This window comes from Anser anser, assembly GCF_964211835.1.
Source record: "Anser anser genome assembly, chromosome: 1".
NCBI classification, from domain to species: domain Eukaryota; kingdom Metazoa; phylum Chordata; class Aves; order Anseriformes; family Anatidae; genus Anser; species Anser anser.
In genome coordinates, this window is record NC_139720.1 from 162,150,079 (window position 1) to 162,294,257 (window position 144,179).

A 144,179-nucleotide genomic window follows, 5' to 3' on the forward strand; every position below is an offset into this window, starting at 1 on the left:
TCTATGAGAAGAGTCCAGAAGCCGCCCCATGTTTGATGAGAGCCAGGTTCAACTGGCTCCAAACGGACCTGCCGCTGCCCAGAGCCGAGCCAATACACAAAGTTGTTTACACCCGTGTGAGAGCAGATTTAAGAAAGGGGAGAAAACAAACACACAAAAAATAACTGCTGCACAACAACAGCTGGGAGAGAAGAATGAGAAACAGCCCTGCAGACCCCAAGGTCAGTGCAGCAGGAGGGCAGGAGGTGCTCCAGGCACTGAGCAGAAGTTCCCCTGCGGCCTGTGGAGAGGCCCCTGGTGGAGCAGGCTGTCCCCCTGCAGCCCATGGGTCCCACACGGAGCAGATCTCCACACTGCAGCCCGTGGAGGAGCCCCCGGTGGAGCAGGTGAATGTGGCCTGGAGGAGGCTGCGGCCCATGGAGAGCCTCCGCAGGAGCAGGCCCCGGGCTGGAGCTGCAGCCTGTGGAGAGGTGCTTTTTTCCCCCTAACAATCTTACATTTTAGTTTTTTTTGTTTGTTTGTTTGTTTGTTTTTCCTAGATAAAAAGAGAAGGTTGTTCTCTTCATCTTTCCAACAGTCTTCTATATTTTGAAGACTGGGGTCAGTCTTCTCTTCCTGAGGCTATATATATATAAGTCTTTGTTAATTCTGAATGCTCTGTGGTCTTTCTGGAATTGATGCACAATAATATTAAATATAAAACTGAAAAGAGAATGCTATATTCCACCCACAAACTTACCAGTGTATGGGGGACTGGGGTGGAGTGATTTTGAAAGGAATGAATAAAATGGCATGAACAGAGCTTGAATATAAAGAATTGACTTAGAAATATTTTCAGTGATGTTCAGCTTCTGCAAAGACTATGTCATTCTAGCTTGACCTGTGGAAATAAAAAAGCTGTTCTCAGCACAAAGGAGCAATAGCCAGGTGTTTTCATTTTCACATTCTATGTGCTGCAATATCTGCAAGAATAAGACCGTGAAATATTATTTTAGGAAACAAATGAGAACCATCCCATTGCAACCCCCACTAAAATCAGTTCTCTTTTTCCAGCAGACAGAGAGTTCAATCAACCATTGAAGTTTAAACATAATCCACATTATGTCATGCGTCTACCTATGTAATAAAAATGTGTTGAAAGTGCTAAGGGCAATAGGCATCTGTTAGAAAAATGAGCAATATAAGTACACACGTGTCATGCCATCAGCCGGAGAGAGAAAATATTTGAAGAAACAGTAGATCCTTTAGGAATAATAGCTCTGATTATCTACTACCTTAAAACTTAGAAAAATGCTACTGACAATGAAAAACGCTACTGTTCAGATAGGGTAACATTTTATGGCTGCTCAGTGGATAGCGATAAGGCAAATAAAAATGTATAAGCTCTTATTAATGATTAGATACTGCACAGAAAAAAAAATATGTAATCTTAGAACACATATATTCAATCCTTAGTCATCTGTCTTTCTTATTATTATTTTATCTACATTTTTTTTCCTTAAAGGCTGTCATTTTCTGACTTCAGTAAAAAAAGTTGTAAGCAACAGCAATCCATCCTACTAAGCAGTTTTCACTCTTAACTTAGACATGGAATTTCTCAAGCTTTAGACATTCCACAGCTGGAATGTACCTAAAGTTCCACCTACAATCAGTTGGAAGAGAGAGGTACCACCAATGTGGTTCAACGAGTCATTAAATAGACCTGCTGCAGTGGGAAATATTACTTTCTGGTTTTAGTCATCTTTCTGTTAACTGAAGAGAGAACCTAGAGACCCAACATTGATAAAACAACTGACTTTTACCTAAATAGAGTTAAATCTGTCTTATTGTAAGTGTCCAACTCTTCTTTTGCATCCACCTAAATGTAAGTATAGAAGGACATTGGCTATGGGTGGCTCTTAACATCCCAGGATGTGCAAAGCACAACCCTGAGATACTGGTTTTCCATTTGTTCATATGGAGTCTTTAAAATTTACTTAACCTTCTATCCTTTGTCAGTTTCTAATCTAAGTGTTGTGTTTCTAATATCTAATGGCAGCAGAAACATATTTCTGTGGTGTAAAGGATAGTTTTACTCAAGTGTTGATATTTTGTCATGGTAAGTGCAGCACAAATTTCTCCAGAGGTGAAAGACATTGTGTACAAAATGACAATCTTCCTCAAACTGTTTGTCTACTTTAATTTATAGTAGGCAAGAGATGATTATGCTTGGATTTGTGTTTCTTTAATAATCATAGTCGTAGAACCAATGTATTGATGCTACCATGTTATTTCACTTTTTAGTAATTAGTTCTCCTAAATACACTGGAGTACACATCATAGGCAGAGACCGAATAATTAAAACAATGAAGCTTCATGCTGCGAGTGGTATACCTCAGAACTAGACCCCTACAGATTGGCTGTAGTAGCCCCAATGTGTTCTGGTTCAAGCCTAAATGAAACAGAGGTTTGCCTTCCATTTAATAGCAAAGTACTATGTCTACCTTTTAAAAACTAAACACATAATGTATGGTGAGAAAGAATTAATATTATGTAACAGTGAAAACTCACATGAAGATAAAGAGCAAACTTCAAACTATTTAAAGACCTAGTGGGAAGAGCGAACTTCGAGCTATTAAAAAAGCTAGCGTATGAGATCCCCTGGAACACCATCCTTCCTTAGAAGCACAAGAACTCTCCATCCCCCCATGTAAGAAAGCGGGCAGGGAGTGCGGAAATCCAGGATGGATATGCAAGGACCTGTTGGTCAAACTGAGGCTCAAGAAGGAAATGCACAGGTAGTGGAAGCAGGGATATTTGGCCTGGAAAGAGTACAGGAATGCCTTGCAGATGTGCAGGGATAGGATCAGGAAAGCTAAGGCACAGATGGAACTGAGCTTGGCAAGGGATGCGAAGAATAGCAAGAAGGGATTCTACAGGTACATTGCTCAGAAAAGAAAGGGCAAGGAGAATGTACCCCCTCTGATGGATGAGAAGGGTGAACTAGTAAAAACAGACATGGAGAAGGCTGAGGTACTCAATGACTTATTTGCCTCAGTCTTCACTGACAGTCAGGCTTCACACAATTCTTGTTTCCCCAAACCTGTAGATGAGGGCTGGGGTAGCAAAGTCCCTCCCACTGTAAGTGAAGATCAGGTTCAAGACCACCTGATGAAACTAAACAGGTACAAGTCTACGGGGCTGATGACATGAATCCTATGGTCTGAAAGGAATTGTCGGATGCAGTCACTAAGCCTTTCTCCATCATATTGGACAAGTCCTGGCAGTCAGATGAAGTCCCTGGTGAAGGAAAACATCACTGCCACTTAAAAAAAAAAGGTAGAAAGGAGGACCTGGGGAACTACAGATCCTCACCTCTGTGCCTGGCAAGATCATGGAACTGGTACTCCTGGAGGCAATGTCAAGGCACATGCAAGACAAAGAGATGATCCGAGACAGCTAGAATAGCTTCATCAAGGGCAAAACATGCCAATCTGGTGGCCTTCTATGATGGAGTGACTGCATCAGTTGACCAGGGAACACCAACCAATGTCATCTACTTTGACTTCTGCAAGTTCTTTGACACAGTCAATACTTGATACTTCCATTATTACCTATACATATGGTGTTCCAATATGAAGGAAAAGGGTTCTTGTGTTGTTGGTTTTTTGTTTTTTGTTTTTTTTTTTTAAACATATACAGCATTTATATAAAAGATTTCAATATCTGAGATAATCATTCCACCTACATATTTTCCATTTCATTTTCTGTCTGCTAATACCTTTACATTCCAGGTCATTTTAGTTCTATTAATGTATTATTTTCTTGTGATGTCAAAAAATAGTGTTGACAAATTCATAGACTCACAGAAAGTAAGTATTCTCATGATCATCTAGGCTGGTCTCCTGCTTAAAACAGGCTGCAAAATTTCACACAGTAGCTTATGCATCAAACCCATATTTTCTGTTTCAGCTGTGGCACATTTTGTAAAATTTCCAGTCTGTATTTGAAGATTCAAGTAGTGAATATAGATTGCTGCTGACAAGTTCTATAAAACCATCAGTCTTTTCCTCTCAAAGCTTTCATAAGTATTGTTTTTATTAGATTTACTACGTAACATTTTTTTAAATAAAACTTGTATTATAAACCTCATTACAAATAAAAAATAGCAGTAGCAATAGTAATAGTAACAGTACTAATACTAACATCTAGAAAATTCTAGGAAAAAAAATCTGGATGATGTTTTGGGCCATTTGTAGGTTTTATGAGATCAAGATGATGATCACTTTGGAAGTACTTATGATTAAAATAAATGATGGAGAGGGAAAATAAAGACCGGTTTGAAAAGCAAAGTATGTATCCTAGTAAAGACCTACTAGAAATTATGCTATAGCTGCCACCCATATATGCAAATACATGTATGCATGTACATACATACATAAGGCATGTGACAGAATTTCTCTCTTAGAGACAAGAAGTTCTGTTATGAAAAATTTTGTTCTTTTCACTTTTTTTGTATACTATTTTGTGACTCAAACAAGATATAACAATATAATATATAGATAGATATGTTCTACATATACATCTACAGATCAGCTCTCTTCTAAATACTTCCTACTGGCTAAGCAAGAAGCTTTATTACTTGCCTGATGTCAACTTAACTAGAAGGTTTTTAGTTATAAAACTAAAACGGAGTACTGGATTGTGATAAATATAGAAACTGAAGTGCTCTCAAATTTCATACATCTCCTTTCTCTTTGTGTTCGGGTAGCACATTAGCAGCTAGCAAAATCTGGCAGAAATTCAAACTCAGTATCTTTACTTGTTTTAAATAATAATTTTCCTTTTCCCAAACTCATCACTATCAGAAAAAAAAAAAAAAAGAAAAAAAAAAGCTATCTCTGTACTTGATTCATTTTACTCCCATACAACCAGTTGCATTTAAATGATAAGGCAAGCATTAAACCAAATCACTCCCAAGGTCAATATATGTGGATTGAAATGCTAATCTATCTTGACTTCTTGCATTTGTTTCAGCCTAGAATGAAGAAAATAATCACCTCTTTATAGAAGCGTTGGAATTTTAGATTGGATTAGTGGAAAAGCATTTTGCTCTACATACATAAATGGAAAAGGTAGCGTACCAATAATTGTATAGCTATGTTGGAAAAAAGAATTAGAATTTCTCTTTATAAATGGTGACAGGATTTAAGAGGGAAATATTACATTACTACTTCAACTGGTCTATTACACTAATAACCCCATCAAAATACTGAAAATTTAGTGTTTTCTGAGAAAATCATAAGTTGATGCAAACTTCTTGATTGTGCTATTTTCCCTTCTCTTGTAAAGTATTATTCTCTGAACCATTTATATGGTTTTTATCAACTTTTCTCCCCTGTAATTCTAGTGCTTATCCTGTTGACCCCACTAACAGTCTTTCTTTTTACTTGTTTTTAATTTTTATTTTTTCTTATTGTATTCATTCTTTAGACATCTCTGTTTCCCATTTCCATTTAGGTATTCAACAACTTCCCTATTCTATTTCTTTTCTTTCTTTCCTTTTTCTTTTTTTTTTATTCCCAATCTTTTCCTTCGGTATTTTCCATGCCTTCTTCAATAAAATTTCATTTCCTTTAGCAGTAATCCTCATGATCTCACCACTTTTTCCCTAGCCACATCTCAAGGTCTTTACTTCACTCATATCTCCCTTAAATCTTACTATTTGTCATTGTTAGTGTTGGGGAGAATCGAATGGATGTTCTATTAATGTTTCTCAGGTGATGGATCATACTGTATAATTAAATATTATTAAATGTACTTACATTATCAAGTAATCTATGTACACTGGAAACTTAGGGAGTACATTGAACAATCAAAAGAATCGTTGGAGGGGAACCCCGGGAGGGAATAGGTACAACCTGACCTTGGATAAGGGCCGGGAGATGATGAAGTGAGTTGAAGCAGAACCGAGGAGCGGAGAGAGCATGCGTCGAATAGAAAGGTGAAAAGTTTAGCGAAGAGGAAGACTCCTTACTTCATCTGGACGACCACCTGGACGACCACCAGAGTGCGCCACGCATGTGCAAAGGGGAGGGGAGCTAATTAGAATGAAAAGCGAGGCTGATGTTGCAACCTGTAATGAATATGTATACCTGACGCAATATTATATGTATAAATAATGGCTGGGAAGTAACGGGACTTGAAGCCAGATTTGGGCACCTGCCCCGGCTTCCAGCGCTGAATAAAGCACCTTCATATAATCACTTGGTGGTTATGTGGTTGCTACGCTAACATCATAACTCTTATCTTGATACCTTGCCACCCTGGACAACATTCTTCCATTTTTGCATTTAAATAAATTCAACTGACAAATTTAAATGTTCAAATATGTAAGTATTTTGTTGGCCTATCACAGCTGTTAGCCCTAGGAATAAGTACACAGCTTCATATGCTCTTTCACATGGTTGAGCCTTGGTGGATGCTTCAAAATTTATAACAGAATTATCAGTATCTACTGATCCATTTAAAAAAAAAGCTACTAAGCTACTTCCTTTTTGCTGTTAAACAGCTGCCAACAATGACTAGAAATCACTTTTCGTTGTTAATAAATTTATAAGGAAAAAAATGCAGATTTAAGAGCTGACTTCATGTTTCAGTTCATACCTTATTTACTCAAAAAAAAAAAAGTTTCTTCTAGGGATACAGTGTTTCTGTTATATTTTATAATGCTGTTTCTTGTTAAATTGTACTGACTATTTACATAAAACTACATGAATTCTCTGTTTCCACATGTTGCTTCGTTATTCACCAATGATTAATTTGATTTTTTCTCCTTTTATTCATTCTCTCTTTTTTCTCCTCTGCTGGCTATGAGCAATCATTTTGTTTATGAACAATAAATGTAGAAGAAAACAGAAATAATGATAAATTGGTATTATAATAATTCTGTTGTTTGGCTGGTTTTTTTTGCTTGTTTGTTTGCTTTGTTTGTTTGTTTCTTAGCCTATTCAATATATTAATCCATTTTGATATGTCAATTATTCTGTGATATACGAATGACAGAATAAAACATTATACTGCTCAATCTACCTTTAACAATATTGAATGTTTGTTCACGAGGTTTGAAAAGCATTGTGTTCTGAAGTATTATTTATTTATTTTGTACTCATTTCATATGATTAGAGTTGTATAAACCCAGTGTAATATAAATCCATTACCACTGAAGGTTCTGTATTTTTTGTACTTTAAACTTGGAACAAACAATACAGTTCTTATGTGCCAAATGCAGAGCTAAGGATTAATATTCAAACGTTATGAATATATTTTATAGTCTTGCACACTCTGACATTTGACGCTGTCTGTGTTTGCTGTCACTAAATAGATTATAGCATGCCTACTTTGAATGTTCTAACAATCATTAATAAATTGACACGGTTACATTTAAGAGACTGCTTTTTTTAGCCTAACAGGTTTTATTTGATAGAATAACAAAAAAAAAAAAAACTTTAAATCAAAATATAAAATGAATTTTAGATATAAAATAAATGTTGTTTTGATTTGTATTGTTTTTAAAAGGGAAGCAATCCATGATGTTCTCATATTTATGTATCTAAGGTAAAAGTAGAATATTAACTGATGAAAAGTACTAGTACATATCACTTACCTTTAAAAAAAATAAATAAGAGAAATATTGCCATGTCATAAAAATAATGCTAAGGTGTCATAAAGGCTGCTCCACAAATACTTAAGGTGAAATGTACCAAGATGTGATGAGTACTACTTTTTCTTTCCATACTCCACAAGAAAATGTGTCATTTTGCTTAAGAAGCTCAAACAGACTAAAAAAACAGCATTCCTGGGCAAAGCACAATCACTTTTAAGTGTGGACACACTGTTCTCGGGCATTCCTGAACAATTTGCAAACACTTAACAGTGCATGGAACCCAATTCACCTATCTTACATTTTTCATTTAAATTTCAGATTCTGGGCCCTCTAGATAATCATTTATATGAACAGATGGATGGACACCTCTAAGGATCTGCAGACAAATAACTAACCTTTTTACATTTTCTTTTTTTTTTTTTTTTTTTTGTTAATTTTCTTTCTTTGGTGATGATAATTTAGGCATCTCCTGTAAAATACAGTTCTGGCAGTGCTGGAAGGTAAACAGACTGGCTCTCCAACTGAGACTGGTATGTTAATCTGCTGTATTATTCACAGCACACATTGGATTTTGGCAGACCGTATCTTACTGGCTGTTATTAGATGCACAAATTTAAATGGTTATATATGTGTGTAATGGCATGTTAATTCTTGATTATTGGCTTAGAAAGGAGATGTGGTGCTGCAGGTAAAGCCTTGATGATTTGAGAGCCTTAGATGGAGCCAATTCTTGTTATTTTGTAGAGTCATTTGAAACAAAGCACAAAATAAATTAGAGTTCCTGCTAATACTTTAAAGACCTGAATAATCACAGATAATTAGAGAGAGAGAGAGAGAAAATCATTTTTCCATAACACATATTTATGTGATAGAGTATGGTATTGCCTTGCTGAGCTATAGTCATCAGCAGCAGTTTTGCTCTTGACAAAAATGCTTACGGTGATGTTCCTAGTTGATTATTTCCTGTGATGACCCATTCTCACTTATTTTATAAATATATGAAGAGAAATGTGGTGATATATAGCAGTGTCACTCTTCATACTGTTTCTTTGGTTATTTTTCCTTGCCCATTTAGAGGTCTCAGGAGTAAAGTTCATATGTATTAAAATTAAGACTTTTTTCTAATAAAGACAATAGCTAGCTATTTGTGCACTTGTTTTATGCATTGTATTAGGGGGAGTTTTAGGAACCAATCAATGGAAAAACATCTTTAGCACTTTGGCTATTCTATTCACATAACATTGGCAAGTAATGGGAGCTTCTTTACAGTTTTTGTTTCCATGTCTTCAGAATACAACTTTTTTTCTTTTTTTTTTTATGGTCTCATTTTGAAATTAAGTCAATTGAAAATGAGAAATAAATTCAGTGCAGTTCTTTTTCAATGTAGTTCTTTATTACATTAAATTTTATGACATTAAAATATCATTAAATTCATTCATAAATTGTTACATGTCATTTTATACCCTGCTTGCATTCCCCTACCCAAATACCATATTTATGTCCTTTACTTTGGATTTCTTTGCAATTTTCCCTGCTTCTGTGAGTGTTTTTATTTTTTTATTTTTTTTTTCCATAGCAGTTTTTCATGTTTTTTCTTTCTTTTTACGTGGCTCAGAAAATGAAAATTTCTAAGAAATTTAACAAAGGACAAGTACCATCTAGGAGTTATAATATAGAATTGCAGAAGCAGAAGTATCTGTTCCTTTTTTCTTGATGGTGATCAGATGTTTTCTCCTACTTGTCGCAAGTCACACTCCGTGTGTTGATAAACCTATTTAAAAAATGAGGATAATAATGTTTATCATATTCGTGGATTGTTATCGAGCTATAATTAGCCCATACAGTTTTGCATTCTGAGAAAGGAAGAAGCTGCTGGAGTGTGAAACTTGGTTTAATTGTGTGTGTTAATTTTTATAAGCTATAGCTCAGCAATGATACAATTTAGTAAACTAAATGATTAAAACAAAACACACAACAAAACCTTGATTAAATACTAAACTTGATATCTCACTTCAGCCTTTATGTTTCTCTTTAAAATACTTGAGTGGCTGGAATTTGCCACTTTCTAGGTACGATCCTTTAACTCACAAAAGTCACAACTAATTCAATAGGTTTTCTATATGTAACAGGCTTACAAAACTAAGTCCTCTAAAACACAAGACACAGAGTTCTAAAAAACTCAGAAATAATGAAATTTGTTAGGTTGCTTTGACTTTCAAAAAGAACGTTCCACAGTTGACCAGCCTTCTCCTCCCTTGAAGGCACAACTAATTTTGGTCTTTGAGTTTATACAGAATTTACAGACTAATTCTTTTCAAGGTTTGAGGAATTTCATTTAGGCATGCTTGAATTAATCTCCATCTTCAAAGATATATGATATCATTCACAGTCTCATTTCTTCTGTCTCAACTTTATCTAGACATACCTAGTCAAGACATTGACTTTGATCTGAGGTAATCCAGGTATTACCACAGTTATTTAGTTACTAAATCACAGTATCACAGTATCACAGATTTCTAGGTTGGAAGAGACCTCAAGATCATCGAGTCCAACCTCCGACCTAACACTAAGTACTCCACTAAACCATATCGCTAAGCTCTACATCTAAACGTCTTTTAAAGACCTCCAGGGATGGTGACTCCACCACCTCCCTGGGCAGCCCGTTCCAATGCTTAATAACCCTTTCGTTAAAGAAGTACTTCCTAACATCCAACCTAAAACTCCCCTGTCGCAACTTTCGCCCATTCCCCCTCGTCCTGTCACCAGGCACGTGGGAGAACAGACCAACAAATGTTTTGATAGTTCACATAAAGTCTAGTCATTTCAATTTATTTGGTGTCCATTGTGTTTCTGTGATCTACTGATGATATGCTATTCAATTCAGATTGTAATTTTCTAAAATAAATAAATAAATAAATATTTGAGGATTGTTTTAAATTCCTCATCAAAAGGAGTGGTAGCCTTATATATATCCATATAGGTTATATGCCATGGAAATATTGGTAGACTGAAAGTTCCAGAATATCTAATTGATGAAAACTCTATTGATGTTATTAACATTAACAATGTAAGCCCTGCAACATGGAACAACTTTGCTTGATATTGCTCCTGCAACCTTTGCTAAGCAAATAAAGTTTCCTCTGTTTTTGATTTATATTTGTATTCCTTTGTCTCAATATACCTGCTTGAGTGTGCATTATTACTACCATGTACTCAATTTATGTCTGAAGCACCCAGAAACAACAGTTCCACAAATCAAGCTTAAGCAGGCTCCATCTCTGGCTGCTGTTCTACTCCAATGCATTCCAAGTGATTAACACCACCTGTGGCACTTCTAATTCACAGCAGCAGACAATTATATCCCTTGGATACCCATTATGGGTAATTATTCCCATGACAGACTATTAGATATGGGTTGTGAACATCTCAGCTGTAAACTTTTTTTTGGAATTTTATTTTAATTCTGATATTACTATTGAGAAGCATATTTGGGGAATAAATCAAAGTGTAAGCATTAATGGTATGCTTACTACAAGAAAAAGGTTCAGTTTTATTGTTGGAGATGTAGTCAGATTCATTATTTAAATATGTGAATAAAGGAGATTTTACATATTTGCCATTACAAGTTTACTTTATTTCATTCTTCTAGTACAGAGGCAATAGAAGGTCCTGCTGATAAAGTGACACTTGAGGCAGTTAGAAACTAATTGTTTTTGTTTTAGAGACTGTCTACTCTACTTACTCTTCCTTTTTTTTTTTTTTTTCTTAATGTCTCTTATATGCATGCAGGAAAATTCTCTGCATGAGTAAAAGGTTTATTTCAAGGATCAAAATTCATAAAACTCTCCTGTTGGTGTTGTTTTCATATCATTTTAAAGATCTATCTTTTCTTATGAAATACCAGGTTTTAACATACTCACATTACTCACATTTCTCTTTAATTTCCTGGCACGTAAGATATGATCTTATATAGAAAATAAGCATTCCTTGAATCTGAATTGGGATAACTTCAGGTTCAGTCAGGACCAAGTTTACTGGAATCAAAGGAAATAAGATAATGAATGTAAATATATATGAATGGGCAATTAATTCTTTTTATATTCATCTTCAAGATCCCCTTCAAGATCAAAAAATAAAAGGACGCGTCTGGTTTTTTTATTACATTAAAATGAAACAAAAAGGTGGTGTGGTTTTTTTAATATTTTAAAGAGAATGTAAAGAAAAACAAACAAACTTAGAATTAAAAGGATAAAATGTTTACAGGGGGATTGGAATTGAATGATCTTTAAGGTCTCTTCCAATCCAAACCATTCTATGATTCTATAATTCTATAAAAATGTGAAAGTAGCATCCATGGTTTCATTAATAATGCTGAGATCGGGTTAGATTTTCTGACTTAGCCTGTTTGATACATATGAAGACACTATTTTCTACTGTACCCAGCAGGCTGCTCCCTCTAACTGAGGCTGGTATTGAATAAGACCATTAACTAACTATAAATTATAGCTGATCCTACGTTGGAACAGAGGCATCGACCAGGTCTTCATGCATGTCTCATGTGATTTGCTGAACTTTAAAAATTCATAGGGCATTTCACAAGTGCCTGATAGGAAAGATAATGTAAATTACAGTTAAATGTTATGTGAAGGATCAAGGTATGGTGAACAGCATCTGACTCTGTTGTGCATACTGTCTGTCTTTACCACAATTTATCACATGCTGGTGGATCTCCCAAAGTGGTTGAAGTCACGGAGGCAAATGGGATTTGTACAGAGTCTGTATGCACTATAGGCTTGCAGTGTGTATCAAATAGCATTGAAATTTGAATCAAAACTATGATATCTTGCAGCCAATACTGTGGACGTGAATAGCTGTCTCACAGAGTTTTTCCTGACTTGATACTTATCAGTCAGCAGAAACATAGCATAGTTTCCCTAAAGATTCACTGGCTCAATGCCATAAATTTAGAGTGGAAAATAGCATTCTTCGAAACTGTAATTCTTCCTATTTTCCTCTAAGCAAAACTTCATTGCTTATCCTCTCGTGACAGGTAAACTAAGCCATGCAAAGTATCGATGAAGTTATCTGTCATACCTGAGGATTGTCCTCAGCTAACTCACACGTCAGATGAATTATTTTAAAAAAGAATACCCAATTTTATGGGGCAGATCACCCAAATAGAAATTTACTGTATGTATACCAGTATTCAAATAATGTGCTCAGTAGACTATGCATCCAAACATGTAGCAGATGTGTTTTAAACATGTCAAAATGATTTTTGCTACAGTTCTTTATGGAAATACATACACCTTCCCCAGAACTCAGTGAGACATTAACAGCATTGTATCTTCCATGAGCTGAGTTTTTGTCTGTATTTACTGAACCAAATAGGACAACTAACAAACTTGTCTTGGTATCTAGGCCAGAGATCAAACTCATACTTAAGAAAAGTGATGATTAAGGATGCTTAGTGTTAACATTTATGATTTGTAATTTTCTTTCCACACAGAAGAAATAAAATAAGTAGCTAATAACACTGTACAGATTTATTTATTTTGGATATGAATAAGCATATGAATACTGAGTCTAAGTGGCAAAGATGAAGGATTTCAAATGAAAATGTGTTTCTTCTGATGATGTTCAGTAGCAACAGACCAATACATGTGAACAGCCAAAACCGCATGAGAGTTCCTGCAGAACTTGTAAAAGCAGGACTATTTTATTATCTGTGACCAGATAAAATAAAAAGAGAGATTCTTCCATAACCCTGATATGAATTCAAGAAGCACACATCACAGTCTAAATTCTAAAATTTAAATTTCCTGAACTATCTTACACTGATAGAAAGAAAAGAAAAAGAGAGAGAGAAGGGTAAAAAAGACTTTGGATACTAGTACTCCACAGACTGCTTTTACTCTTCTCACTTCATCCATCACAGGTCAATTGTTAGATCCTGGCAGCTTATAAGAGCACATCAGGTGTTGAAAGCACTTGCAGAATACTTAATGAACACATGATTTTAAAGTTCAACAGCATAATCAGCAAAGCAGTCTGCTGAAGAGCAGTCTTAGAGTAATCTGCAAATTAACATTAAACTCCAAGGACACTCTCTTCTGCATGCATATCAAAGGCAGTAAAGACAGCTAAATGTTTACTGCTCCAGCACTGATTGAAAGTCCATGGCTTCATCGTCTTTGCTCGGTGTGAATCTGCTTTTTTATTTCTAACTTTAAAAAAAAAAAAAAAAAGACTCTATTATCACCCTTTCCTAAAAAATCTTGTCTTAATTTACTGGACTGAAATCCTTGATCTATTAATAACAGAATGCCTTGCTGGTAGCCTGAACTTACCCTTTTTAGCATTCACAATACATCATTTTCTTCTTTACAGCATAGTTCATTTGTGTAACTTCCTTCCTTCCTTCCTTCCTTCCTTCCTTCCTTCCTTCCTTCCTTCCTTCCTTCCTTCCTTCCTTCCTTCCTTCCTTCCTTCCTTCCTTCCTTCCTTCCTTCCTTCCCTTCCTTCCTCTTCCTCTTCCTCTTCCTCTTCCTCTTCCTCTTCCTCTTCCTCTTCCTCTTCCTCTTCCTCTTCCTCTTCCTCTTCCTCTTCCTCTTCCTCTTCCTCTTCCTCTTCCTCTTCCTTCTTCTTCTTTGTCTCCTTCCCCTCCTCATCCTCCTCGTCCTCCTTGTCCTCCTTGTCCTCCTCCTCTTCCTCCTCTTCCTCCTCCTCCTCCTTCTTCTTTCTCCTCCTCCTCCTCCTCCTCTTCTCCTTCTCCTTCTCCTTCTCCTTCTCCTTCTCCTTCTCCTTCTCCTTCTCCTTCTCCTTCTCCTTCTTCTTCTCCTTCTCCTTCTCCTTCTCCTTCTCCTTCTCCTTCTCCTTCTCCTTCTCCTTCTCCTTCTCCTTCTCCTTCTCCTTCTCCTTCTCCTTCTCCTTCTCCTTCTCCTTCTCCTTCTCCTCCTTCTCCTTCTCCTTCTCCTTCTTTTCTTTCTGAAATATTTGTATTTTTTAGTGATGAGCAGAACTTGTGGAGCATGAGTTAACTGTTTTCAGAGTTGTTAGAAACAGTGCAGGCTCCCTTTCACACTCCGTATTCTATTACTGACAAAAGACCTTTCTGACTTCAACTCTATTCCAACTGTGTTTATAAAAGAAAGAAACAATGCCATCTGTCAGTCATTTTCTCTAAATTGAGAGAAAATCTCTAAAACTCTGTAAAAGAGTTGAAGTCACTCTCTATTATGAGCAGTATATCTGAAAATCGACCTGTAGAGACTATGTCTTTAATGTCAATAACAAAGGAGGAACTACCCAGTAAATTGGAACTAATGTTTTTATCATTTTATTTATGTCCAGACCACTGGATATCCAAAGTAAAACCTAACAATACAACAATTAAAAAAAAATGCATATTTCAAGACTTTTAAAGAACATTTTGCTTTACTACAATAAAATTCCTTTTAGCAGTTACATTTTAGCAATGTAATGGTAAAATGAAATTTAATATGTTGGAACAATTTAAATAACAAAAAAAATATAACCTATTTATATAAGAAATTTCAGATTGTACAGATTTTTTCTTTTTAAGCAAGGTAGTTAAAACAAAAATTCTGCCTTCTATTAATAAACTTCCTCTTATACCAAATGACATTTTAATGCTCTTCAGAATTTGAAATATTTCTAGATATGACACATTCCTCTTCAATTTACCAAACAACTAGGAAATGGTACTTGGATGTGAATTATGATACATATCTCAAAAATGAAACAGTATTTACAGTAATTATATTCTGGGAACAAACTCTATTAGGTGTTATAATCTTTCAAAATATTCCACTGAAAAGTCTACTTCAAACTTCTCAGAAAACAAATACTAACGTTAAAAAAAAAAAAAAAAGAGCTTGTTAAAATTGAAAACATTCATAACAGTACCAAAGAAGTGCCAGGGTTCATCAGGTCTGGACATACTCCTTTTCCTTCTGTCACCTGGCATGTTTAGTACATCCTAGGGAAAATAATTTCACAGTATCACAGTGATTTACAATTCATAATAAATCTTTAATTTAAAGACCTCTTCCAACAAACCTCTGTGATCACCACCATTGTGTTACATCTTGCTGTTCAAGGTGTTGTATAAAACAGAAGAAGTAGATTACCTACATCCAGAAAATTCAGTGTTGCACATGTTAAATTTCAAATATTTTGTAAATCTCAATAGAAGACTGGGTTAAAACACAGTTAACTTTTTTCTGTTAAGTATTTAGTATTTTTTTCCAAAACCTAGTAGAGCTGACAAAATCTCTTTCCCAATATATATATATATTTCTGCTTCATTTCATTCTAAGTGTTTTTATGCTAAACAACATTTATTCCTGCTTAGCATTCAGGTACTCAGATTCTGGTTTGAATGTAATAGAATTTACTGCATATATATATATATATATATATATGAAGAGTGAATTAAATACATTTTTTTCTGCAGACCTTGGGGTTGACACTGAAGGAGGTTAGCAGGCTTGTACAGATTATTCCAAAATAAAAGAGAGTCTAGAATGGAAATGGGTTTTGCTGATGCTGTTTGAGGGAGAGGGATCTGACTCAAAGACATTATTATCTATGTCTGAAACAAGCTGAATACTATCTTTGTTGTTGTTATTAACAGGAGATTTTCCCTTAAAACATAGCTTCAATAATGTATTATTAGACATGAACATCTAAGAATAGTCACCACTGAAGATAGGATCAGCTAGCTTCAGCATCCACATAGAACAGCTATCAGAACAAGAAGTTCTAGGAGTGACTAACTAAAGTAGCTACTGAATCAAGATCAGCAGACAGATAACGTGTGGCTAGGGTATTAAGAGTTAGCAAGACTAAGTAGCTAGCACAGTGTCACAGATGAAAATTATTTGTTCTTCATTCATAAGAGGGAAGCAGCAATGCGTTTTAGTGGTATAATGTTGTGATCTAACAAAGCTTAATCCTAAATAAGACAGCAACTTAACAAGATCTGAGAAGGTGAAGTACATTTGGATATTTACTGCATAGAGGACAGGGTCAGACAAACTGTCAGGAGACCCTCCCATTGAGTCACGAGGTTCAGTGTGGATTCGCTTTCTCTTCGCCTTCTCAGAGAGAAGCCTAGGTGTGGCTGAATCCACCTCTAGTCCCAGACTTGGCCAGTGGTTTATGTCTAAAGGTTTATATGTGCACAACCAATCTAAGATATAATCTTACAAAAGCTTGCCAAGTTTAGCGACCTGTTAGTCACTTACCAAGGATCTGTAGCAGTAAGGAAACTCTTGGTGTCAAGGTGTAAGGGATCTCTGCAGCAGACATATCCTTAAGAGGTGTACCTGGCCAAGGGGAGATCCTATTGTACAGCCTGCTATTATACAGGAGAGCTCAACGGGCTCTTGGGCTGCTCACTATTAATGGGATAAGATGATTGACTAAAAAGGTATTACAGGACATGAGAAGTTATCAGCTGCTCTAATAGTTGTTTTACCATAAAAGGAGGATGTCAGGAAGTTGAACAGTGATGATTCCTTATCAGGGAGTAGTGCAGTGATAGGACAAGAGGCAATGGTTTTAAACTAAAAGAGGTTAGGTTTGATTAAATATAAGGAAGAAATTTTTCACTGTGAGGATGGTGAGACACTGGAACATGTCGACCAGAGAAGATGTTGATGCCCCATCCCTGGAAGTGTTCAAGGTTGGGGGATATCCAAGCTTGGATGGGGCTTTGGATAACCGGCTCTAGTGGAAGATGTCCCAGCCCACAGCAGGGGAGTTGGAACTAGGTGATCGTAAAGGTCTCTTCCAACCTAAACCATTCTATGATTCTATGATTCGAGCCACAAATACTTGTCTTTTTGAAGATTTTCCCATTGTAATCCAAAACCACCAAATGATGCAACAGTTATTTTACTTTTCTCAGGTTTTCCTTTCCTTCACTTACATTGTTCTGATAAGATGGTAGGCAGATACCAAAACCCTAAGTTCTGTATCACTGAGTCAGTTGGAGAGGAACTACCACCTCTCTATCTTACCATAAAAGGAATGAATCTGACTTTACTCACTCATGTATAAATCAACAATGACTTAACTGGCCTCAGCAGAATAATAGTCACATAACCAGTGAAGTTATGATAAAAATCAGCATTTGGATTTGATAGATGCACTCCAAAATTGTTATGGATTCCATACCTGAATTTAAATAAGAATCAAAATGAAGTCTCACAGTTCACCTTATGAAACAATGGTATACTGCTGAGGGTAAGGAAAAAATAATACAGAAATCTACTCCCACAGTAGTTGCTTGTTACAGAATTCCCAGTATCTTTTTCTGATTTTTTTTTTTTTTACAGCAACTGGCTGCAGAGTTTGGATACAAAACAGTGTTGATTAACAGTATTATTCTCCTGCATTCACAAGCTTCATATATGATATAATTATGGTAATTTCAGAATACTAATAAATTCCAGAATTTGTCTGTATTTCAGCAAATGCTGCATTTGGTCTTGCACGTCCTCAGGTTTGAAACTTGTTTACCTGTTCTGTACTGTTATCTTTATTTTAGTTTGTTTTATTTTAACTACTACTATATTTTCCCTTTCCTATCTTTAAACTTACTCAAAACTCCTTTTCTAAGAACATTTAATGACATGCTCTTCACCTCAATCTGTACATAATTAACAAAGATGTTAATGCTTTTTCTAACCTTTTGTCCTATTGACAATGTTGTGCAAATGAAGGAAAATTCATGTAGTTGATGATATGCATGTTGGCAGCAATACTCAGCATGACTTTTATGTCCTAGTCTAATTAGCCTGAAATGGTCCTTGGACTGGAGAAATGTTCAACTAGGGCTCTCCATAAACTTTTACTCTGTATTTGCACAGTTCCCAACACTAAAACATTTTAACCTAAACTGGTTTTAAAGGGTTTTACTTTCAAATAAACCTATCCACAACTTTTCTTTTCTTCTTTGCATTGTAAAGCTATTCATGTAGTAGAGTGAACAATGTAAGTCTAAATAATTCAACTTTCTCTAAGTGTGTCTGCACATATGTGTATGTATGAAATTGTGCTATATTTGTTAAAAGACAATGCTTAAAGTTCACCCCAAATATTATGATAGCAATTACGATAGCAAGTAGAATGTAGTAGCATTCTATTACACCTTTTTACCTTTATTTTCAAACGCCTGTTTTTGCATTCCCAGTTGCATGTCTGTTTACTGAATTGTTTTTATAGCTGTTCATTTATCCGCACTATGTTTAAAAATACTGTATTTCTTGTAGTGAGTGATGCTAGAATCACAATATTATAGTTATTTGACTAAATAGAATTAAAAGGCCTTGTTTTGATTTTTGGGAGGATTTCAAATATAGTATATAGTAACACATATACTATGTGTTATAACACATAAACATAGATAAAGTAACAGACCCCTAAAATTCATGTGGTGTTTCACTGGACAGTGCTTCATGTAAACTTTCACTTATGGAGTGAAAGTTTGTGAATATTATATCTAAATAAAATAAATTTAACATCCCGAAACCATAAGATCTTGAAGATGAAATTCAGGGAGCAGCATAGCACAGAGAACCTTGTTTCATTTGTCCTCAGAGATACAAAAACTACACTGACTGTCCAGCTTACTTTTATAGAATCATCAAACTGAAAATTACTGAGAATTTAGGAATTGATGCTGTTCATCCTAATTCCCAGCAAGAGCAACAGAAAAAAAAAAAATGTGGCATTTTTTCCTGTATTTCTAGAGAACCTCCTTATTAGTGGCAAGATATATTTTGCTTGCTTTATTTCTGATGCATACAACAAAGGAATAGGGTTGGAGGGGGAAACATTATTAAGTGTTGTGTGTTGCAGAACAGAATGCAGATGTTGAATTATGGAGGAAAGTGTATGAAGAAGTTGGTTTTGTCAAAGTTGTGGAAGAAAAGTGAAAGGAATCTCTCGATACATGGTGTGAATAAGGAGAACAGAGACTAATGATACATGCGAGGAGTAGTGAGAGAATGACAGCAGATGACAGTAGCATAGCCACCGTTTGGGATTTTATTCTGAAATTCATAATATTCCTTGCTTGATTTAAAGAAGTCATAGTGATTTCTTACTTCTCTCTTTAATCTTCAGTTAGATAATTTTGTATTTATCCAAATAGCTGTCATCACCCATTATAGTTGTATTACTGAAAGCAGAAGAATCTATAATAAGGCTGTTTGTTTTTTTTGCTTGCTTGCTTTTTTGTTGTTGTTTTGTTTTGTTTTTTCCATTTTGCAATGAAAACTGAGGTTTTCCAGATATTAATCTCATATTCCTTTTAATGGAGTAGGAGCAAGTCTGTCCTAGTATATGACAGAATTCTTTTGCCATTTTGTCAGCTGTTCAAGGAACAGAAATATATGGAAATGTCAAGAATTACATGACAGGGACAGCAGGCTGAGTAACGTGACAAGAAAAAGATAGAAAGACTCTGAAGTATGCAGGCAGTATTAGAGAGGATGAGGTGTAGAGCAGTAGGCAAAGGCTGATGAGAGTAAAGTATATCTAAGAGACATATGTAATACAGATTTATGATTTAATGTAACATTAACAAACTAAATCTCTGGAAATTACCCAAGAAACAACTGCAGAAAGAAAGGATTTGGAAAAATGCGGAAATAAGGAAGAAGATATGTGAATATGTATAGTAGGTAAGTGAGGGAGATGAATGGGAAGGCTATTTTCCCTAACCAAGTACAAAAGGGTATACGGTAGCACAGATGAGGAGAAGGAGGAGGAGGAGGAGGAGGAGGAGGAGGAGGAGAAGGAGGAGGAGGAGAAGGAGAAGGAGTAGTAATAACAATAACAATAACAATAATAATAAAGTCTCAACTGCAAATAGGGAGTCTTTAGCCATTTTTCATTTTACATACAATAGTAGATTTTTAATATAAATTTCATATAAAAATATGAGGCTAGCAGTTTTCTTTAGAAGATTAATAACAAAACAAAAAAAAGTAAAAGGAGAAAAGTTAACACTAACACTGTGTTTGCAGTTAGAACTCATTTTTCTCCTATAAAATAAGAACAAGAATAAAAAACTGATTTAGTCTGTCATTCACAGAATGTGCTTTGTTGACACTAGTAATAAAGTGGTAGATCAGGCCACAGTCCTGTAATTTTCTTTGTTTATATGTTAGCCATAGCGGGAGACTAGTGTAGTGCATAAACTTGACTCATCACAGAAAATGTTATTAAAGATGTGGAACTACAAGTTCCACCAGGATGATAACAAGACACATGGTTTAGGCAAGCAGTGGAAGAAAAACTATCCACGTAGTCAGAGATAAACATACTGTTTTTAATTTAGAAAGTCTTTTTCCACAGTTGGAAACTGGGGGAAATTTGGAGAAATATGTTCACGTTCTTGTCTTGATCTGTCCTGATCTCTTTTCCAAGTATCCATTACTAGCTACTGTTTGAAATGGGATACTGTGACAGATTTGTCTTACACAGTATGCTTATTCTTAAATTATTCAGATTTTTATTTTCATTTTCTATTGCAGAAACAAACCAAAAACAACTTATTTCAAGTGGAAAAAAAAAAACACTATATTCCTACCCTTTTATTATTATTAAAAATATTTTTTATATTTAATAATCTCTATTATGGTCAAGATGTTACTGCACTTGATTTGTAGTAAGGATAAACATATTTTGCAGGAAAAAGTAAGTTTATATTACTTAAGGAATCAAAGGCCTTATGAATGGAAATGCATTTTCTGAAACAACTTGAGTCAATTTACACTACAGATATAACAAAAAATTATAAGGTACCAGTAAATCAAATTATAGGCTGCTTATGTGTTGATAGATCAAATTGTCTATAAATTACCTTGGGAAAGAATCAATCTGTAACTTTTTTTTTTTTTTTCCCAAAAGCAGTGTTCCTAATGATCTCTACATTAGCTATTATGCAATAAAAGAATACTATTTTTATGTGTGTATGAATATATAAGCTTGCACACTGCTTTCATGACAGCTGACTACGTATCTATGATCTTGTGATGCCCTCATGCTGCCATTGCTGTCATTGCTGGCACTGTTTCTTTACAATTCCCTAGAATTACCAAAATAATCATTCATGCTGAGTATTCCTAGAGATATTTGTTCAGTGTGCAACAAATTACTTTATATCCAGGCTCTTTATATCTTTGGTGTTTTGAAAAGGCTTAGGGAGTCTCTTAATGGACTTCATGATCGTGTTATACTGGGCAAATCCTAGACAAATATTATTTTGGATGTATCTTTTATATTTATTAAGAGGAGACTACATGCCATATAAAGGTTGATGCTTATCTCACTCTGTCAGATTTCTTTGTTTCAGAGTTCTCTGGAGAGATGAAGGTGGTACTAGCAATGTCTGAACAAATCTATGAAAAAAATAGTATTGTTTTTTAGATTTTTTTTTCTGAGCCAAATGTATTACAAACCACTTTACCACAATTTTAATAAAAAAGGAATTCTTTTCTCAGGTGTCTCTACGAGAACAGAGATTTAAATGTTGGATTATGAAATTATTCTTTTAGTATTAACAGTTACTTTGTATTTCTTATTTGCTACAATAAGAGGCAATATCCTCAGAAGTAAATATTTCATAAAGAAACAGCTGACAGGCAAGAAAAATTGCTTTTGGTCCTATCTGTGTGGGTCAGAAGAACCCACTGACTCTTTGGTGGCTGAGGTTTTCATAATACTATACTGCTATAGTTATTTCTCTCTGCTGTTGTATAGTTAAGCTGTCGTGGACTGTATGATTCTATCAAATTAAAAAAAAAAAAAAAGCCACACACACTATTTTATTGTTTAGTTAGGGTTCATTCTGCAGCTTATTTCTGTCATGGATAGTCATTTCTCATTAGATTTCAGCAGAATTACCTGCATAAGGAGGGCTGATGAACAGCAGTTTAAATACTGTATGCTGTTTTTAAGTGGTGATGTAGGGGAATCAAATCTTCCTCTCTCACTGACTTTCAGACAGTTGTCTATGCTACTTTGCCCATTAGGATCATTTAGCTTGAACCCAGGAGCTTTCACTTGCACAAGGAAGCTCCTCATATTCCAAGGCGACATACAGAAGTACGCACACACCTGCATATATATAAATGAGTATATTTATGTATGTGTATTCATGTATGTATGTATGTAGGTAAGACTGCTACTTAGCAGGCAGAGTAAAATATTCAAAAATCAAGAAATCGGTTTATAGTATAGCTTGTAACCAGGATCATGCTAATACAAAGTTAGACTTACCTCATCTTTGGGTGTTTGCAACTGTGACACAAGTAACACAAACAACAACAATGACAACAACAAAGATGTTTGCATCTCATCAAATCTGAACATATGCAATGGGCTTTGCCTACTGATCTCAACCCATATCAATCTGAGTCAATCTGACTGGATATTTAACAGATTTGTTCAATGTCTGTTTTGTCCAATATGAGTCTGATTATATTGCCATTGCCCATGGTAGTGATTTCATAATATGATGGAGATTTCTCTAGATGTAATGGAAGATAAGGCCATTAGAGTAAATTAGAAGTATAAAGACCATTACCTAAATTGTGTCATTTATAGCAAAGATACATAACGACATATATGATCTTTGTTATTTTCAGTTTAATTCACTATATTTCATCAATAATTTTTAGCTGATTGTCTTCTAAAAGTTGATTCACTTGTAATTTCTTTGAGAAGCCAAAATGAAAACTACATCCCAAACTAGAAAGACTCCTTTGCTTTTTCAAGCAGAGTAAGTCACCCCCTTGACTTTATCCACCCTCTGTTGCTGATAGGTGTCTTCACTTGAGCTTGTCCTTTTAGTCCTTCATTGTAGTCAATGGAGGAAATAAGCACTTTCATAGTAAACCTGTTCAATCCAAAAGCCTACCAATGTAGATGAAGGTCTTAATTCCAAATTTACCTACTGTTTATTAAGACATCCTAAAACATCCTTACAGGTTGAGAGATAGTACATTGAGTGCTTGAAACAAAATACAGAGTACTGTGTCCAGGCCTGGAATTGCAAGTACAAGAGTTAATAATACTTGTTAATCGTTAATACTTAACAATTAAACAAATAATTACAGTCAAAAGAGAATGGCATCTTTCTGTCTTGTTCTTCCTTTCCCATAATACACTTGTTACAGTATTCACAGTGTAAATTGACACTTAAAATCCGTAAGAAAATCAGCTGAGGTCTCTATTCAGTAAGAACAAGACATCACTCACTTTACTCTGTATTTTATGTGGTAGTTGTCTCTAGACAAGTTTATCAGATAAGGCTCCAGATGTAAATGGAAAGTTATCTTGTTTATGAATGCATGAGGAATTTAAGCATCAAACATTAGTTCCGTAATTTTGACAGGCTTCAGTGGTTTTGTGGATAAATTCAGGCAACTGTATGACTTCATCTGTAGAAACACAGCCAGCTTTTAGAAGTTAAATGAATGTCAGTGGTACCTGAATGTTGAACACACATGCTTGACTTGGTGGGTAGGTTTCCGTGTTCTTTTTCTGATTCTGTTACAGAATTCACAAGTCATATTAGAACGTGGGCACCTGACTTTTGTTTGTAATGCTGCCCTTTTGCTTCATCTTATTTTAAACTGATACAACATTTTAACATCAATCTGTCAACAGCTAAGCCAGACTATACTCTGCCCTCATAGTACTGTCTTTCAGAATTGGACTTTATCTCTGGCTTCCATTTATACCCGAGAGTTTTCTCAGCACTACAGAATGCAAACAAAATTTCATTGTCTCTCCAAATTTAGGATGTCTTGGTTTTAGTGTAATATACTAATAGGCTAGAAGTCAGTTTGCAATTTCTCATGAAGTACAAAGCCCAAATTAGATCTTTTAAAATGCATATTAAAAATATGAAATTAAAATGCAGATTAAAAATATATTTGTTTTATATTTAAATTTATCTAGTTTTGGAATTAGGGACAAAACTGTAAGAGAGTTAACAGATCTGTACCAGAAGATAAGTTTAAGAATCTCCGAGGAACCTTTAAGAACCTCTTAGCAAACCATGATATCTTTAGGGAACATGTTAAATGTATCCTGCCTTACTGCATAAAATACCGGTGCATTTCTCATTTTTCATCCTGTATTGAAATTATCTCCAAACAGCACAGAAAAGCATTATTCTTTCAAAGATTTGGATTGAATCCAATTGAAGACCACTCCAATTCTCTGAACTAATGCTACATCAGACTGATCAGACATTTTTCCTGAAATATTCTACAAAAAGAGCATGGGATTTTGCAGCAGGCATTGAATCTATATCGCCTACGCTTTGAGCAGATACAGTTAATTCTGCTCATACTTCCAGACTAGCAGCTGCTGTATGAATATGGAGATTACAGGTCTGAGCATGTGCTTGTGGCATTGAAGGTGAGCCAATGCATGCTACTAGTGAAGATAATTAAGTGGATTTGTATTCCACTTAATGGGGTTCTTGTTATTTTAAACTATGAACAGTCATACTAAGGAAACATATTTTAAAATTTTAGAGTCTGTCACCAGTTTTTCAGCTTCACAGAAGGAAAATCTGTGGCAAAATTAAGATTAAGAGCTAGTAAAATATAATTAAAAATGTAAGCATGTGTTTATACTGCATATAGTATTCTTCACATCCTACAGATTTTAACAGTCTACACAGCTTTCAATGGACTAAAGGAGAACTAAAGGAGACATACTATTAGGATTTTAAGGTCAAGCTCTACTTGATTATTAACAACATATTGAAAGCTTCAGTTCTGTTCATTCTGTTTATTTGTTAAATTTTGTCATTGTGATACACAGATTACTTATTTCCTACAGAAATATGCTCACTTTATCTTACAATGCATACTTTGTGTGCTATCTTTAGAAAACATGTAGTATGTTACAATATCTTAACACACAGTTCTGTTTTCAGAACTGTATTTTTTTTTTCGTTCCATGAGACCTCCGAATGTAATCCATTCTTAAGAAAATTGGTTAAATAGTTCTAATGTTCTCAGTAGTGAAAGCCCCTGTGAAAGGAGTCCTGTAGTATAAAAGGCAGTATAGAAATTCAGGATATATCAATGATTCTATAATTCACATAATTAAACATGTATTTATCTGTGCATCCTATTGCCATTCAAATATCTTTTTCTTTTCTCCCCACAGGTAGCTTTACCATTTTTTAAAATTACTTTGGTTATGCAAACTCATAAAAATATTATTCATAGATATACAGCTTTGGACTATCATTTTATTTTAAAAGTATAGTCAGCCATGCTATCAGTGGATAAAAGGCCTCTAGACATCTCTTGGAAGTTCTGTGTAACTATAATCCTAGCTGACATTTGACAGATTCTCTGTCAGATTTCAGTGTTTTATATTTCCCCTCTGAGGTTACTTTTAAAGTGTGGCTATGAAAACTCTGCATTGTATAGAAAGCTTATTTATAACTGGCATAGTGCCACAACAACATATGGAGTTGCTGAACATATTGCAGTATTCCACAAAATGTGAAATACTTATTAGAAGAATTGCACATATGATTTAGCAGTGCTCTGCTTTTTGCAAGGTAGTAAATGCAAGACTCTATTTTAGTTCTATATATAAAACTATTAAGTATTAATTATCTGAATTAATTACTGTATATATATTACATTTTGTTGTAAGTTTGAATATGATCTGTATTGAGATTTCTGTATGTATAATGTTTGAATCATTATAGAAGAAATATATTAGAATATATATGTGCACATATATATAAATAACAAGATTGAATCAAATATACTTAAATCCCATGTATCCATTTATGTACCAGATAGAAATTGTCTACCTCCTCCCTATGCTGTATAACCTTGAAGACATTAAAATCAATTAGTTAGCTTTCTATTTAGTTTGAAAGTTTCCCGGGCATGTTTAGAAATTCTTACTCTAAGGCAATGGATATCTTTCCTCTATTTGGCAGTCCATTATGATAAAGATTTTGATGGATAAGACTGCCTAACTTCTCAGAGAGGCTTCAGATCATACTCATCTGAATGTTGAGAGAGTAGATGTTAAACTCGGTGTACAGATCTGCTGCACAGAAGTTCCCCAACAGTCATGCATCACAGCATTCTTCATCTTGATGTTCTTGTAGAAGGCAAGCCATTGCATGGATTGGTATGTTGGACTCACTGACTACAGAAAAATAACTGTATTTTCTTTATATGGCAGCGTTTTTGTGTGGGTAGGCTGCAGGGGTGGGGGTGGCCTCTGTAAGACAAGGCCAGGGTTGTCCTGGTCGGTTCCATCCAGCTCCAACAGACCCACTGCAGGGCACAGCTAAGCCCATGAGTCAAGCTGTTGGTGCATCTGGGAAAGTGTATTTCAGAAAGAAAAAACAAACAAACAAAAACACTGAGTAGCAGTTGAGAAAGAGGAATGAGGAAGAAAGACATGAGGAAAAAAAAATCAAGCAGACATCAAGGTCAGAGAAGAAGGCGGAGGAGGAGGTGCCCCAGGTGCCAGAGCAGAGATTCTCCTACAGCCCATGGTGGAGACCATGGTAGGGCAGGCCATGGTGGGGCAGGCATTTACCTACAGCCTATGTGAGTGACCCCATGCTGGAGAAAGAGAAAAGAGTGAGACAGTGACAGAGAGCAACTGTTACGGACTGACTACAATCCCTAATTCCCCATTCTCCCTGTGCTGCTCTGTAGGGAGGGGTTAAGGCAGCTGGGAATGAGGAAGTGAGTCTAAGCTCAGGAAAAGTTCGGGGAAGGTGTTGGTTTGATCTTTTGTCTCTGTTTCTCACTATCCTAATCTATTTTAATTGGCAGTGAATTAAATTAATTTTCCCCAAGTCAAGTCTGTTTTTCCTGTGACAGTAATTGGAAAGTGATTTCCCTGTCTTTCTCTTGACTTATGACCTTCTCTATCTTATTTACTCCCCTGTTGAGGAGCCAGAGTGACGGAGTAACTGGGTGGGCATTTGGCCATTAAACAAGGTTAACCCTCCATAATCAGTAGAACAGAAATCTACATTTATTTCAGTCTCCCTTCATTTCAAAAGAAGACAATGACACACTTAAAAGGTATTGAGATTTGTTTCACCTTATTTTAATGTTGGTTAGACAGACTGCTTCCTAAAAGCACTTTTTTTTTTTTGACTGTAAAAGAAAGCTGAAGATGAATACTTTTGATTTTAGTTGCAGAGTGTTCTATGTAAAATGTGAAGCATTGTTGCCTGACAAGCAATCAATTTGTAAATAGCTCCCATGTTCTACTTCTGTATCAGCACCACGTCGTGTTATTTGCAACAAGGCTGCATGGCCACAAGAGCTGTTTGGCAAGTGAGCAAAATCAGCCAAAGCTAACACCTCTAGGCTATCACTGGTTTCAGTTGAGTATCTAGTTCTAGCTTCCAGTACCATATGTCCTGTGCCCTGTGCTGGGAGTTCGGTTGTTTGTGCTCAAGCCGGCTCTGATCTGGTGCAGCTGTGTGGCCTCGGATCATAGTGCTGTGAAGAAAAAATTGTGGGAAAAAGCTGTGAGAAAGGGTTTTACTTCTCTTAGCTGAAGACCAGTGTTAAAATCCAGTCACTGTCCTTGTCCTTGCCTGTGCTATGTAACAGATAGGCCCAAGCCTGGATGCTTCCTTGCTGTGTTTGCCCTGATCCTGACCTTAACTCACTGGCTTGATTTCCTGGCTTGATCCTCAAATTTTCCTTGTTGCTATGGACTTACTTGGCCTCTTGGCTGATCCAGGTTATTGTAACCAGACCTGCTCAGCTTCTCCAGCTCACTGAGTGTGGGATGCTACTGCTTGGTGAGGGCACTGTCCTGACTGCCTTGGGCCACCCTGTTCAACTCCACACTCATCTACCCTTAGAGAGCAGCCCATGCTCCTGGGACCTGGGAAGGAGATAAACAGAAACCACTGTTACTCTTCTACAGTGTTTTGATGTATATGCTGTAGTCCGTATGAGTGTTTTGGAATGTACTTCGGAATGTATAAAGTAACATCGTCTATGTTTTATTGTCTATGTTTTATAAACCACAGTCAGAGACAAATCCCTGGCTCAGAGGTCTGATAATACATGAGGCTGGAGTACATAATACTTAGGGGCAGCTTGCTCTATAGCATAGTTTTATTATTATTTTGAAAGCTAGTTAGAGCAGATGAGAAATAATCAAGAATACAAAGCTGTACTCACTAGTCCTCTTTTATTTAGCAGTAGAGACATACTTTTTGCCCTGAGTCAAGGTAGTCCAAACCCCAAATGAATGGAGGTTCCCAACATTTTCTACTTGTTTTCAAAACCCTTAAGGGAGGAGATCTATACCTAATTCTGTCTATCTGGATTACCCTCCGAAGATACAAAAAATAGTAATGTTCTCTTGTGAAGATTATATTTACCATTGTAGGTGTACTGGTTGTATAAAGAATACGGACTATTATGAGAGCCCCACTGTTTTCATTCTCTCTGAAAATTAATTTCCTCTCCTCTCATAAATCAAATATCCTGCCTTAGCAAACTCTTGGTTTAGAAGCCAGAGTTTCACCACCATTAAATCAGTGTTGTATCAACAGCAGTTCTGACAGAAAGAGGAATAGACCTCAGCATGCTATGGATGTTTTTGTTTCAGATATCAAATTATGTAAATGGTCAGACTGAAGTAAATATTATTGTAATATATTTAATTACAATAAGCTAAAATTATGGATTACTGTTAATACGGAATGAGTAATAATGATTTTGGGAATAAAAATAACTAATCAATACTAAAATATTATTATAATCTCGGTGGAAGAATAAAATTAAATAACTATTCAGGCTTACGCTTTTGATATTAGAAAAATATTTCTTGAGATTTTTTTTTTCCCCAAACCAGAAGTACTGGAGTTTAGTTCAATCTTGAAATATACAGTCTAAAATGGCTAGTTATCACTTTTATTACTTTGTTTCCATTTCATAGTCATTTTTAAAATAAGTTTTCTGCCACATACATTTCTGTAAGAAAATACTATTTCCAGATGAATTAGGATACTTTTATTCCATAAAATATAAAAGGAGTGCAAGAATTCCAGAGACCAGGGTTAATTTATTTGACATACAACATGCATTTTACTCACTTATTATGTTAAAATCTTGGAGAATCCTACATCGATATTAAAAAAAAAAAAAAAAAGTTATTTCATTGTAAAGTTATAGGTTACAATCTCCCTTTACTTTTATTTTTTACTTTTTTTATATATTTTTATATATTTTTATATATTTACTATATTTACTTTTTTTTTTTTTTTTTTACTTTTTTTTCTTTTCCAGGCATCTTCTAGAGTATACAGAGATTTTTGTATGTGGGATATGCACAATATATAGGATGAATAGGAATTATTTATTGGTTAATATTTATTTTAGATAGCTAGTACTAATATGCTATTAGGATAAGTCTGAAAATTAGTAGAACTACCAGTGTGGGCAATGCACATCTTTGTTCATTCGTTGATTGGGCCATTGTCAGTCAGGCTGGCATGTATCAGTTCAAGTGCTGATTTTTCAGCCTCTACTTTTTTAATTTGGGTTGTATACCTCTTCACATCTGTATTTTTCTTCTGAGTCTATAAGCTGCTACATAGTACTGTCTCAACAATTCCACTTTTGTTTTCACTACTATTATTTTACATGACGTTATGTTACATATTCGCTCAGTGCTCAGGATCTCTTTTTTCAATAAGCACAAGTTCACACTACACAACAAAGGAATTTCTGCCAATAGTACTGTTTGCCTGAAAATAGCAATTTCTCAAAGTTCAAACTTTTATAACTGTCTGTCAGCTTTAACAAAACTTTTAGCAATTCTTGAGATGGAAATTCTGTTCAAATAAGAGAAAAAAAAAATGTTGTAGTAAATACTGTATTGGTATAGGTACCACAACCACATCTTGAAAGTTACAGAAAGAGATTGATTTTTTACTTTATTTTACTTATTTATTTATTCTAATTCAAAACCAAGACATGTCCTTAGGTCTTCCATATCACATTTGAGCAACAGTCACAACATTTCTAGGGTTTGGGTGTCTTTTTTTTTTTTTTTTTTTTGGTTAATTCTATGTCCCTGTCACATTTGTTTTCTTTCTGCCTCCAAAAATGGAAGAAAATAGGACAGAGAGAGAGAGTACAAGTCCTGAGGTTTGCTCTGTAATTAGCAGAGGATGAGAAGCTATTCTATATACAGAGCACTTAAATTAGATGCCTGGCTCTTTGGAGGAATCTATCATTCTGCATTGCCTGAATGAGCATCAAAGCAGACTAGCCTTCTAATTTAGATACATATATATGGGATTCATCTGCCCTACTTTAGGTATCTAAAAGGCATGAAAGTCTTAATTAGTCACTCTGGTCTCACTTTGTAATAACCTCCAAGGACAATTCACTGTGTAGGAGGACAGATGAGTTGGTCTCTAGAGATGCCAATATCTTTTTGCAAGTTATAGAAGTAGTTTTGGGTTATCAAACCATTACGACCTTGATTCCATTGTTTATGTATAGGCATTTATCCAACTAAGAAGCTCTAGGGCATCTGAGACATCTATGTAGAGCTAGAAAAAAATGATATAGGAGATCCACTCCCTTATGGACCATGAAACAGATGCCAGGCAGAATAATAATCTGATAAGCATAACATTGCACTAAGCAAGCACTAGTGTCTTGTGTTCAGGATCTTGCCACTAGAATTGAATGCTAAACAAGATTAAGATTATTTAATTTAGGTTTTTGTATGTAAGTGTCTGTTTTGCACTGAGGAGGTGTTGGTTCTTTTGGGATCTCAGAAAGAAAGGCAACTACAATCAAGGCTGGTGATAAGATTTAGTGTATAAAGGACAGAAATTACAGAAATGGTGATAGCAATCTTCTGTCCCTCCTGATGTGAGGAACCCCAGCTGTTGCAACAATGTCTGAGCTCCTCCTCATTGATCATGGCATGAGCCATTGATCATGGCTCCTCCTCATGATCATGGACTGCATGAAGTTACTGTACACACTGAGGTTCACCAGCACACAATACAGGTTCATTCACCAGGTTCTTGCTTACAATACAGACCCATCAATCACTAATAGCATGCATGTCTGGAATGTGGACTTAGGTCTGAAGACTCCATTGGGTAACACAGTCTAATATCCTTAATCTCATTAATAAAATTATGTTTCCTGAACAGGTGCATATAATATTTCCAGTGGACAAGACAATGCAATATGCATATACTTATGATTAAACATACATTGAAAAAAAGTACTTTAACAACACATTGATTAATTATACTAACGTTTAGATAAACCTTGACTAAGGAGCAGTCACACAGTATCTGTGATATGATGTCATACACACAAGTGGTCATGGATAGTGTCTACATGTGAATTTTGAGTATAAATTTCCCCTACATGCACTTCTGACATTTTGATTCACTTGCTTAATGAGATATGACAAATTCCATTTGAGTCCCAAATTATATTTCCCAGCCTCCAACTCCTTCTTTACGGAGGCATGGATCTCCCATCTGTGTTCTTAGATAACCTAAACAACTTTAAATAACACTAAAGGCAAATTCTAGGCAGCAGACCACTCTCAGAGTCTGTGTAGCCTAGAAAGCAATTCAGCACACCAGACACTATGGGTTAAGTTCAGTTGCCTAGCCGTAGGGCAGCAGACCTGTTCTTGCTGCACCAGTATATCTGAGAAATATTCATTTTAGTGATGCAGGACCTACAACATACCAGTGATATCCTGAACAGCTGGAAACTTGGAAGGATACCTTGGATATCTAACACAGTGTTAACCCCCAAGTAAACCCCTTATTTAGACAAATGAATCAAGCTTTGTGCCCATTTGAGAATCATCAGAATAACTCTTTAGCCTCTGTTAATACATGCTCATTCATTGTACTGGGAACTTACACCTAAATTACATATAAACACCTGTATTGGCACAATTAAACCTAGGTAAGAGTAAAATTCTTTCCTTAAAACTGAATAAGATGAATCCTGTACAAAAACAGATATATTACAGATATGTTAAACAATGTGACTATCTCCTGTGTAACATATGTGTTACACAGTGAGACTATCTAAAGTTGTTCTATTTTATATAGGAAATTCTATAATCATAACATTAGGAACCTGAACTTTATGAAGTTATATTCCAAACAAATGGTCTCTGAATCAGCTGATTTATTATTTCAGGGGAGAAGGGGTTTAAGGGTGGGGACAGATATCCAAATTTTTATTCTTCTTGATACAGAAAGAAGACAGATCTTGAAAACGACACAATAATGTCTCATCCATTTCTAGTCATAACACTTAGTAGTGCTTTTATAGCCAAAGGATTGCCAGTGACTTGCATCACTTCCTTGTTACAGAGCTGACTGAACTGGCAAACTTCCTTCCACCCCACACTTTCTCCTCTGCTTTTCCTCTCTAGGTTACCATCCTTCTGATAGACTGCAGAAAAGAGCAGCTAAAATTTCCATGTAGAAGTCTGTCATCTTAGCTTAAAACTACCACTAGAATTAGATTCATACAAAGGATGCCAGAGTTTGTGTGACATAAACCATGCAGAGAATGCAGCTCCTCTCAGCTGACTCTGATGTGAGAATGGTATTCTGTGGCAGCATGTAGAGCGGAAAAGTGGGAGTTGTACTTTTTCATGGTTTTGGTGGGGATAGAGTAAACTGTCTTTGTAGAGGCTCATAGGATGCTGTTTGGGATTCACGAAGAAAATGGTGATAACACTCCAACAGTTCTAGTTCTTGCAGAGCAGTGCTTACACAGACTCGAGATATTTTCTGCTTCTCACACTGCCCTGCCAGTAAGGAGTCTGGGGGATGCAGAAGTTGGGAGGGGACACAACCAGGACAGCTGACCAAAGGGATATTCCATGCAATAAGATGTCACGCTCAGCAATAAAAGCTGGAGGGAAAGAAAGGGGGGGGGGGGGGGGGGGAGTCATGGCATTTTTCTTCCCAAGAAACTGTTATGCATGACAGAGTCCAGATTTCCTGGAAGTGGCTGAACATCTGCCTGCTGATGGGAAGTAATGAATGAATTCCCTGTTTGGCTTTGCTTGCACACACAGTTTTACTTTACCTGTTGAACTGTCTTTATCTCAACCCATGAGTTCTTGCAGTTTTATGTTTCCAGTCCTCTCCCCCATCCCACTTGGGGAGAGTGAGAGAATGACTGTGCTTAGTTGCCTGCAGCGGTTAAACCACAAAAACATTCATATTGCTTATCCACAACATGATTTGTCAGAATTTGACTTTATATTTTCATAGTACATTTATGTACTTTGTTGGTTTCAAATCACATCAGATTGCTGGTGTCCTTACTGTTTTTTAAAAGTGTTTGTTTGCTTGTTTCATTTCTTTTTCCCCAGTGCTGTGCTCTGACAAGTTTCATTGACAAAACTATGAAGTATACTTACTGTATTTTTATGGATTTTCCCCAGCAACAAAAGCACAAATTAAAAATAACATGAACATTGGCTTTGTCTATGTAGAACAAAATAGAAACTTTGGGTCTCCCTGTAGGCTGAAGCTCTGTGAAGAGTACAAGTCACAGGCCTACAGAGCGAAAGAAGGTACAAGAAGGCTTTAACTCTGTATGACTAATTGTTTGAACTGTAATGAGAATGTCTATTTTTCCTTCTTTCCTACATTTTAATTCTTTTTTTTTTTTTAAGCAATAGCAATTTAAAGTGAATTTTTTAAACACTCCTAGAAGAAAAGTCTGGTAGCTAGCCTCCTGTTTTCCCACATAGAAAAACACTTCAGTCACTATACTGCAGCACTGTGTTCCTTCTGACTTGTTCCCCTCACAGAAGGGTGTGACAATTTTCTCTCTTTCAGTATACTGGACTTTTGAAATAGTGCAAACAACAATTTTTCACTAAGATTACAGTATGGATTATCAATTGAGATTGATTGCAGTATGGCTGCATATATGAGATGAAAAATCCCTGTTATTCACCCCTGACAACTAAGCTTATTCATAGGCAGTAGATAGAGCTATTTACCTCAATTGTATTTATTTAAATAAAAAAGCTAACTGTGATTTACTTTCATATGAAAATATATTGTAAAGCCAGCATTTAAAGTCTATCTGAATTTTTACTGTGTTATTTAAATCTGTTAATAAATTATTTTTAAAGTGCCTTTCTAATTTGCATCTTTAGTACATGAACTAGAGTTAGGCAGTCTCATACTTGAAGTCAGGTTTTAAGACAGACGTATTATAGAAGAAAATCTGCTTCATATAAACAAAACCAAAAATAAAATAAAATAAAATAAATAAAAACCCACAGAGATTAAGAGAACAAAACCTGCAGTTATTTAGAACTTGCTGTTTATACCCTAAAATAATTCCAAAGATCATACAGGATGCATTTTCATAACTATAGAGATACACATGGATATATTATCTATATATGTATTATGCTCCATCAAATTTCAGCACTGTCCTGCACCTTTGCTAAGACAACGTCCACTCTAGATAATATGGACCCAAATAAAACAAAATAATTGTGTGCTGAAACTGTTAAATATCCAGCTGGCTGTTTTCTTTAGACCTTTTATAATAAATCCAGTACTTAAGCTACATAAGGTACATAAAATAATGCTACAAAAATATTTATCATCACTTTTTTCTTCCTTTATTGTCTAAATCTGTCTTTTCAATATCATTTTACATTAATTTTATATTTATTTGTATTTCTAACTGTTATTCTACCAGTATTTTATTTTGTCAGTTTAAAATTGTTTTTTTTTGTTCATTTCTGAACTGCTGTGCATAATGGATATCATATATGCTATATATCTTTTGATAGCTATGGCACATTTTTTAAAAGAAGGCATTTGATTATTCACCAGAGACCTAAATCTTTTTCATTACTGAACATTCAGAAGAGACATCTGCATGTTTTTAAATTGATTTAGTCTTTCCAACATACTTGACAGTGTACCTGTTTCATCCCACTCATCTGATGTGATGTATCATGGAACTTTACAAATCTAATGCTTTTGATAAAGGACTAAGGTGAATGTATCCATCTTTATGGTAGTTTTTAGCAGAGAAACTCATTGTTGGGCAGTTATATTATATAAAAAAGAATTTCAGGCAAGCTGTACACTAAGTATTCTCACACATTACAAAGGAAAAGGGTCACAACCAGAATACTTTTGAAAGGAGACAATGAGAAATAAGACAACAGTTTCCATCTTTGTGTACAAATTACTTGTGTTTACAATATTACTTATTTTTCCTGCTATGAACACCATACAGCTATTTTATTTCCTTTTGTTTTTATATTCCATTCATCTTAAACTTCAAGATAAGTAGATAATTTTGGAATAGTTTTCTATTTTATCCAAGTAGTCAAAGCAAAGCTTCCATTAGAAAATGTGTATTTTTGGAGACTTGAAATACAGACAAATATATCTATATAACAAAAGTATCAAACCATAAGAGTTAACAAATGAGACTTCAGTAACAAATCTCAGCAAAACACAGAAGTCAGTGACAAAAATTATCTGAGTGCTGGAGCACCTTTCCTACAAAGAAAGGCTGAGAGTCCTGGGGTTGTCTAGCCTGGAGAAGAGAAGGCTTCAGGAAGATCTTATTGAAGCCTTTTAATACGTAAAGAGGGCATATAGGAAAGAAGAAGAGCAACTTTTTACAAGGGCATGTTGTGATAGAACAAGGGATTATGGTTTAAAACTGAAAGAGGGTAGATTTAGATTAGATATAAGAAAAAAAAATACTTAACTTTGAGGGCAGTGAGACACTGGAACAGGTTGCCCCAAGAAGCTGTGGATGCCCCATCCCTGGAAGTGTTGAAGGCCAGGCTGGATGTGGAGGGTTGGCACTGGATGATCTTTAAAGATCCCTTCCAACTCAAACCGTTCTGTATTTCTATGATTCCATGATTATAAAACACATCCTAATTCAATATTATGATTTCTGGCATCAAATATGATGATATAGTACATTTTGAAAATGAAACCCCATCATTCAGTATATATCCTAGTGATGAGGGAAGCAATGTTAAAAATGATGAACACTGATGGGATATCAGTACGTTGCAATAAAGAACGACTTGCAGAACACTTACTTTGTTATAAGTCCTTTCTGGAAAGTGTTCATTCTGCCATTTCTAATAAAGACATCAGTAAACTAAATATTTCACAGATATTTTCAGTATGATTAAGGAGAGAGTTTTCATAGGATCTCAGTAAAGTAATCACTACAAATAGGGTTGCAGCGAAGAAATAATTCAGTGTTTTCCCATGTGATTATTATGTCAATGGCAGTAGCAATAACTGCTGTTGAGCTTATGGCAGATTTTAGCCACAGAAAATCTTAACGTATGTGACAACATGCCATTTAGAAGTACTGCCCAGATGTTATCCCTGGGGAAAGTTTCATTTAGCTGTAGTGGCTTAAGGAAATGTTGAGAAATGCAGGTTACGAACTGAGCAATCCCCAGCTGTGTTATATGCATGTGTGTCTGAGCCTATTATGGTTCTTCCATTTATGTTTGGTAAAGCTGTGTTTGCTGTAGTTCTGCTGAAGTTATTAAAAATTCTCAGCATTCTGCAGTGATACCGCTAATTGAGAAAAACACCTTCACATGTATTTTATTTCATCTCAGCATATCACAGTAACAGTTACAGTAGATCTAGAATTCATGTCTCTAGCACATAACCACAATTTATCCAACTTCAAAGTTTATTGTCATTTGATATGCACAAATCCGTACCTTTATGATCATGGGTAAACATTACCCACAGGAACTGAGATTATGTGTAAACATTAAACGCTCCCTCCTATCAACATGAATCATGCCAATGAGAAGGCTGTTATTTATAAATTTGGTAAGACATTTAAAGCACCACAGGCAACAGTCAGCTCTTGCTTTGTTATAAATACAGATACTGTTCAGTCAAAAGAACTGTCTAAAGGTGCTGGTTTTGTCAAGGATGTGGGATAAGGTTAAGAGTACGTTTTAAAATACTCCTTTGAACGAAATCTAAATATACTTAATTCACAGACCAGAACATTCCCCTAAAAATAAATAAATAAATAAATAAACAGATAAATAAATAAATAAATAAATAAATAAATAAATAGATAAATAAATAAAGGTTTTTCCTTCTTCTTAAGTGGAGAAACATGGGAATATAACAGGTATTTTTCAGTTACCATGCTTTTATAAGAAAACCATTCTTTTCTAGTGGTGTAGGATACTGAGCTCACAGTCTGAGGAAACAAAATCTCTGGTACAGCTTTTCAACAGTACTACTAAAAGCTTAGGTATATAAAGGAATTTCTGGCTAAAATCTCATTTTTTGTTTTCAGTTACTTAGAAGAAAGAAAGGTACCTGAAATCCCCAGTGTTGTGAAAAGTGAGTAGTCAGAGTACATCTCATATTTTACCATCTATACTGTATTCACTGAAGATACATTTATGACTTTGGAGTGAAAACAAATTTAGTTTCCAGTCTGCTATGAAGTAGACTGCATTTAAGAAATAATCCAAATGTTAGGGCTTATCATGATGAGCAGACATATCTGAACTACTCTAAAGAAAAATGTCAGATTCAGAGAGAGAAATAAAAGCCCAAGTAGAAAGACACAACAGAATCATAGAATCATTAAGGCTGGAAAAGATTTCCAGGACCATCTGGTCCCACTGTCCCCCTACCACATATATTACTATGTCCCTAAGTACCACATCCAACCTTTCCTTAAACACCCCCAGGGATGGTGACTCCACCACTCCCCTGGGCAACCCATTCCAATGCATAGCCAGAAATAAGAAATAGGAAAAGAGCAAAGAACTTCTGAAGGGTAAACCAGCTCCAGTCTCTTCTGGGGATCCAGAAAAGTAGAAGACTAAAAAGTTAATATATAATATGATATGTCAGATACCCAGAGTTAAGAACCTACCAGCTGTTTTTCTTTTTTAGCAAAGGAAAGAGCTCATAGCTTAGTCAGCTAGCTGGATGTTTGGAACATTTTCTGACCTGGGGAAAAATTAGTGCACTGCTTCTGGCCTGAGAGACATTGTGACCAGTAAGGAAATGAAAGCACTTTTGTGCCACTGCAATATTTACAGCGCTGTCCGTCTTCCACATTTTAATTTCTTTTTCACAGTGATCAAAATGATCAATTTTTCAAAATATTTTCCAACAGTAGCTGCAGAAGCCAAAAGTTAGAAATATGGTTGCCCATAGCTGAATGCTGGTTAGTCCATAGCTAGAGGAAGATAGTGGCATCCATTTTCTTTCACTCTTAAAGTAAAAATATTAACATTGTGTGACTGTCATTGAATGAATTAACTCAACATTTATATTTTATTCAGAGGCATGGCAGAGAAAACAAACATTGTATGTTATATACAGTATTTGTTTAATTACTTTATCATGACATCAAAATCAAATATTAGTATTATGTTCTGCTAAATATAAGGATACTTTGCACTGTCACTGGGAGCAATCTTTTTTGTTTGTTTGTTTCCTAATGAATAATTCTGCTGCAGAATTTAAACTTTCTGTATGAATTTCAGTGAACATAATTTACATAACACATAAAGATTTCTGCCAAATCTCAGCATTTACTGCCATTTTCTGAAATAAGCAGAATATTCCTGTTCAAAAGTTATTTTTCTTAAAAATGCATTAAATACATTTAAAATACATCTTATTTCATATTCTAAAAAAATGAAAGTTGAATTAAAGCATTTTAAATTCTTATTTCACTGGAAAGAGAATTTCAAATGACAAAAAGAAATTTTATGTTTTATTCTTATTTGTAACAAATAGATTTTACATTAGACTTTTTAAATTAAATGTTCATTTCAACTTGTACACATATCTAATCTCCAATATTTTTCAATCTTCTTGTTACAGTTAAAACACTTCAGATTATTCAGATTTGAAAAATAATCTTGAATTGCTGGTTTTCAAATAAAAAAAGTTATATTCTCAAATTTAATCTTTTTTTTTAATTATTATTATTGTTTTAAATACATCTTTTGTTCTGATTATCACCAACACTTCTTCCATGGCTATCATACCAAATGCTGATATATTATCTAATCTTTAACTGATTGTTAGTCAGAAGTTCAATGTCCACAAAATGAAAAGGTAACATTAAAATTAGCAAAGGTGCTGAAGGTCTTTGTAACAGCCAAGTGAGTGCAATCTGTAAATGCTGTGCAACAGAAGAAAATGTAATTGTTTAAAACACACCACTGGGCCTCATATTGGGTGCCCGCATCAAGGTGTTGACAGCTCAGGGGCTCTGTGAGGACACAGCTGGTTTCAGCCAGCTCCTATAGCCCCACCACAGGGCATGGCTGGATCCAGCGATGAAGATCACAACACCTCTGAGAAAACCTACTTAAATGGCAAAATACTGTCTGGGGGAGTGAGAAAGTATAAGGAACAGCCCAGCAGACACAAACGTCAGTGAATAAGAAATAGGAGGTTATGTTCCATTTTGGCACCTAGGCAGAGGGCAATCTGAGCACAGATTTCCCTGAAGCCTGTGAAAGGACCCATGCCAACTGTGATTTTTTTTCCTGAAGGACTGCAGCCCATGGGGAGCACTCATGCTGCAGCAGGACATGAGAGAGAGAGAGCATGAGAGAGTGAAACTGCCACATACCGACCATACCTCCACACACACCTTCCCTGCATTGCTCAGGAAATGGGTGGGGAGGAATCTGGAATGAAGAAGTGATATTGAACCTGGGAGAACGGGGACAAAAGTTGTTGCTTTAACATTTCCCTTTGTTTCTGACTACCCAAATCTATTTTAATTGGCAATTAATTAAATTATTTTTTTGCAAATTTGAGTCTGAGTTTTGCGTTATTTACCAGTTAGAATAGAAACACAAGGCTGGAAAGGACCTACAAGATCATCTAGTCCAACCATCCTCCTATCACCAATACTACCCACTTAGCTCCTAAATCCTTTCTCGTTGCACCTCGTCCAGGCACTTCTTGAACACCATGAGGGATGGTGACTCCACCACCTCCCTGGGCAGGCCGTTCCAGTGCGTGACCACTCTTTGAGAGAAAAAGGTTTTCCTAATATCTAATCTAAATCTCCCCAGGTGCAACTTGTGGCCATTTCCTTGAGTCCTATCATTAGCAATCTGAGAGAAGAGGCCGCCCCCCTCCTCATCACAACCTCCCTTCAGGAAGTTGTAGAGTGCAATGAGGTTTCCCCTGAGCCTTCTCTTCTCCAGACTAAACAAAAAATATTTATCCTGTCATAAAATGAGTGCAGTGGTTGTGAATATTTTGAGATGGTTACAGGCTACCTGGATTAATGGGGAACAGGAACTATTTTCAGTGGCTGAAGAGAAATGTCACTTGATAATGAATTTTCCCAGCTGAGATTTTATTCTCACTGAAATACTTTAATGTGTTTGTTCTATTTATAACTAGCAGAAAATTGGCATAAATTTATTTATATGGCTACTTACATCTTGGTAAATCCATGCCAGCAGAATAAGGATACCGAACAATTAAAACTTCAGACAGATAACCTACATAGCATACCATAGCACTATCTTCTCTGCATAATATCTCTGTGCCCTGACCCATGTGACACATCACCACTACACATCTTTTTTACTGGATGATAATTTTTACATTTATGTTTAAAAAAAAAAAAAGTTCAGATAAAAAAAATGCAGCAAAGAATTTTCAGTCAGCTAAGGCAACCAGAAGAACAGGCAAAGTTTTAAGTTTTGATTGTGAAACTACAAGACTAGTGAAATAATGTGACATGCTGGGGTTGCACTGTGAGAAGACAAGTTTCTGATAGCTGACAAACTAACAATTACATCTATTGAGAAGGCAAATCCTCAAACACAAAAACACAATCTTTTAGAGGTTTTGTAGGTCATCAAGTCTGTGTTTCATTTATTTATTTATCTACTTACTTATTTTCAATAAGATGGCAACACTAAGTAAATTCTTTCTACTCTGTTGGATATTTGGGAAATGCACTAAAGAAGTCTCATCTCAGAAAAGTCCACATAAGCCTTTGCTTCTGCTGCTTCATCTCTTGCAATATTGTCTACTACTAGCAAGCTTGCTAGAAGAATCTTATTTTGAGCAGGTAAAAACAACTATCATAAAAGCTAACAACAGGAAAAAAATCTCTTATTCTGCTACTACTATCTTAGAAAAATGAATGTTTCCACAAGATGATTGAAGAGCACTTTCCCATAAAGCATGATATTATTATCTTTTATTTACATTATTTGTAATTTAAATTATTTGAATAACTTTGCTTTAATGATTGTCAGAAAAAGAAATCATGGTCTTTATTTCAAGTGTCTTGCAGTCTATATAGTAGATACTTATTAACATACAAAATAAAAAGAAAAAAAATGAATATTGAAATTCCTGATATATTTTATCCCTCAAAGTGAAGGAATCACAAAGTTATCAAAAACTGAAATGATGATTTAGAATGGAAAGTTTTACATAACTTCAAATGTTAGTGTTGCTATAACTGTATGGATAGGAAAAGCACTTTGAAGCCTTGCTTTGGTATGGTACCTCGAATGCCATTTCCTAAGATTCACATGAAGAATTTTTAAGCTCCTGTTGACCTCAGGCAAATGTTAAATTTTAGTTAACATACAGTTTTGCTATCATGTTGCATTATCTTAAATTACCTACCCAATATGAACAAAACTATAGAGCAGTTTGTTAGCAAGTAAGAATTTTAAACATTGAAGAGAACATATTATCACAGTATTAATCCAGTAAATACACCCATGTTTAGTGCAGGAGTTAAATACCTCTTTTTGCTGTTGCTTTGTAACTATCTTGAAAGTTCCCAAGATGTCATGGGACTATGTGTTGCCTGCTAACAATTCTTGATGGATTTTTCACACTTTTATACAGTGCAACTAAAATTACTTTGAGAATAATAATATATATATGACAATGCTTTTTATAAATAGCTTGAACTTTGTATTTGTGATCTTCTGGGGCAGCATAGCCCAAGGCTTTGAAAGCTTAGATTTTAGAAAAATGTCACAGGAAAATTGATTTACGCAGTTCTGTTTGTTTATTTGTTTGTTTCCCTCCTGCTTTTATTTTAAATACATGAATTACTTAAAGAATTTGCTTTTAATCTACTGAGAGGAATGTTCCTAACAGTATATTCCACTAACAGTGGATAAAAAAAAAATACATAGAAAGGGAAAGAAAAATCTGTTCTCTCTGGGCTCAATTAACTCTACAATCGGCACAGAGCAAAGGACAGTACTTTACACTGACAATAGACCTTATGAAATGAACTGTACTCTACGGTCACAAGTCATCTCCTGTCCAATTCTTATTCTATAAAGACCTTTCAACTCTTCATACAGCTCCTTATGAGTTGCTGTCATGTGTTCACTTTGTGATAGTGACCAGAAATCAAAGGAAGAGAATCCAGGTCTCTCACATTCTTCTTTATCTTCTTCTTGCACACATGCTAGTAGGCTATGATTAAAAGAAACTCTGCAGTTTCTCTTCCAGAACAGTATTTACAGTTGGATAAAATATTATCAGGTGACTTCCATATATGGTCAAACTGAGACATAAAATTATCCTATTACTTTTTTTTTTTTTTTGCTGTGGTGTTATAAGAAATTGCAAATAGCTTTTCTCAAATAATTTCATTCATACCATTCATAGTTTTGTTAGTATTTGTCACTTCCCTCCACAAACATTTTATTTTCACACTAAAAATCTACTTAACATTTTCTTATGTAAAAATTGTTCCAATCTGTATCCACTGCAGGATTTTTTTTTTTCCTTTATGATTATTTTCTCCCAGGAGAAAAAGAACAGAATCATGGATTTAGAAAGACAAAACTAAGATTTTTTTCTTTTAATTTCTGTTCCTTTCCTACTGAGAATTAACTGAGATTCTATTTTCCTTTTTGAACACTGGTGAACACTGAACTGTCACAAAACTCTTCACAGTGTTTCCAATATTTTATCCTGAATGGTTATACATAATTTGAAAACCAGTATTGTGTGCAAACAATTAAGCTTGTTTTCTCTTAGGATTTTTTTTTCGCTATTATGTAACAAAAAAATCTATCCTTTTTAAACAGATATGCAGGATTTTATTCTAATTTATTTTCCCATCTAACTTCTTAGATATACTATTTTGAAAGTATATGTAGTTTTAATTCTAATAGTCAGGGATGGCACAGTACTGGGTAGAGGCTGAAGAAAAGAATGGGTAACATTTATTGAGTCTTTTCTGTCTCCCAATTTTACCACATGATAATGATAACAAAGATATCTGGTTAACATCAAGGGTTTTTTTCCTATTTTTATTTTAATCTAGATGCAACAAACAAACTAAAATCTGTATGGTGTTCAATAATAAAGACCAAGATATTAATTCTGAAAAGTATTTTCCCTGTATTGTGCCAAAATAGCAAACTATTAAACAGGGCTGTTCTTGAAAAGACTGCGGTCAGTCCCTAACACTTCATCTCCACCACTCCCTCACGATCACTTTCTGCTCCTTCTCCAATCTGGGATTCCTCCCAAGGGATGCCGTCCTTCCTGAACTGATCCTGCATGGGCTTCCCATAGGCAGCAGCTCTTCAAGAACTGTTCCAACATGGGTCCGTACTATGGGGTCCATCCATCACGAGCAAACTACTCCAACACAGGTCCGCCATGGGCAGCTGCTCCCCCCAGACCCCCTGCTCCTTCGTGGGCTCCTCTCCACGGGCTGCAGCTCCGGCCCGGGGCCTGCTCCTGCGGGGGCTCTCCATGGGCCGCAGCCTCCTCCAGGCCACATCCACCTGCTCCACCGGGGGCTCCTCCACGGGCTGCAGCGTGGAGATCTGCTCCGTGTGGGACCCATGGGCTGCAGGGGGACAGCCTGCTCCACCAGGGGCCTCTCCACAGGCTGCAGGGGAACGGAACTGCTGCTGCCTGCCTGGAGCACCTCCTGCCCTCCTTCTGCACTGACCTGGGGGTCTGCAGGGCTGCTTCTCACTCCTCATTCTCCCAGCTGTTGTGCAATAGTTATTTCTCCCTTTCTTAAATCTGCTCCCACAGAGGCACAACCAACATCACTCAGTGGCTTGGCTCTGGCCAGTGGTGGATCCCTTTTGGAGCCATCTGGGGCTGGCTCTGATCTGACAACGGGAAAGCTTCTGGGCTCTTCTCACAGAGGCCATCCCTGCAGCCCCCTGCTACCAAACCCTTGCAATGTAAACCCAAGACATTCAGTTAAACAAGAAACTAAGAATGTGAATCAGATTAACATGATGTATGTAATACAGGGTATGGGTGATTAACGTGGAAAATTAACTTTTTAATCTTTCCATTCTTTCCAGCAATCCATTCCATTCCAATCCATTCCATTCCATTCCAATCCATCCAGCAATCAATTCCATTTCCAATCTTTCCAGCAGGAGGAAACAAACAAAAAGCGAAAAGTTAGTGTGTTATTTTTATCAAGGCCTGCTTCCTAACTAAAAATTCTTATAGCTTCAATGTACTGTTTACACAATCAGAGAACACTGTAGTTCTGGAGGAAAAGTTATACTACCACTGAAGTCAAAATTCTGGGCTTCTTACAAAGCTGGGTTAGAAAAGGCAAAAGTCCTATATAATGTCCGGCTGCTTTTCACAATGGTATTTTGAACATGATTAACTATTTGGATTCTGACAGAAGTTAAAAGTTGCAGTAGATTTTTAGAAGAAGAAGAAAAAAAAAATCAAAGAGCAGCAGCAGGTATTAGAAATTCTGAGAGACTGAATGTGACTTCCTCAACATTAACCTAATAAATACTTGATGAAGCAAAAGAAAAATATTAGCAAGTAATGTGGCTAAGACAATATGCAAAAATAAAACCAACCAAAAAAAAAAAAAAAACACTACCACCAACAAAAAAACACTTAAGTACTGCATACTTTTAGGTATCTTTGCAGTTTTACTAATGCCTTGCATAAATTGAATTGTGAATAATTTGGATTTGAAGCCACTTGGGGATCCCTGATATATGTCAAAGATGTATTTCTCAGTGTAACTCTTCTGAGGTTGATTTTCATTTACACTGAAGTAAGTTGAAAAATGAATGAGCCCCTGTTACATACAGATCCAAAGGATCAAGGACAAGCTTTTCTGATCAGAAACTAAGTCATTATAAGAAACGTGCCAAGAGTCTGGCATTCTAAGTGAAACCTTGAATATCATAAGAGAGAGGCTGTAAATTATTTTAGAAGACACCTGATTAATGCCCTTAAAGGTTCTTAAGACATGAGACTTAGCTCTTAACCCAAATGTATTTATTTATTAAAAAAAAAAAAAAGTAGGACGGATGACCAACTATTATTTTACTTGCTTTTATGCTTCTTAACTTTTAATTCAAGATTTCTGAGGCCAAAAGAAGAGCATAAACAGAAGAACTTAATTATATGGCCCAGTGAGATGAAAATAACTACAGAAGGATGAGCAGGAAAGTCTTTTGGTCTCCTTCTAGACATTACTTCTGTTCTTCTCTTTATTATTATTTTTATCATTAGGATAGAATGTATTAAGAGGAAAGGCTTCCTAATTAAAACTTTTTTGGCTACTTTTATAATGGGAAATTACATGTGCCCATGAATGCACATGGGCACTGGGACAACATGGCAATGAGAAGCGTGTGTTGATGGTAGGGGGATGGTTGGACCAGATGGAGGTCTTTTCCGACCTTAGAGATTCTATGGTTCTCTGGTTCTAGGATAGTAAGTCAGTCTCCAGACCTGGCTGCATTTATGCAGCCTAACTCTGGTGATGGTCCCTAGCAAATCCCAGTCTCTGAGGCGTGGCCAGACTCTTGTGAGAGATTACCGTTTTGCACATTCCAAAATCATGCTTGGGAAATTTCTAACACTGCTAGTATAGAAGATTGTATTAGAATGTCCACTTCTAACTTCTTGTGCATCCCCCAATCTCTTCACTAGCAGGGCAGTGTGAGAAGCAGAAAAAACCTTGAGTCTGTGTAAGCACTGCTGAACAACAACTAAAACATTGGTGTGTTATCAACATTATTTTCATTGTAAATCCAAAACATAGCACCTCACAAGCCTCTGTGAAGAAAATTATCTTTATCCCAATCAAAACCTGGTCAGATTCCATGTTTTTTTTGTTTTTTTTTTTTTTTTTTTTTTGTCACATAAACTTAGAAGTTGTTTGGCTGCACAGTGAGCTAGTTAGTGGGAAGAATGTAAAAGACCTTCTTGCAAATTGTTCTGTAGCTTGTTGATTAATCAGCCAGACAAGTTCCCTCAGGCTGAGGTACATCTGACAAATCCTCCACCTGGAACAAATTCATTAACCAGTGGAAGTTTCTGGAAAATAAAGTTCTTTTTCCTGTGTAGTAGCCATTATCAGCAGAAAACCAGGCATACCCAGTCCTGAATGGACAAGTGGGATATGCCTCCTAATCAGCTATCTGGTCTGATAAAACTATTTGTTTAATGTTAACTCTTCGGTAGTTTTTGGTCCTTACCAGATAGCTCACATTTATCATCTGAGGACACTGAATTATTCTATTCCAGTTTTCTATGCAATCTAAGGAAAAGAGGGAATTATCTAACTTAGATGTCCTGAAGCATCTTATGGAGACATATAGTTCTCTCTTGGCTCATTCTTTACTTTAGAAGTTTGGATTACTGAGATGCATGCCTTTTTATGTTACAAAAAGGATAAGTTATGAGCAAAAAGAAGAGATGCTGAAGTTCATCTTATACTTTACCTTCTGGAAAATGAAAGAATTGCACCAAGAAATAAAATATGTTTTATAGTGTACAATACACGAGATTCATCCTGCTTCAGAAATGTCACTGCATTTTTCTTCTGCCCCCCGCTCCTTGCCCTAAGCCCCTTAGATTGCTTTTTTATTTCATGATTATTACATTTCAAACAGCAGATGAATAGGCAATGCCATTTAAAGCTTTTTTTTTTAATGCTTACATTAACATATTTGTACACACAATACAGCATACATTATAACACTATTTTTTACTAATTATAAACTTTATATTGACATTATAGCTTCCCCTCTCCCCATAAAAAAAAAGTTTTTCTAAACTATAAAACTAATGTTTCTTTTTCATAACACCAGACTAATTTTTATTAGAAAAGAGCAGTAGTTTTTAATAGCCTCTAAAGAATGCATGTTAACAGCTTTGTAAAAAACATGTAGCCATTATATGATGCAAAGGGACAGAACACAATCATTGTTCTAGCAAATAACACTAACTAAAATTGAACTAAAGAGTGTCATTTGTTATTAAAAGCAGCAAAACAGAGAATCAAAGTCAAACAAAACACAGTCCCAAGAGACAAACATTTCATGCTTCAGAATGGAGCGCTTGTAGCCTAAGAGACTTCAACCATTGCCAAATAATTTTATGTTCATGTTTAAAAGCAAATGCCTTGAGAATGGCAATGATTACTGATTCAAACTGATTTTCATACTGAGTATTGCAGTCTGATGTATAATTCTGGGAGCTGGGCTGCCTTTCTAATCTATTCTGGAAAAATACTGGAAAAGCCACAGTCTATTTTTTCTATGCAAATAATGGCCCAATACCACAGTCCTTCCTTTAGTTATTATTTATTACTTTATTTCAATTCAAAAAATTAGGATGATGGCCGAATCAACTCCTATAGATGTTGCTGAGATCGAACATTATTTCAAGTATTTAAATGAGTGGTTCTCTTTAGCAGTGAGTCAGAAATTAAATTTTCATATACAAGTAAAATGGATTATGCTGTTCAGAACAGACCTGCTTTAAAAAAATTCAAATTCTATATGTAGTATCAATAACAGTGCTTGCTCATATTTATGCTTCAGCAATAATGATTTTTTCAGCTAAAAATATGTCAAAAAATATCTCTACAGGAACTGTCTTTTTATATCTGTTTGAAATAAATGATAAAAACTGACAAAATTAGAGGTTAACTTATCTGGATTTTATTTCAAGAATTTTTATCAAATTTCCTTGCTTCATGGTGAATGTCCTTAGGATAGTATAGGTACCAGAGATATCCAAGATTAGACAATACATGAGTCCTTCCCCTTCATACGCAGGGGCTACTATTTTGTTTTGGCTCTTATTTAATGACAGGATTCTGCCACTTCATGCCATTATGCTAAATGTCATACTGCTCTCTGATTTGCTGGCTGCCATTTCTTAACACCATCACACTTGTGTGTTGTGAGGCGGCCCTGTGGCCGATACAAGCTGCCCCTGCCATCATGCTTGGAATCTTGTCAGAAAAGGAAGCCCCCTGTGATGGGTATGATCTAGTCCTGCACTTGACATAAGCCTTGCTCAGTAGTCTGAGCAAATCTTGTTCAGCTCAGTCTGAGCCACAGAAGGCCTCTATGTGACCTTTCCTTGGCCACAACCACAAACAAAGGAGGGGACTACCTTAAAGCAAGTACCCACTGAAATCCTTCATGGGGAAATGATGGATCACATTGGAGTCCAAGAACAGCATGATAAGGAATCTGAGTTTTACTACATGTCAATCACTGTATCTTATAGCAGCCAGAGAAAAAATGTGGAGTAGCTTTTTCCCCAACTCAACTATGGATCAGTATAAAACATTCTATTAATGGATGTGACTAGTTATAATTTTTTGAGAGTCCAGTTGTTACGTGGTTAACAGCGATCTGACTGCTAATCTCCTTAAATTTCTAAAGTACAGCAGCAGTCAATCACTAAAGAATTTTAAAGAAAAATAAGTAGACATAATAGAAGCTACTGATAACTAAATAATTAGTTAAAAGTTAGGAAACAAAAGGTCAGAGTAGTTTTTGTTTTTCACAGGGAGCTGCTAGGATCACTAAAAGAAAAAAAAAAAAAAAAAGCATCATTACAATACCATAAAAATCCCTACTATTCCTCAATACCATTGTTAAACTAAGTAGTTTGAGATTCTTTAGCCTAACAGAAAGGAATTATAGACCTGAGATATGATAGAAGTCTGTAAGGTCATGAATGGCAGAGAGGATGTAATTTTCCCAGTTAAAAAAACATGTAAGATCAAACAGAAAAAGATGTTTCAAAACAAACAAATATGTAGAACTCCATGCCACAAGTTTTTAAGCATTTAAAAAACAAAGAGAATCAATCCAATCACTTCAATAGTAATACATGTTTTAAAAACAAACCACCAGTTTGTTAAAGCTTCACACAAATTTCATAGAATCACGGGATAGTTTAGGTTGGAAGGGAACTCTTGAAAAATCTTCTGGTTCAACCCCACTGCCAAAGCAGGATTACCTAGAGCTGGTTGCCTAGCCATGTCCAGATGGGTTTTGAATGAGATGATGACAATTGTCCTGTTGTTTGCTGGGACAGAGTTAATTTTCTTCATAGAGGCTTGTGTTGTGCAGTTTTGGCTTTGCAATGAATATAAATTTGATAATACACTGATGCTTTAGTTGTTGATAAACAGTTCAAGGTCTTTCCTGCTTCTCACACTGCCCTGCCAGTGAGGAGACTGGGGGATGTACAAGAAGTTGTGAGGGGACACAACCTGGACACCTGACCTCAGCTGACCAAAGATGCCATAAGATTCCATGCCATAAGATGTCATGCTCAGCCATAAAAGCTGGGGGGAAAGAAGGAGGAGGAGTGGAACGTTCCGGGTTATGGCTTATGTCTTCCCAAGAAAACACTAAGCCTGATGGAGCCCTATTCCTGGAAATGGCTAAACATTTGCCTGCTGATGGGAAGTAATGAGTCAAATTCTTATTTTGCTTTGCTCGTGTGCACAGATTTTTCTTTATCAATTAAGCTGACTTTATCTCAGCCCACAATTTTTCTTACTTTTGCCCTTCTGATTCTCTCCTTCACCATGCTGGAGGGGAACATGCAAGCTGCTGTGTGGTGCTGAGCTATCTACCAGGGTTAACAACAACAATGTAATTAAAACTTGAGCCCACTGTAACTCCTCTTGAAAGCCCTTAAACTGTTCCAAGTGGGTAAATTCATTAAAAAATAAGTAAATAAGTAAATAAATAAATAAACAATCATGGTAAAATCACTTTGAATTCTTGGTGAAGTCCATACAAATACTGAGGCCAGTATGTAGCACTAAGTAGACAAAGGCCACAGAATGAGCTCCAGAACTTAGAACAGAGCTCGAGCTCTTATAACAGGACAGTCCTCAGTGATTTGAGTAAGAACCATCTGTGACGTGTGGTTTTATGAGGAGGGATCACTTTCTGCCCTTCTCTACTTTTATAGCACAGACATAACCAGAGAGGGGGGTACTTTCTGTAAAATGGACATGTCATGGAAACATGGACATCACTGGACTGTTGGTAATCTTACTCCCAATAACCCACACTCAAAATCTGCACTCACATTTTTGGTTTGCTGACTTAAAGTCAATCTTGTTGCTGACCCCATCTTTTCCTTGTAAAACATGTATGACTTTGATACAACTACTCAGCACAATATTGTACTGTATTTCTTTTTTTTTCATTAGTAAATGAATCTGAAAAAAAAATAAAATCAGAAGTTTTATATCCCACTGTGGCATTGAAATAAGAGGTGAGTGTGACTGTTATCAAAGTTCTTCTAAGCATCAAGGTGAGAGTTTACTTTTTGTAGCTATCCTTTTCAGTTGTATTAGCTTCTCTTACTATGACCTTTGATGGATCTTATTATTGTTTCTTTTTACTAGGCAAGTGGTAACATAGAGTAATAGAAAATACTTGCTCTATTGGGTGATATGATAATAATCTTTTTTAAATTTATTTTTTAGCTTATTTTCTATTGTTTGTGGTATTCTCCAGTAATTTAACCTTTCTAAAGGTCCCCAGAAATGTTGGACTTAAGTAAAAATCCAGCACTCTGCTTAGACTAGAGGATTACTTTTGGTACAAGCCAAGCAATTGCTTATTACATATTCTTCATATCTTGGCTTTCATAGAATTTTGAAAAAAAAATATGCGTAATGTCATAGTTTCCTTAGCTACTTCATCTATTCTACTGACATATATAAGCCTTTTTATCTCTGCCTCATTACATGTATGGATTTTTCCTTTCAGCTTCCCTTTTTATCTTGTGTATATGACAGTAGCTTTTGATACCATTATGATTTTAGTTATTATGAAACAAATTTGAACTACATTCTGAGTAACAACAATTAAAGCATGACATACCCACCATAAATCTGAACAGATTACAATGTCTACAGTTTTATCTAGCTGGAATGGTGACAATACTTTTGCTACAGCAGTTTATTTTGCATGCTGTGCTAAATGTATATTACTTCTAAACTGTTCTGTTTTGTCTGAATAGAGGAAATCCTGACTGCAAAACTAGTGACAGTAGTGCCTTTTGGGAGAGAAAGACTCAAATGTTTACTGTAATCTTAGTATTAGTTCTTCCTATTTAGAACATGCCAGGTAGTGGTGAATGTTGCTTAGTAGGGCATAATTTGAAATGTGTTTTCTGTCAGACTAATACCCACCTTGTTAATCTTGCTGAAGAAAAAGAATCATCCCTGATTTTTATTTATGTATTTATCTATTTATTTTCAGACAACATTTCAAGAGAATGTGAGGATACACTTCCCAGTTTTTCTCTGGTTCCTACTTTAACTCTCTCACTCTGGGTCATGTTTTGGACAACTTTTTTTGTGTTCAAAGAGACTATGGAATTAGGTCATATGCAATTTGAGAGTACAAAACAATTATTTTCTGGCTACTACACACAGAATATTGTTTATATTAGCAAGCTACTAAACTGTTCACCAGACAGTTGGGTAGGAAAAGATGAGCTTTGTCCCATTTTGGACTGGGATAGACGTCAATACTGCTGAGTTGCTGTCTTCTGATTGTCTCCCATTTGGGGAGGGAGGACTGGGTACAATCTTAATGTCAGTATATTTTCTCTTGAATCTTTGAGCTACTAATTGTCCCCATCTCACAAATTACACTTTTGTCCATGTTTTTATTTTTCATATCTTTCATAGTTTTAAATCACTTTATCATGTCATAGCAACAATTTTCTCAGTGAAACTGACTCAGGGTCGCACAGATGCTTTCAACTAAACTAAACCTTGAATCTTAGATAACTGAACAGGGTTGAATGTGGAACTACTTCAGACTGAACTGAGTTGGTTCTTCAGATGAATAGCAATCCTCACTATCAAAACTATTGCTATGGTTCAATTGCCCAAAATTTGGTGTCTAAAGTCCTGTAAGTTGTCCTAGCATATCCACAGGCTTCCAGCTATCAGTAAATATGAATGCATGTCTCCTGTATATTTTATGACGTATCTGACTGCCCTTTGTGGATTATTTGAATGCTAAGGGCCTCTAAAATATCTCTGGACTTTACACAGCGCTTGAACACTTCATTCATATTTAGACACCCACACTTAGACTCTTATATTGAAGTGTCTAGAATTTGCCACTTAATCCCACCCTTAATTTTTCTTGTGCTCTCCTACCCAGTAGATGAATCCTATTCTCAGTCACGGCATTACTGAATAAAACATTAGCTTAAATAATATACTGAGAGTTTTTCTTGTGCAATATGTATAATGCATGACTGTCAGAAATGTAGGTTCTTTGCTTTTTCTGTCAACAACACGGAGTTTAGATAAAAATTTTGACCCTGCAGTGCAACAATTCCATGGTGTTGAATTAATGAAAAATGGGGCATCTCTTAACTCCTTCTTCAGTTCTACAACCAGTTGTCAATAGAGATATCTATGCACCTTGCTACAGCAGGAACTATGATGCAATGACTCATTTAAAATAGACTCATGAGTGCAGGTTAAAGGTCATTAAGTATCACTTTTTAAAATACACTGTAGTTTCCTCAATTATTTAGGTTTATATTAGTGACAGTTTTGCTACTATCTATGATTGCAAGCTCTGTGGAGTAATGATGTTTTGTTGTTCTTCTTTTTTTAATAAGTCCTAATTCTGCATGAGTTGCTGTAACACAAATTCTACAAACTTCAGATCAACCTATATGAAATGGCATTTAAAAAACCTCTATACTTTTTCTAACACAGATTTAGACAAATGTATTTACTACAGAAAGAAAACGTGTCTAGGAATATTTATACTTTAGAGGAGAGAATTACTTGCAATTGCAATTGCAAAATTTGTGATTTTCAGTTGCAAGCAATTGCAGTTGGTTCAGAGATTAAGCACAGACTCCACCAGCAGCTCTCCAAATCTGTACAATAATACAAGTTCTGAAGATCAATAAGTAGCTCCTAAGGACAACATCAACAGTATGACTCCATATAAAATCTTTAACTAACAAATATAAAATAGGTAAAGAAGTAAAGAAGTGTTACTTTACCTTTTTTTTTTTTTTTTGAGGTCTGTAGTGAGAACATTTTTCACATTAAGCATGAATGAACGCTAGCTATATCAGCTAGTCCCAAAAGAATCATGTCAGTCTCATGTGGTTTTTAGTTCTGCTTACTCAAATTCTGCAGCAGTCGTTAAATTCTGATTTTTTTTTCCAAAAACCTGCCAAAAATTTCATTTGAATGTTATAAAAATGTTTGAATATTATAGCATATCCCTTTAATATTTTTGATGTCTTGAAATATGAAACACTGTGGCACTTTCTACAGATTGACTAGAAGAGTACTGAAGCTGAAGCATAACAGTACAACAAACATTTTCAGTCTACAAAAACACCCTGTCCCTGTTACTCCTCATGTCAAGTGCATGAGCTGCAAAAACCTTTTGTCTGCTTAGTCCTGGAATAGGAAGTGACAACTGCAGCATTTTACAACTCATAGCTATGTCAGAAGCAAAGACAGTAAGGAAGCAAACACAGAAGGAAAAAAAAAAATCCCTCATAATGTGTGTATTTCATTGAAGAGAAATAAGAAAGAACAAAAAGATATCTCTATAGTGACAGCAAAGAAATGAACATAACAAAAGAAGAAAATACAAATAAGCAAAGGCAAAACATAAAATGAGCCATAAAAGAAAATGGTTTTACTGCATGATACATTTAGAAAAATATATATGCACTGAGAAAAATAAATGCTCTTGGGAGCTAGGAAAAAGTTTAGGTAAATGACAGTTAATATAAATTTAGATTGAGAGGGAGAGAGAGAGAGGGAGACAGATTGTAAAATAATTCAGTCTTTAGTTGAAGAAAAATAAATAAATCATTCAGGCAGCATTTGCACACATTCCATCATTCTGGATATCAGTTCATATGGAGGGGAGGGGTGGGAGAAGGGTAGAGGGGAGGGGAAGAGTTAGAGGGAAAGGAGAGAAAAGACATGGGATAGGCAACATATTTAAAACTATTTCCCTGAAGGAAGCTTCTGAAAAACATATTTCTGATCCTAAAGCAATAGCAGTAATACAGTCTCTGCTGCCCTCCAGCTCCCCCAGAAAGTGTTTTCACAATTTGCCCTTCACGGCTATTTTATACAAATAGTTGCATCTTGCATTAGAATTCAGAACTGTTCCTGGAAAACTGGTTCATTTGCCATGTTATGCCTATCAGTAACAACCTTTATGGACCTGGGATCTCCAGCCTTTTAGATAAATGTAAGGATTTCAAGCTGCTCTGAAAATGTATAAAATATAGTGATTAAAGGGATATGGTAATAGGTAACATGAGGAAATGTGTTTCTGCCTATTAAGTTAGTAAAGATACAAAATTATCTTTAAAAGCATTCTTGTCATCTTATCTTTCCGGAAGCTTGTGCTTACAAATTTCACCCTAACTGGGTCTGTTGCAAAATAGTATGTATCTTCAGATGCATCAAAAGAAAAGAAACATCAGGGAGCCTGGTGACTGCTTATTAAAAAGGATTATGAAAATTATTTCATGTGATTTGCTGAGAATGTTAATATTCAGATCTATGCAAAAGGAAAATATAATGGAAGCTAGATGCAAGAGCATGCTTCTATTCTGTCCTGAATATAGAACGTTATTTTTTTTTTGCCATATTAATGCCCTAACTAATGAGAATCAACATTTAATTTGTAAATATCTCCCCCCCCTTTCCCCCCAACAAGTAAGTCAATACACATTTCAGCAAAATCCAGAGCATAATATCTAAGATGGTCTTTTGGAAGAGGGTATATGTATTTGAGTTTCTGGGTGAACTGTGAAGTATTTGAATCATGTTTCCCAAATCTGCTTGCATTAGAACATATTTTACGTCAAAAAAAAATATTTTATGCTAATAGAAAATGTAGGAGTAAATCTTTACATAAGAACATTTCTAAAAAAATTTTTTTTGTTGATAGCAAATGAATGAGTACATCTTTATGATTTCTGTTATTTAAAAACTTTGAAATGGTGGAATAGAAGAACATTTTGAATTTGTGTTGTTTAATAATAAATCTGCTTCTAGCAAGCAAATAGTCTAGCTAGTAGAAGCCCTGCAATTTATGGAAGTGAAATTCTTGTACTTACACGTTATAATGAAATCATTATTCTTATTTCTGACAAACAGAATTAATTATCAGGATACATGTACACTGGCACCAATTAGAAGAGAAAATTTACCCCAAAAAAATGTAAAATTATATGTTCTATACTATATCCTATTGAGAGAGGAAGAGAGAGAGAGAGTGGCAAGCAAGCAAGAAAGCAATAACCAATGGCTTGAGAAAGACTTTTCCTTAAAGCTCATTTTGATTAAAAAAAAAAAAAAAAAGGAAAAAAAGAGAGAAAGGAAACAAAACATAACAAAACAACTCATAGGTACAGACATGGAGGAGAAAAAAAAAACAGTGCACATTTTAAACAGAAAAAATGTTAAATTCTGTGTTTTATATGGTAGAAAATGTTTCGTCGCTATTTCCCAAAACCAAAAATAAACAAAATCATTTTGAAGAATAACATTGCTATTCTTTCCATAGACTCAAGAAATGAAAGTCAACTTGATGCAAGTTAAAAGAAATATGTTGTTCTTGTAGTAGTGTTCTGACCCTTTCTATTTAGAAGCAATGTTTATGTCAAGCCTGAGACTGTAGGCAAAAGATGATGAAAATTAAATTATCATTTGTTACACAGGAAAGATACCATATAAATCCACAATATTCTGCCTAAGGCAGCATTTTCCAGCCTGAACCTACTATAGGCCTGAAACTCTGCAGTTATCTTTCCTTTCTGATAAAAAACAGCTTCCACTTCTGTCTGGTGAACATTCTGAATCCAGCCACTTTTATCACTTTCAGAACTATGCATGTGTAAGTGCTGAAAATCAGGCTGAAAACTGACAGTGCAGCATATCATCCTCATATAATTCTATCAAGACACTAGATCAAATACCCAAATTTTCAAAACCTACTGTTTTGTGGCTTGTTTGTATAGAAATATATTGGTGTGAAATTGGTTTCTACTATTATTTAATCTCTCCATTACAATAATGCCAAAGGACTTTGTACAAAGGTAGTCCTCAAAAAGGAGAAAGAATAATACAGGCATTCCTGACCATCTGTTTAAAGTCAAAGTAGATGTGACAATCCTGTCCATATTAACAGAATGAGGAAATAAGAAAGAATGCATGGACCCTGTCCTGTGCATACAGAGCTAGCTACAGTAGTCAGGGATACCAGATTGTGTTAGAAACATTACAGTCAAGTTAGTGAAGGCTCAGGTCAATACTAATATGAAATGGATATTATTTCTGGAATAGGCACATATATGATCAATCTTTTCTGTGAAGCACAGGGTTGTGTAGGCATGTTGAGTGGAGTTCAGCTAATCACATGTAGGTATCTACAGCGTAGGCACAGGCAACGACATCTGCATCCCTCATACAAGTTTCACTTTTGAGGTGGTGATTTTTGACCATTCAGCTTATTCTATACCATGCTCTACACCATTCTATACCATTCAGCTCAGTCTAATTTCAACTTCTGAAACAGGTCAGGTGGATAGCACTCTATTTTCATTGATTGTAAAGGACTCCTACATCTGCTAGCTCAAAAAATGGACATATAAACATAGGTAAAATGAATTCCACTCAACTTGCTGTTTCACAGAAACTGTGGAATTCATTTTGCCTCTGTTAGATGTGTTTTTGAAACATAGATATAATATTTATCTTTATTTTAGGAAATTTCAGACAACTTTCAAGGAAGTTTCCAGAATATCTATTTATTTTTACATTGTTTTTGAATCTCCATTAGTTTAAAAATTATCAAACTGAAAAAAAAAAAAATAATGCATATGGAAATGTTCAATAGAAACTGCATAGAATCACAAAAATTCTTATTTAAAATTTTACATTTGTTACCTGGCACTATTTCAGTTTGAGACGTATTTTTCCCTGGAGCATATACTGTTCAATCTGATAATCAGTCGACTTTCAAAAAATATTGAATAGAATTCATTTCATATACCTGTATACTAAGTATCCGTGCAATACCTTGATATTGTCTCACGGTCATGAGGCAGGTAATCAGTGGTAAAGATAAACAGAAAGGCTGATTCTTTCCCCTTTATCTGCATATGAGTCTAATTCCACCAGCTACAAATGCAAGCAAAGCAGAACAAGGAATTAATTCACTGCTTCCCATCAGCAGGCAGATGTTCAGCCACTTCCAGGAAAGCAGAGCTCCATCATGCATAACAGTTTCTTGGTAAGACAAATGCCCTGACTCCTAAGGTCCCCCCTCCTCCTCCTTCTTTCCTTCCAGCATATACTGCTGAGCATGAAATCTTATTGCATGGAATATCCCTTTGGTCAGCTGTCCAGGTTGTGTCCCCTCACAACTTCTTGTGCATCCCCCAGTCTCCTCATTGGCAGGGCAGCGTGTGAAGCAGAAAAGACCTTGAGTCTAAGTTCAACAACAACTAAAACATCAGTGTATTACCATCTTTATTTTCCTTGCAAATCCAAAACATAGCACAGTACAAACCTCTATGAAGAAAATTATCTCTATTCCAGCCCCAAAGTGAAGTTTCTCCTTTATAACCCCAGCAAATGTTCAAGATTTTGCTCTTGAAAGGTGTTTGCTTTATGGTAGGGCCTCCATAAAACCAACAAGATTTACAGAGAATATTCACATATAAAGAATACACGAGTTCTAATTTCCTAAAGCACAAATGGTATCAAAAAGAGACAAGTGTTTTTTGATTTGTTTTGTTTTCCCTAAAGAGTTCATTTCCTTTGTACGAGCACATAAACCAAAATCCTTTTCTATATTGTTTCTGATCTTATGTTCCAGATACCTTACTAAATTAAGCTAACCCATAGTAACTATCTGTGTTCATATTCCTAGCTGAAGTCTATATGCTTCATAAATTAATTTACCTCCATCAGTCTCACTGTGTCAAAGTCACGTAATCTCACAGTTATTGCTGGCTTGTCTTATTTATTTAAACCATGGGTAAGTCTTTAAGATGATCTGGCTCTCTTGTAATTAATTTATGAAATCCATCCCTTAGTTTCCTGTAGCTATTTTTCAGGTTCCTCTGATTTATACTTTAGCATTCTTTGGCCTTTACATTCCAACTGCCCTTCTGCACCTACCTATTACTCTTTTAAGTAAAGAGGCCTTTGGAAACAGCATGCTTTGAACTGAAAGCAATAGCACGGAGTGTATTCTGTTGCTGTGTTTACTGCCTGACAGTATTTCTTTTGTCGTCTTCCTCTGGTCTCTAACAATCACCTGTGTTCTGATGACAAGCACTAACTTGTTAAACCATGATAACCTGATTGCATGTCTTTGTCCTCAGGTCTTATACACTATTTGTTCCAGGATCTGTTTCTACATAACTTCTTTTTTCCTGGTCGCTCTTCAGTTTATTATGCAGCTTACTGATTAATGCTATAACCTATGTGTTTGCTTCTAGACAAATCCCCAGAGTCACACAGCTGAGTTTCTGCTTAAACTGTCTTAACGTGTTTAGCTTAGCAATCTCCTCTCACCTGCTTACATACAAAAGATTACTAGTATCTCAATATAATTTTAACTAAAGAAAGGTGGTTAGAACTCTTCCTGACTAATAAATAATTAATTAAAATTAATATTTTTATTTTTAATATTTGTATTATATATATGTATGTGTGTGTGTGTAAGTACATTTATATAAATTAAATTAAATATTTTGTTTTCCTAGCTTGGTGTAATTCTTCCTGGGCAGCCTTGTTGCTTTAGCTTAGTCGAGTGGTAGACTCATATATCAGATGATATATATGACCTTTCAGCTTTTAACTAAAAATAATCTTTTTTTCTTTGTTTTCTTCCCTTTAAAAAATTGTGTCCTATTTAGTTAAAATATTCAGATAGCATAATTCATTTTAAAGATTTTTTACTGATATACAACAATAAGAAGCAAATGTAATTGATTTAGCAAAATTATCTTGATTTGTAAAGGTTATTTGGAAAAATCTTTCTTTAAGCATATAAGAGAGAGAGGAAAGTTCACAGATGACATCATGAGACAGATGGGAAAAGAAGAACACACCAGATTGGTATTGTTTTATTGTATGAAATGGGTTAGGAAGGATTATGTCAGCTGTTAATTCATTTGAGGAAATATAAAAAATTTAATACTCAAATGTTTCTGAGGAAAAAATTCAGTCTGTGGAATTTGCCACCCACAGTGGTAAGCATGTGTTATGTGTCTCCCCTTTGTGCCCAGTCACAGAGGATGATGACAGTCTCTTCTAGCCCCTAGCTATGTTCCTAGTCCTTTCACTGAAACTGTGAACCATCATGGCTTAAACATTGGAAGTCCATAGATCACAGATGAGACTTCAGCTTTTTACACACATGCTCATGTAGAAGGAAAGAACACCGAACAACAGTTAAAAAGCTAGAGCATTACAGAATATGAAAAACACTATATGGTATGCAATAAACTGATTGGAACTCTTGCCATATGGGCTGTTTCAAAAACTGCAAAAGCCTCAGCTTGCAAAGGGAATATATTTAAATGTGAAAAGCAATTGAAATTAGTCTCCTAAAATATTAGGTCACGTATTCAACATGGCATTAAGCATCATTCATGTGGAATTTGCAGAGTTACCATTAGGAGAGCAAATCAGGGAAAATTTGCTGTCATACTCCAATTTCTAGCCCACAGCTTCCATGGGAAGACTCCTGCTACAAGATACAGGAGAGGAGAAAGAAGATATTCAGTAGTGCCTTGTTCTCAAACAGAAATAAGAGCTCTGAATTCCCAAGAAGGTGCTTCAGCTTCTGAATCTCAAATTCACATTTCATAGCAATCTTGCCAGCATTCAGGATGTTGTCTAATTTAGGTTACTGTATTCAGTGTATGGTTATATCTGGGTACTGAAACCAGCACTGTCAATTCCAGTTTGAGTAACACCTTTTAGATGTTGCAGTGCTGAGCATCACAATGCCCTCTGTTGAATCCCTTACTGAATTGCTTTTCAAAACAAGACATGAAACTAGAAACAAAAAAAGGATTAAGTAGCTAATGGAGGACTAGGGTATGCAAATCACATATGGCCAACCTGTGCTTAAGTAATGCCTATCCTTGACGTATGTAAAATACATTAAGATTGTCTCTGGCCAGAATGTTTTCTCTGTTTTCTGTATATTAGAGTTTATCTGTACATGCTTAGATCTTATCTAAACAGATGCTTGGGATCTCCACCGTATAAAGCTGTCTTTGGGAGACAAATTCTGTTATCATAACCAACAACTATCAGCAAGAGCATGCTTGTTATACTTCAGCGTTGCTTGTTTCACAACAGTAACACAGCTGAAAATAGTAGCCTTACCATCTCTTTTTCCTCCTCACCTATGATCTGATGCTTAAAAAAATTTACTAGGACACAGAAAAGGCATTTTGGCAGCTCAAAAGGATTTTTAAAGAGCTTTTTTTTTTTTCTTGCTATAGAGAGTCTTCACTTACTAGGCTTATTGCTATATATATAACATATATATGTATATATATATGTTTATACATATATATAAAACACACACAACTGCTATTGTTATTCAAGGATGAAAATTAAAATAATTATATATTTTCCCTTTTCAAACTATTTTGAAGGGACTATAACATTTTAACTGAGAGGTTATTATTACCAATGTTATACTAAGTTATTGCAGGTGTTATTATTAAGACTTTTACATGTATATAGTTTTCTTCATATGCTTTATTTTGGACCAAAGACTTTTTCATAGGTTCCAACCTCATAACTACAGAAAATGAAGCACCATTATTATAAACAATTATATGGCATTTAGGGTTGTTTTTGCTAATGAGAACTATTATTACATTTTTTAAAACTCAAATGGATTTCAGGACACCTACCCTTCCTACTTATAACTTAGAAACAAAACCACCACCAAACACAGTAAGTTACTATAAGGATAGTTTGCCAAATCTAGTCATACTTTGTATTCCCAACTGAGGCAGATTCCAGTGTATAATGTCATATTAAATGAATAGCTATTACTTTCATTGTATTTGATACCTCATTCTGCATAAGATAAAAATTAAACCTTAACAATTCTAATGCATTTTCAGTGAAGGTGAACTACATAGATGTGGAACTACACAACATTGGGAAACACTAGGGTGATCTCGGGATGCTTGTAGCTGAAACCCAGAACAATGTCTCCTCTGGTCTGCCTGTGGAATAATTTAGGTTTACAGTGACAATTGTGCTTCCATAAATAGAATGATTTACGATAGTCATAAATCTTTGCTCTACATCTCTTTCCAATGTTAATACAGAGGGCTTTGTACCCTCTGCTACCCCTTTGTGTCCTGATGCTTCAACCCAACCCCAGTTTCACACCAGGAAGGCAACAATCAGCCAAGCCTTTCATCTTTTGAAAACATTTTGTCCTAAAAAGTGAAGAAAAGAAAAGAAAGGAAAGGAAAGGAAAGGGAAGGGAAGGGAAGGGAAGGGAAGGGAAGGGAAGGGAAGGGAAGGGAAGGGAAGGGAAGGGAAGGGAAGGGAAGGGAAGGGAAGGGAAGGGAAGGGAAGGGAAGGGAAGGGAAGGGAAGGGAAGGGAAGGGAAGGGAAGGGAAGGGAAGGGAAGGGAAGGGAAGGGAAGGGAAGGGAAGGGAAGGGAAGGGAAGGGAAGGGAAGGGAAGGGAAGGGAAGGGAAGGGAAGGGAAGGGAAGGGAAGGGAAGGGAAGGGAAGGGAAGGGAAGGGAAGGGAAGGGAAGGGAAGGGAAGGGAAGGGAAGGGAAGGGAAGGGAAGGGAAGGGAAGGGAAGGGAAGGGAAGAGAAGAAAAAAAGAAAAGAAAAGAAAAGAAAAGAAAAGAAAAGAAAAGAAAAGAAAAGAAAAGAAAAGAAAAGAAAAGAAAAGAAAAGAAAAGAAAAGAAAAGAAAAGAAAAGAAAAGAAAAGAAAAGAAAAGAAAAGAAAAGAAAAGAAAAGAAAAGAAAAGAAAAGAAAAGAGAAAAGATTGAGAAATAGTTATGTCTTAAAACCATATAGGTACTACAAAGAGTCCAGAGCAATTTCAGAACCAAATGCTATGCAGTGAGGATGCAGCCCATCTGCTCTACAGGGAGCTAGCCTTAACACTGGGAGAAAGCTTTTATTTATCAATATGCACATAGCCCCAGTGATACAGCCATCATGAGCTTTCCCTTGATATAGTTAACATTGAAAGTTCCTGGTAAAGATTCTTTCCCACAATGTAGCTACATTTTTTTTCTGCTTTCAGCAGAATCATCTGAAAATGACTAAAGCAGTCATTATTTTTATTGTTGTAAGTGTATTTAATTCATCTCACTGTGATAGGAAGACATCTTTCTGCAATAAAAATGGTAGCTACATTGCTAAATTCAGCCTTTATGCCTGCAGTAGCTGCAGCTCAGTTATAGATGCATGCGCTTAACTATAGAACAATTTTTCCTAAATTCAGGTGTCTCAGTGTTTGAGTAAAGACACATTGAAGACTTATAAAGTGGAAAAGAAAAAGGCTTGTTCTATATGACTTAAAGTTGCTAACCAGTCAGTGAAAGGCTTAAATGAAAATAATGAGAAATCAGGAAAAGACGGAAAAAGCTACTTCTTTAGAAAGTCAGGATTTCCTTCACCATTACTTCCTCCTACTTACAGCTCTGTATTTATTTCTCAACTCTTTGAAAATATGCTGAGAGTTAAAAAAAAAAAAAAAAGAAGCAAAAAAACACCACCACCACCACCAACAAAAAAGAGGAACTTGACATCTGGAAGAAAAGAGAGGAAAAGAGAAGAGAAAAGGGGAGAGAGGGAGGCAGAAAGGGAGGAAAGAAGGGAGAGAGGGAGGGATGGGAGGGAGGGAGGGAGGGAGGGAGGGAGGGAGGGAGGGAGGAAGAAGGGAGGGAGGGAGGAGGAAGGGAGGGAGGGAAGGAGGGAGGGAGGGAGGGAGGGAGGGAAAGAGGGAGGGGGGAAGGAAGGAAGGAAGGAAGGAAGGAAGGAAGGAAGGAAGGAAGGAAGGAAGGAAGGAAGGAAGGAAGGAAGGAAGGAAGGAAGGAAGGAAGGAAGGAAGGAAGGAAGGAAGGAAGGAAGGAAGGAAGGAAGGAAGGAAGGAAGGAAGGAAAACTGTGGCTAAATAAGTAAGATTCAGTCCTTCTCGTTGAAAAAGAAAACCAAACAAACAAAAACCGACATTTTCATTTTTAGCTCACACTGTTCTACCCCTTTAAATTATGAAAGTATCTTTCCTTCTAATGACATCACAGATAGTTGGCAGTTATATAGTAGTGAACATACATCACCTGCTTTAAAACTCCAGAAATATGCTTTAACTTGCCTTGCACCCCACGTAAGATTCCAGTTAGATTTAGATTTAGGTTTCAGAGCTTATGCTTTGGATCTCTGGGAATACTTCACTCTTGCTGAAGGTTCACATCTTAACAGGTCACACTGAAAGAACATAAAAAGAAGTTAGGGCTGCAGTCTTGAAAGGCAATATCTGTTCATACTGAATATACATGCAATAAATTTTAGAAGCTCAGTTAATAAACTTTTGCATTAGCTCCGTCAAGCTGTCCAGCTCAACCTTAGAAATTACTATTAATATTACCTCCATAGTTTTTAATTGCTTTTTTAATTCTATTTAGTCTGCCTGTCCCTATTTTTTCACTGTTTCTCTGTTGCCAATTTATTCATAACAGAATCTAAAAATGCAAGGTTATCCACATGCAAAGTCCTTTCTTTCTGGATTCATCCTTCAATTCTGATTACAAGCAGAAGTATGATTTTTGGTCCTGTTACACTGTAATGTAAATCCAATGAATCTCAATGAGGATGTAGAGGTCTTGTTCTTCTCACAAATGTCCTTCATTGAATCACAGAATTGTAGAATGGCTTCAGATTGGAAGGGACCTTAGAGATCATCTAGTTTCAACCCCCCTGCCATGGGCAGAGATGGACACACTAGACCAGGTTGCCCAGGGCCTCATCTAACTTGGCCTCAAACACATGAGGCCTCCACAACTTCTCTGGGCAACCTGTGCCAGTGCCTCACAACCCTTTGAGTGGAGAATTTTCCCCTAACATCTAATCTAAATCTCCCCTCTTTGAGTTTAAAACTGTTTCCCCTTGTCCTATCATTATCTGCCTGCGTAAACATCCATGACACAAAGTCCTGCTGGGCCAATAATATACTTTCTGGTATCTTTCACAATCTTTGTTAATAGAAAAGACATTTAAAGATAAAAATCCATTTCACATAACTGGGCATAGAAGGGAGGATGTGTTTTATAAAATCAGTTAAAAGGTTTTCAGAATTATTTACTTGATGTGACTGAGAAATGTGATGAAGTGTATATGCATGGAGACACTTCTCCAGCCTTCTGGTGGTTTTACTCAGGTGAGCAGCCGAGCTCCACCACAGCCGCTCTCTATGACAACCACTCTCTCACTCCCCCTCCTCAAAGGGAAAGGGAGAGAAAATGCAATGAAAAGGGCTCAAGAGTTGTGATAAGGATAGGGAGATCACTCAACAATTATCACGGGCAAAAGAGACTCAGAGTAGGGAGATTAGGGAAATTTATTGCCTATTACTAGCAAGCCAGAGAAGTGAGAAACAAAGGAAAGGAACTAAAAACACTACCCCATCCACCCTCTTCTACCTCCTACCCCCCCCCCCCCACCCCCCCACTAGCACAGAGGAACAGGGGAAGCGGAGTGGTGGTCACTCTATAGCACTTCATCTCTGCCACTCCTTCACGGTCACTCTCTGCCCCTGTTCCACGTGCGGTCCCTCCCACAGGATGCCGTCCTTCCCAAACTGATCCTGCTGGGGCTGCCCACAGGCAGCAGCTCTTCAAGAACTGCTCCAACATGGTCCATACCACGGGGTCCATCCATCCCCCAGGAGCAAACTGCTCCAGCACGGGTCCCCCATGGGTGGGCGGCAGCTCCCCCCAGACCCCTGCTCCTGCGTGGGCTCCTCTCCATGGGCTGCAGCTCCGGCCCGGGGCCTGCTCCTGCGGGGGCTCTCCATGGGCCGCAGCCTCCTCCAGGCCACATCCACCTGCTCCACCGGGGGCTCCTCCACGGGCTGCAGCGTGGAGATCTGCTCCGTGTGGGACCCATGGGCTGCAGGGGGACAGCCTGCTCCACCAGGGGCCTCTCCCCAGGCCACAGGGGAACTTCTCAGTGCCTGGAGCACCTCCTGCCCTCCTTCTTCACGGACCCTGGTTTCTGCAGGGCTGTTTCTCCCTTCTCACTTTCCCAGCTGCTGTCACACGGCAGCTTTTTCTCCTTTCTTAAATCTGCTCTCACAGAGGTGCAAACATTACTTACTGGCTCAGCTCTAGGCAGCAGCGTGTCCCTTTGGAGCCTGGTGAAACTGGCTCATATCAAACATGGGGCAGCTTCTGGATTCTTCTCAAGGAAGCCACTCCTGCAGTCCCCCCCTACCAAAACCTTGCCACGTAAACCCACTACACTCATGACAATTGAATTTTGATTGACTGGGCTTGCTGTAGCAGTGTGTATGTCAGCTAGGAATAAAATGATTGCTAACACTATAAAAGAATCTGCTAATAAGACAGATTTAATGTCCAATAATCTGTATGATATTGGTGCAAATTTAGAATGCTTTAAAATATAAAATGGTCTTAAAGGTTTTTTTGGTATGTCTGTATGGACATTCTCTGTTTATCCGTGCAGCTTAGCATCAGTAAAGGGGTACAATCAGCAATTGAATATTTTTACTGTTTTCTGTGAATGTTCAATAACATAATACTATTAACATTTTGTGACACTGCATTCATATGTTGTTTTATTCTGCAAAATACCTTTAGGAATTTTTATGTATTGAAGAATATATTTGAAAGGTTTATGATATGTGGAAATCAAATAATTTCATGGATTTAAAGCAGTTCTTTTTGGCTATGGCACACAGAGGCATTTGAAACAACTTTCTTGATTAAAGCTCATGTAAAAGGTGGGTTCACAAACACAGTCTGCTGTTGGTAGCTGTTTCAAAGTTTACCTTGGCTTACTACATTTTTAAACCTTCTCTGTGTCTTGCTACTGCCTCAGTACTCCCATTTTTAACTGCAGGGAAACAAATTTCTGTCTCTCCATACTTCCACATAAGCTACCATCATATCTTTATAAATATCCTAAGAACAAAATCTCTCTCTCTCTCTCTCTCTCTCTCTCTCTCTCTCTCTTTATATATATAAATATATATATATATATATATTTTCCCCATGTTAAAGTAGCACTGGATTCCAACACATAGAGAAAATCATTTCCACCTCAGGAGTAAGATAGATTTGTGAGGTAAGATTCAGCTGAGATTGGTTCTCGGAGAACCAATCACCAGGATCCTGAAATCCAGATTCATTTTACTTGACAAAGCTAACAGTACTGAAATCAGCCATTAATTCACAAGCAGACAATAAAGGATTAAAAAATGAAAGAGTAGAGAAAAATGCTTTGTTTTGTTTTGTTTTTGTAATGATGCAAGTGCTAAAGGGTTTCACTAATTATGTCCAGTCTTGAGATCTACAATTCTTGCCAAACTTCCCAGTCCTCATCCCTGTTGTCTGTCCTCATAGACATAGTGCAGACAATCATGTTATCTATTATCTATCATGTTACTATTGCACAGGACCAGCTTCATAAGCAAGATGATGACTCAGGCTCTTCAGGAGTTTTATTCCTACAATTTTCTCAAAGCTTTCAGAATTACGGGTACACAAGACACATACAGCTGGGCTCCAGAAGACATAAATATTGTTGTTAAAGCTCAAAATTTAAAAATACAGCCTCAAAATTTAAAAATACAGCCTCAGCAGCTCATAAAAGCTTATCTCTCTAGCAGTTCCAAAGCTTTTCCCTCTATTATATGAAAACACATTGTTCAGCAGATGCATACTTTAATCCAATTTTAATGAGATCTGACTATCTTTCCAGAGCTATGTTCAGGAATTCTTAATTTTCTATTGATTTTAGACGTTCCCAGCTACTCACATGGGCTACAACCTAGGTCATAGATTTACATTCTGCAACTCTCCAGTTCACCACCCTAACATATTTTCTGGTTCTTTTTAACTGTTTAACTCTCTCAGTCTGCTTTGAAGTTATGATTTCTGAATTGCTGTTGACTTTTAATGTCAAATGTGCTGTAGTTTAGTGTTTCTCATATCTGTCACCTGTGCTACAGCAGAAAGTAGCATCAAAAACCTTCACCATTCCTTGTGCAGCTCTCCTATTGAAGCAGGCAGAAACAGTTTCTGTTACTCATAAATTCTTGATGCTCAAACTCCATCTGCTAGAAAACAGCATCAAGACCCTTTCTATTTCTTTGCAACTCTAATCTTTTGGGGAGAACTTGTTGAATGTGCAGGTATGTTTCTGCTGGCCACAGGTACAACAAATCCAAAGGTAAGAAAGACATCATGCACCTCTGACATCAACAGTGTCCTCACTGCTTTTTATCTTCTCTTTAAGGTAAACTGTAAGAGAGTAAGGGTAAAAGGGTAAGGGAAAAAGGGTCAAGAAAGTAAGGAATCAAACCTCTTTTCTCAAAAATAACAAGGCCTGAGAGAATTGACTTAAACCTTGAATGAGATTGAAATGTACTGTTGTAGAACAGTGGCACTTCCTTGCAATTGATAGACTCTGTGAAGAACAGCTATGAAAACACTGGAAAGACAGTGCAGAAATATATCTGTTAAAAAAAAAAAAAATCAGTATAAATCTGGACTACCTTTATAGGTAGTCAAGTCATGTTTGGAATTACAGATGTACTGTGATGACTGACTTTTGAACAGAAATATGATTCTCATTACTTTGGAGAAGAAATTAAAAAAAAAAAGAGTCAAATTACTTTTTTCCTGTCATGTGTCTATTGGGTATCCTAATTTGCAAATGTTGTACTTTGCATGTGCTTTGTTTTGGTTTTAACAAAAGTAGGGGGAAAAAGGTATGTTCCACTTTAGCATAGGCAGGTTTTTATAAAGACGTACAAGTATATGGTTTGTATTCTGAAAATGGTTTGCCTTAAATAATTCAAGGAAATATTTAGGAGCCTATTTTCATCTCCAAGCTTGTTTCTTAATTCCCATTTCTACTGATCAGAGCAATATGCATACATGAAAATAAGAATAAAACTTTTCATGTTAATCCTCATTGTTGACACTTTTATGGTTAAAATAAATTGTAATCCTGTCATTCTAGACTGTAATACTCAGTGAGAAGATCAGTTAGAAACCTATCTGCCATCACTGAAGAATTAATGTTGTATCTTTCATTTGTGTTCACAAATACAAGATACATCTTAAATATGAGACCAAAATAAAATTCACTTAATTTCACTTTAATCACAAAGGTACATATACTTTCCTGAAGCAAACACTTGTCATACCTTCAGATGCTCCATCCTTTCCGCTAGAGAACACGTATGTCACCTTCATGCTGTCTCTGCCCCCTGAGGGAATAATAATTTTTAATAAGACTGTTACAAAAAGACAGTTTAATTTGTATGTGAAAGGTTCTGTTACAAGAGCAATTATTGAGAGCAACTGTGATTACAGATATCAAAGCTAACAACCCTGAAAACAATTAATGTTATTTTGTCTGGACAAATTTGTCAGAAGATTACTAAATTGCAAAGGTAAACATTGTATGTTGGCTGTTTGCTGATGAGAGGGAGAAAAATCAGAGACGAATACAGTAGTGGACACTATAGAAACAATTGCAATTAGGAAGAAATCAAACGAGTATTTTGAGAAAATAAAATGTACTTGCATTTTTAATTGTTTCTTGCCACATCAAAATTCTCTTTTCATTCCAGAAAATATTTTTATGTTGGATATCATACTTGTGAGATCAAAAGGTAACTATATAGAGGAATTTTCTGTGTTCAGAGCTGGATGTTCTCAATTCATTTCATTATGCCCTCTGTGAAAGAGAGGGCATAACAAAATGTTCCTGGTGAAATTTTGCTTTTAACAGAAATGGATGAACATAATTTTTTTATATTAGACTATTGGCACTTAACATTAGAGGGTTAAATGCAGTCTGGAATGGAACAGTTGGAAAGAAAGAACGTAAACTGTGCTTGTCTGTCAAACACATCTACCAATGCAAGTCAATGGAGACTGAGAGTCTGTTGAGTCTGGGAATGGGGGGGGGGGGGGGGGGAGGAGGGGGGAAGGTATTTTGATTTAAATCTGTGGATTTAAAAAATATGTCATTACTCACATCTCTGTAAAATGTATAATCAGGACTACTAAGATAGCATTCACTCAGCAAGTCCTTTATTAGGTATGCTCAGACCTACTGGATAACATTTAGATGGGCAAGATTTTAACTGAGACACTTTCAAAGGCGTTGACCTTTTTCCACTGAGGAAACATAGGCTTACATGAGAATATACAGTCTACTAAATGCTTATACTTTAAGCTTATGAGAAGACTTAGGTTTGTATCCCACAAAATACCCTTAATAGCTCCAGAGCATTTTCTAAAAGAAGTGAAACACTGTCTAAATCAAAGTTCTCTGTCACCAGGGTACTTCTGCAAATCATGATAGATGCTTTTTTTTTTTTTTTTTTTTTTTTTAATGAATTCAGTAGCTGAAATATACAGGTAGCTACCACCAAGATAGATATTCTAAGAAATACAGCAAAACATAACCCTTTTATCTTGAAATCGCCTTAATTCTGTAGAATGGATGTTCAAATACCTCTGAAAGAAGTCAGTTGCTCTTTGTCAATTAGATGTGCACTTCTTGTAATTCCAAAACAACACAGGATGTTTGGTGACATAAGCTCACGCTACTCCCTTGACAATATTTTTTCCAGACATCTACTCCTCCTACTCATTTTGAAAACTATTCCTGAAAGACAGCAAGAGACACTGTTATTCTGCCAGTTCTCATTCTTTTGATAATCCCTGTGAGAAAAATGATTTCTACCATAGAAAAAAGAAAAAGACTATTCATTTCTGTTTCACCTTAACTAGTGAGAGTGATTATTTCACACTTTTTTTCCTCTGATATAAACAAAACAAAACATTTTCACAGAAATGTTAATATATTCCTTGTGATAGAAAATTTTACTGCTTCTCATAAAGTACCTTGTTTACCAAATGCTAATCAAATCACAGTTTTCTTAGATGATATGGATTTCTCAGGGAGATATGGAAGTTTACCCATGATGACTTAGCCAACTGTAGAAAATTATTTGCAGAAAATCATCTTTTCAAAAAAGTCTTGCTTTGCATATAGTGTGAAATGCTTCCGTATATACAGAATCTTAGTATCTCAGAGGCTATAAAGATGAAGGTATTTTTTATTTATGATTAAGTTTTCTATATATTCTTATCATGTAATGACTGATTGACATAATGCTTGCCATTGCTGCATGTTTGCCTGCTCATAAAATGTATATATTATATAATTATATATTATATAAATGTATATATTTTTTTTCCCCAAATTTGGAAATGTATTATGGACTTTTAATTGGTATTTCTCAAGTTCTTAAAGAATGTCTGTGAAGTCTTTAATTCTCTCATCAATACATACACTTATACAATAGTAAACCTATTTAATGACAGCAGTGTCCTAACATGTTTTTAGCCCTCAAATAAGATTTTCACATCCACATTCATATATTTTTAGTGAGAAATATATATATATATCTGACAGCCTTAAATGTCATGATGTTATTTCTTCTTGTGTATTTGATTTTCTTCATGGTTGTCTGCTAGCACATTGGCTTGTTCTGCTTAAAATTATCATAGAATCATAGAACATCCTGAATTGGAAGGGACCAATAAGAATCATCAAGTCCAACTCCTGACTCCACACAGATCTACCCAAAAATTCAGACCATATGACTGAGAGCATAGTTTGAACACTTCTTAAACTCTGACAGGCTTGGTGCTGTGACTACGTCCCTAGGGAGCCTGTTCCAAAGCCCAACCACTCAGTGAAGAACCTTTTCCTGATATCCAACTTGAACCTCCCCTGTCACAGCTTGACACCATTCCCTTAGGTCCTTTCTCTGGTCACCAGAGAGAAGAGATCGACACCTGCCCCTCCACTCCCCCTCTTGAGGAAGCTGTAGACCACAATGAGGTCTCCCCTCAGCCTCCTCTTTTCCAGGCTGAACAGGCCAAGTGACCTCAGCTGCTCCTTGTGTGTCTTCCCCTCTAGGCACTTCACCATCTTTGTTGCCGTTCTCTGGACACTCTCCAGTAGTTCTGTGTCCTTCTTGTACTGTGGTGCCCAGAACTGCACACAGTACTCGAGGTGAGGCTGCACCAGCGCAGAGTAGAGCGGGACAATCACTTCCCTCGACCGACTAGCAATGCCATGTTTGATGCACCTCTCCTGGTTTCAGTTAGGACAGAGTTAATTTTCCTCCAAGTAGCTGGTAAGGTGCTGTGTTTTGGATTAGGATGAGAAGAGCGCTGATAACATGCTGATGTTTTAATTGTTGCAGAGCAGTGCTTACACCAAGCCAAGGACTTTTCAGCTTCTCGTTCTGTCCTGCCAGCGAGCAGGCTGGGGGTGCAGCAGGAGCTGGGAGGGGACAGACCCAGGACAGCTGACCCAAACTGGCCAAAGGGGTATTCCATACCATCTGACGTCATGCTAAACAGTATATAGGGGTGGCTGGCCGGGGTGGGGGGGGCCAGCTGCTCGAGGGTAGGCTGGGCATCGGTCAGAAGGTGGTGAGCAATTGCATTGTGCATCAGTTGTTTCGTACACTTTATTAGTAGTAGTACTATTATCATTATTATTACTATTATTGTTGTTGTTATTATTATTTTCCTGTCTTAATAAACTGTCTTTATCTCAACTCACAGGCTTCACTTTCCCATTTCTCTCCCCCATCCCAGAGAGGGAGGGGGGAGGGTGAGCGAACGGCTGTGTGGTGTTTAGCTGCCAGCCGGGTTAAACCACAACAGCACCCCAGGATACGGTGGCTCTCCTGGCTGCCAGGGCACACTGCTGTCTCATATTCAGCTTGCTATCAACCAAAACCCCCAGATCCCTCTCTGCGGGGCTGCTCTCCAGCATCTCGTCGCCCAGTCTGTACGTATAGCCAGGGTTACCCCTTCCCAGGTGCAGGACCCAGCACTTGCTCTTGTTAAACTTTATGCAGTTGGAGATTGATTGCCCAGCTCTCCATTCTGCCCAGATCCCTCTGCAAGGCCTTTACACCCTGAACAGAGTCAACAGCTCCTCCCAGTTTAGTATCATCAGCAAATTTACTCAAAACACCTTCTAGTCCTACATCCAAATCATTTATGAAAACATTGAGAAGAACTGGCCTTAAAATGGAGCCCTGGCGGACCCCACGGGTGACTGGCTGCCAGCCTGATGTAACCCCATTTACCATAACCCTTTGAGCCCTGCCCGTCAGCCAATTTTTCACCCATTGTATGATGTTTTTATCTAGGTGTATGCTGGACATTTTGTCTGGTATGATCCTGTGAGAAACTGTATTGAAAGCTTTACTGAAATCCAAAAAGATTACATCAGCTGGCTTCCCTTGATCATCTAGATGGGTGATCTTATCATAAAAGGAAATCAAATTTGTTAAGCAGGACCTACCTCTCATGAACCCATGTTGGCTGGGACTGCATTGTCCCCCAGCTGCATTTCAATAACTCGCAGGATAATCTTCTCCATAATTTTACCAGGCACTGACATGAGAATGACAGGCCTATAGTTACCAGGGTCTTTTTTCTTGTCCTTCTTGAAAATTGGCATTTGCCAGCTTCTAGCCAATTGGGACCTCTCCAGATTCCCTGTTGAAAAATAATTGGGTCCTGAATCCCATGTTCAATGTTGAAGACAGAGGCAAAGAAGGCATTAAACTTCTCTGCTTTGCCTATATCCTTGTTTGTGAGGTGACCATCCCCTTCAAGTAGTGGACATTTTTTTATTATTATTATTTTTTTTTCCTCTGGTCCTCCTTCTTCTGTTCACTTATTTTAAAAAAGCCCTTTTTATTGTCTCCCACTGACCTGGCCAGCTTCAACTCTAATTGGGCATTGGTCTCACAATTTTTCTCCCTACAAAGGTGAATAGCGTCCCTGTAGTCCTTCCACGTTGCCTTAACATACTTCCAGCAGCCATGCACTTTCATTTTATGCCTAAACTCCAGAAGAAGATCCCTGGTCAGCCAAGCTGACTTTCTGCCCCACCTGCTTGACATCCGATATTTTGGAATTGCCTGATCCTGTGCTTTTAGGTGGCAGTGCTTAAAGATTGACCAGCACTGACGGACACCAACACCTTCAAAAGCAGTTTTCCAGGGGACCTCACTAACTAGTTCCCTGAGCAGCCTGAGGTCTGCTCTCCCCATATCCAGGGCTGAAGTTTTGGTGACAGTTTTTCTTCTGTCACCAAAAATTTTAAACTCAACCACTTCATGGTCACTATGAGCAAGACAGCCACCAATTGCCATGTCCCCCACAAGACCCTCTCTGTTCTCAAGCTCCCTTAGTACCTGCGCCAAGGTATGTATCATCAAGATGCTTTAAGAAACTCCTGTGTGATATTCCCAGTTAATATCTGGCAAATTGAAGTCCCCCATAAGGACAAGGGCAGTTGATCTTGAGGTATCTCTTAGTTCCTCAAAGAATAATTCATCGGTGTCATCATCCTGGCCGGGTGGTCTGTAATAGACTCCCACGATGACATCCCCTTTTTTTGTCCCCTAATCCTTGGCACAAAATTATTGAAACTCTCATTTGCTTTCAAGTTTATAATTCAGTTCTTTTTGTTCAATCAATATTAATTGCTTCTATTAGTAATATATTTGGGCTAAAAAATTGTCACTGTCTGTGCTGTGTAAATTCCTTATGTTCTTACAAATGCTTTTAAATTCTATTGAAATTTTTATGCCTTTTCCAAAACACTGGATATTGTCTCATCTTGTTTTGTATAACAAACTGCATTCCCTTTGTTTTGTCCTTCTATTTTTCTGTGTGACTCCAGCTCTGATTCAGAAGACACCTTTCTGCTCCTCTTTTCCTTTAATAATTCCGAATCATCGTTGTTGCTACGATACTGGAGTATCACAGACGCTACATATGTTTCAGTCCAGACTTCATGACTCCTTTGCTTGGCAAATTCAGTTTTAAGGGGCTAATTCTGTGTCTTCCATATGACTTTCAGTGTTTTGTTCCATTATAATCTGATATGTCGTTTAAGCTTCCAGATTCAATAAGATAGATTCTTATCTGTCTTATTCTTACTCTTATGAATGTGACAAACAATGTTTCATTTCTGTATCCGTGTTTAGAAAATACAAATCAGAAACATTTAAGTTCTGTAGCACTCAGACTTTTGCAATGTATCTTGTGCCTGAGTTAACAAAATTTTAAAGGAAAAAACAAGAACAACCTACAAATAAATATAAATCCATAATAAGCTACTGCAAAAATAACATCAACTGGTTTCTTTCTTCCTGGTGCCACTACTTGAAAATGCAGAATAAAAAACTGTCTGAACTTCAGCCAACTGTCCCTTCCACATTTAAAAGTTTCAGCTAAGTTGAATTACTGCCTCCTCCTGCTAAAATTATTGTAACAGAATAATCTTTGAACAGTAATCCCTCATTGTCAAAACAAAATAAAATAAAAAACAAACAAACAAACAAACAAAAACAAAGAAGGAGTACCTTGTTGTTTGGGATTTAACTGATTCATTTATGGAGGTTTAACTCAACTCATGTAAGTAGCATTTCCATGCGGCTCCTTGTAAAACTGTTTCACACTTACAGTTCCTCAGTTTCCAAAGAATAACTTCATGTATTGTCTGAATTTATACTCTTCTTTTCAGGTTAGCATAATTAAGATGTGGTAATAAAATTAATCCAGCAATGTCTAAAATATTTTTTAGTTTAAGCCCATGGAATGCTATGATGACCTCCTCATATTACTAGACAACCAAGAGAGCAGTTCAAACTGCAGCAGCACTGCTGAAGCAGCCTCAGTTTTTTCTTTTGATACTTTTTAAGAAGCAAAATATTTTAGGAGAAAGCAATGAAAATGAAATAATGTGGTATTGGTTGTTATTCCTTATAGGTCCAAAGGATATTAACGATCACAGCTACTCCCCAATTCCAAGAATTTTGACACAGTTCCATAGATTTCAGTCCTAGCACCATTTGTCTTTGGACATCTGCATTCCATCTTTAGGGAGTATTGTGAATTAGCATAGGTAAGAATTCCCCCACTGTTCTCCTTTTTCTTTACATCCAGAAGATGCATATGTTTAAAGAGAAATTAAAATGTCAAATCTGAATAAAAAATAGAATGAAAAGCTTCTGGTCAGAAGAAGCATTTACAGGAAACAGATGGTAATTTTAGGTTTGCACTAGTCAGGATAACATGAAAACAGAAATATCATGTGGCTTCTTACTGATCCTGAATATACCCATCATCACCCTTCAGAAGCATTTTCTTACTTCTCTAGCAAGCAAATCACAGTGGTTCCTCAAGAGGAATATTTACATTTTTTTAAAGTTGTATATATATTCCTTCTGTAAGGTTTCCAAATTTGACTTGAATGTTAACAATTCTTTCAACACAAAATGTTGATATATTTTTTTCTCCTTTTTAAAAAATCAGTATCTGTTGAAGACTATTTATTATCCAGTTTCAGACCCCAGACATAGATTTGAAAAGGACTGTCGGAGGCTGAAATTTGAAGCCCAGATTTGAAAGAACAAAGCCCTTTGGATTAGATCTGTACATTCTTTTGTTTTCCATAAATTCTGTTGGGTATCAATTAGGTTAGGCAAATAGTAAATATAACCATTTACCTACTACATTAATGAACAGTCTGCTGAGGAACTTTGTGTTAATGAACATCTGACTAATTTTCATAGAATCTTAGAATGATAGAATATCCCCAGTTGGAAGAGACCACAAGGATCATCGTCTCCAACTCCTGGCTCTGCACAGGACCACCCAAAAATCAGACCATGTGTCTGAGAGCATTGTCCAAACACTTCTTGAACTCTGGCAGGCTCAGTGCCATGACCACTTCTCTGGGAGCCTATTCCAGTGCCCAACAACCCTCTCAATGAAGAACCTTTTCCTAACATCCAGACTGAACCTCCCTTGACGCAAAATTGTGATGCATCAATAGGACCCTTGGGTCCTACTGCTGTTCACCAGAGAAGAGAGATCAGTGCCTCCCACCCCCCTCTCCTTTGTGAGGAATCTGTAATCCACAATGAAGTCGTCCCTCATTCTTTTATTCTGTAGTGAATTATATGATTCAATGATCAGGAAAAGCTAAGTACAGGAAGTACCTTAGCATATGCCTTAGCTATTAGAAGTATAAAAGCACGTCAGTGTAAATTGTTTAGTTGCTGTTTTGTTTCTGCTGCAGTTAGTCCACTCATATGTCAGTAACAAAAATCAGGTCAATCTTGGATGTTACAAAATTTCAAATATGTCCAGGTTTTACAATGCTAAGCAAGTGACCTACTTGCAGGTATAATTAACATAGAAAAAGAAAAATGCAACAAAGAAGGAGGAAAAAAATCCAAGATTGAATGAACACTAGTCAACACATTTTATGTTTAAAAAAGTTTCAAATTAACATAATCTCTTAGGTGAGTGATTATTTCACAGTTCTTTCTGCTGGCCTTCACTTGCAATTAAGCTGATGAGTAATGCACTGTACATCAGAAAATCAGTATTTGCAATTAGAACGCTCCCTGATATATTTCTGAAAATCATGGAGTGTGCTATACTGAAATATCATGAAATACCATCAAATATGGTATTGTTGAGACCTCTTCAGGAGTCATAAATGCTGAGAAGGCCTTCAAAACTTTGTATATTGATATGTTGCAGCAAAGAATTCTATCTGTAGACTTGTTTTTCCAGCTTCCACTACTGACAGCTCTGCTAGAGCTGACAAGATACTGCTGTGAGGAAGCTTGTAGTGGACCTGAAACACAGCTGCTGTTGAAAAACATAAGTAAATACTGAGAAGATGTATGAGATGAAAACAGTCAACAAAGAAAAAAATAAAGATAAAAGCAGGACACAAACTGAACTAAAGAAAGCAAGAGTAAAAATGACATTTAAAATAACTTAAAATCTCTTTTAACATACCACTGAGTAAAGAGAAAATGAACTGCCTAGTCATCTGTAAACTGCTGTAAACTGAATCCTAAGTTTTGGAAATCTTAGGATTTCCAAATAAACAAACACACAAAACAAAACACACACATACACACACACACACACGCACACACACGCATGCACACACAAAACTAGAACAATAAAGAAAAATTGTAAGAAACACTGTTTCAATAAATGCAATAAATGGGGTCTTGGAGGGTAAGGATATGAGAGAGAACATACAGTGAATAAAAAAAAGTCAAGCTTGAGGCCAGATGAGATTTTTATTCCATAAAAAATCTATAGAGCAGATTTCATCCTGAAGAAAGTCTTCAACGAACACAATCCTTTACAGGTAAAGACCAGATCTATTTCCCACTGACCATGTAATAAGAAACATTGATCTGCTGTGTCATTATATCATTATTTCATCCCACTAAGCTTTATCACACCTCTGAGCCTTGATAACTCATGCCAATAAAGTCTGTGATTCTCATCATTCACAGCTTCTCTATCAGATATCCTGCTTTTATGGCACAAACCTCAATAATTTAAAACTTCAAGAGGAATCATGAGATGCAAAGAGCAGTTCCCCTGCATTAAATAGACACCCTCTGGAATTCTTTCATATTTTTAATATTAACTGGAGAGAATGGAAGAGTTGTTTTTAAAAGACATGGAAATACTGAAGAAAAAAAAAAGAAAGAAAAAAAAAGCACTAATATATTCCAACATAAATTAAAAGGTTTGATAATCCCAATCAGCCAATCTGATACCAAATTCAGTCTCTGAGATACTACACTCTCAGAAGGGATTTACAGCCTGAAAGCTTTCTTCTTTTACATCTTTCTCCAGCTTTGGACCTCAAATTAGGCTTACCTTTTTCATGATATACTACAGTCATGTGACTTATAATCAGCAAATGATCTCAGACTGAGGAAGTTCAGGCTGTTTTCTCTGATACGCAATCAAGTCATAAATCTTGTAAAGCAAAACGAGTATTAATTTGAAATATTTGAACTAAACATCTTGCAAGGCCTCATCAGAACTTGTAGTTCAACAGTAACTCAGGACAAACCAAATTGTTTTCATTTTTCCAGCAAACCAAAAGGTATATATGTTTTTCTAACATGGATTGTGTGGAATCTGCACTTCAGTCTAATAACTGATTCAATAGAAACCACCCTAGATTCCACTCTAGAATATCCAAAGTGCCAATCATCACTGTGTGATTGATACCAGCCTGTTTTATGTGTTTTGTGTATTATCCCATCACACACACATCACTGCATACGTGGGAAGAATATCCCATTTTTAGAGTCCCAAGCAGAGAAGCCAATGGGTAGTCTCTGAGATCTACATTTGGTCACAGCTGTATTGCAGAATGTTTTGTCTTATTAAAATAAATAAACAAATAATTAAATGCAGTCTCCTTAGTAGTAAGTAGTATGCATGAACATGAATGTGAACATGAACATGAACATAACTAATTTGTGCAAATGTTTTCATAATCCTTTAATGGTATAGTAAAGCATAATGCAGCAAAATATAGATATTTTCATTATCTTGTATACTACAAGGCCAGAGGACATTTGCTAGTATCAGTTCAGAATTAAATTTTTGTACTGGGAATAAAATTCCATCTGTCATCAGATATGTATATATAAGGGTGCCAGAAAAAATGACACATCATTTAAATCTTAAGAAGAGGTATGGAGAATTGCTGTATTGCTTTTGACTTACTTTCTGACATTTGATGAATTACATTCCTCAATAATGTATTTGTAACTTAATTGCATGTATTTAATTAAAAAATAAATAAATCCTGAAGAGAGTAAAGAAAGGGAAAGACGATCATAATGACAATGGCAATGTGAATAACAACAGCATTAAAAACAGATGTTTCTCAGGTTATTTACAAAAAGCACTTTTTTTCTTTCTGAAATATGTTAGATGTTTTAAAAAAACATAGTCATTAAAATAAAGAGATTCTGAAGCTGAATAGGATCACCATGATTAATATCTGTCTCTTTACATAATGCAGTCCAAGGAACTTCCTTGATTAAAGAATTTTGCAAAGAATTCCAGAACCTGAATACATAAATCTCATCATATTTCCTTCAGTGTCACTCTCCCCCAGGAGGGACACACTGATGTTCTAAGTCTGGCTTAGATGCTTAGGGCCTAACTATATCAGGGTATCAAAAGGACAGACTTTAGGCATTACATTGAAATCTATAATACTGAAAATAGCAGTTATTAGTTGCAAATCCTGGAAATTCTTGAATTCCATGAGAAGTTTACTTTTTTTTTTTTTTTTTTTTTCTTTCCATATGCACCATATCTAGCTACAACATTGCATTTTCACAGAACTGCCAGAATTAGTGGGCCAGCACTGTACTGGAAATATGAAGGAAGGAAGTCCGCACATGTTGTGGTTTAACCCGGCTGGCAGCTAAACACCACACAGCCGTTCGCTCACCCTCCCCCCTCCCTCTCTGGGATGGGGGAGAGAAACGAGAAAGTGAAGCCTGTGAGTTGAGATAAAGACAGTTTATTAAGACAGGAATATAATAATAACAATAATAATAATAATAGTGATAATGATAATAGTATTAATCATAATAATGTGTAAGAAAACAAGTGATGCACAATGCAATTGCTCACCACCCGCTGACCGATGCCCAGCCTATCCCCGAGCAGCCGGCCCCCACACCCCGGCCAGCCACCCCTATCTATTGTTTAGCATGACATCAGATGGTATGGAATACCCCTTTGGCCAGTTTGGGTCAGCTGTCCTGGGTCTGTCCCCTCCCAGCTCCTGCTGCACCCCGAGCCTGCTCGCTGGCAGGACAGAGCGAGAAGCCGAAAAGTCCTTGGCCTGGTGTAAACACTGCTCTGCAACAATTAAAACATCAGCATGTTATCAGCGCTCTTCTCATCCTAATCCAAAACATAGCACCCTACCAGCTACTATGAGGGAAAATTAACTCTGTCCTAACTGGAACCAGGACAGCACAGTAAAGATCTTATCATTTCATGTGCCTGGGAGCACATGCGGAACAGCTAGAATAGGCTAGTGAGAACACAGATCTCCTCGTTCACTAGCTCAGGAAATCAAAGTCTGGATTAGTTTCTAAATTTGATCAGAATGCAGAAATGAAGCATTAAATCTCCTTTCACCCTAATCACTAGCTGTAGGCTAATCACAATGTACCTGTCTGCTTCTGTAGAAGAGGGAAGCCTCCAGTGAGTCTCAAGTGACAAGGCATTCTAAAAGCATGCTAACACACACTGACAGAATCAGGCTCCATATGTAATGTAGCATTAGTTGACTTTTTCTTTTAAAAAATGCAGTGGCTGTCAACCTTGATTTTAAATAATAACTTGGGGCTTGAAGCAATGACCAAGGTTATAGACAATAAATGATCAATTTCCTCTTCAGTCTGGTGATTTAAACCATTTTCCATCTCTTAAAAATCTTCCACTCACTTTCATAAACAGCTTAAGGTGTGTGTGGTGCTCCTGGGACTAAAAGAATGATAGAAGTAGTTTGCACTCCTCCTTTACAATTACAGTTATCCTGTAGCTAAGAAAAGAACTGATGGCCTATTTTGAAGATTGTATTTTATTTTATTTTATTTTATTTTATTTTATTTTATTTATTTTATTTTATTTTGTTTTATTTTATTTTATTTTATTTTATTTATTTATTTTCATGGTCATTCTTTTCTGGAAATGAAAGATATGCATTCTGGTTTTCAGTCTAGAATTTATCTTAGATAATATTCAGCTGATGATACGTAAGAACCTGTATCTGAGCCAGCCACATGTATAGGTACCTTCATGGATCCTAAAGCATACACTCATACACTCATACACAGTTTCCTAAACCTGAATATTTTTCTCCACATTTTCAAGAAGATGTTGGAGGTTACTTTTTCAGATACCATCAAGTTAGGTGAGGTAAATCTCTACATTTTGTAAAATATGGATACAAGGAAATTTTTGTTCATTCTTTTGTTTGGTAAATATTGAGGTTATTTCTACAAAACAGACCTGCAGTACTATATATTGATCCTGAAACATTCATAAAACTGGCAGATAAACCTTTCTTGACAGGAAAGGTAGTAGTAGGTGCTAAATTTTGATCTTTGATCTTTTATGCAGGATGATATCTCAACTTCCTAAACAGAGTATTAGATGTCATTTTAAAAAGGAAATTTTATTAATTTCTTAAGTAGGAAGGCAGATACACTTACGGTTGGAGACCAGTATCTAGTCTGTGCAGCCTATGTCTTGGTCTCAGTCTAGGAAGCTATCTCAGTGTCAAGTTGACATGGATTCTAAGGCAGCTTTATCTTTCCATGTGTTGTATAAACAACCTGGGCAGCTAATACCCCTATTTCATGACCCCTATTTAAAATTACACATTGATAGCAATTGGTTAACCTTTAAAATAATCAATATAAATTATGTTAATAATGTACTTCTCAAAGGGCACATCATGGAGCATTCCGGCAGCGTCAGATACACATGCAAGTATAACATTTCAGAACTGAAACCAGTATCCTTCAGATTTTAATCAGATTTTAAAACAGTTTTTTTGTTGTTGTTGCTGTTGTTTGTTTGTTTTTTGTTTAAATAAAACTGTGTTAGTTTGCATTAATAAAAACATTATGAATTAAGTCCCGTGTCATCAGCTGCATTATCATCCTTGGTACCAGTATCAGGAAAACTGGCCTGTAACTTTCCAGGTCACCACATTCGCTTGTTCTGTACAATTACTTTGTTCTTGGCTAAGAGTTTTGAAACTTTAGCTGAAACCTATTCAGATCTGCTATTTTAAATAAATAAATAAATAAATAAATCTACTTTTAACAGTTGACATTTTATATTCTTCCGTCTGATGTCAGGATGGAGCATATGTTGTCATCATAACAAATGCATTTTCAAAGGTTTTTCTCCAAAGCAGATACAAATAACAGAACACTTTTATCCATGCTTGGTTATTGCTGTCAGCAGTTCAACAGGTGTCACATTTATTTAATTTCTTTCTTTAAAAAGAGAAGGCAAGTGATTTAGGTAGCATAAGTACACATTTTGGACCAGCTGGAATTTTCCATAAATCCAATGGATGAAGAACAAAGTGGAAGAGGAAACAATAACTAATCTAGTGCATTGTCTTTTAAAACAAAACTGTTATAGAGGAAAAAGGTCACCTTTCCTTTACTCTCCTCAATAATGTAATGAATCCTAGTGGAATCCAAAAAGTGTCCCCTCTATTTGAGATTAAACACCTCCCTCTTCTGGAACTTTCTGTGAAATGCATGGCAATTAAGATTCTGGACTTCACTACATGAAGCACTGTTTAGTTCTCTGTACATATACAGGAATGCTGGCTATTTTTTCTTTTAAATCTAGTGTGTCATTAACTTGAAGAAGTACAGAATCATATGTATTTTTTTCCTATTTATTTTCCTTTTATCTCCTGAGGACCTAATTTTCTTTGTTACAGAGCAAGGCGAAAGGAACAGGTTTTTTTTTAGTCTTTTTTTTTTCTTGTTCTTTTTTTTATTATTATTTTTTTATACTTCAGTTATTAGTGACATATTATTAGTATACTGCAAAATTCTACCCAATTTGCCTTTTAAATTATTAAACGCAGTAAGACAAAATCTAAAGGCACTATCTCTTTATCAGACAGCTGTATGTGCTGTGTTAAATGCTTGGCCAGTTTTTATGAATTATTAATAAACATGGTAATTTAGCTGGAAGAAAGTTCATTAATGTCTAAAGGATTAATAATTGCAGTCTGGCAACCGGTATCCCCCTCTCCATGAAGCATGTACCAAATCGTACCTACTGAGGTCAGGTACATTTTTCAAACTTAGGTTCATATTTCTACTGCAGCACTCATCAAGTATAAACTGGTTCTTAAACTTACCTATAACTGTCACAGACAATAATACTGTGTTATTATAGATGTTGCTGCCAATCAAATCATCACAGGTGTAATACCACGTTATGGGGAGCCACTTCTTACTATGTTAGTAGGAAGAGCTCCTAAAATGACAAGGAGCACAGACTTCAACTAAACTGACAATCATAGTTTATGGGAGTAATATCTTCTAGCAGTGAAGCTTCCAAGATTTATGAAAAAAGTCACTGTGAGCAGTTCTCAAGTCTATCTCGTAGTTATTTTTGTATGACATACTGTAGAATCTGTCATGAATACAGGAAGTACAAATATATCTAAATGTAAATATTCTTATTTTGTATGTACACAAACATGTATATACACATATACAAAATGCAGTAAATCTTTTCAATGTTTATATACACGCACATGAAAATTACAAGTATTATGGAATAAATTATATTTGGGAAGTTGATGTATGCAAATACGCAGAGAGTACACACAGATTGTTTACTGAACACATGCGCATAATGGTTTAATCTTTTAAGGAAAATAATTTACGGTCTATGTACCACATAAGAGCTTATGTTGTTTTATTTCATTCTTTTATTTAAGATAATGAATTCTGTAACAATAACAAAAAATTATGTTTTATTTAAAATATTTTAAACTCCTTTTTCATTACTTATATGAAATATATAGATGAATACAGTAAAAGCTTGGGATTCTTTCAAATAATTCTGCATATATTTATATATTTTTATTTACAAAAATAAGGGAAAACATTCAATAAATAGTTTTTTTCTTTTGTTGTTTTTGTTTTTTACTTATCACACCGTAACACAGGAATACGACTTATCTGTGCATGTTGATTAGACCACCTAAAAAAAAGTAATTAAAAAAAGTTATTTGAGTTGAAGAATTTCTGAACAATCTTTTCGATAATTGAAGTTATATTCTTAGCTCTTCTAATGATCGCTGTCCTGGTTCCAGTTAGGACAGAGTTAATTTTCCTCCTAGTAGCTGGTAGGGTGCTATGTTTTGGATTAGGATGAGAAGTGCGCTGATAACAGGACAGATTTGACCAGAGTGTGTTAAACTAAAATTGGTATAAGTATTGGACCTGCTTAATAGTTGCTAGTCGCGATGTTGATTGCCTTAATCTCCAGTCTGCTGTGCCTGTTTTCCAAATTGAGTTTTATGGTGCGTTACTTTCTGTATGTGCTCCCTGTCGCGCTGTTTATCCTTTCCGGGCCCTGGTTTAAGATTGCTATGGTACTGTGCGGTGTAACAATGGCTTATGAAATGATGAGATTTCTGGTCATGACTCTAACCTGGTATTTGTACTCAGCACTGTCGTTGACTCTATACTTTGGAAACCATATCTCGGAAACTATTAGCAATTACACCTATTGCCTGTTTTCGTTAGGGAGCCAATCTGTGGAGGGGACAGGGGAAGATATTTTTTCCTACCTGTTCACTCTCCCTTTCTCCTTCACCACCCTCTTATCCCCCGAGCTAGTTACGGTAGTTCTCCGAGATGTTGAATATCGTTCGGATACTCAGACCAGCCTGCTCTTGTTGTTATGTCTCCTGAATGCACTTCAGGTTTTGTTTAAGGTTAAACAACTACTTAGGAATCTCATTCATAGATCTGTCTTGAGGCGGGATAGTTGCGAGTGGCAGGGAGTGTGGGAGGATATGGGCAGGTTTCTAGAGAAGTGGTCACCTCCAGTGTTTTGGACATTCACCCCTGAACAACTGCAAAATCCTCAAAAAGTGGTAGAATGCTTGAAAAAAAGGTGTCATGACTCTGGCAGTTCCAAAGTGACACAAATCACTGTAGCGTGCTGGGGTCTGGCTTGTGCCTATCGAGCTGCAATTGATGCTACTAGCAACCTAGTGACAGACCCTGCAGCCGCTCCAGCTCCCGCAGCCGCTCCAGCTCCTGCAGCCGCTCCAGTTCCAGCTCCTGCAGCCGCTCCAGTTCCAGCTCCTGCAGCCGCTCCAGCTCCTGCAGCCGCTCCAGCTCCTGCAGCCACTCCCACTCCTGTGTCTGGGTCAGAGAAACGAGCTGTAGCAGTGCAAGTTGACCCCGCAGAGGGTATTCCAACCCCTGTGGCAGACCCTGTGGCTGGGTCAGAGAAACAAGCTGTAGCAGTGCAAGTTGCCCCTGTAGACAAGGTGAAAAAATGGTACAGAGACTCAGGTCGTTTAAAACGCAGACAGTCTTCTGCTAGGTCTAGGTATAGAGAAGACGAGGCTGGGCCATCAAAGGTGCAGGAGACTGAAGATGAGGATGGGGATGTCGAAAAATCAACAGTAACTACCCAAACCCTATACCAGCGTGAGCTACGAGATGTGCGAAAAGATTTTGGTTGCTGCATAGGTGAGCAGCTTGTCACCTGGCTGCTCCAGTGCTGGGACACCAGAGCCAATTGTGTGGAATTAGAGGGCAGGGAAGCCAGGCGGCTGGGATCCCTTGCTAGAGGGACAGGCATTGACAAAGCAATTGGAGATGGAACACAATCTCACAGCCTCTGGAGGCGTCTCCTGTCAGCTGTGAAGGAAAGGTATCCCTTCAAGGAAGAACTTGTATGTCTACCAGGCAAATGGACCACCATGGAGAAGGGAATTCAGTACCTGAGGGAATTGGCCATACGGGAAGTAATTTATAAGGACCTAGATGACGCACAAACATCCACAGATCCAGATGAAGTCCAGTGTACACGACCCATGTGGCGGAAGTTTGTACGGAGTGCACCATCATCATATGCCAGCTCATTGGCAATAATAGCCTGGAAAGAGGATGAGGAACCCACAGTGGATGAACTGGCTAAACAACTCTGGCAGTACGAAGAAAATCTCTCCTCGTCCCTACAGGCCTGCGTCTCGGCTGTGGAGAAACTCTCTGAAGAGTTCCACCAACTTAAAGAGAACTTATCTTCCCCCCCACCTGAATGAACCAGTGCCCACCAACTAAAAGAGAATATTTGGAGAAACTTTCTGAAGAGGTCCACCAACTTAAAGAGAGTTTATTTTCCTCCCCACCTGTACAAACCAGTGTCTCAGCTATTAGGGGTAAACGTTCATCTATGCAAGGAAGACAATATGGTGGGTACACACACCGCGCCACCCTGTGGTTTTACCTACGTGACCATGGAGAGGACATGAGAAAATGGGATGGAAAATCTACCGCGACCCCAGAGGCATGGGTACGTGAGTTGCAAAAGAAAACAATCGGGAAAAAGGGGTTCTCTGAAAAGTTTGCTGCTCCAACTTCCAGCAGGCAGTCCTTTAAACACAGAAACGCAGATTCTGACCAGGACTAGAGGGGCCCTGCCTCCAGCCAGGGGGAGGAAAGGGACAATCGAGTTTATTGGACTGTGTGGATTCGATGGCCTGGCACGTCAGACGCACAGAAGTATAAGGCTTTGGTAGACACCGGTGCACAATGTACTCTAATGCCATCAAGCTATAAAGGGCCAGAGCCCATCTGTATTTATGGTGTGACGGGGGGATCCCAGCAGTTAACTGTATTGGAGCCTGAAGTGAGTCTAACCGGTAATGAGTGGCAAAAGCACCGTATTGTGACTGGCCCAGATGCTCCGTGCATCCTTGGCATAGACTATCTTAGAAGAGGATATTTCAAGGACCCAAAAGGGTTCCACTGGGCTTTTGGCATAGCTGCCTTAGAGACAGAGGACATTAAACAGTTGTCTACCTTGTCCAGTCTCTCAGAGGACCCTTCTGTTGTGGGGTTGCTGAGGGTTGAAGAACAGCAAGTGCCGATCGCTACCACAGCTCTGCACCGGCAGCAATATTGCACCAACCAAGACTCCCTGAGTCCCATCCATAAGCTAATTCGTCAACTGGAGAGCCAAGGAGTGATCAGCAAGACTCATTCACCTTTTAATAGTCCCATATGGCCAGTGTGAAAGTCTAATGGTGAGTGGAGACTAACAATGGACTATCGTGGCCTGAACGAAGTCACACCACCACTGAGTGCTGCAGTGCCGGACATGCTAGAACTCCAGTATGAACTGGAATCAAAGGCAGCCAAGTGGTATGCCACAATTGATATCGCTAATGCATTTTTCTCCATCCCTCTAGCAGCACGGTGCAGGCCACAGTTTGCTTTCACTTGGAGGGGAGTCCAATATACTTGGAATCGGCTGCCCCAGGGGTGGAAACACAGCCCTACCATTTGCCATGGACTGATCCAGTCTGCGCTGGAGCAGGGGGAAGCTCCTGAACACCTGCAGTACATCGATGACATCATTGTGTGGGGTGACACTGCAGAAGAAGTTTTCGAGAAAGGGAAGAAAATAGTCCAAATCCTTCTGAAGGCCGGTTTTGCCATAAAACAGAATAAAGTTAAAGGACCTGCACGAGAGATCCAGTTTTTAGGAATTAAATGGCAAGATGGACGTCGTCAAATCCCAATGGATGTGATCAACAAAATAACAGCTATGTCTCCACAAACTAGCAAAAAAGAAACACAAACTTTCCTAGGTGTCATGGGGTTTTGGAGAATGCATATTCCAAATTACAGTCTGATTGTAAACCCGCTCTACCAAGTAACCCGTAAGAAGAATGCTTTTGAATGGGGCCCTGAGCAACGACAAGCCTTTGAACAAATTAAGCAGGAAATAGTTCATGCAGTAGCCCTCGGGCCAGTCCAAACAGGACCAGATGTAAAGAATGTGCTCTACACCGCAGCTGGGGAGAATGGTCCCACCTGGAGCCTCTGGCAGAAAGAACCTGGGAAAACTCGAAGTCAACCCCTGGGGTTTTGGAGTCGGGGATACAGAGGATCTGAGGCCCGCTATACTCCAACCGAAAAGGAGATATTGGCAGCATATGAAGGAGTTCGATCTGCTTCGGAAGTGGTCGGTACTGAAGCGCAGCTCCTCCTGGCACCCCGACTGCCGGTACTAGGCTGGATGTTCAAAGGAAGGGTCCCCCCTACACATCATGCAACTGATGCTACATGGAGCAAGTGGGTTGCACTGATTATTCAGTGGGCTCGAATAGGAAACCCCAGTCGCCCAGGAATCTTGGAGGTGATTATGGACTGGCCAGAAGGCAAATACTTTGGGATATCATCAGAGGAGGAGGTGGTCCGTGCTGAAGAAGCCCCGCTGTACAACAAGCTACCAGAAAATGAGAAGCAATATGCCCTGTTCACTGATGGGTCCTGTCGTATTGTGGGAAAGCATCGGAGATGGAAAGCTGCTGTATGGAGTCCTACACGACGAGTTGCAGAAGCTGCTGAGGGAGAAGGTGAATCGAGCCAGTTTGCAGAAGTGAAAGCCATTCAGCTGGCTTTAGATATTGCTGAACGAGAAAAGTGGCCAGTTCTCTATCTCTATACTGATTCATGGATGGTAGCAAATGCCCTGTGGGAGTGGTTACAGCAATGGAAGCAGAACAACTGGCAGCGCAGGGGCAAGCCCATCTGGGCTGCTGCATTGTGGCAAGATATTGCTGCCCGGGTAGAGAACCTGGTTGTAAAGGTACGCCATGTAGATGCTCATGTGCCCAAGAATCGGGCTACTGAAGAACATCAAAACAACCAGCAGGTGGATCAGGCTGTTAAGACTGAAGTGGCTCAGGTGGACCTGGACTGGCAACATAAAGGTGAATTATTTATAGCCCGATGGGCCCATGACACCTCAGGCCATCAAGGTAGAGATGCAACATACAGATGGGCTCGTGATCGAGGGGTGGACCTGACCATGGACACTATAGCACAGGTTATTCATGACTGTGAAACATGTGCTGCAATCAAGCAAGCCAAACGGTCAAAACCTCTTTGGTATGGAGGACGATGGCTGAAATATAAATATGGAGAGGCCTGGCAGATTGATTACATCACACTCCCTCAAACCCGCAACGGCAAGCGCCACGTACTTACAATGGTGGAAGCAACCACCGGATGGCTGGAAACATATCCTGTGCCCCATGCCACCGCCCGGAACACTATCCTGGGCCTTGAAAAGCAAGTCCTATGGTGACATGGCACCCCAGAAAGAATTGAGTCAGACAATGGAACTCATTTCCAGAACAACCTTTTAGACACTTGGGCCAAAGAACATGGTATTGAGTGGATGTATCACATCCCCTATCATGCACCAGCCTCTGGAAAAGTTGAACAATACAATGGACTGTTAAAGACTACACTGAAAGCAATGGGTGCTGGGACGTTCAAAAATTGGGATACACATTTGGCAAAGGCCACCTGGTTAGTCAATACCAGGGGATCTGCCAACGGAGCTGGACCTGCCCAATCAAACCTGTTACGCACTGTAGAAGGGGATAAAGTTCCTGTAGTGCACGTAAGAAACATGCTGAGTAAAACAGTCTGGGCTACTCCTGCCTCAAGAACAGGCAAACCCATTCGTGGAATTGCTTTTGCTCAGGGACCTGGATGCACTTGGTGGGTAATGCAAAAGAATGGGGAGGTCCGGTGTGTACCTCAAGGGGATTTGATACTGGGTGAGAATAGCCCATGAGTTGAATTGTAGTATGTTAATTATTATATAATACTGTATGTCATCACTACCATGATTGCTATATACCATAAATGAAAATGGTGATTAATTAGAATGTATTGGAAAGAGTGTAACCTCAGCATGACATAAATGGTATGGAATAAGGGGTGGATATCTGTCCTGGTTCCAGTTAGGACAGAGTTAATTTTCCTCCTTGTAGCTGGTAGGGTGCTATGTTCTGGATTAGGATGAGAAGAGCGCTGATAACATGCTGATGTTTTAATTGTTGCAGAGCAGTGTTTACACCAAGCCAAGGACTTTTCAGATTCTCGCTCTGACCTGCAAGCGAGCAGGCGAGGGGTGCAGCAGGAGCTGGGAGGGGACAGACCCAGGACAGCTGACCCAAACTGGCCAAAGGGGTATTCCATACCATCTGACGTCATGCTAAACAATAGATAGGGGTGGCTGGCCGGGGTGGGGGGGCCGGCTGCTCGGGGATAGGCTGGGCATCGGTCAGCGGGTGGTGAGCAATTGCATTGTGCATCACTTGTTTCGTACACATTATTATTATTAATACTATTATCATTATCACTATTATTATTATTGTTATTATTATATTCCTGTCTTAATAAACTGTCTTTATCTCAACTCACCGGCTTGACTTTCCCGTTTCTCTCCCCCATCCCAGAGAGGGAGGGGGGAGGGTGAGCGAACGGCTGTGTGGTGTTTAGCTGCCGGCCGGGTTAAACCACAACAATCACCATGTTATTTGGAATATCAGTATAGATTAAGAAAGACTAAATTTAGAAATCACCTTTGATTTTTTTCTTTGTGATTTTTAGTTAACAGTGTTCTTAAATCTCCTCGTACCAAAGAGTGAATTTAAAATCAACCTCTGAATTTTGAAGTTAATTTTGTACCTCATGAACACTGTAGAAATTCATCACTGATCCTTTATAATACATATAATTATATGCATACACACATGCATAATACTCATCTATATAACATTAGTGAAGATTACTGTAACAGTAATCCACTGTACTTCCTATACCAACTCTACAGGTAATCAGTTCATAGACTAAATAAATTTATAAAATTTAGGGTAAAGAAAATGAAAAGATGTGAAATAGCTTCAGAATCTATGACAGAGGATGCAAGTATTTTATATGGTTAATGATCAAATGACCTATATGTATATATATATACCCATATATACCCATATATATATTATATATATATTACCCTCATGGACTAAGCACAGAATCACAGAATGGTTTAGGTCGAAGGGACCTTCTGTGATGGTTTTACTCAGCTGAGCATCTGAGCTCCACAACCACTCTCTCACTCCCCCTCCTCAACGGGAAAGGGGGGGAAAATGCAATGAAAAGGGCTCAAGAGTTGAGATAAGGACAGGGAGATTGTGGCGTAATGACCACGCGGACACCAGGGTTCTTTTAGAATCAGTAACTGCTGCTTCTTTATTGATGACATAACATCAGCTCTCTCTTACTGAGGGCCTAACTGCATCTCTCATATTGAGGGATAACTTCATTACCCATGTTGCCTCCACATATTGAGGACAGGCTCCCTTCTTATACCATTCCCCCACAGCAGTCCTTTTCCACTAATTATTCATTGGTCAGCAACTTTGCCTGGCAACACCCAGCAACTTCCATGCCTTAAAGGCTGGAGAACAAGCAACCAAACAAGACGGCAGGGCGTCTCCTGAATCACCCTTCTTTGTTTCCTCTAAACTCTTTACATTCCTGATGGCCTCATCGTTAAGAGTCCGATGTTATCACCAACCATGGGGCTTGTCGACCCCAATGGCCACACTCCCACAGGAGATTATTCAACAATTATCATCACGGCAACAAAACAGATTCAGAGTAGGGAGATTAGGGATATTTATTGCCTATTACTAACAAACGAGAGAAGTGAGAAACAAAGGACAGAAACTAAAAACATCTTTTCCCCATCTACCCTCTTTCACCTCCTCCGCCCTCCCCCTGAGCAGCACAGGGGAATGGAGAATGGGGGCTGTGGTCAGTCCCTAATGCTTCATCTCCATTGCTCCCTTATGGTTACTCTCTGCCCCTGCTCTACACGTGGGGTCCCTCCTACGAGATGCCATCTTTCTCGAGCTGATCCTGTGGGGACTGCCCACAGACAGCAGCTCTTCAAGAACTGCTCCCACACGGCTCCGTACCACCGGGTCCATCCCCCAGGAGCAAACTGCTCCAGCACGGATCCCCCACAGGCAGCAGCTCTCCCCAGACCCCCTGCTCCTGCATGGGTTCCTCTCCATGGGCTGCAACTCCAGCCCGGGGCCTGCTCCTGCGGGGGCTCTCCATGGGCCGCAGCCTCCTCCAGGCCACATCCACCTGCTCCACCGGGGGCTCCTCCATGGGCTGCAGCGTGGAGATGGGCTCCATGTGGGACCCGTGGGCTGCAGGAGGACAGCCTGCTCCACCAGGGGCCTCTCCACAGGCCGCAGGGGACTTCTGCTCCGTGCCTGGAGCACCTCCTGCCCTCCTTCTACACCACCCTTGGTGTCTGCAGGTTTTTTTCTCACTCCTCATTCTTCCAGCTGCTGTTGAGCAGCATTTTTTTTTCCCTTCCTTAAATCTGCTCTTCCAGGGGCCTGCCCAGCATGGCTCACTGGCTTGGCTCTGGGCAGCGGCCGGTCCCTTTGGAGCTCGCTGAAACTGGCCCTTATCTAACATGGGGCAGCTTCTGGATTCTTCTCAAAAAGGCCGCCTCTGCAGCCTGCCAGAACAAAAACCTTGCCACGTAAATGCTCTACAACTTCTAACCCGCTTGCTCAAGCAGTACCACCTAGAGTGGCTAGCTCTGGACAATGTCCAGATGGGTTTTGAAGATTTTCAAGGAAGGAGACTCCACAATGTTGAATTTCTTCCTGCTACAGTTATTTCAACCTTCAATGTCATTCATTTTTTTCCATATTTTATCCCAGCCCTCCTTTTTAATGACAAACTCTTTCTATGACTTTGTGTCAACAACATTTTTTATCAGCACATTTCTACTTTCTTTGCCAAGGATGCTGTTAATGGAAATGTTAAGACTTAGTCTTGAAGAGTATAATTCAGCTTCATACAGCAGAATCCAGATTCTTTATTGAGCCAAGAATCCTCAGCTATGCAATGAGATAATCTCTGAAAAAGAGTGACTGTGTTTATATACAACAAAATTTACTGAGGAACAGTATACAAAAATCTATAAACATTTTCATGGCAATATATAAACAAATATTGGAAGTTGCACATTATTTACAGATGAAAAATAAGCCATGATTTCAAGATGAGAAAATATGTAATATTGAGTTCTCAGTAATAAAAGGTATTAAAGCAATAGGATTATTTTTTTTTAAACATCAACCAGTGACAATGTAAAGCAACTAACCATCTACAACAAAATGATAATTCTGCAACAAAACATTAAACTAAAACAAACAAACAAAAACAAAATAAAACAAAATAAAAACATGAAAACTCAATGCATAACAGTGTATAAAAACTTCTATTATGACTTTGACTTACATGGGATTTCATTACTAAGTATGGTATATCTGAATTTCTGTAAGGGAAGGGGTCTTGGATAACTTGCACCATATTTACAAGGGTTTTCAATCCTCTGAAGGAACAGATACATCTCCACTGAAACATCAAATTTAGATGTTGAATGTAAAATACAGTGTTTAGACAAGCTTTTCAACTTCAGCCAGCTCTTTGATAAGTATACTTCAAATATTAATCAATTATTAACATAGTTCTCTTAAACCCATTCAAATAACATTTCTGGTAGCTCTACTTGTTTAGATGTAATTTAAATCAAGGAAGATTGTGACCTTTCTTTTCTTGTTTCAATACACTTAAAAAATTGGATGTTCTTACCCTAGAAACAATCATGACATGAATTCTGTTCACTCTCAAAAATTGCCACTGACTTAGAGAATTATACAGATATGTAAAATTACATATTCAAATACTTATTAGCTGTTTTCAAGAATTGAGGATACTTTTGTTGTTTCTACTGAATATAGACTCTTCAAGCGTCAATGTTCAAACTTTAAACTTTTTTTTTTTCCCCTTAGAATGAGTAGCTGTATGGATATGAGTACTTGCTAGCAGCTTTATGAAATTATTATTAAACATGTACTTATATTTACGTATGCTTTTAAAATTAAAATTATTGTGTTGATTGAAATAACAATTCATTGGAAAAGTATCTGGAAATATGAAAATATGAACTCTGCAGATATCTTAATATTTCATGTTAGTAAAACCACGACGTATTTTTAAATTAAAAATTTAATTTATCTTTTCTTTGTGGAACAAGTTTTTCAGGGTTAATTACACCTTAGGAGGATTTATATATATATAATAATATATATATATATAGAGAGAGAATATAACATATAAATTGAACATATATGAACATTTAAAATATATAATATAAAAATAATATATATTTATATATTGAATATATAAATATCTAAAATTTATCAAATATGCTATGAATATAAATATTTAATATATTAAATATATAAATCATATATGTAAACATAAATTATATAAACTGAATTATATATATTTGATCATATATATATAATACATATATAAAGTATACAAACAATTTATGTGAACATGAGTTATAGAAACATTTGTGAAAGAATACTTTACCATTGAAAATGTACTTGAAAACATATTTCATGCAAAAGTATAAGTGTCTGAACTATTAATTTTAAATTTTCAAGGGTAACTAGGATTTACTTTGTCATTGTTCTCTCAGTTTAAAAAAAAAAAAAAGATAAACAAATAAGCAAGCAAAAATAAAAACCCACTTCTCGTCACACAAAGATGCATGAAATTTATCAACAGCAGAAGCATTACAGAATCACAGGACTACAGAATGCTTAAGGTTGGAAGGGACCTTTGGAGATCATCTGGTACAACCCCCCTTCTCAAGCAGAGACACCTAGATCAGTTTGCCCAGGACTATGGCCAGATGGCTATTGAAGATCTCCAAGGAGGGAGACTTCACAACCTCCATGGGAAACCTGTGCCAGCCTCAAGTACTAAAGTGTTTCCTGATGATAAGATGAAACCTTTTGTGCCCACTGTCTCATTTCCTGCCCCTGGACACCACTGAAAGGTGCCTGGCTTGGTATTTTTTAAATTTTCCCTGTAGTATATTAATAAGATCCCACCTAAGGCTTCTCTTCTCCAGACTGAACTGTCCCAGTTCTCCAATTCTTTCTTAATACGAGAGGTGCTCTTTTTCCTTAATCTTCTTCATGGCCCTCTACTAGACTCTTTCCATTATATCTAGGTCTCTCTTGTACTGGGGAGCCCAGAACTAGACAGTACTCCAGATGCAGACTCACCCATGCTGAATAGAGGGGAAGGATTACCTCTCTTGGCTTGTTGGCAATCCTTTACTTAATGCAACCAAGAATACTAGTAGCCTTTGTATTTGCAAGGGCACATTGGTGACTCGTGTCCTATTTGGTGTCTACCAGGACCCACAGGTCTTTTCCTGCAAAGCTGCTTTCCAGCTGGGTGACCACCAGCTTTTACTGGTCCCTGTGTTTGTTCCTCCTGTGGGAATAAAAATGTTGTTTTTGCAGAGTTACATTGTTTAAAGGTAAGGAATGGGGTATTGATATATGCTTGCAGTGATAAGAAAACTTAGCAGGCGACCTTGTAAAATGCAGACAACCAGACTCCTTAGGACAATTAGGTGAAAATCACGGTGTTAAGTCAAGTCAGATAAGTGAAGAAACATTACCACTTCAAACAGTAAAAAACGTCAAAATAAATTTGAAATTTAACAGGCCGGCAACTGAAGGCCATGCATTGTCTGTGAAGCATCAGATAGATTGTGAACCTGGATTACCCACTCAGTGGGGAAACAGGGGAGGGTCCTGTTATCAAAAAGTATATAAACTGTGTTTTGGAACCAGTAGGTGCACTCCTGCTTGTGGGACGCCCGCCATTGCAATCGCAAATAAATTACTACTTCACTGAGATCCTCGCCTGAGCCTAAGTTATTGGCTACGAAGTGTTTCTCACACTCCCCAGGTGCAGGACTTTGCACTTCTCTCTGTTAAACTTCACGAGACTCTTATCAGCCTACCTCTTCAGCCTGTCAAGGTCTCTCTGACTGGCTGCACAGCCCTCTTTCACATCCACAGCTCCCCCTCCACCCTCCACCCCAGTTTTGTGCCATCTCCAGACTTGCTGAGGGCACACGCTGCCCCATCATCTGGATCGTTAATCAAGATGTTGAAGAACTGAACCCAGCGTTTCTCCCTGGGGTACTCTCAGAGTTACTGGCTTCCAACTAAACTTTGTGTCACTGATCAACATCCGCTGGGCCTGGCTACTTAGATAGTTTTCAATACTTTATCAGCTTGGCAGTAGCATGGGCAGTAGCATTTGTGTTAACAGTTAGCAGCAATAACAACAATGTTTTTCTTAACTCAGAATGCTAACATTCCTGGCATTTTAAAATGTGATATTTTCAAGGGAAATCTAGGTATCAGTTCTTGGAGCTTCCTGGATTTTGTGGAATGACTGGATTTACACAAGAAGAAATACAAAACTGGTAATTTCAGAAAGTCAATTCATCATGAGTCATGGTTTTGCTTAGATTACTGGTATTCCCTGTGGAGTAATAGCAAACAAACAAAAAATTAGCCATGAAGAACTTCCAAGCAAGTCATCAGCTTCATGCATGCCCATCAAGAACTGCTTATAAAAATCAGGAGCAAATGAGCTGGGAGAAACTTCCTGGTCCCTGAGAGTTACAGTCATAATCTCTTTAAGGGCAAATGAGAACAAACATTTTGCATATGAAGATCCAGGGATTATAGTTGGCCTAACTGAAATCTTGAAGATCTAACTAAATATTGTATTAGAAAGTTATTATTAAACAAGTACTAATAAAATAGTGAGTTTCTTAGGCTTAAGTTAACACAGATGTCTTCCCTACTAATATTCTTACAGTGATATGCAAAGAAACCCAGCCCCTCCTCTCTGGTGTTCAGTGTTCCTGCCCATGTTCCTGGGCCCCACAATGGCAACAGTTCACCTCAGCCTGGAATGGCTAGTGTCCCGGAAAAGGCTGGCACCCTGTGGTCCTCAAAAGAAGGAGCAGGATCCGTGCAGTAAGTGAGGCACCTTGGCCCATAGACCTGGTTGGGGCTCTCAGGTTTTGTTTCTACCCACTGTCCCCTGAAATAAGGATGGTGTCATCACTGCTGCCCTGACATTTCCTCAGCAGAACTCCCAAGAACATCACAGGAACCACCAAAAAGAAGTTGCTGGTTTGGGTGCATGTCAAAACCTGGAGCCTTGTGCTTTGTCAGGACTTAATGAGAAAAAATACTTTTCCCTAGCTTCACTTGAAATGGTGCTGATCCCTATGTTAGAATAGCTTACCCTAATATGAGAAAGTAAAAAGCATTTTTATGCAGTGTAATTCATAATAACACAATTTGTGCAAGACTTCATTTTTCCCTAAGTGTGTCAATGTCATACAATTAATAACATGAGGACGTTACTTACATTCACAATGAGAAACAAAACAAAACAAATAAAACAGCAGTAACAAAAAAGCAGTGACTCTTGTCTAGGAATTTCAATTGTTTGTTCCTTGTCATGGATCAAAGCAGTACTTCGTGGTTTGATTGTACTTTCACCCCGATGTTTCATTCCAGTTTAACAGGTAATATTTAAGCTATTTAAGCAGTCTCTGTGCGGCCTCTAGTGGAGAGACTTTTATACAAACCATTATTTGAATGAGTAAACTATCACTGAGCAATAAGAATACCTGGTTTCAGCTGATCCACTTTTTTTTTTTTCACAAAAAAATAGTAAAAGTCAAATTTATGCACATAATAAAAGTTGCTGTGCTGAAAGTAGAACAGAAATTGACCTATCTTTGGGGATAAGAATGTATATCATAAATGAATCAAATTCTGCTTACAAGAGTGAATCTGGTGGAAGGTCATTGAAATCAATAGAATTAGAGGAGACAATAAGTTGTGTAGCACAGCAAAACTGCGAAAGCTGGTTTTTCAAACATTAATTTTGCTTGCAAGTAAGAAAACCATTAGAAAATCTCTTTAGGTTGATGGAAACACCTTGTCCAGCATCAGCAGAGCAGGGAGAATAAATACAGCACATTAACACAGTTTAACATCATAAAAAAATAAAATACTGACCTGTATTTCATAGAATCATAGAATCATAGAATGGTTTGTGGGCAGGGGCATCTTCCAATAACACAGGTTGCTCAAAGTCCCATCCATTCTGGCCTTCAACACCTCCAGGGATGGGGCATCCACAGCTTCTCTGGGCAATCTATTCCAGTGCCTCACCACCCTCTGAGTGAAGAATTTCTTACTTATATTTAATCTAAATCTTTTAGTTTAAAACCTTTAATCCTGGTCCTATCACTTACACTCCCTGACAGAGAGTACCTCTCTTTGTCAGGTATGATGTGTCTTATTTGATGTACTAATTCTTACCTCTCCTCTCCTCTCCTCTCCTTCCTTTCCCTTTTCTTTTCTTTTTTCTTTTCTTTTCTTTTCTTTTCTTTTCTTTTCTTTTCTTTTCTTTTCTTTTCTTTTCTTTTCTTTTCTTTTCTTTTCTTTTCTTTTCTTTTCTTTTCTTTTCTTTTCTTTTCTTTTCTTTTCTTTTCTTTTCTTTTCTTTTCTTTTCTTTTCTTTTCTTTTCTTTTCTTTTCTTTTCTTTTCTTTTCTTTTCTTTTCTTTTCTTTTCTTTTCTTTTCTTTTCTTTTCTTTTCTTTTCTTTTCTTTTCTTTTCTTTTCTTTTCTTTTCTTTTCTTTTCTTTTCTTTTCTTTTCTTTTCTTTTCTTTTCTTTTCTTTTCTTTTCTTTTCTTTTCTTTTCTTTTCTTTTCTTTTCTTTTCTTTTCTTTTCTTTTCTTTTCTTTTCTTTTCTTTTCTTTTCTTTTCTTTTCTTTTCTTTTCTTTTCTTTTCTTTTTTCTTTTCTTTTCTTTTCTTTTCTTTTCTTTTCTTTTCTTTTCTTTTCTTTTCTTTTCTTTTCTTTTCTTTTCTTTTCTTTTCTTTTCTTTTCTTTTCTTTTCTTTTCTTTTCTTTTCTTTTCTTTTCTTTTCTTTTCTTTTCTTTTCTTTTCTTTTCTTTTCTTTTCTTTTCTTTTCTTTTCTTTTCTTTTCTTTTCTTTTCTTTTCTTTTCTTTTCTTTTCTTTTCTTTTCTTTTCTCTTCTCTTCTCTTCTCTTCTCTTCTCTTCTCTTCTCTTCTCTTCTCTTCTCTTCTCTTCTCTTCTCTTCTCTTCTCTTTTCTTTTCTTTTCTTTTCTTTTCTTTTCTTTTCTTTTCTTTTCTTTTCTTTTCTTTTCTTTTCTTTTCTTTTCTTTTCTTTTCTTTTCTTTTCTTTTCTTTTCTTTTCTTTTCTTTTCTTTTCTTTTCTTTTCTTTTCTTTTCTTTTCTTTTCTTTTTTCTTTTCTTTTCCTTTTCTTTTTTTTTCTTTCCAAAAGAATTAAGGCCCAGACAGATACTCAAAATTAGTTTTACAGCACAGCTTACATCCATAAAGAGAAAGATATGAGGCAGACGGTTTAGGTTTAAGGTACCTTCTCAAAAATCACTGTTCAGTTTTATAACTTCAGAGTTCTTTGATTTCTCAGTTTATAAAATTCAAATTCCCTTGCTCCTTACATTTCTACTAGAAAGAATCAGACAGCTATAATGAAACTATTATATTTTGGCTTTTTTTTTTTCCTGCTCTTGACCTAAAACCAGTAGATCTTTTCTAGCTCAGTCATCTCATTTCCTCCTCCTCTGCTATCCTTTCCCCAAGAAAAAGAAAAAGGACCTAACAAAGCCTCACTGTTTGTCACTAGCTAAAGTACTTACCTGAACCCTGGGAGAACAGAAATGAGTCACCCGTGTTGTTCCATGCAGAACAGAGATTTTAACCCAGAAGTTCCACTTCCCCCCAGATACTCAGCAGAGTGTCTGTATTGGTAATATAAATGGAGGAAGGAGAAAAATACAGAGAACTTACATACTGTTAGCATGCTTTCTGGAACAGTTTGGCCTGTGCCAGCTAGTGTGTGTTAACACAGTGTTGAAACATGATTCCCAGGATGCCACATGCCAGGAAAATGAGGATACCAGATTTTTGCAGAGTAAAAATGTTTTTAGGTTGGAAGATACTAGCAGTACTATACTGTTTGTCCTCACAGCCAGGGAATGTTCTCAGGTTTTATAGGGACAGAAATGTGGTTTCTGATATTGTAAAATGTCTTTTTAAGTCTGTCTTGTTGAAGTTTTTAGCCTTTGGAATCTGGATATCAATTATCCATCAGGCCGTTGAATCTTATTATTTCCAAGACAATATTTAAATGTTGCAGGTACAGAACTTTGACTGCATTAATTCAGAATATCCTGTATTCTAAAGAAATATCTATAATATCCTACTTAATGAGTTGGGCACAAGTATGAATTCAAAGACGCGATTCATCCCAAGTAGATTATTGTCTTAATTATTGTCTCCTACATTACAGACTTCCAATCTGATTAGTAAAACAGGTTAAAGAATACTTTATTCAGTCCAGGAGTAGGTTTCTTTCTCTGAATGGCTAGACTTAGGTTCTGTTTTTCCCTTGGTATTTTCTACTAACTGTTTTATACAGTTCCTTATGAGAGCACGGGTTTAGTCTTCATAGGCTAAATGTTTGACACAATATTACTTTTTAACTGTCTTCTTTGTTTTTTTTTTTTTTCAGTGCCAAACTTTTTCCATTTTCTGATCTAAGAAGATATCGATAATTAGAAATAAGACCCCAGTGGTTCCTGAATTTATGAAGTTGAAACATCTTTTAGTCATCAGCAATTGAAGACAGACGTTTGTTGGTAAGTACATACTTAAGGACTCTGCTTTGTTACAGATTCTTTTTTTATTCTTTTTCTGAAGTGATGTGAAAAGAAAAATAATGTAAAATAAACTAGCTCAGTACAATGGCTCAACTCTAAGTGCTGTATAATAGCACTTCAAGAAATCTCTTGAGCTTCTAAGACCAATAGGTTTCCTATTGCCATGATTTAACAAAGTCTGATTTTGTTCTATTAACTGTTTCAAAAGATCCTGTTTTGCTGTTATCTGCATAGGTGAGGTGGTTTTTTTTGTTTGTTTTTTCAGCATATTTTCAGTCTTCTCTGTTAATCTTTGAACCAGTGTGTCTATTATGATAAATAAAGCTCAAACGTATTTAGACTTTACATTTGCCCCATGTTTCTTAATTGGACTTTCTGCACAATAAATGCGTAAGGTACTAGAGAATGAGTTATCAGTGTACTGAAACATGACTTTTCTAACCTCCATGAACAGTTATGTGTAGGACAAAAAAAGGACTTTATAACAGTTATGACTGTCATTTGTAGGAGAACCTTACCTTTTCTAACACAGTAAGTACTATTATCTGCAGGACAAAATCTGATTTTTCTTAATACAGCGTTGACATTGACAGTTTTATAAGGAAAATAAAAGAAAATTGATAACAGAATGGCTTTGTTGGAGAGGCATGAATGATGCATTTCCTTCAGAAATATAAAAACTGAGGGCTGTTCAGTGCTACTGTAAATTATTCTGGACAGCTATATCCACCTAGACAGTTTCCTTCTTCTTCCTTGAAACAGCTTCACTTAAAAAGCCACACGAGTCAGCTGGCATGCAAATGTATTTTATATAGGTATTATATACACACTCCATACACATTCCCTTAAATCCCCAACTTTCGTTTTATGATACTGTTATTTGAGCCTATTCAAATGCCTTCATATGTAATATGCTTTCGCTGTACGTCTGCATCACCTTTTGAAAGCAGAATCTGCCAATGCTCCAAGCTAAGTAAGCCATGTTTCTGCTTTAGTATGGTTCTAAGCTTGAACCATGAATCAAAATATTTATCATCTTGGACTTGATGCTGCACTAAGTATGGCTGAAAGCTTAAGCAGAGCTCACTTGCAACTTTCTGCAAAGGACTGTGTAGATATACTCTTGCATTTTTATGCTACAATATTGCTGTAATTACACTGTAATTATATTGCAGTTTTTATACATTTTAGTCATATATTCATAGTTATCCTTTATTAATGTCACCAAAATCTTAATTGACTGCCTCAGTGATGTTAAAGTTTAATGTTAAAGCATTTAAATTACTATGCTTTGTGATTTCCATCCAGAACAAAGACCTAGGTTTTCTTTTCAGGGAAACTGGTCAATGTGAAATATGAAACTGGTTTGCATATTGTTTCACCCCAAGAGGGAGTTATGATGCAGAATGGGACAACTACCAAGTTTAGGAACTCAAGCACTCAGAGGTCCATTAACATAAAAATAGACATTGTGACTCTACCTGATGGTCAGATGATAAAGGTTTTTAATTGCCTAAACGAAATGGTAGTAATACTGAAATTATTCTGATATTATACAACATGATTCCTGTTTTTACTTTCAAATCCTATGGCAGATAAATTAAATTTTGAAAATGACCCTTTTTTCTTTGAAGGTTATGATAGCTCTAACTCCAATTAAGTGCAAATATAATGAGTACAGTGTTACTCTTTATTGTCTTAATTTAAATGTAATTATATGGAAACTGAAGAACTATTTAATTTCAAAATGTCCATATGAACATATAACTTTATTTTTTTAGATGCATTTAAATTACTGCCGCCTGAAATTTCTCCCTTCTAAGAGGATAGGAAATGTAGAGGATAAGACTCTGTAGAGCAATGCAAGTTCCAGGTGTTTTATGAGAAAAATTAGTATTGCTCTCACTAGCAATCCTGATAACACTAATACAAACAAAACTATTCACAGCTGCTGTTACATATGAATTTTAAAACTTCAGTACATCTTTTCTTGGATGCAGTTTCAATAAGTGTCTAGTTTTTGTTTTAAAGCCTACATAATTCCTTGGTAACAAGTCCAGGTCCTCAGGAGACATCTCCATTTAGAATGCTAAGGAGGTAAGGATTTTCTTCAACACTTTTGTTATAAAAAAATATGAAGTGTTACAGAATATTGAATTTCCTTCTATTATATATATTTCCTTGTAACCATTCAATTTTCTTCATCTCTTCCTTTGTTTATAAAGCAAATTGATGCAAATACTGTGTTCATTTCCTCCTCAGTATATTTATTTTACATGCAAGTCGGAAAATAAAATGTAGAGTATAATGTATTTTGAGGAATGCATTTTTGATTGATGAAAGTATAAGTAGCAGTATTATTTTAAAGAAGAAAATGAAAATGTACTTACTGTTCCAAACACTGGGATATATTTTCCATTTTTAAAAAAGTGACTATGAACTTACATATGTATTTTAAATTTATGGAATATGTAAGAGAAAAAAACAATGTATACCTACTGCATATATTGAATGTCTTCTGTGCTACTTTGGCTCAAACTAATGAATTAAACTACAGAGAAGTGTATATTTCAGTCCAGAATAGTGCTACAGAGCAATAGAACGGATGGTGCAATGAAAACAGAGTGCTGAAAATTGAGTATTTTTTTAATATTTCCAGGTTGTTTTTTGTTCTTTACAGGAGTCGTAAAAGATTTTAAAACTTTACACTTCACTGGAAATATTAAATTATTGAGAGAATCAGGTCCAAAAGGAGAAAGTGGCTTTAAACTTTATGAGGTACAGCTGTTGTATAGCATTTAGAAAACATAGTGCAGTATCTCTCGTGACTAAAAAAAAAATCAGGGGTTCTAAGTCCTTCATGAATGTTGTAAACAAAGACAACAGATGGAATCTCAATGATGTGTTTCTCTTCAGGTCTGTATCGAAAGTAGTATAGCTTTCTGAAAATAGATTTTCATGGAAATCCTGTACCTCATTCAAACCAATTAGAAAAGTAACCCAGCTTCTGGGATAAAGGTTGTTATCTCTTTTACTAGAAATGCAATGTTCATTCTGAGAAACTTTCCATTTGAAATTTTTCAGGGGAATGTGTATCAAGAAGAGCTGAGTTTGAACAAACTGTCTTTTTCTAGTGGAATACTGACTCATGAGAAAATAGTTGGTAAATTCTATTTCTACATGGAATATGTAGAACGAATCATTTTTGAAATATCTATGGACTTTTTTCTGTTAATTCATCTATTGTATGGTTTAACATTTGTGGTGTTTGTACACACATCTACACACTTGTGTATATTTTGAAGACTATCCCAGAGCAAAGCTTAATAGCATATATTAGTTGAGTACTACATTTCATATAATTTGAGTTCACAGGGTGAAATAACAGGTCAAGTGTCATTTCTGAAATTCAGAGTGAGCCATTTTAAAATGAAATGGGTAAAGAAAAAGTTTGATTGCCACATTAAAGGTTTCATAATTAATGAGTCAAACAAGTGGTGACTTAGATCAGTTCCTTAATAATGGTTCTCTACTGATAAGAAATATTTATAGGACATTATAAAGTACTGTTTCATGTAAAGATTGCATTAAGAGAATGTTAAATTTACACAGTTCAGTGCTGAAGAAATGGACAGTTACAAGTTGCATATCTGCAAGTCTGTTCTTGTCTGCGAGTACACTATCAAGTGCTGTTTTTCAGTGGGGATAAGAAAGAATGACACATTTGTTGTTCCAATGTAAATCACTTTCACAAATGATTACACAAAAGAAAAAAAAAAAGCAAATTTGCTAAATTACACTTTCTGGGGTTCCTTTTTTAGTCAGTGCTCACATTCAAATACTTCTGTTCTAAATAAGGTAAATACCATCATTTATTTCAAAGTACATCAAATTGGTTTTGTCCTGGTTTGCTTCCACCAACACCCCCCCCCCCCCCCCCCCCCAGGAAAGCAGTGAAAGAAATGAGTGTATATGAATTTTTTTCCAAATAGCTTGAAGATTGTTCTGTTTAAAATAACCATAAAATAAATAAACACAACGTATGTTTTCATAGATTCATGAATGGTTTGGGTTGGAAGGGACTTTAAAGATCACCTAATTACAAGCCCCCTGCCATGCACAGCGAAAAATGCCACATCTGTTTTGGTTAATGGCTTCTTTGAAAATACAGTGCATACTTGTCATGAATGAAAATAAATAAGCTAAATGTTCAGAAGCATTTGTGACAGTAATATTGACCTACGAAACAGTCCTGTTAAATCAAGGTGAACAATGTACTTGTGTGGCATTTATGGCACTTAGTCTGCATTCTGTCTCCAATCTTCCTTGACGTTTAAAGATATAGCTGCAACAAGGGTGGGTGTGGGAAATGACTACCCTTTAATAATAGCATAGCAGCAAAGAACTTCAGATACTGTTCAGGAAACTGTGAGGTGTGTATGTCCTGTTAGATTGACAGAATACTGTTTATAATTGTTTGTTTCCATTTCTCTAAAGTATTATGACTTCAAAGCACCTCCTGGTATCTTCCAAGTCAGATGTGATCTGGTTTGGGTAGACTAATGTATGTAGGAAATTAAATTGCTAGATTCTGCCACTTAGTAGCAATAGAAGTTAGCTGCATATTTGGAGAAATGCATTTCTGATTGTTGAAAGTGTGAGTTACAGCATCATTTGGAACAACAAAAAAAAATGAAAGTGATACACTATTCTCATCAATGGGATATATTTGCCAACAAACAAAAAAAAAGAGTGATTGCAACTTACAGTTATTTTCAATTTATGGAAACATTTAAGAGAATAAAAAACTAAGTGCACATTGTGAATCTTTTTGCTGCATCAGGTCAAACTCATGAAACAGCAATGGGGATTGACAAATCTAGAGACACATTTATAGTCATTAAATGTGATCCTTTTTTGCATAAAGGAGATAAGGTTAGATTGGGTCACTTAAAAGAAAAAAACAACAACTGGGTAATACTCAAATTCTTGACAAATCTTTTTAAAACATGGAAATAAAACTAACAGTTGTTGGCGGTGGTAGTAGTAGTAATAGTAGTAGTAGTCTTTTTTCCTTTCCAAGGAATTCTCAGTAGATGTTTTCTTTTGAAATAATGTTATAGTTAATCTTAAATCAGCTCCATTCACAGAACTTCCTCTTGATACTTCAGTTTTATAACACTGATTACTAAATTTTTTTTTGTTTTTGAATACTAGTGACTTTATACCCATAGTCTTTCAAGTTTCTATGCTGCTTTTCATAAGAAGAACTGGGGGGCTGTTATGAGTGGACAGGGTACTAGCTACAGGAGTCAGATCAGGGCTCTTAGATGGCTCTGTCCTGTGGTACCAGCTACTGGAGCAAATGGTATCCTGGCATCAGCTACTGGAGTCAATGGGGTCTTCTACTCTCGGCCATGGGATGGGAGCTGTCTGTTTTCACAGGACCTGCTATTGCAGGGGGGACTGGTATCAGTAAGGTAAGTGTGGGGCTCTGCTCCAGTGGCTGGAGCTGGGCTGAAGGTCACAGCAGGGCCAAGTTTCTGTATCTTCCCCAGACCTGGTATGCATGGGAAACGTATGTGTATTCACTAGCAAACTCTAGGCTGGACTAACCAGCTTGTTGCAGAAGCCTTGTTTTTGGGCTGGAGTATCAAGCAGGCGGGGGAATCTGTGCTGGTATACCCAGGGGCACTTGCAAATGTGGTGTGCATAAGGGCCAAGTGTGTGAGCGCATACGTGTGCAGCAAACTTGAAGCTAGACTAGCTGGAGAGCAGACAACGCTTGAAGCAGGTAAGCAGGCCCAGGATCCAGGCAGCGGTGCCAGAGAGACAGAGGAGACATGCTGGTATTCAAGAGATCCGCAAACGTGTGTATGTGAACCTAAAGTGATCTGTGTGTGCTTTCAGTAGTGAACTTCTATCTCTACCAGCTGGAGAGGATCAAGAGGACTCAGCTGTCTGTATCTAGGTTTTATATGAGTCCTGCATAATTGCTTTTGAAGACAGCCCTTGACTGGGGCTGTCTGTGTGACCATTCTTGTCAGCATCCTGTCTGTGCCTGCATGTGTCTGTGTGTCTCTGAGATATGTTCTCAGCTTTAGTATTGTTTGGATCTGCAAAAAGGGAAAAAGACATCCACATCCCGCAGCCTGGGAACAGACCCCAAGTCCCCAGACACAGGGTTGGGCCCCAGCAGCCAGACAGGAGCGGTCTTAGGCTGCAGCAACTGCTAGAGGCAGCTGCATCCTTCACCACACTTAACAAATGTAATCATAAAGAGAAAGGATGGAGTGCATCATTAACATACAGCTCAAATAATTACACAGTTCCAAAGGGGTACTGGAAACCATTCCTTTTTCAAGATGAAAGCTATTCATGGGACCGTGACATTGCTCAGCATGTCAGGAGTAAATCTTAAAGATTCTCTTTGTGTATATCATTAAACAGCTTCAGTGGCCACTGAGTACATGGATGCTTGCTTATTACAACTGTTTTTTGTTTTTTGTTTTTTTTTTTCTCCTCGCAGATGCCAGTATGTCAAAACACTGAAAGGAAATGCTTTTGTCTAGTCCCTTAGAAAACCTGAGAAAGCTCCAATAATACTCCAACTTTTAAGACTTTGCTTTCAAAAGACAAGTAACAGGTCTCAGTATTTGAACCTAATGCCAATTCCCAGCAGAAATGCATACAATTTAGTTAGAAAAATTGGCTTTGTGGTTACTGTTGTGGTTTAAGCTGGTCGGCAGCTAAGCACCACATAGCTGTTTGCTCACCCTCCTCCCACAGTGGGATTGGGGAGAGAATCAGAAAAAAAAAGTAAAAGCTTGTGGGTTGACATAAAGACAGAAGGATATTAGGACAGAAAGGAAAGAAAAATAATAATAGTGATGATAATAGCAATAATAATAATATGTACAAAACAAGTGATGCACAGTGCAATTGCTGACCAATGCCTATCCCATCCTCTAACAGCGGTCGTCGTTGTCGTGTCCCCCCCCCCCCCCGAAGCCAGCCCCCCCATATTAATTGTTCAGCATGACGCCATATGGTATGGAATATCCCTTTGGCCAGTTCAGGTCAGCTGTCCTGGGTCTGTCCCCTCCCAGCTACTCGTGTAGCTGCAGCCCCCTCACTTGCAGGGCAGTGTGGGAAGCTGAAAAGTCCTTGGCTTAGCGTAATTACTGCTCTGCATCAGTGTGTTATCAACATTATTCTCATCCTAAATCCAAAACTCAACACCATACCAGCTACTAGGTGGAAAATTAACTCTATCCTAGCCCAAACCAGAAGTTAACTGGGCAAAATGGAATTGGTCCAATGGAGGGGAAAAAAAATGAATCTACAGTTAAGAGATGCATCAGTTCAGTGGAAAGTTCTAGATTTATCATAGAATCATAGAATCATAGAATATCCTGAGTTGGAAGGGACCCTTAAGGATCATCAAGTCCAACTCTTGATACCGCACAGGTCTACCCAAAAGTTCAGACCATGTGACTAAGTGCACAGTCCAATCTCTTCTTAAATTCAGACAGGCTCGGTGCAGTGACCACTTCCCTGGGGAGCCTGTTCCAGTGTGCAACCACCCTCTCTGTGAAGAACCCCCTCCTGATGTCAAGCCTAAATTTCCCCTGCCTCAGCTTAACCCCGTTCCTGCGGGTCCTGTCACTGGTGTTAATGGAGAAAAGGTCTCCTGCCTCTTGACACCCCCTTACGAGGAAGTTGTAGACTGTGATGAGGTCTCCCCTCAGCCTCCTCTTCTCCAGGCTGAACAGGCCCAGTGACCTCAGCCGTTCCTCGTACGTCTTCCCCTCCAGGCCTTTCACCATCTTCGTAGCCCTCCTCTGTACACTCTCCAACAGTTTCATGTCCTTTTTATACTGTGGTGCCCAGAACTCGAGGTGAGGCCGCACCAGCGCAGAGTAGAGCGGGACAAGCACCTCCCTTGACCTACTAGCGATGCCGTGCTTGATGCACCCCAGGACACGGTTGGCCCTCCTGGCCGCCAGGGCACACTGCTGGCTCATATTCAACTTGCTGTCTACCACATATATTTATGTTTCACATAGATTTTTTTTTTATTTATTATTATTATTTTTCCAGCTGCAATTATTCTATTGTATGTCAGCCATATTCAAAGGACCATCAAATTGTGACATAGTCTCAGTGCATAACAAGTTATCTAGATGTGCCATGAAGCATAAAAACAAAATATTTTTTTTGCCATCTAGAGAAGAAAATGTTATTTAAAATAAAGCTGTGATCTTTTTAGTAGTGGTAGTTGAAAATTGCATTTTTTCTTGAACAGAATTATCAGTTTTTGACTACACTTGATATATAAACTGCTGTTGCGTAGCTATTTGACAACTGTGAAAATGCAGGTTACTAAATTTATCTGTTCTGCAGCAATTGAAATAAAAAAATAAAATAAAAATAAATAATAAAATATGACATTTTGAAATATTATTTTCAAAATAACATCTCTTTTTAGAAAGATTTCTAAATCCTATATATAGGGTTTTCTAGATATTATTCTATATTTTTAGATAGATATGTTTTCTTTCTAATTACAGTATGAAGTTACTGTTCATAAATTTACAAACTAAATGTCTCTTCCATAAATTATTTTATAAATAGCTATAGCATGTGCATAGCATTGTCATATGTGCTTTTGTGCAAGGTTGTTAAATGCAGTTTGTTTCATGACAATTTGTATGTTGTTACTTTATGAATTCTTTTCACAGTGATTTTAGGGATGTTATTTAGCTGCCATTTAGACAGCCTATAATACCTAAAAAATTCACAGAAGGTTGGCAGATATGATGCATGATCTTCAAGCGACCCATGCATATTGATCGCTGGACTTGTTATCTTGAAGGTCTTTTACGACCTAAATGATTCTATGATTTTGAACATGAACCAGCAGCTGAGGCAGGATATCATCTCAAATAATGCTAGAAATGTATGCTAAAGCTGCTGAATTGAAAGACAGTTATCTGAATTTTAGTTGTCCAAGAGATCATCTAAGTGGTTTTTTTGTTTGTTTGTTTGTTTGGTCAGTTGTTGTTTTGTTTCTGTTTGTCTATATTATAATTATCATTATTATTATTATTATTTATTTATTTATTTATTTTGTTTTAAATGGTTGGGAATTCCAAGATAATTAACTTCATCCAGTTGCCATGGAAGAAAACACACACTGCGTGTTTTCTGCAGCTGCTTATTTTATTCCCAGTTGAATTAAGTCCATCTCTATACATGGTAACTTTCACATAGTAAATAATTAAGAAGGGTGAATTTCAGTTCTAGATTCAAATACCTCACTTTAAACACTTATAATATAGACATTTCAGTGTGAATCTTGTTTTAAGGCCTTTAGAATTTAGTGTAGACAGTATCTTGTGAACAATTCAGGTGGCCAAATACAGATTTCTATCTTAGTATGATGGAATCTGCTCTAAAGGCAACTAAACGTAAATATATGAATCTGGGGTTGAAAGTTTCCCATTTCAGATGTCAGAAAAATATATAATTTCATCATTGAGAACATAATAGATTTCCTTTTTTATATGATGAAAGTAAAATAATAATTTAGATATCAAGACTTTGGGGGGTGTCCTGGTTTCAGTTAGGACAGAGTTAATTTTCCTCCTAGTAGCTGGCAGGGTGCTATGTTTTGGATTAGGATGAGAAGAGCGCTGATAACATGCTGATGTTTTAATTGTTGCAGAGCAGGGCTTACACCAAGCTAAGGACTTTTCAGCTTCTCGCTCTGTCCTGCCAGCGGGCAGGCGAGGGGTGCAGCAGGAGCTGGGAGCGGACAGACCCAGGACAGCTGACCCAAACTGGCCAAAGGGGTATTCCATACCATCTGACGTCATGCTAAACAATAGATAGGGGTGGCTAGCCGGGGTGGGGGGCCGGCTGCTCGGGGATAGGCTGGGCATCGGTCAGCGGGTGGTGAGCAATTGCATTGTGCATCACTTGTTTCGTACACATTATTAGTAGTAATACTATTATCATCATTATTATTATTATTGTTATTATTATTTTCCTGTCTTAATAAACTGTCTTTATCTCAACTCACCGGCTTCACTTTCCTGTTTCTCTCCCCCATCCCAGAGAGGGAGGGGGGAGGGTGAGCGAACGGCTGTGTGGTGTTTAGCTGCCGGCCAGGCTAAACCACAACAGGGGGACTTACAGAAAAAAAAAAAAAATATATATATATATATATATATATGCAGTACGTTACTGCCATGGTCAAAAGTTGCAATGAGTAGCAATTAAAAAATTTATTTTGTGGGTCACTGTATAAAATTTCACTGTCAACAGATAACACATTGAAAAGGGGCCTGTGCAAACACCAGATCTTTGGGAGTGCCTGGCTCAGCCTCTCCTCAGTGAAACAAACAAACAAACAAAAAAACACACACACCACCACCACCACCACCAACAGAAGACGCTGGAAAAGATGCTCAGACAAACAATGAAGACATGAAGATTATTACTCCAAATTTGAATGAGGCATTTGATTTTAATAATTCATTTGAATACGTGCTGTAATAAAATTTTTGAACATATTTAAATAATATTTATGTGAGAAACAATCTGAAGCCAATAACATACACAGGCTCAGGTGAGGATCTCAGTGAAGCAGCATTTTTATTCCCGATCAGAATGGTGGGGGTCCTGCAAGAAGGAGCGTACAGCAGAAGTGTATTATATTCTCTATTACCCAATGTTTGATTCCTCCCTTGTTTCCTCATTGGCTGAGTACTACAGGTTCACAACCTACCTGATGCTTTTTACCATGCCCTGTATGCACAGTTTTATTTGACCTACCTTTAATTTCTCCTTTTTTTTTTTTTTTTTTCCTTTGGAACTTCAAGAGGCCCATGATTTCATAGCTTCTTGTTCTTGTTGATTCTGCAGCTGCTTGTCTTGTTTTTTTTAGCCATCCTCCTTATTTTGGGAAAGTGGGACTTTCCACTATCCCCTTATCTGCTTTACATACCCCCCGCTGTTATGCCTGCGCAATTACTTTTGAATATGCAAGGTTAGTGGAATTTTCCACTGCAAAAACTCAACTTTAATTCTTACATTTATTAATTTATTTAAATGTCCAACTTACTTGAGTTCTTTTTTTTTTTTTTTTTTTTTTTCTTGGTCTGAACAAGAACATGTATTGGTGAGATAGAGATTAGAGAGAAAATTTGAAAGTAAGGGCATAGTTGTTTCATTGTTGAAGGGGAAATGATATGAAGATACACAAAGTGAAGCTGGATGTGGGAAAGTGATTCACTAAGAATATTACTCTGGATAGATACTAGTTAGTTAATACATTAATGTAATAATAATATTAAGCAAGTCATTAAAAAAGAGCAGAAGTTGTAAAGCTTAATACCAAAATTACTTCACTGTATACTTGAGGCCAAGAGCAGTCAAACAGTTATGCAGTTTATATGTCCAAGTATCACATAAGACTGTGGTATTGTCTACATTGATAAATAATGATGATGATGATGATGATAATAACAACAAAATCAGAGGTAGTTTTGCAAGATAATTTCTAAAAGTTTAGTTTTTTCAAACATCTGTTCTTAAATACACAAAATATACTGACACCTAAAAGAAGTTGACACTTTACAGTACCAACAAAAATAGCCCTTGTTGAGATGGAGATTTGCAAGAAACAACTGGTGACTGAATTCAAGTTTGGCGATAAAATTAATTAGAGATGAGTAAGGAAAGACAAGACTTAAAGACAAAAGAAAAAAAAAAAAAGGTAATACTGAGGAAAGAAATTAGAATTATCAAGACATGATCCTGGAATACTGACTAGAACATTGAGTTGTATTCAGAAATTCAGAGTGGGTTGCTGATTAAATAATGAATGATGAAAATTAAAGGGAAAGGTAGTTATCCATTCAACTACAGAAACAGGTCATTGGTCAAGTAAGATAAAGATGTCATAATGGTTCTGAAATTTGACTGAAAGAAGGTAAGACTTGATGCAATAGCTAAGAAGTAGGAGAAACAGATGGCACTCTATGTGTATTACATGTTTATCTTGCAAGTTGAAATGTCATGTGGCAGTATTTGCAATTTTAAACAAACTTTGAAAATAACAAAAGAATATTGTTTTTAAAACAAAATTTTAAACAAATGTAGTCATTACTCTTTGTTCTTTCAAGATGACAAAATCCTTTTGTTTTCAATATTACAATCCCACTCCACTGGTCTTTTTCTCCTATTAGTATTTGATATCAATTTAGAATTAATTTACAGATCTTTTGCACATTGGGGCTTTCAGATTTGCGAGTTTCCCTAGCTGGTTATTAATTAAATAATCAATTCTGGTTATTAATTAACTAATTAGATGGTTATTCTTTTATATGTGAGGGAAAAACACACACACACACACACACACACACGCAAAAGTTACATCAGTGTTCACAACACTCTGTAAGAATCATAGTATTGTAGAATCATAGAATGGTTTGGGTTGGAAGAGACCTTAAATATCCTCTAATTCCAACTCTCCTGCCGTGGGCAGGGACACTTTCCACTAGACCAGGTTGCTCAAAGCCCCATCCAAGCTGGTCTTGAACAATTCCGGGGACGGTGTATCTACAACTTCTCTGGCAATACAAGAAAACTGGTCATACAGAAGTTTGCAATTAATGGTACCTGTATTTGAGATTATTAATCAAGATTTCAGAAAATTAGATATCATAAAAGCAATTAAATATTTTTAATCATTTCTTGTTTTCTATGTTCTCTCTTGATCAGAATACCTTAGACTGATTAATGAAATGTATGCATTTCTAGGAAGTGTCTCTAAGGTACCACAAAGAGGGAAAAAAACAACCATATTAGTTAAATATTTCTTAATTCACTGGATAATTAAAAGTTATTCATGACATAAAGCACTCTGAAATGCTGTAGAGCAAATGAGAACCTCGGTCTTAATTGCATATGCTAAATTGTCTCTAGAAATCTGTCTCAAATAAACAAACACTGTTCTAATTAGGATGAATTTTATCTCACTCTACCAGATTCCCTCAGTAAGACTCCACAACCTAGATAGCAACAGCTACTACTTGGGAAAAAAAATCCAATATGTGAAGTCTTTAATCCTGTAAAATTGAATTTGATTACAAATCAGTAGCTGTACTTTTTTTTTGCTCCTTACACTCATTTGAACTCATTGATATCGTTTCATGGTGGGCTAATCAGTTAGCCTTTAGTAAATAAAGATTTAAGAATAGAAATGCTCACCAGAATAATGCAAAACTTTAGAAAAGATCATTTAAATGTTTTGGTGGATATATTCAGTTCCTGAAATAAAAATAGACACTATAATACTTATGTGATTGAGTAGTTAATTCATGGAAGCAAGAAACAATGCAACTGTAAAGGAAACATAAATTGCTATTTATAAAACCTTAGAGTCATAGAATCATAGGATGTTTGAGTTGGAAGGGACTTTAAAGGGAATTTTAAAACCATTGCCCCTTGTCCCTGCCTTACTAGCCCTGGTAAAAAAACCTTTCTCCATCTTTCTTATAAGCCCCCTTTAAGTATTGGAAGGCTGCAGTCTTCCTGGAGCCTTCCTTTCTCTATGCTAAACAACCCCAATTCTCTCAGTCTCTCTTCATAGGAGGGGTGCTCCAGCCATATAATCAATTTTGTGGCTGTCCTCTGGACCAACTCTAAAAGATCCATGTCTTGTGAGTGGGGTCTCACAAGAGCAGACTGGAGGGAGAGAATCTCCTTCTACAGTACCTTTTGTACAGCCCAGGATACGATTGGTTTTCTGGGCTGCAAGCACATATTGCCAGCTCATATCCAATTTTTCATCCACAAGTATCTCCAATTCCTTCTCTGCAGGGCTGTTCTCAATCAGTTAATCTATATTATTGTTTAATAATATGGATGAATGAAGTTATACTTGCTTGGTTTTTTTTTTGTTGTTGTTGTTTTTTTGTTTGTTTGTTTGTTTGTTTGTTTGTTTTTAGCATTTACATGAATAGTTCCATGTAGGGACTTCAAATTTGTCTTTGATACTCTCCTCTCGATAATATTCTGATTCAGATAATGTTATGCCTAAATGAACAAGACTACCTTGTGGACCTGGAAGTCAGAAAAATTATTTGAAGGGGAAAAAGAAGACAAAATAATATTGGTATCAGAAGTAACTCACCACTTTATCCCCAAATATTTCACCAAACTATCCCAGGTGACCACAGTCAGGATTTTTTCTAGAAACTTGCCAAGTCATATGGGTTATTGCAGGGGTAGCAGACTCCATGCTTCCAGTATCCATCATATTGGGATAGTCAGACATTAGAATTTGCAGACATTGTACCAAAATCAAGAGTCTGATACCTCTGAAAATATCAGGTCTAATCAGAAATAGCTTCTTTACACTGTCTCTTTGGAAAGAATATCGAGGAACAAGAAGAGTAGTCTGCAGTTATCTCCAAAGGGATTCATATTGATAACTGAAAACATTCCACATCCAAGTGAACAGTCCAGACATGTTGGATATTCTTGGGTTATGAAGATTATTTGCACATTTATTTTTTTTCACTGCTCCATTACATCCTTGGAATCTGTCTCTAAAAGAAATGGTTAGTAAGGAAAAATATGTCATATGTGCTTATTATCTGTAAATGGTATTGAGACCTAACACTTTGTAATAGTTTGTTGTTGTTGTTGTTGTCGTTGTAGTGATAGAAATCCAGATTTAAAATATAAGCTATATTATTCTACTCTTGCACAGCCCTTGCACTATAAAAACAGGTGGGTTTTCACAGAATCACAGAATCACAGAATTGTCTAGGTTGGAAGAGACCTCCAAGATCACCGAGTCCAACCTCTGACCTAACACTAACAAGTCCTTCACTAAACCATATCACTAAGCTCAACATATAAAAGTCTTTTAAAGACCTCCAGGGATGGTGACTCAACCACCTCCCTGGGCAGCCCATTCCAATGCCTAACAACCCTTTCAGTAAAGAAGTTCTTCCTAATATCCAACCTAAACCTTCCCTGGCGCAACTTTAGCCTATTCCCCCTCGTCCTGTCACCAGGCACATGGGAGAATAGACCAACCCCCACATCGCTACAGACTCCTTTAAGGTAGCTAAAGAGAGCGATGAGGTCGCCCCTGAGCCTCCTCTTCTCCAGGCTAAACAATCCCAGCTCCCTCAGCCGCTCCTCGTAAGACTTGTTCTCCAGACCCCTCACCAGCTTCGTTGCCCTTCTCTGGACTCGCTCGAGCACCTCGATGTCCTTCTTGTAGTGAGGGGCCCAAAACTGAACACAGTACTCGAGGTGCGGCCTCACCAGAGCCGAGTACAGGGGGACAATCACTTCCCTAGCCCTGCTGGCCACACTGCTTCTTATACAAGCCAGGATGCTGTTGGCCTTCTTGGCCACCTGAGCACACTGCTGGCTCATATTCAGCTGACTATCAACCAATACTCCCAGGTCCTTCTCGGCCAGGCAGCTTTCCAACCACTCATCTCCCAGCCTGTAGCGCTGCTTGCGGTTGTTGTGCCCCAGGTGCATGACCCGGCACTTGGCCTTGTTGAACTTCATACAGTTGGCCTCAGCCCATCGGTCCAGCCTTTCCAGATCCTCCTGCAGAGCCTTCCTACCCTCGAGCAGATCGACACACGCACCTAACTTGGTGTCATCTGCAAACTTACTGAGGGTGCACTCAATCCCTTCATCCAGATCATCGATAAAGATATTAAAGAGGACTGGCCCCAGTACTGAGCCCTTGGGGACTCCACTAGTGACCGGCCTCCAACTGGATTTGACTCCATTTGACCACAACTCTTTGGGCCCGGCTATTTTGTTCATTTGTTTTTATTTTCTATGTTCTTAATTAGGAATTGTAGGCTAGATACAAATTTACACCTATTTGCATCTGTGCACTCTGCAATCCTTGTTTCCCCCTTGGAATTTGGGCTTCTTGAATCTTTTCTTTGCCTTCACCACTGGAACCTGGGAATGAAAGGGAATGATGCACACCCTCATCACATCATATGATTAGCATCCATCAAAACCAGTGTATGCTCAAGCTTCTGTGGGCAAAGATCCTGAATCATATTGTTTGGTGTTCTCTAATCATCAGTCTAGCTTGTGAGAACTTAACAGCGAAGTAATCCATGACTGCTTTAACATCTACCTCTACAGTTTATGCTGATAAGGAATTCTTATTGCAACCTTTTCTGCTGTAGCTGTATTTTTAAACAGCACAGCTGTAGATAACACTTACTCTGCATAAATACAATCCTAATATGAATCATAAAGTAAATATAATTGGTTACACAAAAAAAAAATCATCCCCTTAATTTTAATTTTGTTAAGGAAGTCAACTACATCAGAACAGTTTAGTTCTCGTTCTGAATCATCTGAAAGATATCCCGTTGATCTCTTATTTTTCCAACACGAAAGAAAAAAAAAAACACCCGATCATTCTCAAATAGCAACAGTGATTATAATAGTTTCATTAAATTTCATCAGCTTTGACTGATTATTTCTTGCAGATAAGTTTCAGACAGCAACAACTGTATTTTCTTTCTTGCTCTGACCTGATTTTGTTGTATTTTTTTCCATTGCTGTTTATGATTTATCAAGAGTAAAAAAATTTATCAAGAGTAAAATAGTTTTCTCTTTTTTCCTTTGCAGAAGAGATACATACCTATTTTGTGTGAACCTGCAGGTTGTGGATAATATATGGAAAAGAAATGTTCCTTGTCAGCCTTCACAGGGAGATGTTGACAACAGTTCAATCACTGTTGTACAATGCTACTTATTTTAATATTAAATTCAGTATCCATTGAAAAATCTCACTGAAACCCAAATTCTCAAATAAAGCAAACAAGCTAACAAAGAAGGACCGGAAATATATCAATATTTGTGATTTGTACATATGTTTAAATTATTCAGACATTATACATTATCTCACATTTTTATGTACACAGTAATAGATATGCAATAATAGTATTATATTTCCAATTTATCTTTATATACACAGAGGCTTAAAAACATAAGTTCACCTGTAGACATCGTATATATTATTCTTGATTTCTATCAATATCTGGTATTGTGGAATCCAAAGAAACATGAATCAGAATCAGAGATAACTTTCAATGTAATGCCAATATTAATATGATTTCCAAGCAATACTTGGTTTCAAATATAGAAATTATGGGGAGTTCTCAGAGTCTGACTTTAATAATTAGAGAGAAATTTTCCCTCCAGAAGTGTCTTTTTTTTTTTTTTAATCTATCCTGTTGCTTTAATACCTTTTATTATTGAGAACTCAATATTACATATTTTTTCATCTTGAAATCATGGCTGATTTCTTCAACATCTGTAAATAATGTATAACTTCCAATATTTGTTTATATACTGCCTTGAAAATGTTTATAGATTTTCATATGCCATTCTTCAGCATATTTGTTGTGTATAAACAAAGTCAGTCTCTTTTTCAAAGGTTATACCATTGCATAACTGAGGATTCTTGGCTCAATAAAGGATCTGGATTCTGCTGTATGAAGCTGAATTATACTCTTCAAGGCTAAGTCTTAACATTTCCATTAATGGCATCCTTGGAAAAGAAAACAGTAATGTGCTGATAAAAAAATGTTGTTGACACAAAGTCATGGAAAGAGTTTGTCAATAAAAAGGAGAGCTGGGATAAAATATGAAAAAAATGAATGACGTTGAAGGTTGAAATAACTCAAGTAGGAAGAAATTCAACAACAAAAAATTCAAGGGCAACACCTGTAATTCAAAAGGCTGTTTTAACAAAGTACTTGGATATATTTCCCAAATTGAAGATCTTTGAAATGCCTAAATGAAACAGCCATAGAAACAATATAAAAGAACGCAAAGCAAAAAAGAGATGATTCCTACCTCTTCCTTTCAGAAACAGTAAATTCCTTTTCAGAGATAGGTAAACCATTCTATGATTCTATGTGTTACTAATGTTGTGCAGGGTCACTTCAAATATGATACAGTGTGGTCATCCATGATCAAGATTAACTGAAAGCAGAGCTGGTGTAAAGAAGAGCTATTTGTATGATCAGAGCTATGGAAAACCTGCCTTATTAATGAATCAGGGAGCTTGAGTTGTTTAACAACATTCAAATGCAAGGGAATGACTGCTGTGCTTTTGTTCAGTGGAATCCACCATTCACACTAAAAGGCTATTTGTACCATATTGTATAGTACTTTTTTATAATATAAAAAGTATGTGGAGGATCATTTATTTATTTAATTACTAAATCTGTGCTAGCTGCCCACTTCTGCACATGCTCAGTGTCTGAGGACACTCATTACACAAATAGCAGCTTCTGAATATATGCAGAGAAAATGTATGTTAAAAGTAGGTGGTATAGCTGATAACCTATTACTGATACATCATTCATTTGATGTAATCTCACCCTGAACACATCTCTTTGAGTCGGCAGAGGTTGACAGTGAGGATTACACCTATGGTCTCCGAAGTCTTTACCACAACAGAGTACTCTTATCTGCAATATATAGGTTCATCTACCCTGCCTTTGTCCCCAGTTGGTGCGGAACTCTGGCAGCCTATCTTACTGCCAGAATTAGTTGAATGCTCAAAATGCAAAATTGAAGTTTCAGATTTGGCTCCCTCCAGTCTATCAGATTTATCCTATCAGGTTTCAGACTCTTAAATATTTCCAAATGACTTCATATCTCATCCCAGAGCATGTAGTACATAATTTCAATTGCAGACTGGTAGATTGCAACACAAATTTTACATTATTTTACACTCAAGGAACAGAAAAAAAAAACATACCAAACATAGTAATTCCATCTTCAGGCTCTTGGTGCATCACAGAGGAGACCAAAAGCCAGTAACCTCTAGAAGGGGATAGATCTAACCAGTGTACACATGAGCTCGTCTGTGCTACTTGGCTTTTTTATTTGGTATTACTGAACTGGACAATATGGGCAGGAAAAAAAATATACTCACCAGCCTTACAATGAAATCAGTCTGCATTTTGTTAAATTTCTAAGTGTGCAAAATGTTAGGGAAAATGTTAATACATGAAAAAATGTTAGGTCTCCCAGAAAGTCATAATAAGATATTACTTACAGATAACAGATAACCCTTCCTTTAGTAGATGTGACTAATGTTTTAGAGGAAAATTTGGATTTGTTTGGGTGGAGAACATCTCTGTAAACAATCTTTCTTATATGTTGGGTTTGAAAGAGAATCAAAATTGCGTAGGCTATAACATCAGAGGGAAGGGGAATAATTCTTTTTATATGTTATTAATGAACATAGAGAGTTTGCAAGACTAGGATGCAAGGATGCAAGCATGAATAAGCCACAAATGGGCAGAAAATGCATAAATATGCTCTCTGTGTGAATTCAGAAACATATTGGAGCAGAACAGAGCAAATGTAATTCAAAGAAAAAATTTGCATATTTCTATGTAAGATGTGAAGACTACCAAAGAAAGTTACATCTAAAGCAGTATATATGAGCAAAAGATGTGCTTATGTTTGTGGAGGAAAGTCAGAAAGAGGGATCTCTAATTCGTTATTTAAGAACTTGATAGACCTTTCATAAATTACCTCTTACAATGTATGTTGTATATATATAAAGGTGTTGTGAATATATTTAAGTATAAAGATGGTGGAAAACGATTTGTTTCATTGGTAAATAAGGAAAACTAGAATTAATGAAAGTTACTGCACAAACATGCGTATGTTAACCCATAACATATAGCAGTTAAAGTCATACTTTTATTTTTTTCCCCTTTCTGATTTTATTTTGTGAAGTTCTAAGCATTCCAATAGAATGTTTAGAATGCTTCCACTGGGAAATTCGCTAGAATTAAATATGCTTTGGTCTGTGCAGAGATATTGAACAATCTAGATGTCCATCCCTCTTTTTTTCTGAGCAGCACAGTGGGAAAAAGAAAAACAAAACAAACAAACAAAAAAACACTGACATGTTTAATTTCAGCATGTTTTAAAGAAAAAAATATACAGAAAAAAAAGAATCAATTGTATTATTTCAAACAATAAGGTTTTTTTTGTTATTTTTAGTGGAAAGCACACATATATTTGTATTTATTTTCTTCACACAGTGTCTTGGTTTCAGCTGGGATAGAGTCTATTTTCTTCCTAGTAACTTGTAAAGTGCTGCATTTTGGATTTAGCATGAAAATAATCCTGAAAACATGCTGATATTTTAGTTGTTGCTGAGCAATGCTTATGCTAAGTCAAGGACTTTTCTGCTTCTCATACTCCCCTGCTAGTGAGGGGACAGGCTGGGCTCAGCAGGTGGCGAGCAATTGCATTGTGTATTACTTGTTTTGTATATTCTTTTATCATTATTATTATTTTTCCCCTCGTTACCTGTCCTATTAAACAACTTTTACCTCAAGCCATGGGTTTTACCTTTTTCCCGATTCTCTCCCCAGTCCCACTGGGGGAAAGCGAGCAAACATTTGTGTGTTGCTTAGCTGCCCACTGAGTTAAACCACAACACTCCTCCCAATGTGAGGCACAAAGGATTGAGATAACAACAGATCTGATCAGAGTGTGTTAAAACAAATTTGTTATAAGTGTCATATTAGTATAATAGTTGCTGGTCACAATGTTGATTTATTTGCTCTCAGAGTTGTCGTGCTTGTTCTCAAATTCATGTTGTGTAATACTTTACTTGCTGTCTACATGTGCCCTGTTGTGCTGTCATCTCTGGAGGCTGAATTTAGGTAATCATTTTTCTGTACTGTGTAATACCGGTTTATGGTATGATAAAATTACTGGTCATAAAACTGATCTAGTTTCACTAATTTGTACTTAGCATTGCCATCATTTCCGTACTTCACAAACCATCTCCCAGAACCTATTAACAATTCCACTCTTCACCTTTTCTCCTCAGAGATCCAACCTGCTAGGCCAACAATTGTGGGGGACACTTGCTCTTGCTCTTTCACCTTCCTTTTCTCCTTCTCTTTCCTCTTCTCCTCTAGGCTAAATTATTGAGAATTTTGAATATCCTTGGAATATTCAAACCAGCATGTTCCTATTACTATGTCTCCTGAATGTGTTTCAGGTTTTAAGTTTAAATAACTGTTCAAGAATATCACTCAGAGATCTGCCCCAAGGCTGTATAGTTATGAGTGGCAGGGTATGTGGGATAGTATGAGCAGGTATCTAGGACAGTGGGTACCTCCAATGTGGTGGAACTTCACCCCTGAACAAGTGCAGAACTGTGAGGAACTAGTAAAATATTTGGAAAAAGTATTCTGTCTCCCTGACAATTCCAGAAATACACAAATCACTGCACTGTGCAGGGGCCTGGCCCATGCCTTTTGAGCCCTGTTCAACACTTCAGCACCTTCTGCAGCGGAAGAGATCTCTGGATCTGATGACAAAACAACAGGAACAGTGCCCACTCCAATCCCCCACGACAGACAGCTACTCCAACCCCTGCAACAAACAATGGGGTTACTCCAGCCCCTGTGACAGGCACAGCAGATGAACCAGAGAACCAACCTGTGCCAGTATCCGCCACCCCTATATACAAAAAGAAATAACGGATGTGAATGTCAGCTCATATAATAAAGAAGAAACTAAAAACTTTAGTATAGTAAAGGAATCTTGGAAGTGATCATGAACTGGCCAGAAGGCAAAGATTTCAGAATATTGCTAGAGGAGGAGGTGGTGCATGCAGAAGATGCCTCACTATATGGCATAAAATACCAGAAAATTAGAAGCAACATGCCCTGTTCACTGTTGTATTGTAGGAAACCATCCTACTGTAATGAGTCCTTTATGACAAGTCACTAAAACTGCTGAAGGAAAAGATGAATCAAGCCAATCTGCAGAAGTGAAAGCCATCCAGCTGGCTTTAGATATTGCTGAATGAGAAAAGTGACCAGTGCTCTATCTCTCTACTGTGTTATGGATGGTAGCAAATGCCCTGTGGGGGTGGTTACAGCAATGGAAGCAGAGCAACTGGCAGCGCAGAGGCAAACCCATCCGGGCTGTCATACTGAGAAGATATTGCTGCCAAGGTAGAAAACCTGGTTGTAAAAGTACGTAACATAACATAAATGCTCACATACCCAAGTTGGGCCACTGAAGAACATCAAAAACAACCATCAGGTGGATCATAATGCTAGAATTGAAGTGTCTCAGGTGGATCTGGACTGGGATCATAAAGGTGGTTTACTTATAGTTCAGTGGGCCTATGATACCTCAGGCCATCAAGGACCATGCAAAACATACAGGCCTCATGATCAAGGAGTGGACTTGACCATGGGCATTATTGCACAGGTTATCCATGAATATGAAATGTGCTGCAGTCAAGCAAGCCGTCATGGTTTTGGCTAGGATTGAGTGAATTTTCTTCGTAGAGGCCTATATGATGCTGTGATTTGGATTTTTGATGAAAATAGTGGTGATGACATACTGGTGTTTTTAATTGCATATGTATATATATATCTTTTTTGTCATGTTTATATGCTATGCATTCAAAAACATATTGAAGTCCTTATTAAAAATGTATGCACTTAAGTTACATTTCTTGATATTTCACACTTTTCTGATTATATCAAACATATACATACATAACGCATAGCACACACAGCCTATGTACTGTGTCAGTTAATAACACTAAAAATTATTAGCGTTGCCCAATATTTCTTCTGTATTGCACAATAGGTTGTCTAAAATTTTGCTACAGACAGTTTAGCTGAACAATCCAACCCTTTCCAAAACTCTTAGCTGTGCAAATTTGTGTACTTGTGTGTGTTCTTGCAACAAAAAACAGAAACAAAGAGCAAGAGAACTAGTGACTTAAATTGTTTGCTGGTAGTCATATAAGTGAGAGTAGAATTGCTGTCAGGACAAGTATTTTTCTCTCTCCCTAACTTCTACCAAGTTCATCCCTGCCAATAAAATTAATTCAGAGGTCCTTTTATCATTCTTATTATACTTTGAAAGAAAGAAAATCACTAGTAATTTGTACGTGATATGGATCTATGGCAAGTGATAGTATGCCAGGACTGGAATGTTGAGAGGAGGGAGGGGTGATTTCTTTATCACTATTGGGTAGGCTGTTACAGTATTCCACGGCCTTTTTGTTATCTGAAAGTGGTTATTGCTCACTGCCTCTGCTTTTTTTTGGTTTGTTTTGGGTTTTGTTTTGTTTAGAATCATAGCATCATAGAACCATTTTGTCCTGGTTCCAGTTAGGACAGAGTTAATTTTCCCTCATAGTAGCTGGTAGGGTGCTATGTTTTGGATTAGGATGAGAAGAGCGCTGATAACATGCTGATGTTTTAATTGTTGCAGAGCAGTGTTTACACCAAGCCAAGGACTTTTCGGCTTCTCGCTCTGTCCTGCCAGCGAGCAGGCTGGGGGTGCAGCAGGAGCTGGGAGGGGACAGACCCAGGACTGCTGACCCAAACTGGCCAAAGGGGTATTCCATACCATCTGACGTCATGCTAAACAATATATAGGGGTGGCTGGCCGGGGTGGGGGGCCGGCTGCTCGGGGATAGGCTGGGCATCGGTCAGCGGGTGGTGAGCAATTGCATTGTGCATCACTTGTTTTCTTACACATTATTATGATTAATACTATTATCATTATCACTATTATTATTATTATTGTTATTATTATATTCCTGTCTTAATAAACTGTCTTTATCTCAACTCACCGGCTTCACTTTCCCGTTTCTCTCCCCCATCCCAGAGAGGGAGGGGGGAGGGTGAGCGAACGGCTGTGTGGTGTTTAGCTGCCAGCCGGGTTAAACCACAACACATTTAGGTTGGAAAAGGCCCATAAGATCATCAAGTCCAATCATCAGCTAGCACTACAAGTCCACCACTAAATCATGCACCATATTTACATGTCTCTTAAGTACCTCCAAGGATGATGCGGTGCACCGGTGATGCATACGATAATAAATATTTTTTTTTCTTATTTTATTTCTTTTTCTCTGTGTTACTCTTCTTTTTCTAATAATTCCGTACATTCAGTTTGACTGTTACTGATCATAAAGAGGAGAATCAAATACAAGGCCTATCTGCTACCCTTGTTTAGTGGCTTGACCTTTGCCAGCTGCCAGACTGCTACCTAGCTGCTTTCTCAGTCCCTCTCCTTAGCAGGACGAGGAGAAAATAAGATGAAAGAGCTAGTTGGCTGAGATAAAGAGAGGGAGATCTTTTACCAATTACCATCACAGGTAAAACATATTCAATTTGGTGAAATTAATTTAATTTATTGCCAATTAAAAATGGAATAGGATGGTGAGAAACAAGAAAAAATATCTCCTTTTTTTCCCAGGGTCAACTTCACTCCTTCTTTTCCAATCCTCCTGGGTAGTACAGGGGGAAGGGGAATGGGGGGTTATGATCAGTTTCTAACAGTTCCTGTCTCCTGCTTCCTCCTCCTCACACTTTCCTCCTGCTCCAGTGTGGGGTCTGTCTTATGAGTTACAGTCTTTCAGGAGCTGCTCCACCATGGTCCTCTCCACAGGCTGCAGAAGAATCTCTGCTCCAGCACCTGGAGCACCTCCTCCCTCTCCTTCTTCACTGGTTTTGATGTCTGCAGGATTGTTCCTCACTTTTTAACCTCACTACTCACTGCCATCTAGTGATTTGTTCATTTTTTAAATATGTTTTCACAGAAGTGCCACCAGCTTGGCTGATGGGCTCCGCTTTGGCCAGTGGTGGCTCTGTTGTAATCTGGCTCAAAGCTCCAGCATGGGGCAACACCTGACTCTTCTCACAGTGGCCACCTCTGTAGCCCTCCCCACACCCTATCCACCATTACAAAACTCGTCAGCTACACCTAATATAGCCCACTTAAAAACAAGCAAACAAACAGCAGACAAATAAAAACATTTGCATTAGCTATGAATAGGTCTTTCACATTTTTTTCCAAGTGTAGAGTCAAAGGAAAAGTAAAACAGTCTTTCTTAAGAAAGCATGAGTGATTTTTATTTATTTATTTATTTATTTATTTACTTTTATTTTTATTTTTGCAGCAGCAGAAGGCTGATAGGATGGATGTCCACAGATCACTAAAGAGGAATATCTTTCAAGAAGCAGGTATAGTTTATTGGCTTAAAGGAGAATTGACCATCCAGACAGGAGGAAATGAATCCCAGCTAAATACCAATCATTTGTTATGTGAAGTTATTATATTGCATTTTGACCAATAATCTTGGGAAATTAAGCTCTTGTCATTGACCACAAGTCAGAATTTCAAAACTTACATGACACTGAGCTTTGTATGTCAAAACGGTCTCAAGAATGTAGATGCTGTGGTATAGTGACTTGCTTACATTTTCTTTAAAGCACAGCTGTGAGGAGGCCAGTCTTGTGACCAACAGTATAGTTTTGAGGCTAATAGTGTAGCAGTTAGTGCTAATAGTGTTACAGTTCGCAAAAAGTTTATCTCCCTGGATGGAGTAAAAGGATTAATTTTTACATCCATCCATACAGTTTCCATTTGCTAGGGTGGGGTTTCTCCTTCAGTACTCTAGCCAATGCTGTGTCAGCACACAAAGACATACATTCACAGATTCTAATAAGAGTTTTTTTATCTATAGAAACATTGGCTTTTATTTGAACCCTCTTTTCTAACCTTGGCTCCGGAAGAGCATGGAGACTGAAATTGGAAATTATGATGTAAGGTACTTCTTTGCTTCAACAAAGCATCTGGAGAAAGGTACTGTATCTGAATGTATCTGAGAGATAATCATAAAGCAGAAAGAAAATTGAGATGAAGACATTGAATATACACAAAATTCATAGATGGAAAATGGACATGGTAGGGAAAGAGAAAGCGGGTGGATGGAAAACTTAGGATTCACCTTTGTCGTCTAAATTTCTGTTTCTTTTTAAGTTTTATGACAATATTCTTCAGCTGTAGATAACAGGTATTTATTATATCTATAGAAAAGCACAGAACTCAATTATGCATAGAAGGCAATTCTCATATTTCTCATCTCTTGAAAAATGTTCCATTAAAATAAACACTATAGATAGGGTTATTTCAGTTCTTCTAATAAGTTGATGTAAGAATTTAAAGTTATGTAATGTAAACTTAAAGAATCAATTCTAAAATGTAAGATTAAAGCAGCTATCAACATTTAGGATTGTCTCCATTAAGATATTATGTTTTTATTCACAAACTTGTCTGTTTAATATCTCTTAGAGTTGCTCTGAAAAAAAAAATACATGAAGTTCAAATGGAATACAATTTCAATGAATTTAAGAGATTTTTTTAAAAATATATTTTACTAAGTTAACACATTTCCATATGGGAAGTAACTGACCAAATTTATATTTGGAAAACAGGAGCTTTCATTAGGAATTTGCCAGATACCATATGTGTTTAAGAGGGGAAGTAAAAGGGATACTTTTTTGTAAAAGTGATGTTTTTGTTTCCTTCTGATAATTTCCAGAAACAAAGAGAGAAACATTCAATATGTTGACAGCAAACGGAACCAAATAATAGATGTCCCAAAGGAAAATAATTTTAAAATAACTAAAAGAACAATTACTTATTTTTGGCAAATTTATGCAAATACAGAAAGTACTACACTCATAAATAGAGCAGAAGCAGTTCCAAAAAGAAGTAAAATGCCAACATTTTCAGTGGAACTATCTGTCATTCCAGATTAGTGTTCACAGATGTACTATATGTTATATACCATCACTGAAATTGGACAGAAAATTATCTTCTGTAATGCTGAAAAAATGTCAGACTTTGGCAAGAAAGGAAGTATATATGGAAAAGTTATGTCATAGTGAGAATAATAATGAAAATAATTTAAAAACAAACAAACAGAGCAAGATAATAAATGCTATTCCAGTTTAGAAACAGGAAACCAGTAGCAAAGTAATAAAAAAAAAAAAGAGAGAGAGAGAGAAATTGCAAGTGTATTTTATGCAGTGGCAGCCATTTAGGGCAGTGAAACTATTTCATAGTGTTAACACTTCCTCTTATCTCTATGATTCAAAACGATCAAGGAAGCAGGAAGTATGGGATTGAGTGAAAGATCATCAAAGTCAATTAAAAGATTCTCTGTTACTTGTGTGGGTTATCATCTATGTTTCCATAGCCGCAAGATCTGAAAACACCATAGATAGCCTGTAGTGAGAGGCAGAGCAGGAGATGTCAGAATCTTTGCTTCAAGTTTCTTTTATTAAGCCTTTGTTTGATATTGGGTTTATTTGCTAATCTCAAAATCTCTTTATGGCTCTTCACAATTGATTTTAGTCTTGCAGAGGAAAAGACAGGAGTACACAGAACCACTTACAAACATCCTTTGAAGGATCAGGGGCTTGCAGAACAAAGTGTGTGGATAACCCTGCCATGACTGAAGTTGCAATGATACAAATAAAAGGTTCAAATTGGAAAACTGGAAAATTGGAGTTCACTGAAGTTAAATGTAATAAAAGCATTAAGATCTCAGGTTGATTAACCGACATTTTCTATAAGTCTAGAAACATGATAGCAAATGCATTAAATATCTAACATGCACCTGCAATTATACATTTTACTGTTTTATGCTATTTTTAAATTTTGATTTGTAAATGGTTATTATTCAAGGATCACCTCCTCCACGCTCAAGAGCGGTGCATCTCAAAAAAGATGAAGTCAGGCATAAATGCCAGGAGGCCTGCACAGATGAACAAGGAGCTCCTGAACAAACTCAAGACGAAAAAGGAGGCCTACAGAGGGTGGAAGCAAGGCCTGTGTGAAGTACAGAGACTTTGTCTGAGCAGCCACGGATCAGGTTAGGCAAGCTAAAGCCCAGACAGAATTCAGTCTGGCGAAGGACATCAAGGGCAATAAGAAGGTCTTCTACAAGTACCTCAATGACAAAAGGAAGAGTAGGGAAAATGTGGGCCCTCTCCACAAGGAAACAGGAGACCTGGTTATGTGACAGTGGTCACAAACTGGAACACAAGATGTTCCATCTAAATATGAGAAAGCACTTATTTACTGTGTGGTTGATGGAACACTGACATAGTGTACTGGGTCGGGCTGGGATGTTAACTTTCCCTGCAGCAGCCCATACAGTGCTGTGCTCTGCACTCGTAGCTAAAACAGCAATGGTATCACACCAGTGTTGTTGTCTGCTGCTGAGCAGTGCTGGCACAGCACCAGGACTCTCTCTAACAACCCTAGGGGTGGGCAAAGATGTGAGAAAAGAAACATCACCAGGGCAGCTGACCTAAACCAACCAAAGGGATATTCCATACCATATGATGTCACACAACAATAAAAGGTGGAAAAAGGAGGAAGAGGGGAGGGGTGGGCTCTCGTGAGAATGTCTGTCCTCCTCCCGAACACCGGCTATGTGCGTTGAAGCCCTGCTTCAAGGACGTGGTCAAGCATCACTCATTTGCGGGAAGTAGAGAGTAATTTCTTTCCTCTGCACTTCCACATAGCCTTTACTTGTTTTGTTTAGTTTTCCCTTTCCCCCTCCCTTTTCCCCTTTCCTTTTTCCCCTTTAGTTAAATTGTTAATTGTTTAGTTAAATTGTTTAGTTAAATTGTTTAATTATTAATAAGCTATCCTTAATAATTATTTTTTTTCCCTGTAATTAAATCATCCTTATCTCAACCCGTGAGTTGTTCTTTCCTTTACTTCTTCCCCTCCTCATCTAAGGAGGGGGAGTGAGAGAGCAGTTGTGGTGTTCAGCTGCCTAGCACGGTAAAACCACCACACACAGGTTGCCCAGACAGATTATGGAGTCTCCCTACATGGAGATCCATCTGGACATAGTCCTGGGCAACCTGCTGTAGGTGTCTTTGCTTGAGCAGGAGTGTTGAACCAGATGACCTTCAGAGGTCCTTTCCAACCTATACCATTCTGTGATATACACAAATCTGTGGAAAACATCCTACATTCTTACTTGCCAACACAATAATAACGTCTTTGTTCTGAACGCAGGACATTATCTGAAACCAGAATGCAGGCGTCACTTCAGGGAGTATTCTGACAGCCCTCCTTGTAAAACAGATGTTTAGTCAATAGTGTCAGACATCTCAATATGAAAATTAGGTAATAAATTTGCTTAACAGAGATGCAAAGTATAACTATCACGACAAGTATCTTTAAAAGTGGCATATAATCATAAACTTAAAAATGTAAAAACAGGAGAACCCAGAGAATATCACACACACACGTTATAAAAGAAATATAGTTACACAGGATATGGTAAATTCTCGGAAATAATTTCAAACCTATTCAGAAGTTCTACAAATATAAATACAAAGGGATGTATTTTATTCTGTTATTATTAGAATGTTACTATTACATTACAAAAGCATATGTATCTTACATAGCCAGGACTAAAATATATTAAAACCTCTGTTTTTATGGGGTACAAGGGACTGATCTTTTTTTCTTCAGATACTCTGCAAAAGCAAATTTGTAAGTGTCATTAGAAGACATGTGCATGTAACACAAATAGCTTTATCAGTAATTTTTGAACTATTGCCATTCTGATTTAAATATGCATACCTCTAAAAGGTAGTCTGTTAGAAATCATAAAAGTAGTCATAGAACTCTGAAACATCTAAAATCTGATTACAGTGTTAAAGGTATGGCCCTCTAAAATCATGATGAACTAGATGCGTCTATCTTCTTCTAGATCTAAGAAGTCTGTTTTTTTTTACTAGCATCTTAGTATTTGTTTACCAACAGAAAAGACACTGAGTAGGCCAATGCTTTAAGTATTCTAGTTTTTTTTTTATGTTCCATTGGATACGGTTTGTAGCAGTATTGTTATGGTACATTGATTTGCCTCAAATTTCTACTTCATATTTATCTTTTTCTGATTAACACCTTGAATATCATCATTATTTGCTTGTGAAGCTATTATTTGGTCAGTGGGGACCATGCTTGCACATTCTGTTTATTCACTTAGATGAATAAGAAAGCTGTCAACTGTCAACTAATCTGAATGTAAGGCAACATATTTATTTCTAGGTTCATCATCTCTCAATAATCTGCGACCAGAAGTGTTTCAGATCCCCAGATTTGTCAGTACTACTTCATCCTACTATACTAATTACACAATCATTGTTTTCAGTTCGAATCCCTCAATAAATATTTTATTTTTTTAAATTTTATTTCAATCTTAAAATATAGTTCATAATTTATGTTCTACTTAAAGTCTAAGTAGGTCAAATCCTGTCTCTTAATGAAATAGTTCTTTATTGATTAATATGCTACATGTAAGCAGGAGGCATACACATTAAGAATGAACCTATTTTTGGCTTTATAAAATACCTTGCACTGCTTTATGTGGCATTATCTAACCTGTGTCATTTGACATACATATGAAAAATAATACTTTAATTTATAATTTAATGTAAATGTACCTTATTTAGAGTCTACAGGGGAAGAATATACTACTGAACGTCTGATCTTTTCAGACAAAAAACTGAGCCATTGCATACCTTTAAATTCAATATGTTTAGTTTGCAGCAGGATTCTGAGTTTATGTAAATACAATATTAAGACAGCACTTCTGAGTATACACAGCCATCTTCTAAAGACTGTCCTAGATGGAAATAAATTTGCCCTCTCCCTATTCGTTGTTAAAGGAGTTGCTTCACTGTGTCTACTAGTAAATGTTCTTAATTTTGATGCTGATGCTTCTGAGGTTCAGAAAGTTTTTAGGACTGCAGAAGAAAAAAAAGTTTCATCATGGCATCTGTTTTTTCTTACCTAAGTTACATGCACACACACACATATTTGCTTTATTTGCTTAGCTAAATCTCACTTTCCCAAATACATCAATCTATTCCTCATTCCCACTGTTTCAAAGGGATAGGATCTTTTACTCCTAGGTAACCTTGAATACCTTTTCTGACATTCAGCTGCCTTGCCAGAAGGGAAAGATTTTTTCTAAAGGCTCTGGTCATATCTGCCATGCCAACAGGGAGGATGTCAGTAGTCTAAGTTTCCTCAAATGATGCTGAATGTCCAAGTTTAGGCAAATAAATTGAAACTTGTCATTTTCTGACAAGAATTACTATGAGCTATATGGATTTTTCTTTCCATACACTCCTATAAAACATGGTTATCAGTTAAGTTTTCTAGGGAACCTGCTTTGGCAAGGGAGTCTCTAAGGAACCTGCTTTGGCAAGGGGGTTGGACCCGATGATCTCTTGAGGTCCCTTCCAACCCCTACAATTCTGTGATACTGTAATTCTGGGATTAAGGTTTGTAAGGAATTATCTTCTCATTGTATAAATTCTGATTTCCTGAAAAACTTTATCCTTTGCTTTTAAATTGTGATGGGCATTTAATTCATACTTGACAACTGATTATTAATAGTCAATGAAGACAGTTTTCATAGAGTTCAGATTACTGTTCAGCCAGGAGATGATCTGGCTGAACAGGCCAAAGGCATAACCACATTTTTTAGCGCAAATGAGCTAACTAATCATTAATTGAAATTACTAAAATGTGGTATCTTAATGAAATGCTCTATTTATGAAATCTCAAAGGGAAGTGATTTAAATCTGACAGGAACTGACAGCATTCTTTATGTTTCTGTTAGTATTCATGCAATTTTAGCAATCATTTCAGGTCAGATACCAAAACAAAACAGTTTGATTCTTAAGTCAGTTCACTCCCACAATGGGAGTGAGTAGAACAGCTATATGAATGGAATCAAGGCAGTAATTGTTCCTAAAATAAGATTCATGGCCAAGTCTGTGACCTGTTACAGGAAGATACTAGATCAAGTACTACAAGTATTCACCAAGAGTGTTCTTGGTAAATAACAGTATAGTGGGGATCAATAGTCCTTCAGCTCTTGAAGGCTTCATCCCAGTGCTTTTACTAGCACTGGACTGTACTTGAATCATACCACAACTTTCTTGGGGTTATGTAAGAAAGAAGTAAGGTACTTTTCAATTTGAAAAATGAAATCAGAATCTGTCCTCAGAAGAGCTCCAGAACCTCTAAACCATATTTCTGATTTAGCTTCAAAGAATAACACTCAAAAGTACACAAACTTTTGTAGATTATCCCAGTTGAACATATCTGAAATATGAACTGCATTTCATCATTTCTTCTTTCATTTTTCAGACAGATTTTTCTCCTATGAATTAATGCTTGAAATCTTCCTGATGCTTTGTGAAGGTTTTTCTTTCCTTCATGAACTCATAGAGTTCATTTATCCCAGCTAATGCTTCTAATTCTCTGCAGTTCTCAATAAAAAAAAAAAAAAGGTATCACATAGCATAAATGAACATCATAGCAGATGTCAGATACAACACAGACTGCATTGCATATCATGACATTACCTATCATGAAATGTAATAAATCCAAATTTCTTACAAATAAACTTTACAAACATGTTAGTGCAAACTGTGCATGAACAGATAATTCACCTTGTCATCAATTTAAAACTACCACAGTGTCAAAACTATTGATTTGAACATGCCAATGACAATATATGAAATAAATGTAGCCCCTTATTGATCTTTTATCCTTTATCGTCTTCATGTTCAGATTCTTCCACCTTTGCTCAAATTGTTACCAGGGCAACTGTTATTAGGTCCAGTCACTGTTCTGTAACCTGGATTGTAAGAATGTAGAACTAGCTTGATCTATTGTGTAGAATATCCTGAAATATGAGGACCTTGAATGTGGTAATCAACATGCCAAGGGGACTTGGATCAAGTTGGCAAAAGAAGAGGAACAGTAATGTCTGAAGGTAAACTTTGATCATTATAATGTCATTATAATACTAAAAAACACACTCACAGGTCAGGATGATCCCGACCCAGGTGAAGACCCTTCCCTTGAGCATGTGTAAATTTTCTAGATAAGACTGTGCAACAACTATATGTAAATCACCAACCAGTTAGAATTCAGTGGGATGTACTAATACGATAATGACTATGTACAATTATATAAAAAATCAACAGGGAAAAGTCCAGAGTTGGGCCAATTTTATGGAAAATTCCTGGTACCCAGACTTTCACAACTCTGATATAAACAATAACTTAACCTAGTGTGTGTATTTGGCTTGTTGCACACTGGGTAACAAATCCAAACATCTTATCAGACAACAAAAGTATCTTATTCTATTCAAGATATTGAGGAATAATATATTACTTAGCATTGATAAGTTGTGGATGTCATTTTCTGGTGTACTTTTTAAAGTGTCTACAGACCAGTTGACTCATCTCAGGTTAAATCAGTATTGATATTTCTTTTTTATCACATATTATGAAATAGAAAGAACTGAAAGTACAGATATTTCTTTTGTCTTTAAGGGGAAGAAGTTTGTGCTAAAGTAAAAATTGCATTGTAAATACAACAATGGAACTTCATCCCATTTCATATATGATGGTTTTGCATGGGATTTTATATACTGTAATTCAAACTAGGTAAACAAAGTATGCTTAATGAAACTGCAAGTGTGCTCATAGGACAAATCTGGGCAAAATAGCCTGGATAACAATGGTTGATAAGATAGGATGGGAATGTAAATAGTGCATAAAAATGGGACGCAAATTTGTCTGACAATGTGCTTCTCTAAAACTAATTAAACTAAAAAAGAAGATGAACATAAAATAGCTACCAGGAATTTAAAAGGCACTTTTGAAACAAAGAATGTAACAGTTTGAAAGGACATAGATAAGAAACCCCATGTCTGGCCTCATGGCCCTGGAGGGAAGGAGGAGTGGATCTGATAAGGAATCAGAAGTTCATATGGTTAGTGAAGAGTGGGTGTTTGGAAGTTTGCTGGTGTTTAGTGATGTTAACAACTGGTGATGTTAACTGCCACTGTGGCATTGATGATATTGATCCTGAAAGTATAGTTTATTGATTGCTTGTTAGTCATGTGTTCTCAATAAACTGCTTTAGTTCTGGTCTGACTTTAAGCAATGAAAATTGGACATTCTGCCCCTGTGACAAAATCCCTCTTTGGTCTAACTTTCAAATGCTGATTGATGATTTCTTGAATCAATAAGTGATGATAGCTTCCCTGAGATGCTTTTACAATTCTTCCCCCCAAAGCAAACCTTCTCCTTTCCTTTCTCTCCACCATTTCTTTCCCTATTCCTTTCATTTCCCCATTCTATCTCCTTCCTTTCCCAAATTCTCTTCTCTTTGAATCCAGTTTCAGCATTTATATTCTACATTTTTTTTTTTCTTCTGAGATGTTGTCCAGTAAAAGTATCATCAAGAGGTATAGGACTTTGAGGCACTTACTGTCTGCTTCTGCTATGTCAAGTCATTTGTTTGTTTTTTCATTACTTGCTAGTTCTTTCTCCCCCTCCTCACTTTTGCTATGTATTCCTATGATTTCTAGTCAATTACATGGTAAAAATGCAGCCACTTTGTACCACTGCCTACGTTAAAACATGCTCTTAACCTTTGTTGTTCATCATTATGAGGCAAATAGTGTCTCCACTCCACCTCACTGAGGTGATGATGAAAAAAAAAGCTACTTTAGTTCCGTTAAAAATAGAATACATTTTTTTTAAAAGGTTTAACTAATGATTCTTTTTATTTTGAATTTAGGTAATCGCCTTCAGTAGTCTTTTTTGCATGCTACATTGGGTCACACAATAATAATATGGATGAATCTCTTGACATGCTGCTTGAAAGACTGTTGTCTACTGTTTTTTAATGTCAAAAGAGTACATGCACAGGGAAACAAGACCCAACGTTGAATTCTTTTCACAGTATGATCTTAAAAATATTTATCAACTGTGGTGGTTTAACACCAGTAGGCAGCTCAGCATTACCACACCTCTCACACTTCTCATCCTCAAAAGAAACGGGGAGAAAACATGATGAAAAAATGTTCATGGGTTGAGATAAGGACAGGAGATCACTCACCAATTACTGTCATGAGCAAAATACTCTCAGCATAAGAAAGATTAATGTAATTTACTGCCTACGGATAACAGACTAGAGCAGTGAAAAACTAAAAGTAAACTAAAAGCACCTTCCCCATCATCAACCCTCTTCTACCTTTTTCTCCATGAGGGGTGAAGGGTAATGGGGGCTGCTATCAGTCCGTAACACTTCATCTCCGCTGCTCCTCCATCGTCACTCTCTGCCCCTGCTCCAACAATGGGTCCTTCCCATGGGACACTGTCCCTCCTGAACTGATCCTGTGCAGGCTTCCCACAAACAGAAGCTCTTCAAGAACTGCTCCAATATTAAAAATTACAGTCCTTCAGAAATTGACTGCGTCTGCAGCTCCTGCCAGAGCTCCTGCTCCATGCTGGCCTTATCCACAGGTTGCAAGTCTGTCCCAGAGTCTGCTCGTTAATGGGCTCTCCATGGGCTGCAGCCTCCTCCAGGCCACATCCACCAGCTCTGGTGTGGGCTCCTCCATGGGCTGCAGCGTGGAGATCTGCTCCGCCGTGGAACCCATGGGCTGCAGGGGAACAGCCTGCTCCACCAGGGGCCTCTCCATGGGCTTCTCCACGGGCCACAGGGCCTGCTGCTGTGCCTGGAGTACCTCCTGCCCTTCTTCACTGACCTTGTTGTCTGGAAGGTTGTTTCTCTCATCACTTTCTCACTCTTTTCTCTCTCAACTGCTGTTGTGCAGCAGTTTTTTTCCCCTTTCTTGAATCTGCTCTCCCAGAGGCCCAACCAACGTCACTTATTGTCTTGGCTCTAGCCAGTGGCAGGTCACTTTGGAGCCAGCTGGAGCTGGCTCTGAACTGACATGGGGCAGCTTCTGGACTCTTCTCAGAGAGGGCCACCCCGGCAGCGACCTTTCCGCGTCCCCCCCGTCTCCCCCCCCCCCCCCCCCCCGAAAAACACAAACGAAACAAACAAACAAAAAAAACCACCTTGCCACATAAACCTAATTAATTGACATCTAGGATTACAATTCCAACAGTGACTGTAATTATTCCTTTACCACTCAGATGTCTTTTCTGTAGTTTATTCTATTTCAAACATCAAAATGATCTTTTAAAAATGTGTTGAACCCATATTCATTTCATTTATTCCACACATTTAACCAAAGTGACTAAATTAGAGCTCTGACTTGCCTTAACAATTAGCCATAAGAGATATGATGCTGGAAAATACTGAAGTGATAATTTCAGTAATGTTATGTTTGGTTTGTATACAGATACAAATATTCTTTTAAACAGTTTTGTTTTGACAGTTATTTGTTTACATAAATATATATTTGGTAGTTCGAAAGTATTTTGCTTTTCCAAAACCTGGATTTTTTTTATGAAATAAAACTCAGCTACCAAATAAAACAACTAGCTTATAATACAAGCTAATTTTATTCAGAAATCATAAACACACCAAATTTGGGCACTGAATGCATATTTTGAAGTTATATTTCAAATCAGAAACAATCACAGAACTGACCATTAATTGATCAATCTTGTTGACAGTTGTTTCCTGATGTCTGTTTCTTCACACTGAAACGGAGTGAATATTATGGGAATATTATTTTTCTCAAGAAAATAACAAGAGAAAAATATATGAATGCAGACATGTTGCTATCACTGTGTAAAGAACCTTAATAATCCAGCAGGTCATGCCACTGTTCCTATCAGAAAATAACTGAAAAAACAAACAAACAAACAAACAAACAAACTTATTTTGTTAAACTATAACTGAATTTAAAATCGATGTAGAATATAAATATATATATAATATATAAGTAACTTGCACACAGCTTAGTCCAAAATGCTCTGTATTTTATAACACTTAAGGCTTATTATGTATGAACACTTTACCTGAACTAATTAAGCAACCTGACCTTGCTTATTGTAACTTCGTAGAGAAAAGGTTACTCTTTGGAGGCTTAATCCAGTGTCTGCTTACATCAGCACAACTGCTCTGGTTTGTCTCAGAAGTTTCACATGCTGTCTTCAACTAGTAGTAAGACATTACAATCAAAACAGGTCTTGCCTCTCTGCCTAAGTGATACGTAACAACTCAAGCCTAATCAGTAGTGAATTGTCCATGGAAGAGAAAAACATTCCCCCTCCCCCCCCCCCTTTTTTTTTTTCATGAAATGTGTGTGGAATCGCTTCAAATCATTAGTTTTTCATAAACTGTTAAAGAAACACACCGCTAAAACATAATGCATTCCGAGTGTTCCTATAAAAATAATGACAGCTGAATAAATGCAAAGAAGTTTGATAGAGGAAAAGCAATATTTGTAGTGTTTGCCAGTGAAGGATTATCATTAAAAATATTCTTAATTCAGTGGAAATCTTCTACAGAAATAGATACAATTTAGTCTGCTGCCAAAAGTACTGACGTGTTTTTATTTTTTCCTCTCTATATTCCATTTGTTTCTTTTCTGTATATTAATGATATTTCCAGAATGAAACAGAATGGAAAATATTATAATAGCTCAATTTATAACAGAGATAGAAATGCAATATGCAATACAAGAACAATGCCTTGTCCAAATAACAGTACAGATGAGGTCCATCTAAAATTGGTGAAAAAATGTTTTCCTTAATTTTGTGCTCTAACTTCAATCTGATTGTTATTTACTGAAAACCATTGATATTTCTCTCATCTCTTCCCCTTAAACAAAAGCAAAGTGATCACTGGGATGATTCTGTTTTTCATATTGTTTTTGAAGCTGAAAACCAGGCAGTTCAGAATAAATTATACAGAAATGGAAAAGCCACTGTATAATAAAACCAAACTTTATTTTGACTATTCCTGACGTTAAGGAAGATAAATTTAGCATTCTCTATACCTATACTCCACCTGTAATTAAAAACAATCTTGTCAAAGTTCTCAAAGATAATAATATGTTTGTCTACATGTCTAGAAGGTTTTAAACAATGCTCTTTGATAAATAGTGTAAGAATGTATAAAGTAATACTGCTTCCAATGAGATTTTTCAGGTCAAAAAATAAGATTGCATGCTGTCATTTGATTTCATACACAAATTCTGCAGATAATAGGCTTTGCAAATTATTTTTCTTCCCTTAGCATTCCTTAAGCATATATTTAATCGTCTTCCCAGGAGGTGACGTCTGAGTAATGCAGAATTAAGTGACACCTCCAACCTCTCTGCACTTACTTCAGTTTACTCTTATCTGTGCTCATTCTAAAGTTCCAATTCTGAACCATTTTGTAATTATTGTTATTATTATTATTAATTTTTATTATAATTAGTCATTATTTTGGATTTTAAAATGTAGCAAAAGAATCTTTTCTAATAAGTATATCTAAGTGCTCCTGAATAATCACAAGTTAAAGCAAAGTTTTTGTTGTTGTTGTTGTTGTTGTTTGTATGTGAAGATAGTAAAGGGCATCACACTTTGGCAATAATACTGAGATTCTCTTATGATGCTTCATAACCATCTGACAGCTATTTCAAAAAGAATTTTAGGAATAAAAAGAGAAATGTAATTCTTACAGCTAAACAGAAATAATTTTCTTGAGGTGGAGAATCCTGGATGAAGCATTTACAGAGGCTGAATTTTTTGCAGGTCCACCCACAGCCATCATGCAGTGGCAGCCATTGTTAGAAATGTCAACTACTATTTTTGTTGTTGTTTCAGTTGACACAATGTCTCACATTTATATGAGAGTCTTGTCCCAAAATGCCACCAAGAGATCAGCTCGGGGATCCTTTTATAGGTTGTTGTGTAACTCTAAGCTGACTGGAACAAATCTCATGCAGGAACTACATTTTCCCACCACTCCAGCAAAATTAATCATCCAGAAGCAAATACGCTTGCTTGATGTGGAGCATTTTAATCTTCTATAAATTTCACAACTTTCAATCAAACTTTTGGCTCCCACCCCCATCCTCTTTACTGTGAATGCCTTTGGACTTTTAATAGTGTGAATACGTACTGGGTATAGAATAATTTGAAGATTAGAATAGAATAGAATAGAATAGAATAGAATAGAATAGAATAGAATAGAATAGAATAGAATAGAATAGAATAGAATAGAATAGAATAGAATAGAATAGAATAGAATAGAATAGAATAGAATAGAATAGAATAGAATAGAATAGAATAGAATAGAATAGGAATAGAATAGTTCAGTTGGAAAGGACCTTCTAAGATCATCTAGTCCAAAGACTAGCCCAAGACTGTTATTAAATATTTCTTTCTCTTTCTTTCTTTCTTTCTTTCTTTCTTTCTTTCTTTCTTTCTTTCTTTCTTTCTTTCTTTCTTTCTTTCTTTCTTTCTTTCTCTTTCTTTCTTTCTTTCTTTCTTTCTTTCTTTCTTTTTTCTTTTTCTTTCTTTCTTTCCTTCTTTCTTTCTTTCTTTCTTTCTTTCTTTTTTTCTTTCTTTCTTTTTTCTTTCTTTCTTTCTTTCTTTCTTTCTTTCTTTCTTTCTTTCTTTCTTTCTTTCTTTCTTTCTTTCTTTCTTTCTTTCTTTCTTTCTTTCTTTCTTTCTTTCTTTCTTTCTTTCTTTTCTTTCTTTCTTTCTTTCTTTCTTTCTTTCTTTCTTTCTTTCTTTCTTTCTTTCTTTCTTTCTTTCTTTCTTTCTTTCTTTCTTTCTTTCTTTCTTTCTTTCTTTCTTTCTTTCTTTCTTTCTTTCTTTCTTTCTTTCTTTCTTTCTTTCTTTCTTTCTTTCTTTCTTTCTTTCTTTCTTTCTTTCTTTCTTTCTTTCTTTCTTTCTTTCTTTCTTTCTTTCTTTCTTTCTTTCTTTTTCTTTCTTTCTTTCTTTCTTTCTTTCTTTCTTTCTTTCTTTCTTTCTTTCTTTCTTTCTTTCTTTCTTTCTTTCTTTCTTTCTTTCTTTCTTTCTTTCTTTCTTTCTTTCTTTCTTTCTTTCTTTCTTTCTTTCTTTCTTTCTTTCTTTCTTTCTTTCTTTCTTTCTTTCTTTCTTTCTTTCTTTCTTCTTTCTTTCTTTCTTTCTTTCTTTCTTTCTTTCTTTTTCTTTCTTTCTTTTTCTTTCTTTCTTTTTCTTTCTTCTTCCTTCCTTCCTTCCTTCCTTCCTTCCTTCCTTCCTTCCTTCCTTCCTTCCTTCCTTCCTTCCTTCCTTCCTTCCTTCCTTCCTTTCTTTTCCTTTCTTTTCCTTTCTTTTCCTTTCTTATGCCATTAGAGAGCAGTTGTGTTTGCTTTTCTTTTTTCTTTTTTTTTTTTTTCAATTTACACTTGTTTTTTTTAATTATGATACTATTGCTGTTAGCCTGACTCAGGACTTTAAAAATGTATTATTTACAGTCAGTAGTAAGCATCAAGATGAAGCCCATCACTGTCCACCATAGTACTTCAGTGGAAATGAATAAAATCACATTTAGAAGTTTTTGTTTGTTTGTTTGTTTGTTTGTTTGGTTTGGTTTGGTTTGCTTTTTTTTTGTTTGCCCCCTCCTTCTGCCAAAAAAAATTTGAGATCCTTGAAGAAAGAAGGGATTTTTTTTACAGAGAGTCTTTTGCAGAAGAAAATTCAAGAAATTGTTATTCTTCTTACTGAAAGTCATTATTTATCAGAAAAAAAAAGAAAAGTTGTGAAGATGGATTATTAAATATTTGTTTCAGATGACACTTTTTTAGCTGCCTTGACCTCAGATATTCTTTTTATCACTACCTAATGAAAACATGATGTACCGACCTGTGGAGAATATTTAAACCCATATTTTTCCCTACTGGCTCTGTTCACTATGGGAAAAATGCTTCCATAATTCAGGAAGGATTTGGTCATGTTTTAAGAATTTGTTATGACTTCAGTGCATTGATGAAAATAGAATAGACTTATTGATGTAAATCCGAGTGTCTGAAACTTAGACTGCTATCATAAAATCTTTTTTGGAATCGGTACAGAGAAGTGAATATGTATATATATATGTATCCAGAAGGTATTAATATGATCAAAGATAAATTCTTACTATCTGGAGAGTTGTTTTGGGAGAAACTTACAGGAGCATAGAGTGACTACATAAAGAATACAGTACACCCTTTAAATTTGGACAGATGAATTATACCTGTTAACTGGGTAGGAAATACAATTTAGAGAGAAAATGGGAACAAAGAGGCTAGAAGGAAAACACAATTGGACATAACATTGCTTTCAAGGAACTGAAATCAGTTTCAGGTATGTAAAAATGACTCATTTTAAAGATAGCTGGAACATTAAGTTGCTTCATTTTAAAGACAGCTGTCATATATTTTATTTTTTTTTAATCATTTTGCATAATTAAATATTTTTGTAAGAATTTAAGCTGAGTGAATGCTGGAATCTTGGAATTTTGAAATAAGCTCCTCAGATGAAGTAACTGGAGTCATTTTAGGTGTCTGAGTGCCCAAATATGAGATTAAAAATAGCCAATATCATCTTAAAATTGCTGTATGTCACTACTATACAATCAAATTTATGAGTCAAGTTTCATTTTTCCATTTGGTTTAGTTTTTTTCTTGGAGTAGAGGTATTAAAAATAAATAAATAAAAGGAAGTAGCCATTCGTAAGCCTGATTAACAAATAGAGGAAAGAGGCTGATGGGACTACATTCTGTTTAGTTCGATGCACAGGTTGTAGATGTAACAATTTAGTGGCAACACAAACATTTTCAGTAGTTTATATTTTGGTATTTTCACTTTTTGAGTAACTCTTGGAAAGCTAAGGTCTCTGATAAATGAACAAGAAAATTTGTACCTGTATTTTCCAGCAGTAATTTGGAAGCCCATCCCTTCATTGCCTCATGAAAATTTCCTGCTTTGTAAGCCAGTAGTTCATGTTCATGCTACTAGATTAGCAATCAACACATGTATCATTGTTTATTATTATTATTATTATTATTATTATTCTTTTCCTTTATGTATTTATTGCAGATGATTCCTACTTTGTTCTTTCAAAGCATACTTGCATTCTGCTTTGCTCTGGAGGAAATGCTGGGTTCTGTATTCTAGTTAGATGGAATTAATTAAAATCATTTAGATTTCAAGTAATGCATAAGGTCAACTATACCTCTGTGCTTAATCTTTGTTGTCATTTTGTTTTGTTCTAGTTACTTGGAGTTGTTGGCTATTCAGGCCACATCTTCATTGTTAAACAAGAGAGGCTAGAAAGTGAGCTTGAGCACTATAGATCATCCTCTATAGATCTATGCATTAGTTCAGTTTCAGGTTCCAATCTGAATGAAACAATTTATACAGTATTGACAGATCTCCACCGACTAATGAGAGCCTACATAGTCTGGTTGCATCCAAAAAGTTAAAAGCGATGAATGTTACATAGCAGTGCTCCTTTTCTAACTTTGTTTCAGATTGGCATACAACTCAGACAGTCTTAAAAAAAAAAAAGAACAAGTATGTTCCCTGCTGTCAGGACCAAGTGCAGAAGCTCTTGGAATCTGCATGCCAGGATGGGAATTCAGAAACCACCTTCAGCCTCTTACCCCTCCTCTGGAAGAAAACTGGTACACACAAGGAAAGAAATATGGTATGTTTCAGTGGGTTCCTGAATTG

At 36.8% G+C, this 144,179-nt stretch overlaps 2 long non-coding RNA genes across 8 annotated transcripts; one reads left to right on the forward strand and one right to left on the reverse strand.

Annotated features, from left to right (window-relative positions):
- Positions 1 to 26,968: 26,968 nt before the first annotated feature.
- On the reverse strand, positions 26,969 to 81,042 carry LOC310891808. 7 transcript variants are annotated; one of them, XR_014577731.1, is made up of 7 exons: positions 72,367 to 81,042; positions 70,923 to 71,075; positions 69,601 to 69,663; positions 68,639 to 68,689; positions 64,487 to 64,634; positions 58,178 to 58,305; positions 53,856 to 54,316 (listed from the first exon to the last, which is right to left on the reverse strand). It is a non-coding gene; the product is annotated as an uncharacterized lncRNA (long non-coding RNA). The 7 variants fall into 7 exon arrangements; XR_014577729.1 differs by lacking the exon at positions 68,639 to 68,689 and having other exon boundaries at positions 73,806 to 81,042; XR_014577730.1 differs by lacking the exon at positions 68,639 to 68,689.
- A 44,867-nt stretch (positions 81,043 to 125,909) lies between these two features.
- LOC310892199 lies at positions 125,910 to 130,479 on the forward strand. The gene is made up of 3 exons (XR_014577938.1): positions 125,910 to 126,851; positions 127,355 to 127,473; positions 129,364 to 130,479. It is a non-coding gene; the product is annotated as an uncharacterized lncRNA (long non-coding RNA).
- Positions 130,480 to 144,179: the final 13,700 nt, after the last annotated feature.